Source organism: Calypte anna, chromosome 1, assembly GCF_003957555.1.
Source record: "Calypte anna isolate BGI_N300 chromosome 1, bCalAnn1_v1.p, whole genome shotgun sequence".
Taxonomy (NCBI): domain Eukaryota; kingdom Metazoa; phylum Chordata; class Aves; order Apodiformes; family Trochilidae; genus Calypte; species Calypte anna.
In genome coordinates this window covers 42813403-42933818 of record NC_044244.1, presented here as the reverse complement: position 1 = coordinate 42933818, position 120416 = coordinate 42813403, and the positions used below count along the sequence as shown (strand labels likewise).

At 40.2% G+C, this 120416-nt stretch overlaps 4 protein-coding genes across 12 annotated transcripts; 2 read left to right on the top strand and 2 right to left on the bottom strand.

Annotated features, from left to right (window-relative positions):
• The first annotated feature begins 827 nt into the window (after positions 1–827).
• On the top strand, positions 828–38166 carry LRMP (lymphoid restricted membrane protein). The gene is given in 39 exon segments (XM_030469569.1): positions 828–1422; positions 2336–2446; positions 3191–3371; positions 3592–3668; positions 3750–3828; positions 4680–4838; positions 6034–6151; positions 7498–7548; positions 8624–8701; positions 9230–9286; positions 10547–10606; positions 10719–10783; positions 10872–10971; positions 12538–12669; positions 12976–13077; positions 16386–16549; positions 18056–18170; positions 18599–18761; positions 20298–20359; positions 21265–21330; positions 22331–22442; positions 23569–23716; positions 24533–24614; positions 28006–28052; positions 28136–28200; positions 28324–28440; positions 30395–30477; positions 30615–30684; positions 31480–31534; positions 31621–31648; positions 32142–32282; positions 32706–32840; positions 33669–33816; positions 34673–34716; positions 35337–35414; positions 35517–35581; positions 36040–36141; positions 36305–36409; positions 37477–38166. Coding segments are annotated over 39 exon segments (4404 nt in total). The 3' UTR covers positions 37721–38166.
• A 19-nt stretch (positions 38167–38185) lies between these two features.
• On the bottom strand, positions 38186–61082 carry CASC1 (cancer susceptibility 1). The gene is made up of 14 exons (XM_030469558.1): positions 61011–61082; positions 54713–54795; positions 53185–53286; positions 50089–50226; positions 47977–48123; positions 46715–46818; positions 45021–45300; positions 43263–43362; positions 42198–42364; positions 41229–41373; positions 40181–40395; positions 39765–39932; positions 39408–39521; positions 38186–38455 (listed from the first exon to the last, which is right to left on the bottom strand). The coding sequence occupies exons 2-14, from the start codon at positions 54731–54733 to the stop codon at positions 38186–38188; spliced, it is 1971 nt and encodes a 656-aa protein (XP_030325418.1). The 5' UTR covers positions 54734–54795; positions 61011–61082.
• Positions 61073–62382, top strand: ETFRF1 (electron transfer flavoprotein regulatory factor 1). Of its 4 annotated transcripts, none has more exons than XM_008490219.2 (3): positions 61073–61106; positions 61881–61984; positions 62090–62382. In XM_008490219.2, exons 2-3 carry the CDS (start codon positions 61940–61942, stop codon positions 62303–62305), a joined length of 261 nt encoding a protein of 86 aa, XP_008488441.1. In that variant the 5' UTR covers positions 61073–61106; positions 61881–61939; the 3' UTR covers positions 62306–62382. The 4 variants fall into 4 exon arrangements, with proteins under 4 accessions (XP_008488441.1, XP_030325426.1, XP_030325427.1 ...); XM_030469566.1 differs by having other exon boundaries at positions 61077–61112; XM_030469567.1 differs by having other exon boundaries at positions 61078–61109; positions 61872–61984.
• A 2282-nt stretch (positions 62383–64664) lies between these two features.
• KRAS (KRAS proto-oncogene, GTPase) lies at positions 64665–91001 on the bottom strand. Of its 6 annotated transcripts, XM_030469565.1 has the most exons (7): positions 90762–90881; positions 89408–89649; positions 83453–83631; positions 80815–80974; positions 74787–74902; position 73527; positions 64665–68322 (listed from the first exon to the last, which is right to left on the bottom strand). In XM_030469565.1, the coding sequence occupies exons 2-7, from the start codon at positions 89516–89518 to the stop codon at positions 68206–68208; spliced, it is 684 nt and encodes a 227-aa protein (XP_030325425.1). In that variant the 5' UTR covers positions 89519–89649; positions 90762–90881; the 3' UTR covers positions 64665–68205. The 6 variants fall into 6 exon arrangements, with proteins under 6 accessions (XP_030325425.1, XP_030325419.1, XP_030325421.1 ...); XM_030469559.1 differs by lacking the exon at position 73527 and having other exon boundaries at positions 74779–74902; XM_030469561.1 differs by lacking the exon at position 73527 and having other exon boundaries at positions 74779–74902; positions 89408–89531.
• Positions 91002–120416: the final 29415 nt, after the last annotated feature.

Below are 120416 nucleotides of genomic sequence, written 5' to 3'. Positions count from 1 at the left end.
CCAGGAGAAAGTTGCAAATCACCAAGCTAGAGACAGATATCTCACCTGAAATGTGGTTTTATGCCTCCAAGATGCACCTTCCATGCATTGGTCATACACACATTCTTATTTTGAGAAATATTTTTTTTAAATATTGCTTGGGAAAATAAATAATAAAAGTACAAATCAGGCTGAAGTGCTTCTGAAGGGAAATGCAATTCCCTGCGTGCTGGTGTGACAGCTGTAGTTGTGCCTAATTAGTAAAAGAAGCAACTGTGTTTTGGTTTTTTGTTCTTGTAGGCTCACTGAAATGCTGAAACTGATTGCACTTGCTTTTCCCGCCTCCCCTGAGCTAGTTTCCACAAAAAGCAAACCCAGGAAGACAGCCTAATATTTTCCCCAAAGTAAACTTTATTTAAATCTTGGCTTCTTCATTTAAATCTGTGATGAGATGGAATCAAGAAAGCTGCAGGTTTGGAATATTGATTTGTGTAACTGTGGCTGCAGGGTTTGACTCAGACACTGAAAAAGATCAGAAGCTGATGATGCCTGTAGATGTAGGAGAGACTTGTCCTCCCCGTGTCCTCCTTTGCTTCCTTCCTATATTTTACAGATCCACATCACTTCTCGTTTCTTCTGATTTCCATCACTTCTGTTTCCATTGTGACTAAAGGTTTCTGTCACAGTTGGTATGTGAACCAAGGATTTTTCAAATCACTTGAAATCAAAGCTCCAAAGTGTCTACTGAAGGGGAAAATATCACAGAGGATAGGTGCATATTGATCATCCTGACTCTTATATTTTCTCCCTATTCTTTCCAGATACTTTGCAGAAGAGGTGAACTGATAATGTCTTCAAAACATGGAACTAAGAAGAGGCATCATAACCCCGTGGACAGTATATGCAGAAAGATCAAGTCTATCCAAATGATGGACCAAGTCTCTAACCCTGCTTTGCAGATACCAAAATTTCAGTCCCAGGACTTTGACAGCCCACAGTGCAACGTCAAAAAAAATCTAGAAGAAATACTGAAGAAAAGAACTCGTAGAATTCATAGTAGTACTGGCCCACATTTAATCAGTCCAAGTGCTGATGGTATTTTCTCTGCAGACTTGCAGTTGCTGTCACCTTGTATCAGGCATATCACTGAGTTCTGTTCTGCAAATGCAACATATTCAATCATTAGGAGTGAAGACAGATCCAGCAACTCGTGGGTACCAGTATGCACTGTGGAGGACTATTCTCCAGCCTACTTCAGGTCCAGAGAGGCCAACACCCAGAGCAAACAGAGTGCTTTATCAAGTATTAAATCTAAATATATGCCTTGTGAGCAGAAGTACCTTACATCAAGTCCAAACTTATATTTCTTCACATCTGAAAAAAAGCCAGAAAGTGCCATGATCCCATCTCCCTTGCCAAAGAGATAATCTTTCAATGAAAGAGGTAAAAGCCTTGGTAAAAAGACCCCTCCAAAATCCTAAACATTCAAATGTACAGCTTACACAGATGACGTTTATTTACTACTTAAGTTACTACTGTTATATTTTAGAATCACTCAAGTTCAATAAGACTACAAAAAGAGCTGAGTAATTTTTTAACTTTTCTTTAAAAAATAGTAACCTGAATGTAAAAAGTGAAGCAATAATAAGCGCCATCAAAAACTCCTTCAGATTTACTAATTCCTTTTTTTTTTTTTTTTTTTTTTTTTGGAAAAGAGATTTGACTTTTAATTTAGTCTGTCTTTGAGAGAAAAATTTATGCGAGTTTGAGTGTGTTTTTTGTTTGGATTCTATGGGCTGTTTTGGGTTTTTTACGTATTGTTTTCTTAATCTGACTATGGTCAGATATATCTGGAGAAATAGGGAAATATATCTGGAGAGAAAGGGAAAAAATTGCTTGCCTCTAAAAATGTTCTGGTTTATGTGTTTACTTGATGCAAAAGAGTAGCCAGAGTTGTCAAAAATGCAGGTGTGGAAGTAGATGCATAAACTGGTTCCAAAGTCAAGAAGCTCCAGCTTGGAGAAGTTGCTAGTGTTATTTGGCAGCAAAAGCTCGGTTTTGTTGTGGGGGGACCTGGTTTCTTGGTTTAGTATTTTGGCTTATTTCTTATTATTATTTTAAAAGAATTAAATTATTTAAAAATATTTAATTGTTTTAATTATTTTTTAAAAAGATAAAGTGTTATTTTAGCTTTGGTATTCTGTGTGCTTATGCTATGACAAACATAATGCAGTTGCAAACTGTGGTGCCTGAAAGTTCCTATGAATAAATAAAGATAACAATAACAGAATAACAAAATATTCTGAATAACAAAACAGAATAACAAAAATAACAGAATAACAAAACTTCTCTATAGGACAGAAGCAGTCACTGTGGTACAAAGCTGAGAACATGTATGATGTGAGCTTGATCTGTGAAGAAGACCTACTGACCACTATCTTCTATGCATGTGATTTAGATCATACAGGTTTGCTCATGACTTTCTTTTTTATTACTCCAGTTTATTCTCCTCTAAACAAATTTTCAAGGCCTAGTGTGTGTTACAACTCCTGAGCCATGCTAATCTGTGTCTGATGAGCTCCCTGAGGTGGCTGTATGGTGGCAGATGCAGAACAAACATCTGTGCTCCTTTTGTGTGGTGTCTTCCCTCCTCCTCCCCCCCCTCAGCTGATTTTGCTGTATTTTAGTGCAGAGGAATTAGAGGTGCAACATGCAATCGACTTTAAAAAGAAATTACTTTATTTCGTAAGCTTTTTCTTGTTAAAAAAGAGAACTTTGGGAAATTTTGGAGCAAGAGAATTCCTCTGAGTTCCATCTCAAACATGAATAAATAAAATGTGGTAGTGAAAGGAGTCATCCAGCAGAGCAAGGTAATGACAGCCACAAGGTTTGCCCAACTTGATGAGACCTAAAAGTAAAGCATAGTAAAAAAAAAAAGTAGTGAAAAAAAAAAAAGCATAGTAAATGTGCCAGGTTTGCTCTTATTAAACTGAAATCCACAAAACTAGTAAAGTGGACTTGCACACTCCTGTATTAGATAGCTGCTCCTCTCCAAGTCACATTGGAACTACAGGGATCAGTTGTTTTTCTACAGCTCTTGGGGGCAATTGAAAACACACTGGTGCAGATTAGTTGCATGTCCTTTCACAGCTTTCCAGAACAGCCTACTAGACTTCAGAGTCTGAAACGTGGATCCCTGTGTCTATTTCAGGAAAAGTAGCAGTTTCCAAGATAGTTGATTATTTGAGACATACAACAAGTCGGGAATCAGAAGACAGTGGTCTTGAAGATCTGTTCAACATGCTTGACCCAGATAAGAAAGATGTCTCTGTGGACCTGAAAACATATCATGCCATCATGAAGGAGTGGATTGAAGACTGTAAGAGAAAATGGTAACAGCTTTTTATCAATCTATGTCATAAAAGCCTCTGTGAAGACAGGAGAGTAGAACATTGTCCTGGGGCTTGTGCCTTCCATATGATGGAACAAAGATGGTATCAGGACATTGTGATCACTGGGTGGGTTTTGGCTGAAAGCTTTTAAGTCTTACAAAATTGGTAAGCAAGCCAGTATAATACTGATTTTATAGCCCTTGGTGCTCTGTTGCTTCAGGGAAGATGATGCCACTGAGGAACCAGCTGCAGGCATGGAAGATCTGGAGCTGCAAGCGCATAAGAACACCTCTGATGGTGCGGACCATCTTATTCTTTTATTCAGGAAAACAATGTTTTCTTGCTCTATAATGAAACACACCCCCCCCTTTTTTCCAGCAAAAAAGACACATGTCCGGATGAATGTTACATCAGGAAGCTTGGAGGCCTTTGGGGGTGATGTGTCTAGAGGAGACATGTAAGTCTATTCAAGTAATTCTTTCTCAGAATTTAGTACTCCTAGTTTTTGATTAGTTGAACAATTCCTAGAACCACAGTTTCAGAAAACTGGCTTGGTAGAGTTTCTATTGCTGACCTCATTTTGCAGTAGCTTTAGAGGATACCATGTTCTTCTTCACAGTTTCTGCTCAAGCCTAAAAACAAACCATGAATTTTTCCTACTGATACCTTGGTTCTTCTTGTGTCCGTTTGCCTTTCCAGTTCCATGTGTTTTTCTGTTTCTCTTCTCTTATTAACTCGTTCCTTCTCTCCCCAAATTCTCAGGTAAATTACAATAGAAATTATAATCTAAAAATCTGGACCTTAGTTTTGTTTGGCTTTTTATTTTTTGCACATGGCTCTGACTTGGATTCTGTTACTAGCAGAACACTTCATAAACACCAGAAGTTTAAAAGATGACTAGGCAGAAAATGCAGAAGTTAAAAATTTTTAGATCTGTTTTCTGATGTTTTCCATCTGGTGATGCACCACCAGTACTTTTATGCTAAGAGGTGATTAACAAAGGCTTGAGATACTGTCATGCAGATGTCCAGATGTAGCACATGTCTGGTGGTATACTCCAGTTGCAGGAAGCATTCTAAAAGGTGCTTTAAAACAAAGCAGTTCCTGGTGTCCATAGACTTAGAACTGATGGGCAGATCAGATATCTCTGTGCAGAACAAATCACTGTACAAATCACAGCATTACAAGTCCTCTGTGGGCTCTCCTCTCACCTCTCTATCAGTGCAGCCTGCCATTAGGATTTTTAAAAAGTCTAAATTAGATCAAATCACCTTTCTCAATCTTTCCTGACTTTTATTACTGGAACAGGGAGACTTCTGACTTGATAATCTGTGTGGCAGACCTGCAGTACAACAACCAGAAGCTTCAGGAAGAGAACAACAAGCTGAAGCTCACACTGGAAGCTGTGGATGAGACCAACAATAAGCTATTGGCAGATAATGAGGCTCTACGTCAACAAATAAAAAGGTGGGAGACCCTGATGGCACCAGGGTCCTATGTAATGGCTATGGGCAGACCTATCTTATTCCAAGTGGTCCAGCCTTGTTTTATGCTTTTTAGCATCATCGGTGCCTTGTGACAGCAACTTTCTTGACTTAATGTAGTATCTGTAAGGTTAAACCATCTTGCCTGATTGTGCTCTTCTGTGCCTCCTGATTGTTATCAAATCAGTCATTTATCTTATAGCCTGGCTCTTGCAGCATGAGGTGCTGGGCAAAAATCTTAGTGTGAGCCAAGATCAAAAAGACAAGCAAAATAAATTAAAATTAAATTAAATTAAAATAAAATAAAATTAAATTAAAAAAACAATAATGATAATTTTAAAATTATTATAGGCTTCTAATCCTAAACTAAACACTTGCTGACAAGCAGAGGGGGTATAAGAACATAAGGGCCATTTTGCTAGGTCCTTGAGGAACTGGAGTGATTTGTCTCACTGGCTTAGGTTGTTGCAGGCTGAGGATCCATCAGTGCCATGGCAAAGAGTGACTTACAGTGAGTTCACAATACTCATTTGACTCAATGAATTCAAATGGGATGTAGTTGCTGAGTGCCAAACCATTCTCAGTATCTTCTGGGCAGACTGAGGCAAGAGTCCTGCAGCAGAGCTGTCATGGGATGTATGCCCTCTGGTTGAACTCTGGGGTGCTCTGAGCCTAAAGCTAGAGAGGAAAGGGCTTTGCCCTGGTGGTTAAATATATTTTGTGTAAGGTATTGGATCAGGATAAGAAAACTATGCAAAACTGATCCTTGAAAACTGAACTGAGATGACTTTTTCATAACTGCTAACAATGAAGTATTGTAAAGATGAGTTTGAGCTCAGGTAACCTGATATATTTGACTGTAGTAAGCTAGACTGTTAGGTGGATGCACATAAAAGCATGTTATCTTGGATGCTATGTTTGCCTGGGGTTTCAACCCTTTCTGTGAGAGCAGAAGGGGTAAGTCCATGAGCCTTGCAGGAGGAAAAATCCATGAGCTTTTGCTTACTGGACAAAAATGAAGGGCTTAAACTTGCTCTTCTGTTAAATATCTGTGCCAAAGACTAAGTCCCTGGTGACTTCTGAAAATACTCTTTTTGGTATTTCAAGACCATCTCAATAACACACGTAACTCACTGAAGATTTTTCTGGATTTATTTCCCCCCCCCCCCCTCATACAGCATCCAGCATTCTGTGCTGAAAGCCAAGTCACTGGAAGAAGAACTAGAAGAAGCAAAAGCCAACCTGAACCTGTCAGAAGAGAAGAGACAAGAGATTCTCTGCCAGAATAAACAGCTAGTAGGTGCCCTCATTTCTGAGACTTTTTGTGAATGTTTGAAATGTGATCTATCTGTGTTATAAAAATACTGAATTTTTTGCATGGAAGTCTCTTTTAACTATTGTCAGTTACAATGAAGAAAGCAAAAGGGACAGTCTTGCATATAATTACTATTAAGGGAAGAGCTCTGAAGTGCTGAGTGCTGTCATCTTTGAAGTTGTTGGTGGTCTGGTGGAAACCCACACAACTTTTCTCCAATCAGCAGACACATGAGACCTGGTTCAGAGGTCCCCAAAAGAGAACCATTCTCCAAAATATCTCTAGGTTACTGTCAATGTCCATGTGGCCTGGCAGATATGATAAGGGCTTATCAGGAACCTGGTCACTCTAAAGTGACAGCTGGAAGCCAGATGTGTCTCAGAGGGCATGAGCTGCCTACATGAGAGGATATGAATTGCACCCCAGCTGTCTGAGTAGCAGAACCTGTGTGGTTGTAGGAGATGTAAAGCAGTCTGATAACCAAGCTGATGTGGCTGCAGCTTTAGCAGCTGTTTCCAGATCAGAAGCTTTCTGCAGAATATAGGTTTGTGTTACTACCACATGTGCTGTTCACACTACAGTGCTGTGTCTGCATCTTGCCGTGTGAGAGTAGCTCTAAATTGGTGTCCCATAACTCTGTGCACTGCTAATGATGAGTATTTAGAAATCAAAAAAGTCTTCCATGCTGAGCAAGAACACGAGATTTAAATTTTTTGTGTTATCCTACTGCAGTGTGTGTATATTTTTGTGTTGCTTTAATATGAGATGAAATGCATAATTATCCTCGCAAGAAGGAGGTGGGGTGGGAGAGAGAAATATTATTAGAAGCTTTGCAGTTGTGCTTTTAAGTCCCTAGGTTACTCTTCCCTATGCTGTGGAGGAAACAAGGGGAATACTACTACCTTTCCTTATGCCTGATAGAAAAAAAAAAAAAAGTGTAGTGTAGCACACAGGCTTTCCAGATTTGTCTTAGCTTAAATAAGAGCATAACAAGACTTGCTCACTCTAGCCTTGAGTACCCTCCTTTCTATTATCTAATGGTCTGAGTTCTCTGATTTGAAATTACTGTGTCAAACCCTTCAGCTGAGGGTTCCTGAGGCGGACCCAGCCACAGCACTCCGCTTTTTGCTATATTCTCTGAAGCAAAGGAATGCAACACCACAGCTTCATATTGGGTGATGGATGTGTTGCTTTTTGGTCTGTTGCTTTTTGGCTTAGCTTGATTTTGAATATTGAACCTGACATGCTAAAACCAACCTTTTTATCCTTTCTTTTTTTTTCCTTTGTTGTTGTTGTTGGTTCTGGTTTTTTTTATAAACCTGATCAGGAAAAAGAAACTCAGTCTCTCATCATGAAAATTACTTCTCTTCAGGAAGAGGTAAAATAAATAATGGTGTTACAAGTATGTGTTATCTAGTTTAAAAGCTTGCTTCATGAAGAAATGAAATGTTTGCCAGACTTTGAAGCCTGACATGCTGCTAATTAGGTTATCAGCATATCTTACATTTTACAAGCATGACTTACCATAAAGCTTTCTATCTTGAAGCTGCACTGTGCTTCAGACTTTCCATTTGCTGGATAAGTAAGGATATGAGACTCATAAAGTATGGGGGACAAACAGATTTTTTTTCCACTCTTTTTCAAAGCTTTAGAGCCAAATTCCAACTATTTCTGGTTAATACAACTATAAGTATACAAGCTCTCTATTGAAGCAATTTCCATCTAATATATTTTCATTTCATATTTACTGCTTTATGACCCAAAGGAGGAGCCCTGTACAGAGCTACACCTCAAATACAAGGTGGCTGAGGGCTCTGCTCACACATGGCTCCATTGACCCTGGGCAAGGGCCTACAGAAGACTGGTAGAGAATTTACTGCTAATGGAGCTGTATCTCTAGGCACCCTTTTTTCTTTCTTAAACAAGCCCATTTTTCAGGTGTAATATGTTTCAATACTTGCTTGCAGTCTGGATATTAGACTGTTTAGGGTGAAACAGAAGCAGGTTAAATCATATAGTAATGAAAAGAAGTACCTCATGGCTTCAGGAATATTTTATCTGCTATAGAAACTTGGTAGTCATTGCTCTTTGCATGTTTACCATGCTCAAGATTTACTCTTTTCAAAAAATTTGGAATTCTAAGCAGAATTATACTGCATCTTTCAAAAAACAATTCCATGGTGTGCCAGTCCAAAACTTATCTTTAGCATTCCAGGTCTGATAGTGCTTATAAATCATGTTTTGAGATTTTTCTTTTAAGTGTACTGGAGAAATGGGAGACAAAGTAGCAGGAACAGTTTTGGTGGGGCAAGAACATACATTGTATGTGTATAAGTGCTGGTGGTGCTTCAGAGTAGGCAGCAGCTTGGGGGTGGAGATGTCATTTCGCTTGGTTTCTTCAAGAAGAAGCTGTCAATCCATTCAGCTGTGCCTAAACATTGTTTCTTGTTCAGAATATTAGGAATAGCATGGATGCTGACGGACTTCAACAGAAGATTTTGGAGCTAACTAAAAATGCAGCAGAGCTTCAAGTAAGCCTTTCAGCTCTAGGAGGAAAAAAAGGACAGCCTATAGTTAACTTCGGTCTATTTTGGTGAATTTTTTTTACTTCTGGAAGGTAGACAGAACTTGTCTGTATTAAAGAACTGCAGCACAATCAGAGCCTGGACAGTGCCATAGCTTTGTCTAAGAAATCTGCTCTGTGGAGGCTAAGAACTGGGCACAGTTTCACTCTTTCTTCTGAGCCAAAATTTTCATAAACATTTCCCCCCTATATGAGAAAATATATTGAGAAGTCATGTTTTGGCTGATGTTGTTGATATTAGCCTAGGTAGACAAGAGGCAAGAAAAGTGACTGTGAAAGCTGAAAATGTTTTCACTTCTAGCTGCATGCAAGATTTTAACTTTGAGCACACCAGGCAAAGTATCAAAAGAATATCTTGATTTTTCTAAGCAAGGAATGTTCATACCCTTTTTCCCTTTTAAGCAGGAGATAGAAACAAGCTTGTATTACAGTGCATACTGATGACTGGATTATTTTTGATCTTTTCACTCTTTAGATCCAAGTACATGTCTATGAGGGCACTCTGGTGAATAAAGAAGCAAGTCTGATCCAGGTTGGTTGCTTTTACTTCATTCCCATCTTGACTGAAAAGACTGGCTGGGGTGATTTGTAATAAGGCAAGGCAATAGTTTTTGCTGTGGGACTTTCATTTCTACTGTTCTCACACTACAGAACCCAATCCTATAAATGGCTCCAAAGTAGGCGAGATCTGCTTGAGGACCTGATTATGAGTCAGCATAATGAAAGGTTTCAGGATTTTGCTCTTCTTAGAAAAAATGAAAAACACCACACAAAAAACTCTCTCAACCTCAAAAAAACCCAAACAAAAAAACTACTCCCCACCTTCCCCAACAAACACACACACATAAACAAAAAACCTATCTTAAAACTTCAGAATAATATACGGAAACTTCTAAAGACTTTCTTCAACAGCTGGTAAAATGTACATGCTGAAGATCTTTCCCTTCATATCTTTTACTTTAATTGCTTAATTTTTGTGCCAAACTAGAAATGGTGAATCAGAGCCCAAAGGAAAAGGAAATTTTTCTTTTCTTATTACTGAGGTGTAATATCCTAGGTTTTGTTGCAGAGTGAATATTTCTGATGTCTTCAGACTTGTATTTTATTTTAGAAAACAAAGAAACATGACTATGTAAGGCAGTTGGCATTCTCTAGATTAGTTACTTTTGTAAATAGCCTTTGATTATAATGGCACAACATGACTGAAGCCAATTACTAGTTTGTGATGCTAAGGAAGCTACTAAGGTTACTAACTCCTCAGACTTACCATAAGGAGTAATACGTTCTCTCTCAGACCTTCTATGAAGTGGTGTTTCATTTGCAAACCAGTACGCTCTGTTCTTTCACCATGAAAACTATTAAGAGTAAAGTCAGAACACTGCAACTTGTTTTAAGGGTCAGTTGGGCTTAATCCATGGAAGGCATAATGCAGTCCAAGTTTTCAGCTGGAACTAGAGTGTTTCTGTCTAGTTTAATCTGCTGCTGCTGCTACAGAACCAGGAAAGTAATAAATTAAAATGTAGTGACTGGCAAGAGTTTTTCTATGTCCTTATTAAGGTCTTTTGAGTGCTTGATGTTAATCAATGTGCAAGGTGACTGTATCTTTCAAATTTGCAGCTTTGTTATATAATTAGGTTGTTGCTTACATCTAAATCCTATAGCTTACTGCCACAAAGTAGGACTAAGTATAGTGTTACTTTTGTTACCAAGCATCCTATCTGTAAGTATTACAAATGCACCTGAGTGTGCTTGTTGTTGGGTTGTGTTCTTCAAGGGTTCTTTTTCTCTGCAGAAAGAACAGGACATCAAAGAGCTGAAGTTAACCATTGTGGAGTATTCCTCAATAATAGAGGTATGGGATGGAGTTTAGTTTTTTTTTAACTATATGAGGGGAAAGCATGCATATCCTATGCCTATTCTGCACCCCAAGCTAACACTCTAACCAGGTCTGATGTACATTTTAGACTTTGCGGGCAGATAAAAATAAGCTTCTGGAGAACATGCAACACATGCAGCAAGAGCTGATCTCGTGAGTATTGTGAACAAATCCTAGGAAATACAGTTCATTGGAATTGAAAAGGGCTGACATTTAATTTTATTGTTGTTATTTCTTTTAGAAATGGGTTGAGTTTCCCACTGTTGTATAAATTTAACAGTAATATTCCTGAAGGGACGAATTCACTGCTCTGTGAACTGGAGCTTGCTCAGTCTTCTGAGGTATGAATCAGTTCTTTACTTAATGTCATTCCAGTTGTCTTGCATCACTAAAGGAAGAACAAAGCTCATTCCCTGTAGATCACAAGATAACCCTGGAATTCAGAGCCCTTAGTTCTAGCACGAAAGCGTAGAATGTAATGGTTACAATATTGTCCCAAGTATGTTGGAGCAAGTCCAAACAAAAGCAAATAAAATACTCAGAGGGTCTAAAAACTGAGGCCTAAAAAGTAAATCTGGAAAACCTAGGGTCATGTATTTAGCTGACAGAAGAACAGACTGATAGAAGATAAGTTTTCAAATATAGAAAAGGCTACTATATTGAGGAAAGTCAGTGTTTCTTCTTGTGCTGCCTACACCAGACATGAACAATGGTTTTCAACTGCAGGAGAAAGTTCTGTTTTGTTGAACTCCATTGTAGTAAAAAAAAATTAATCATCAGAGTAAGCAGAATGACAAGGCTGTTGAGTTTTCATCCAATTTATTCTTTAGAAACTCTGTAGGTACTGTTTGCTTGCCCCTCAGCAGATACAATGAAGCCTGATCTTTAGAAGTTCTCTCCAGCTTTTTTCTTTTTTTACCCATGAGGTCTTTGGATAGTGACTCAGGAGGACAGGAGAGCCATCCTTCTGATGTCTGGCATAGGCTGACAAAACTTTAGTACTGCAGTTGAGCCTCTTGCTTTGGGGTCCTGGTGTCCCTTATGTCCTCTGCAGAACACAGGGCAGGTGGTTTGGTGACTTTGGGGATCTACACTTTTGATCAGACACTTCACGTGACACTGGAAGTTTGTTCTCTAATGTACTGTTCTTGGAGTTTTTCAGCATCCCATTTGAGATCCAGAAAAAAAATTACTTGCATGTACAGTTGATTTTTTTGGTTCAGTTTCTCAGAGCTATTCTCTGCCCATTTCCATAATGACATTCCATGGAGTCTCATCCTTCCTAGCAGGTCTGTCTTCCCTTCAGGTGCAAGCTGTACAGCAGAGCTGATAAAAAACTTGCTATTGCAGTGATTTTTCTTGTTAGGCCTTCACCTTTCTGCTACTTGCTTATGTATGTGGTGCATTTATAACAAAAAGAAAAATAATAAATCTGCTAATGGACTTAAAGCTAGAGGCCCAGAAACGAGATGCCTACCTGACTAGGCAGCCCTGTTTCAAAGGTAATGTATTGTCCCCTGCTGCAGCTCCCCACAGCCACAGTGACTCACTCTCTGTTTACCTCTCAGATGCAGCATTGAGACATGATTCATCAGATTGGTAAAACCTTTTCTGAACAAAGATAACTAATTACTGACTTCCTCTTGTCTACTCCTGGCATGAAAATTTACAGTGGATCACTCAGTAGCTTGGCTGGCTTTTCTTTTTTTTTTTTTTTTTTTTTTTTTAAACAATCCTCATGACGTGATGGTTTTGAAAAGCTTTTACAGACTTCAGGTTTCAGTAACTCTGACCTTCTGGTAAATACAATGCAGGGATACTTAAAAAAATTTTTTAAATGTCACTGATGCTGGTTTGTAATAAGGAGATGTCAAAATAAGCTAGCTGGCTCTTCCATCTCTTCAAAGATTAGCAAGACTGAATGGACATCCCTGGATGAAACACTGGACCATGAAGTGCTTCTTTTACTTCAGGGACCTGAGTATGCAGGAGAAAAATTTAAGACTATCATGCAAAGCCTGGTCAGTGGCAGAGCTTATGTAAAGAAGAATGGGGTCTCCTATCAGCCTTTCAGTTAAAGTTTCTCCAAGCATTTGATAAAGCAGATCATGTTACTCCTTTTGAAAAAATAATAGCTCCTTTGGAGATGGAGGGGAGGGGGAACCATACTTACTCTAACAATATCACTTGGCAAATGCTTGAACACTGTCACTTGTAACCTGGGTAATTCTGGGCAGTTTGGGGTCAGGCTAGTACTAGAAATGCCATGGTTTGGGGGTTCTGGATATCTGGGGGGGAGGTAGGGTTCTTCTTTGGTTTTAGGATGTTCTGCGTTTGTTTTTCAGCAAGAGGAAGCCTTTGAAGCAGAGAAGCTTGTCATGACTTGTTTACAATGGGTAAAAGATCCTGATGTGAACATGCAGCATGAGTGGGAGAGAAAACTTGTGGTGAGTTCTAGTTTCTCTAAAGATATTTTATGAAATAGTGGGGCTGTGCAAAAACTTATTGTGGGTATCTGACTTCAGTGTGCTACGTATATTAATTACCTGAGATCAAAGCAGTCTGTTTAGGGATCAGAGATGGCTGCATGGAGATACATAACTTCTGTAAGTTTGTTTTGTTTTGTTTTTCAGGAGGAAGGGCATGATTGCTTTTCACTCAAATGATTTTTCTGACTTGACTTGTGCAAGAGTTCATTTGTTAAAGCAATGCTTGAAGGAAAGGGTAGTAGGTGAAACAAGTTTATTTCAAGAAGAAAATGAAGTTGGATGGAAGTTCCATACTGCGTGGGCTATGAAGCTTTCCTCTACATGTTTCTGTATTCCTCAAGCACCTATTTTATTCTGTGCTCTGAATCTCACTACAATAGTAGAAGGTTTTGCCTTTGAGGGGAAAAGGGAGGTAGGTTTATGACCAGAGTTCCAAATTACAAACTTCATAGGTCTTGCTTTCTTTTGAAAGGCAAAGATTTCTGCTTTTGCTGGGTATAATCCCCAGGAAAAGTTTCTACAAAAACGTATTTTACAAAACAATCTTGCATATTGGATTTTTCCGATTTCTCATGCTTCTTGTGATCCTTGAAAGTGAAGACTTGTGTTCAAGGTAACTGGCAAGAATAACTTCCCCATGTGGTAGGAGTTCTCTGTGGACACAGTTCAATTCTCTTCCTCTTGTTCCCTCCTCCCCTATCACATCCCAGCACAGTTTCTGTGACTTTCATCTCTGGATCCTATCGACAGGATATAGGTTTTTCTGTGACCTGCTCCTTCTCAGTCCTCTGTTGCTAGGAACACTGCTACATAAAACACCACTGATTTGTATATTAATGCTGCTTTTTAGCTTCTTGAGAGATAACCCCCTCAGTTCATCCCAGCTGGGTAATAGCAGCTGTCACCACAGTATGCACTGCTTTAAGATCCTGACTTTTAAGCAGAAAGCCACCCTTTTCCTCTACTGCTGCAAAATGTTGTAGCTGGCCTTCCTCCTCTTTCCTGGGTGAGCAGGAGCAATCACTGGAGCCACTCAGGTAGCCAGCTTTTTAAGGTTTTTTGCATAAATCCTGAGAGCTTCCCCTTGGAGAATTTGCAAGCATCTTGGTCTCTTCCCCCTGATGTGACTTTGAGGAGACTCTAGGAAACTGCTGGCTCATGCATTCCTCTGACTTCTTCATCTTGACTAAAAGCTTCCTCCTTCAAAGCTGTCACATCTTGTTAACTTGCCATTCATGTTGGGACCATATGACAGTTAGATAGGTGAAGTTAGAAACTTTTGGTGGGGGAGTTGGAGTTGATGGTGGCAAATGAATCCTATCACGGTCCTAGAGAGCTATGCATTTGGAAACTAAACTATTAGAGACTAAAAGAAGAACAAGATTCTTTAAGAATAAGAGGTCCTGTCCTTCCTGGGACCTATGGGAAGTGACTTTACATCAAACATACTGGCTTCACCTTGCTAGAAAAAGCCAGATGTGGGAATTTCAGTATATGGAGCTGGACAGTAGATAAAAAAAAAAAAAGAAAAGAAAGTTTAAAAGTAGCTTCATCCAGCCTTAGAGGAAGCTGTTGTAGAAATATTAATTAAATCTTGGACTATGCACTATCACTTGAAGCCTAAACACTTCCTCTGAACATGTTTTGCTGTGTTTTAGTATTTTCAGTTGTGTTTTAAAGTACAAAATGGAAGTGTTCCTGTGTTTTTGTGTATATTTGGATATTTAAGCATATATAGACAGTGAAAATAAAAATGTTTCACTCTTCTCCTGCTGGAAGATAAGACTATGGCACACGTGCCCTGATAAGCCTATACCACTTGTGTACCAAACCCATGTTGCTTCTAAAAACACGTGCTGCCTGCCTGAACTGAGAAACTGATCTTCAGGATGTGGGCATTTGCACATGGTCACATCCCACATCACCCTAGTCAGCCTATCTAAAAAAATTGCTCAGACACTATTTTTGTGTCTTTTTATAGCATGATGTTTGGTGTTCATGAAGCTCATGAACAGTATTAGAGTCTAATTTGCTAGTAGGTAATGTGGCCCCTCCTTCTATGTTTCTGTTTTCCCCTATGAACTAATGTAAAATCCCAGAATACTGAACTTCGTTCTTCCTTTATATTTGGTTCTCACTAAGCATTCTTTAAAAGCTGAGGACTGTGTTTTGTGTGTTCAGTTGAACAAGGTCAGAGAAAGAGATCTGGATTCTTCTTTCTCAGTACTTCATACTGCAAGTCACTTTTCAGAGAAGTACAAAGGATGCAATGTGATTTTACACTTTCTTTTTTACCATCTTCCCCTTTTTCTTCCCACAAATCAGAGGTAAAACTGCAAGCCTTTGTCCTGGATCATTCTGTGGACAATTCTTGGACAGATTTCATCTGCTAGGCATGTATGACAAGCTGAATTATGGATATAGTGGGTTTTGTGGTTTGCTGGTTGGGTTTTGTTTTGTTTTTTGCTATAATGCAAACTCAATTAGGTGCTAATGGACTTTAGTTGTACTCTGAGAGAAGAGTCACAGAAGTCTAAAATATCAGTTTTAGGGCTTTCTGGAAGATGGTAACTTATTAAAGAACTATGTTGTTTTGTTGCTGTATCTGGGCATCTTGTGATGGAGGTTTTCTGGGGCAAGTTGTAAACACTCCTTTGTGTGCCGCGTAATCTTCTGCCATGCTTACAGCAAGTACTTGCTAACTATGTACTTGTTTTATACAAAATAAAGAGGAAGGGAACTATCTGCATGCCCTAGAGCTGCACAGAAAAGCTAAGGGAGGGTTTTGACTTAGAAGTAACCTTCTGAAAAATAGCTTATGTTTTCTTGTGCAAAATGAGAGGATCGCTCGATCTTGGAGCTCTTGAAGTATTAGCACTTGATGGGACTGTAGCTTGTCTGTCCCTGCATCCCATCAGATTCAGGAGTAAGAAGGCACAGGTCTGAAGTTTAGGTATGTTTTTCAACCTCCTGGACTGCACAAAATACTCTTTTGTGCAATGCAAACTCATTTCACCTTTATCTCTTCTTTATTGTGCTGTATTTCACTTTTTCTCAATCTCTCCCTTACTCAAAACAGATGCTCTATGAATAAATTACAAAATATTGTCAATCATCCACCCTCTTTACTGTTGGTATGGCTGGGTGAAGGTGATGATACAAAGAGGTGAAGCAGTGAAATCAATTCTCATTAAATTGGGGTTTCGGTTTACTCTGTCTCTGCTCCTCATCTAACCACATGGCAACTCCGTTTCAAAATTCAACAGGTTCTTATTCAAGAACTAGGAGAAAAGAGACATCTTTGGATCCAGAAACTTCATCTCTTGGAAAAATACAAAGAATCCCTAGATAAGGATTTTAGTAGAATGGCAGGCAACCTGAGGAGGACCAAGACAGAGCAACTTCACCTAAGAAAAGAGCTCTCTGCCAGGTACCCCTTCAAAGTGTTTGTGTATATCTGTTTTGGTTTTTATTGTTGCTTAGCTGTTTTCTGGGGCTTTTTTGTTTGTGTTTTGTTTGGGTTTTTTGTCTTGTGAAACAAAGTTTACTGAATTCTGGGGCCTTTTTTCAAAGAGGAAATTATCTTCTGTTTTGGAGAGGGGGTTTGGATTCAGCATAATGTTTGTCATGTGGGGGTTAAGGCTTGTGTATGAGGTCACATATGATCTTGGAGAAGTCTTTGAAAACACCAGGGAGACCACAGACTGAGCAGTTAGAGCAAGAGGGCACTGCCTGTCTAGCAGGTGCAACCATTAAATAAACTGCTGGTTTCTGTGAGGCACAAGACCCATCAAATACATGCCTGCAGGTATTACTGCTTTGGGAAACAATTGCTCACATCAGACAATATAAGGCATCTGTTTCTCAAAGACATAGTTTCAATAAGCTATGTCACTAAATATGAAAATATTAAATTTTAATATGCTGGCACATGAGTCCTGCTATGAGTATTGATGTTAAAAAAAATGGTAGCAGAAGACAGCAGGTGTAAACCTCTGCATGCTCACCCTTAGGCACTCAAAGAGTTAGCCAAGTTTGTGTGGTTTATTATTTGTTCTTTTGTCAGAACAGCTAATCTGAATCTCGTGAAGGAAGATAGCAGAAAGCTTACACTGAATGTAAATTTTTGCACAGGTGCCTTTTACCTGGGTTTGGGGTGTAAGCAGCTTCCTAAGGCTTTGAATCCCTCAGAGCTACTGCAGAGCTGTTGTACTGCACTTCTGCTTGACTTATCTGCCAGCTAACATTATTCATGTAGACCTCCCACATTATCTCCCTTCAGTCAGAAGAGAGCTGATAAAAATACTGATGTCTTGGTTTCTTAAAGCTACCTCTCTTCATTAAATTTTTTTGTGGTGGTAGCAACAAGAAAACAAAGCCAAAAACAAACACAAAAGTGAGTTAGAGTAGACATGAGAAAAGGGTTTCTGCAGTGGAAAAGGGGTTCCTTGAAAGCCATCATCTTTTTTACACTGGTTCTGATGCCATCTGCTTGCTGTCAAGTGAAACACAGGGAAATTAATCTGATAAAGTTTTGTGTCATATCCCATTACAATTGCTGCCAAACCATGAGACAATGCATTCTTTTGACTAAATTGCAATAGTTTGCCCCACTAAACTCTTGCTTTTTGAGAGTTCTCTGTCGTTCCACAAGCTTCCACTATAGTATTGAGCTGGCTGGGAAGAAATACCAAGGAAAACCTCAATCCCATTCCCAATTCTGGAGCTACTATAGCAAACTCCTCTGCTTCCTGGATTGAATTGTGCTTAGCAAGAACAAAATCATTTGTGCTGGATCCTGAGGAGCTGCAATATGTAACAGCTGAACTGTGGCTCTTGATGCAGTGTCTTGACAGCTCGTATGTGTCACCTCCAGGGCATCCCCTGCTCTAAAATGTCACAAACAGATTGTGGTTTGTGCTCTCTCACCCTACAGGCAACGTGAGGTAGAAGCTGTCAAACAGCTACAAGAAGAAGCTGCTGGGCAGGCAGAAGTCCTTGATTTAGAGCTGCAAAAAGCTAAAAAGCAGCTTGAGGATGCTAGCAGGAAGGTAAGGGACAGTCGAGTCTCTTCTAAGCAGAAACAAAAGTTTATGGAGAGCTCGTGGCTGCTCTTGGGAAAGGAAATCGCGTGTTCGGCGTGGAGTGCCTGATAGCAAAAGTGGAACCAGCAGAGGAAGTAAAATTTGAGGGGGTGGTGACAACAGTTTGCTGATGAAAGAAGCAGCATTGCATATTTGTGGTGGCTTTATAAAAAAAAAAAAAAAAAAACCCACCAAAAATAGCTTCCATACACAGTCCACCCCAATGCAAAAATGCAGAAGTTCAGAGGGAGCTTTATCACTTCCTGAGAAAGAACAGATGCAGTTTGGTTTCATTTACACGAACTGTAGAGCCTCCTTGTGTTATCCAGGCTGCTTTATTTTTGTTTCCTTCTCTTCCTTTTTTTTTTTTTTCATAAATATTGTTCTGTGCTTAGGCAGAGGATCAAGTTGAAGCCTTCCACTCAGCTCGTGAGGAAGCTGCATCCTTGAAATGCAAGTTAGAGGAAGCCATTTCTGAGCAGCAAAAACTTAAGGATGTGAATGCAGCTTTAACAAACATTTGCCAGTTGCTTCAAGAAAAGGTGGAAGACCAGAAAAGTGAGTAACTGCTGGCAGTGTGCCAGCATTCACTCTTGCACAGGTAAATCAACCTCTGATGGTTTAGTTATGGCAAGGAGGAATAATAAGAATATGGGAAGGGGTCATCTGATAAAATGCTCTGTAGTCTCGTGGTTTTGGTTTTTTTCTTTTTGTTCTATTTTTCCTTCTCCTTTAAGAGATCTGTAACCATGGCATCTGGGCTGAGAATCAGGTGGGATCCTGATGAGTGGGTGTTGGGCTGGACAAAAGTAGAAGAACCTCCTAACAAAATCTCCAGTCCTAGGAGGAAGGATTAGTAAGTCCATGTGTGGCACCTTTACAGAAGATGCTGTTCCCACACCTAAGTAGCCCCCCTTACTCCTAAACAAGTCGTCCCTCTTTTTTTAAGCTTCCTGTACCAAATAGATGGTTTTTTGTTTGGTTTTTTTTTTTTAATGTTCTGCAATATGCTTGCTGCTTCTATTTGCTTGGTGGTTTTGACTATCTGTGTGCTATTAGGCTGCTTTAGTAGAAAGCAACTGTCATTGCATCTCATACACATGCAGCTTTTGCTATGGAACCATGAAAACTTTATATTGCCTCTTGCTCACTTGCTGACATCAACACCTCAAAAGGCTGGGCAGTTAAAAATTCAGTGGTTTGAGTCCAGCACCTGTGGCTTTTCCTTTGCAAATTGTGGAGTGTGCATTACTTGCTTACAGGAAAAATTATTGACTGAATTAAGCCTGCTGAACTCCTGGCCTCAGGCCTGTATTTCCCAGGGCATTGTAACTGATGCTTGGCATAAATGTGCATTGCCAACAGCTTTATGTGACACTATAGTTTGTCTTGAAAGAAAAGTTGCATGTGACCCTACGTCTTTGGCTTCAAAGGTCTTGGGTAGTTTGCAGAAATATTCTTCTGTAGATAAACTAATAGATGTGGAGAGAAGTTGAAAGGTATTGGAAAAACACAGCTGAAAAACAAGGATGGGAGTGGGGGGAGCTGTGGGATAAAAGCTATGACAGGCATATCAAGGTAGAAATCAACAGCAGCAGGCCCTGGTATTGCCAAACTTGGACAAAGAATATTTCCAGGGATGGTGTAAATCCCACTGATTTCAAAACCTCTGTATGTGATGTCAAATTGGAAGGGCAATTGCTTCTATTCCAGTAAGTTGTAGTGGAGTTATCTATTTCCACAGGGAACTGTGGCACCTTAACGTGGGTGATGTGGGGCAGCATTTTGTACCTCCTCCACCTCTCCTTTATATGAAGGGGAAACAAACACAGGGAAGAAAAAGTGCATGGAGTTTTCTGGAACTCACAAACAAGAATGTACTTTTAACATTCTCTTTCTTGTGAAAAACCAGAAACAAGAATGCCCTTTTAACATCCTCTTTCTTGTGAAAAACCAGTGCTCTGGATTAGTTATCCACCCAAAGTGCAGTGGGGGTGTGATAGGCAGGAGTCAGGTTTAAAGGCAGTATAATACCTGAAAGCTCATTGTCAGACTAAAAGGAACCCTGTAAGACTTGGAAATTTCTCTTCATAGTCACTGTTAACACACTAAGATGGGAACTGCTTCAAAGGAGACTCTGTGAGTTGCTATGCCAGGTATGATATCTGTCTGGTGGGAGGAGAAAAGGTGAGCTTACACAGGAGGTGCTCTGGTGGAAGGGGCATTATCCAGCTGAGGTGAACTGCCAAATAATTTGGCAGCATCTGATTTCTTTCCTAACATGTACATAACTGGAGGCAGTAAACTGTATGTATTGATCTGCACATTGTTGTTATTCTCCTTCTTCAGCCTCCTGGAGAAAAATGGGCTAAAACTTCCAGGTGTGGTGTTGGTCTTCACTGTAATTGTTGATCGTCTCAAACAGGGCTGAGGGGAAGCTTTCTCTGATGTGTCTTGATGTGATTTGTCCCCCACTATCATCCTTCTCTCCTGCACACTGTCTTAAACAAATGTTCAGAATCTTGTCATAAAGCATTTCTTAGTTTCCAGGCACTGGAATAAGCAGTGATACTATTATTACCTTTGTGCCCCTCTGTGGAAATGCGTTAGAAATTATATAACTTTGGAGTACTTTGCTTTGAATAAAAATGCTTTAAGTTTGGAAGAGGGTGGCAGGGGGAGATGGTGTGGGAGGACTTTTTTTCCACCCATCTCTAGTAAGGAATGCTATACCTCAGGTCTGCATGGTCTTCATTTAACATAGAATAATAAGGTATCCTGAAATGTACCCTCTGCTCTAGTAGGGGAATCAGAGGAGCAGATTCAAAAATGTGCACTAGCTGCATGTGAATAAAACCTGTATTTGTGCCTGAAGGTCTGCAGAATAAAGGCTGAAAGTAGAAAGGTGAAACAACTGCATAATTTTCCTGACAGCTGAAAACAGATCAATTAAAAATATAAATTTATATTTTGCTCATAATAAGTAGTAGTGCTCTTCTTTTACCTTTTTTAATTCTTCCTCCTCCTATTCCTACCTTAAGCAATTTGTTTATTGTAACAGTGCTGTGCAGAGTTAGAACATGACTACAGTTTGCTGCCCACACCAGCTGAGCCAGTGAAAGGGCAGGTAAGTGTGTTTGTCACTATTATTGCTGAGCTTCTTACAGTGTGACATTAGACTTGTTTTGGCTTGATTTTTTTTCCTGAAGAAAATCATTATTCTTGTGAGAATTTGTCAAGTTAAGCATTCAAAAATAATTTGGTACATATTTATGTATTTATGCACACACATCTACACACATACAAAAGTATATTCAAGGCTGTGTTGTAAATCCAGCTTCCTATTGCTTCTGAACAGCCCCTGTGATAAAATAAAAGTGCTTGATAAATTCCATTTTTGAGAATGGGAATTCCATTTTGAGTGGCTAAAGATGGGACTATATATTTTGCTATTTCTTTTCCATTTTTCATAACTTAAGCAGCATGAGGTCAAATGCAGCTGCCTAAGTGCTGATTCAGAAGTTTTCTCTGGCCACCTTCAGGTGGCATCTCTTCCATAGTAGGAAGCAAGTGGTGTGTGCTCAGGGACAGGGGATGCTGTGGGCAGTGCTTCGTCTCCATGCATCCAAGCTGGAGCTGCCCTCCTGCTGAGGGAAACGTGAGCTGTGTAATGAGTGCTGGAAAATGGATGAATTTTTTGAGTCTGTCTGGTTGGTTTGGCTTAAAGTTGGAGGATGTTTGAAGGTTTGGGGGTTTTTTGGAGGGGGGCTGGGGGGTTATTGGTTTTTGATTTGTTTTTCATGGGGTTTTGTTGGTTCTTTGTTATTCTGGTAGGGGTTTTGGTTCTCCTGTCCTGCTCATCTTGCCTGATTTCTGTAGTATCTAGTTCCAAACATAACTCGAACCAACATCTGTATCAGATGTGAAGGTGAATTATTGTACCTCTTTTTGTATCTATTAAGGATGTGTGCTTTTCTAGACAAAAAAGCAACAGATGGTGTATTTGTGTAACTGTTGGTGTTACATTATGCAGATGCAACTGCATGTGTGGGGGTGGGGGGGGAGTTGGTGGCATTAATGTATTCAGTGTGATGGAACAACAGCAGCACTTTCTATTTTTCAATTAGCAGCTCCACTCCTCTAAAAGAAGACGGTGGAGTGAAGGACCCACCTTGTGCACTGAGCTTCCCAGGACACTGCCCTCAGATATTTCATACTGGAGTGGTTCACCTCTGCTAGGTAAGACCTGGTAGTGTTGGCTGCTTTTCTGTCTCTCTCCTGAAGAGAGGAGTTGATGGGTGGTATAGAACAGCAGCTCTGGTGCTTAACGTGCTGGTAGAGCATGGAAATCTGGTTCGGGCTTGAGCCTACTTTTGCATACAATCCAAGAGGCTGAACCATGTTTAAAATGTTTGTAATTAATGGCCTGAAAAGGTGGCTGCCTTTCAACCTCTAACAGGAGTCCCCAAAAGCCTAAGGAATGGTATAAATTATCCAGACATGAATACTCCTGGCAAGATACTTGCCAGTCTGAATCAAGAGGGCTTGAGTTATTTATATTTTTTAATATTCTTCCCATTCAACCTGTTGACTGGCACAGGCTGAGGTAGCAAACAGTGTCCTGCTACTTTGCTACTGAGCTCAAGTCAATCCTGGTTTAAAAATGTGAATGGTAACATAGCTGTTAATGTAACCTGTTGATTTCCCCTGCATTCTCGAGCCTTACACATACCAAATGCAGCCACAGAAAGATGCACACTGCAGGGCCACAGAGCTGCAGAGAGCATTTCAGATTTTACAGATGAAGTGTTTCTTCCAGAGTCAGCTGCTATAATGCAGTGTCTGCTCTCACACAAACTGTAAAATGCTCAAAGGAAGTTTTGCTCCATACTGGGGGAAAGTGAAGATCTTATTTGATTGCACATGCTGCTGACTGCTGCTATTAAAGGGCTGTTTCAGTGGGCCAGAGTTTTCTTGCAACCTACTGGAATATCACAATCCAGCCTCAAATAGGGCAGGTATTATTGGCCTGCACCAATCAGGCATTGATACAAAAAAAGATGATGCATTTCCCACTTTTCTTTGCCATACAAACCAATTCACTACAACAAAGCTGCCCTCTGTTGAAGTTTCTGTAACCTGACTGACTGAAAATCCCCATCCAGAGGTTCTGCAGGCCCCACATCTACAAAATATAAGGCCATGTGTCCTAACCCTTTCATACCAAGATGGAAGCTGCTTTATTACCAATCTTTATTTGGTCGATCTGCTTTTCAATTACTTTAGACTTAGTAAAAAACTGACATGACTAAATCCTACTCTGCCTGTGACCCCCTGCTCTTCAGACTTCTCTCTCTCTCAACAGATGCTTTGAACTTGGAAGGCTCATGCCCAAATAACTCTCATGTGCGTGGCTGGGATTGGCCTTGTAGGCAGAGCTCTGACAGCCCCACACCTGAAAGCTCTGATCTGAGACGTGTGTCCACTTCAGATGTGACAGCAGTGGGGTACAAGTAAGGTGGCAGAATAACCTCTCTGGGGTGAAGGTTGGAAGAGTCCATGGGATCCAGCAGGTTCCAAAGGAAAACTGTGTCCCTAGCACATGCTGACTTCAATGGTGGGGAATCTTTTATAGGAACTGCTGGACACTTGGTGGTCAGCTAATGGTGTTATGGGGTCAGACTTTGCTTCTATGCACAAAAGTCCTATTAAAACTTTTTGCTGACACTGTTGGTGTGACCACCAGCCAAATACAGTGATGGTGTTTCCATTTCATACTAGAGAACTTGAGGCATGGTGTAGGCAACCTGAGTCTATTTTTAGTGTTTAACTCTCACAACTGACACTCCCATTTAGGAGCCAAAATTCTATTGCCTTTGAGGAGTCTTTTTTTATTATTATTTTTTTCAGAGTTTAGAGCAGGAGTTCTGAGGGTTTTACTTATCAAGCTGCCTCCTGAGATCTTTAAAACTGAGACTGAACTACTTCAGATTATGAAAGCTAGCTAGCTATTGTCAGTGAATATTTTAAAAGATAAGGATGCTCCTGAAGATGCAGGCAGTCTGCAGCAAAAGAAGAAGCAGCTCTTGAAGCTTTTGCCACTGGTTTTCTATAGAACTGTGCAGTGTGGAGGAGGCTGGGAGAGGGACTGGTGGTGGTTCTTGCTGCCTGGGGGAGGAGGGATTGATGTTAGTGATGAATTTGTCTTTCTCTGAGAGACCAGCTGTCTGACTATACAGATAGATAGTGGTGACTTGTGTGCTTAAGGAAAATGGGCAATGTATTTCACTGTTGTTTGGGCAACATGCAAATAAACTGTGTATTGCCAGGTGGAAAATATGCTCTGCTGGTAACTCCATTGATGCAGACCTTCCTGTTTCCATTACAATGATGGACTCTCCACTTGCTGAGGTGAGTGCTGTCTCTGATGCTTGAGATTTGGATGGGAATAGGTTCAAACATGTAGCACCTTACCCAGCTCCAGGCTGAGCAGCTGTAAATTGGCACTGTTCCTGGTGAATGGAGCTGGCATCAGCCAGCAGGGTGCTGAGGCATCTTGTTCTGGGTGAGGCATTCTCTTCTATTTGGGCATATGTCTGGAGTGTTGTTTGTTATAGGCTCAAATGCCTTGATGTTCATGTGTCTGGGTCATGCTTTTAAAAGTATTTAAAATGTGGTCTCAAGGCTTGAGACAGTGCTGTTTCTGCAGTAAAACTTGCTTCTGTCAGGGAACTCTGAGTGATTTTGCTCTTTTTCTCCACCTGCAAGAAGTCACAGGATGTTCTAGTTGTGAAGTGCCTCTCTCTGCACTTTCTCCCACGGCTACCGTATAACAGCTGAAAAAAAAAAAAACCCATCTTTGCTATATGGAAACTTTTTCCTTCAGCTAGTGTGCTCAGACGTGCCTTTGCTGCTGTGTTGAATCCTGTATCCACAGCCTGAGCTGTCAGTTGGGTTTCTTGTGGCAACAGGAAGATGAAAAGCTGCAGCTCAGCACCCCTAACCCTGCCCTGTGCCACAGCACTCACTGCTGAATTCCTGACCTCAGCCCTGCCACGCAGAACTTCTAATTTATAAACTCCAGCACTGGTGTTGGTGGTGATGATGGAAGAATATGGGTCAGTGCTTTCTCTGATCCTGCAAGTAACTTTTGCAACCTCAGCCCAGCTGGTGTGTGGTACCTGCAGTTGCAGCAGTGCTCTGGCTGGAGCACCAAGTCAAGGCAGAAAGTGCAGTGAGGGTGAAAAGTAAAAGTGACTGGGGACTGCCTGTGGCTTCAGCACCTTGTTCTGGTGGGGTAAAGAAGGTGAGGAGCTCCTAGGTCATCCTGCTACTACTTAAGCTACCTTAAAGAGGATAATCTGAAGGGCTTTTGCTTTTATCCAGTCCTTATGGGAAGCCACAGCCTTGCAAAGTTGTTGGAAATGCCAGTGCTTCATTGCTCTGCAGCTTTCTGTAACTGGGCTCAGAAGTGTCATTTTCCATTTTTGCTTTTTTTTTCCTAATAGAAACTTGTCACGTGAATATTCTAGAAGGGGGGGGGGGGGGAGGAATGAAAATATTAATGCTTGCCCAGAGAAAAGGCAAATGGGCTGTGTTCAGTATCTGTTCTAAAACCTCTGACGTGAAGCAAAATTTGAATATCCAAACTTAGTAGGAAAAGTCTCCCTAGGTTTTTTTCATTGCACTGTGGTGACAAACGTGTTTGAGCAGATCGAGCCCTTCAGCATGTAAGTAACTTGAACTTCTCCAGAATGTTGTCACCAGAGGAGTACAGGGGATATTTATTGAAGGAGCCCTTGTGAGAGTCAGATGAAGCTTGGGCTTTTCATACTTGTTTTGATTTATAAATGGGAAAGTCATCACAGTCTGAACACCAGATGCATGGCCTTCTAAATGTTAATGCTGCTTTGGGGAGGAGTTATACAAGGCTGTGGCCAGAATTTGTTGTGGTAGAGGATCCTTGGATTATTGGGCTAATTAGAGGGATGGAAGGGGCAAAAGTGATTAGGATTGTACTGTTGGAACTTCTGTGACACAGTCCTGTTATGAAGAAATATTCTCTATGTGCCATATGGAGCATTATTGTTTCTCTTTAAGTGTGTACCCTGTGCAATCCACAGGACCCTCTAACAGCCAGTATGAGGTTTTAAAAACTGAAGATTTTCATCCATTGCAAACAGAAACCACTGAATATGTGGTTACTTGGGGAGGGAGAGGGCATGTAGACCAATATATGGCTTTAGTCAGTTCCAGGTGATGTAAGGGGTTTGGTTGTTGGTTTTGTTGTTGTTGTTTGCTTGTTTTTTCCTTTATTTTTCCTTCTTGTTTGGGTAGTGTGTGTGTTTGTTTAAAATCCCATTAGATTTCTTTTCAGTGTCATTCCAACATGCATTTCATTTTCACCTTCTGCTCCCCCAGTGCTCCCCCTATAGACCTAATGGCCTGAACAAGGCAAATGCAGTGCTGTACTTCCTTAAGCTTAATAGGGAATTCAAATAAGAATAAAAATAGCCTGAATTTGCATCAGAGGAAACATCCATCTGGCTGGGGCAAGGCTCTGTGAGTGCAGTTAAGCCTCCAAGGGGGGAGGAGTGGAGAAAAGAGAGAGAAGGCACTTACTGATGCTGAGAGCACTGGGTTCCTCTCGGAAGTGACTTGGGTGCCTTGGTCAACTTGTTTTCAACTTTGCTGGTTTTCTTGGGTCCTCTGAGGACACTTAAGAGAGGAAATTACCAGAACATAGATAATCATTTGCTGATACTATTTTTCTCTTGTTTCCCCACCACATACTTCAGTGTTGCTCTCGGACACTTGATATGTAGGGAAGTACCTCAAGCTGGCTAGCCTCACACCTTCTGTGCTTGGAGATAAGTTTGGGTTGGTTTTTTTTCCTATTCTGCCCCCCTTTTCAGGAGTAGGGTTGGAGTTCATCACAAGTCATTCCCCACCTACCCCTTCAAAGTTCTGTTTGACCCTGTATTTTTACCCAGAGAGACCAAGCTCTCAGTTGAATTAGCAAGCTGGAATCATCCAGGGTGAAGTGAGGAAGAGGGGTATTTCCCATTCCCTATCTCCCTTGCCATATTAGAAGACTTCAGAGGATGTTGGTTTTGTCTGCATTGTGATAAAACTCTGGTCCAGATCTGCACTGTTGGTGACAGAAGGAACATGAGCAAAACTAAAGCAGCCTTTAACTGCTGAATTCCTCTCTGCTTTATGCATACAAAGGAGGAGACCTGAAGCCTGTTGAACTGGCTAGGTAATTGTTAGGCATCATATTGAAGACATGAGATAAAACGTGCAACATAGCATGCAAACTTTTCTGTGTTCTGAATCATCTGCTTGACATCAAGCTGTTAAAATGAACATGTTGGGTTTTACCTGAAAGAGTGTATCTATAGCCAAGTGAAGCTCTGTGCACCTCACTTGTGGGATTTGAGGTCAATGCCTTGAAAATATGTATCTTGTTGCACAGCATTAAGATGGAACGGTGGTGCCATAACACATTCATGGGATGAAAATGTGTGTTTAGAAGCAAAACATGAAGTCAGAAAAAAAAATACATCTCTGAGTATAACATTCCTGAGAAGATTTCTGCAGAAACAGTTATCACTCCTAATGATGGTAACATGCTAAGCTGCATACTGTGTGTATGGGTGGCTTTAGACTAACCATCTACTTTTTCACTGCTGAAATAATTTAGGCACAGAGGTGGGGATTCTTAAGACTTTGATATACTAATTTTCTACTCACATGGCATTTGTTTCCCTGATACTAACTCTTCTCTCTTTCCATTAAGATTGACTGTGCAGAGCCAACACGACCAGCCAGTCTGATCCCACCCAGGTTAGGTTTTGTGCAAGCTTTTAAAAGCCTTTCTCAAGTTTGTATAATATGGATGAATATCTGAAAGAATTTTATTTTGACAGTGATCACTTAACTTCACCCCAAGAAGCTCTTGCATCCTCTTTGGAAAGCACTGCACCAGTAAGAGGTAAGTCCTTCATCTGGGGCACACTGAACACTTTGCACTGAAAGTCTTGGAAATAGAGATATGCTCCAGTCTGTGCATTTACCAGACAGTAAGAGCTCTGCCTTCTGTTGCCTGAATTTCTAGGCTCTCTTGTTATGGAGGGAAAATCACCCCAGTGCTCACGTGAAAAGGAAGATGATGTGCCAAGCTCTGTAGCCATGGAAAAGAACAACCATAAGGACCTGGCCAGACCTGTACCAGGTACTGTAGCTGCTGCAGTGCACTGGCACAGCCAGCTTGGTTCCTCCACATCTTTTTTTTTTTTTTTTTTTTTTTTTTTTTTTTTTTTTTTTTTTGTTAATGTTACTGAACCTGACTTTTACCTGCCAGTTCTTTCAGCCTTCTCTGAAACTCTGAGTAGGAATAAAGCTTTACTTGCTTGTAGGAGGCCGGTCGCCTACAGCACCATGAAATAGCTTAGTGAAATCTTGATGCTTGCTCAGCTGGCAAAACATTGTGTGAGTGCTAAACCCCAGGCAATCTGGAGAGGAAAGAAAATGTATGCATGGTTTTGAAAAGTTTAGTGACACAGCTAGACCAAATAACACTTTTTCTCTCTTTCAAAACTGATGCTCAGCACACATGCAGCTGGGATGGGTCAAGAGGGATGAGGATAAAGAGCTTTTATGTATGGTTGTCTTTCACAAAAACACACAGAATTATTCTTACCAGCTTCTGCACTTGAAAACTGAAAGTAAAACAAAACTGGAGCACATGAACATGGTGTATTTAAGTTTTTTTAAGAAAAGTTATCTGCAGCATAGAATGTGTGTGTGTGCTTGTCTGTAACCATTTGTTAACCTTTTTCTAAGTATAATTTTTTTTCATCATTTCTTGTTTGGTTTTTGCTTCTTTCTTTAGTACTGTCTTTCTGAAATCTAGTTCAGTGCCCTCACTTAAATGTATTTTCTTTCTATTCATTTGCCTCTCCTGTTTATTTTCATATGTGGTCCTGGTATCTTTAACAAGGAGGAAATGTATGTAAAACAGGTCAGAAAGAGTCCAACTAGCTTTAAAGTCAGAGAATCCAACTGCCTGATGAACATCTCTGAATAGAAAGTGTTTCTAGTACCAAAATGGAGGCAATGATGAATTTCCACTTCTTGTTTTTGCTAGTACCACACTATTTTCTTACCTAACCTGGTTCCCAAGAACCTTTATGTAGGGCTGCTGCAAAAACCAGTAGGGACAAGAGGGAATGCTAAGCAGAGGTGGTTGGTTGTATTGAAGGATGAAAAGAGAAAGCACTTCACACCTGAAGGTGTGATGTTTGGTTTTGAAGGTCATTTGCTTGGGTTTGACTCTCAGCCTTTCTTCAGTTTCTTAAAATACCTTCCTGTTAAAATCTTTTTTTAATAGCTGTTTTTCTGGAGGGTATTTTTTCCTGGTTTAAAGCTTTTCTAAACTGTGGCATTTAAAGTCTGTGTTGCATTTGAACTGGCATCATCTATTCCTGAACTTACAAGTTCACACCACTCCTCTGGGAGAGTTATTTTGTTGGCCCTACAAGCACCCTGCTCCTTCAGTTTTTAGGTACAAAGGACAGTCCAGGTGTCAGGCTCTGTTTGAAGCTTATGTATACCTGATATAACACAACCATATGCGTTTCATGACCTTATTGTTCTCAAGATCCTCTGAAATGGCAGATGAGGGTAAAATCTATTTCTTGACTTCATCTGATATTTCATAAAGTGAGAGAATTACAAACCCTGACCACTTCTGTTGGCTTGTGCATGGGTTTGTGAGGTTTTTACCTATTCCTGTTCTTATGGAATTCCAAATAGAATTTTATTTTTAACTGTCTCTTTAAACGGCAAACAAACAAAAAATCCCCTGCTGGTAGCAAAATAATGAAATTCATTTATCCAAGGGAATATTACAGTAACTTGCAACTTCAACTAGAGCAACTACAACCAGGAGTAACATCCTCAATGCAGACATGTAACACTTAAGAGGATTTTTTCCAAGCCATGTATCATTATCATCATACTTCCTTCTCTATAGCACTCTTTGCTGCTGCTTTTCCTTCTTAATGTGTCCTCTCCTGGCATTTGCTGACATTTATTTTAGCCCTCTTGGTCCACAGGTAGTACATTGAGTGTTGGAGGCTTTTGTTTTTGTCATTATATATGGTTTTGGGCATGTTTCTCTCCAGGAGTGGACCTGACCAAGAAGGAATTCTGCCCTGTGATGGAAGAACACAAAACCACACTTCAAACTGTTTTAAAGCAAGACCCGGTAAGAGTCCCAGTGACAGTGAAACATGGAACTGGTTTGGCTGAGCAGTGACATATGAAAACACTACAGGAGGGGCCAGTCCCCCTCCAGTGGTGTTGCGGCTGTTTCCTTGCTACAAGTACTCTCTGTGTTTTTAGGAGGTGGGCCAGGAAAAGAAAAATAAAGAGCAGAGTAAGGAAGCCCCAGCTGTGGTTCCCAGCAGGAAAGGTAAGTGGGTTTTGCTGAACACATGGGTGTAGCTCAGTGGAGTGCATGCCTTGCTCACTGGTGCCAAAAGGTGTGTGAAGAGGGGCAGAGAGCTGCCTGCCCCACACCAGCTGCTCTGAGAGGTTTAACTTTAAGGAACAGTAGCTGCAGTTAGACATGAAAATGGATTAGCACTGGAGCAAAGGAAAAGGTTATCATGCAAAACCAGCTCCTGTTTTCTCCGGATGCTGAGCTCACCAGCTCCATCTTCCTCTAGATGAGAGGGAAAATTTCTTAAAAGTTGCAAAGGAGTTGGGATGTTTGAAACAGTTCTGGCATGCCAAGTCTCCCCAAAGATTTGTGGAGCAGCATCCTCTATGCTAGCTGGAGCTTGGGGTAATGATGTGAAACAGATGAGCAGGTACTGAACTGTGTTGAGACATCTCTCTTCTACTCACCTCACCTTTTGCCTTGGGAGTTCATTAAAAGTTAGTGATGTAGGAAATCACGTAACATCCTGAACCTATGGGCTGGGAACTTAACCTAAAATGTATAATGAAGCATTCCTGTACTAATTAAATGTCAGTTCAAGCCAGTCAAACAATTAACTTTTGGGGCTTTGTAGGAGTGACAGTGCAGTTCTGTCTTACTGACACTAACCCTAATGTACTCCAAGGTACACAAATTGCCTTTAATGGCAGGAGCTTAACACTAAAAACCTTTAACAGTGGCTTCTGTTGGGGCTTAGATGACTTCCACAAGTTAGTTTTGCAAGGCTGTTTTTTTATTTCTGAGAGCTTTTTTCTCTCTTCTCAGGGAGTTCATCTATTGCAGGTGTCATTAAAGCAGATAAAACAAAGCAAAATGAGCCGTAAGTGTTTTAACTTTCAATGATCACCTGCAGATATGGATTTAAAGCTGCAGTCTGTTACATGATCACTTCTCTTTATCCTACAGTGACTCTCCCAGTGAGAAAGAAGTGGAGGTAAGTTTTGCCTGCTCCCATCTTTAAGTATCCAACACAACAGACAGATCTTGTTGAAACGCCCTGATTTAGTATCTTGTCTCACATAAAGGAATGATGCTGAGTAGCTTAAACTCGATGTGTTTCTGAAAGTTCTCTTCTGAAGTATCTCTCTCCAAGACCTATGGAAATTTTGGAAGGGATGGGAAAAGTGGTGATCTGTAAAACTGAACAAAAGATCTGACACTACTAAAATATTTGTTCAGAAGCTTGGAGGAGCAGAGCTGTGACCTCCTCCCAGGCAGAATGTACTGATTTTAAAAGAATGCAGATTATTTCCCCATCACTGTATACAGGAAGCTTTGCAGAAGTGGGGCCGTGTTTGCTTTCTCTTCTGGATCTCTCCTATAACTTTGTGGGGTATAATACCAAATTTCATGTCAGTGCCCAAATCTACTTTAAAAGCTTCTGTGTCACCTGGATTATTCTGAATTTTTTTCCTCTCCCACAACAGGCTGAATTTCTGAGGTTGTCTTTAGGTTTTAAATGTGATTTGTTTACCTTGGACAAGAGAGTGAGGCTTGAAGAAAGGTCCCGAGACCTTGCTGAGGAAAATTTGAAAAAGGAGATCACAAATGCTCTAAAGATGTTAGAGGTTAGTATGGGTCTAAGCTGGTAAGGTGGATGGGGTATGAAAAGCTGGGAAAGTCTCCCTCTTAGTATGTCTCTTTCTAGGCTGTGTGTCTAATACTTAATAAGCAAATCTGAACAAAATCCTGAAGTGATGCAGTTGAAATATTGAGAGGCTTAGTATTAGGGGGGTTCACTTCACCTGAATGTATCATGCACCCCAACAGTGGGGAATTTTTGTATTGTGCAAACATCTGGCAAGAGCCCCTGTCTTCAGCTGGTTTTATGCTAGGTAAAGAGAAGCCTCTGCCTGTTGGAGGTCTGTATAAAGCTACACTGATCAAAGATGTTGGGTGCTGATCTTCTGACTGTGTGGACATGAACACAATCTCGCTGTTCTTTCTCTACCAATAGCTCCTATTTTTTCCCTTCCTTATATGCCTCTTAGGCTCTAGTTCCATTGTGTGAAGAAGACAACCAAGCACGGGAGATAATTAAGAAGCTGCAGAAAAGCTTGCAGTACCTCAGCCAATATGCAGCTCGAGTTGCCAGTAGAGCAGAGATGTTGGGTGCTATTAACCAGGTAACTGTTTCCCTGTAAATGTGTTTTGTACAAAGTTAAAATCTTCTGAATGTAAAGGGATAGCAGTTTCTGTTTACTAGGCTTCTGATTCCAGAATTGGATTTGGAAATTCCACATATGCAATGCAGACTGACCATTACAGCTTAGTCCTGGCTTTCTCTTCTCAGATCACTGTTTGTGGTGTTAGGACGACTCTAATAGATTAGTGAGAGCAGCTACACTGCATAAGCATTATGCAAAAACACACAACAGAAATATGGTCCTGACTTAAAACGAACCATTGCCCTCCAACCTAACAAAAATCCTGAAAAAACATTGCATCAGAATAATGTATATGGTAGGGAACACAGTAATACAAAGTGGTAACTGCAGTCTTGATGCTCAATGATAATTCTGTGGCTTATGAAAAATGCATCTAAGAAGTTAAATCTATGGTATTTTACAACGACCTGCTCAAATGTTAATTGTGTATAATGGCACAGAACAGCATGAAAATACGACTTGGCAACGCTAGCGTGGTGGCAGCTGAGGCTGCACATTAGAGAAAGAGATGAGGAGGAGTTGTAGGGAATTAGAAAATGAAGACTAATTTGCTTTAGGATGAGTGTAATTGCTGGAGAAATGAGACCTGTGTAACCTGAGCATGTGTTGAGAGACAGGTTGTACTGAAACTCTGAAAGGGTGCACAAAAATGAGAGCATCTAGCAGCACGATGATACAAGATGAGAGTAGCTGCTTGAGGGGATAATAAAAGTCTTGTACCCCAAACATGATGCAATTCCTCACAGACATTTCTTTTTCTCACTGCTGCTGCACTCTCTCTGTCAGGAGAGCCGTGTCAGCAAGGCTGTGGAAGTGATGATTCAACACGTGGAAAACCTGAAGCGCATGTACGCAAAGGAACACACGGAGCTCGAGGAGCTGAAACAGGTTCTGCTGCAGAATGAGAGATCCTTCAGCTCTCTGGGAGACAGAGGTAAAGCTGCTTTGTCTTTCCTCTTTGTAGCACCTGCCAGATAGACACTTACATATTCGAAGGACATAGACTAGGTGGAGGGGTTCTGTAACTGTATCTCCCTTCCTAAAACTAGAGGAAAAAAATAACAATTTACTGGCAGCATTAGGAATAGCTCTTTGAAATTAGATGTGCATGCAAAGTGTCATGAATTGGGGCTGGGGGCAGCATTTTGAGTGTGCAGTGATGTTCTGGCCTTTCTAAAAGTGCACTGAGTGTAGTGGTGATAATCTTATTCCTTGGGAGCAGTAAATCTGGGTGCTCAGTCACACTGGAACATTCTCAATAGCTCTTCCTGGGTGGCTGGGTTTTGACTGCTCTCTACAGATGTCTCCAGCTCTTTTCTAAATATGAAATGCAAACTCCTTCAGTGCAGATGGTACAGTGGTCAGGTGGTGCTGTGCACTTGTGGCTTTGCCAGAGAAGGATTAAAATCTTCTGAAAAGTAGAGCATGTATTTTAAAAACAGTAAAGGCAGTCTGGCACACTGGTAAAATCCTCCCAGGAGCCTCTGAATCATGGGGTTATTCCTTCCTGACTCTGGTAGCAGGAGACTGCCTCCATATTAATATAATACATTTGATTTAGTGCATTTAATGATAGCAACAAACTGGTGCTTCTAGAGAATGCATATGTGTGAGTATTATGAACATATCTAATGAAATTGATGAAAATTCTTTGAAATCTCATTACTGCTTTTGGAGGGTTTTCTGATGTGCTCTTGGCTTAAACAAATAGTGCAAAATGTCAGACCTTTATTTGCAAATAAGGCTCACTGCATTCCTGTAAGGCTTTCTGATGTTTGATCTCTTCACAGATGAATCTTCAAATAAAAAGCTACCAAATTCTTTTAACTTTAAGGTAATGGCCATTACAGCTTAACAAGTGTGCTTTGAAGTATGTGTGTGTTTCTTTGCCTTGTCATGCACTGGTGCTCTGCTACATGCTTTCTGTCATCACACATGAGGATACAGTCTTTTCAGTCACCCCCACCAACCCAAGGGAACTGCATGTGGTCCCACTTAAAAGATGAAGTGTTCACAGAAGTGGAAATGGCTGTGCTTTCATGCAATGGTTAAGTAATATTATTCACGTGTGGTTCTCTCCTTGGGGCTACAGAAGGTGGGGTTTAGCACAGCAAGATGAAAAAAAAAATAGATGGGAGCAAGTCAAATTGACTGTGGGACTTCTGTGAGTACCATTAGGAGAATTTAGACACATTCAGCTTGGGTATTTTGCTGGAGGCTGTGTAGCCAGCTTCACTTGTAAAGCTTGAGGGAGCAGTTAGGATGGAAAGATGCTGCTTCAAGGAATATTTTTTGGGCCGTGCTTATGATTTGAGTCTTTGTGTGTCACTTCAAGCTAAGCATCGAAATCTGCTTTTTTTACACTGTTGGTAAAAAAACAGATGGTATTTTATGTGCTCAGTGAGTAAACCAGTCATTCCTTGGTAGAGTCAGTAATGCCTCTTATTTGTGTAGCCATCATCAGCCCTTCGACGAGTTAGCATTGCAGCCTTGCCTAGGAGTGCTGGAAATGCAGGTATTGGGGTGCCACTGGTAAGTAAGGGTTCCCAGACGGTGAGGCACTTGACCTTCTCAAAACTGGCTGGGCTGAAACATGAAAATACTGATGCAGCAAGTGTCAAACTTCTTCTCCAGGCCCAGCTCCACGAACCTGACGGAGATGAATGGAGTGAGAAGTTCCACAGGAGATCCAGTAGCTGGTAAAATTACTTGGGTGTCTTTGAATAGGGTTAAATATTTTTCAGCTCTAACTGTATTAAAGTAGCTTTTGGAGCATCTTGAGGTATAACAATGTTTAGGCTACACGTTTCACATTAGTTTTACATGCTTCAATATGCAAATGAGCCTTCATGACTAAATGTTACAGCTTTACATCTCTCTTTAATTTTTTTTCTTTCATTATGGGTTGAGTTTTAAGAAGTCACATCAACTTTTTTGCTTTAGAACTAAAATATGAAATCTGGGACACTCACATTTATGGATCCAGCCAGATGTTTTGCTTTATTTTTATTTTTTATTAGAATACCAGTTTCAGGGAACTGATTTGGAAACTGATTTGTCCAAGGCCTACCCAAATTAGTAGGTTGCTGCTAAATCTCTTATTTGCTGCTGTATATCTAGTGAGGAAACTAAGGCAATTTTCTTTACAATATGACAGGGGACGACTGGGAGCAAAGCCAAGTGAGAAGCGTCCTTCACTCCAGCGTTTCATTAGTACATATTCCTGGCCTGAATATGAAGACCAAAATCCTGAAACAAAGTAAGTTCAACAACAACCTCCTGCAAGGGGTGTGTGCAGGGTTGGTTGGTTTATTGTTAATGAATTCTCTGTCCTGATCAGAGCTATCAAGCCAAGCTGCTGTGAGCTCTGTCAGATTGAATGCTTAATGGAAAAGCTCTGGAACTGCTGATGCTTCTTGCAGATACAAGGAGTTGGAATCACCCCCTGAAGTGCAAGAAGAGCCATCACAGAAGGAAAGCATCTCTGAAAAAGGAAAATGCTCATCCAAATGGAGCCTAGAGTCAGCGTAAGTTTCCTTACATCATGATGAGGTGAAACAGTGTTTGGGTGCTGGGCATGGGAAGGTGGAGCACAGCAGTATCTTTGGTTGGGTTGTTAATGCTGACATCTTACACAAACCAACTGGGAATGAGTAATGTCAGGTGTCAAGCTCACCCCACCCAGGATTCTTTACTAATCCTAATGGTGAGATAAAGAAATGCCACCTCTTTTGGTTACCCTATGACAGTTATTAAAGCTAGGCCACTAAGGCATGCTAGCATCTCCTCCTGTAAAAACCATCAAGGATTAGAGGCCTGTGCAAAGTTTTACAGCAGCTGTGGTGCACACTGAGACCCAGGTAGGTACAGAAATTAACTCCAGACTGTTCCAGCTAATTTCTTAGAATATCTCAAATCAAATAAGAGTGTGCAGTCCTTAACAAGTATCCTGTGGAAGCCCCTGCCTGACTGGGAAGGAGGTCAGCTGTCTCTAGAGAGGAACTGCTTATTCCCTATGAATACCCTATACTATCCTCCACTCTTGATCATTAGTGATCAATGGGGAGACAATTCTGCTAGTGCATAAAACAGAAAGGATGGCAAGAAGAATCTTTTCTGTTGTTTGATAAAGGATGGACGTAACAATGTCATGAGAGGTTTAGGATCTGGATACCTAGTAAGGGCAAGACTTCTTAACCTCGGAGAAGGCACCAAGGCCCTAGAAACAAGTAAAATATAAGCCCAGTACCTTCAGTGCTTTCTAGAAGCAAGATTTCTTGATTATTTGCAAGTAGCTCTTGTAAATTCTCTTCAGAAACTGTGTGGCAGAGGGAGCATGCATGGACTTGAGTCATCTGAAAAGCTCCTCAAGAACTTGCTTACTGAAGTCTGCATTTGAAGCCCTGAACATAAGTTGCTGCTGTACACAGCTCCCAACACAGTAACAACCTGGTCACTTCTAATAGTTAAGGATCTGCCTGTTTGTGGGGTCTGGTTTGCCCTAGGACTTTTTGGGCTGGAAGAGTTGGTAGGAAGAGGGCTTCCAAGTTCTGAAGAAAAACTGACTTAGTGTTTGACTTCCTCTTCTCTGCAGGTGCAATTTAGTGTCATCTTGGGCATCCCACTTCAAGAGTTCCTTTTCAAATGCTAACAAAACTCTCTGGGTTTCTGTTTCCATCCTGGTACTGCTTGCTGCTCTCACGAGCTTCCTCACTGGGCTGTCTCTTCAAAGACCAGCAGAGGCAGCACCTGTGGGAACTGGGGACTCCTGGACTTCACTACAGCAACTGCTGTGGCCATATACAGGACTTCATCACAATGGGCCACCTCCAGTATAACAAAGATTCTGACTTTCATACTTGTACTTCCAATTTCTGGATGACAGTATGAGAAGCTGAGATATAGTATATTTAAGGTTATGTATTTGGGGTTTTGGGTTTGTTTGCTTGGGTTGTGGGTATTTTGGGGAGATTATTTTTTTGTTTAAAAAAGCATGACTTGAAATTTAAAAATACTTCCCCCCTCTGATTCTGACAAAAGTCATCTTGACAAGTACCTAAAAGGATCTCTGTTCTATTCAGGTTTACTATGAAACATAGCTTTAGAACATAGCTAACAATAATAATGACTAAGTGGTCTAGCCACAAAAGAATAAAGAACTTATTTTGCTGTAACAAAAATAGAATGTTCGCATTTTAGTCATTGAAGCTGTTCCAAGAATTTGAATAGAAAATGATTCAAGACTTCATGTAACTTTATTGAAAGTGTTTGATAATAAAGGCTTAAAGGAAAGCGTGCAGTATTTAAGAGTATGTTAAAACTCTTGTGGCAAGGAGCAGCTGATACACAGCATCAATGAACAGGAAGCTAGCTGTCTCCACTTTATCAATTGCTTCTTGGCTGGCAAAGTCTTTAAGCATATGGTAAAGTGTGGAGTGAAATTCAGAATCTTCTTCTAGGTCCTCTGAAAAATCTTCGCTGGACTCAGTGATCTTGAGCTTTTGTGCTTTCTGACCATCAAACAGGTAAAGAGCCCAGTCCTTTACAGCATCTGCATTAAGATGCTCACTTACCTATTGCAGAAAAAAGAAATGCACTGCCCGAGGAAGCCCACGACACTGACAGAATAAATTCTAGTATATTCCTGCATGTAACCCAAACAAAACCAGGATGCTGCTGTGATCACTAAAGCAATGAGCTCTCTGTCCATGAGACTGCATACCAGGTACTGTCAACAGCACCAAAATCTTGTCTATTTTGCCTCTGTAAAATACAAGGTTTGGCTGCTCCAGCCTTCCTTCTGCTCCTGACTTCTGAGAAAGTAGATAGGTGCAACAGCCATAGTTTGGTTTAGTTCTTGATCCTGGGATTAAGTATTAAGCTAAATACTTGTATGCCACATGCATTTCACTTAAGAGGGGGGCATCTTAAGATTTCAGCAGTTGTTACAGTATATTCTGTATCTAGACTCGCAAATAGAAGCATTTTTGTCTGCTTGGGAGAAGTTTTAATCACAGGTGTTGTTAGTTCACAGGTAGAAATAAATCAACACTTAAGTTTCTTATTCCCTCCCTTAGAGTAGGGAACAAATGAAAGCCCTGCAGAGAAGTAATTTCAAGATATTAATTTAAAAAACTTGCATATCAGCTTGCTATTCAGCTATAGTAGGCTGCTTCATGAAAATCTGCATCCACCTAAATCATCCCAGCTTTGGCTATAGCCTTAATAGCTGACCTATCAAATCATACATCCTAGCACATCAGCAAGTGTCTTTGTTACTGTGTGCCAGTAGAGATCTCAAACTCTTGTTCCTCTAAATGCATGAGCTGGGAGGCAGTGGAGAAACAAGCTCTTAAATTCTATTGAACTGTTGAAGTAGTCTTAAAACTGTTGCATCAAGACTGCATGTAGGGATTGAAGATTATCAGATGAGTGAAGCTTGTAAAAGTTAATTCTTTCACTCTCTATAACACCATATAGAATTCTGTGCTGCTTTTTCTAGAAGTTTAGTCTAAGTCCACAAACCTTGAACACTACTTGCTCTTCACTGGCTTCTAGATTCCACTTGCTCTGGGCAAAAGCAAAAGCAGATGCAAGCAGTGCCATCTCTTGATATGCCCTAATTTCTGCTGTAGGAGACTGTAATGCAAAAGTATGAGTTAGGAAATATTCATATATATTTATATATATCAGTCTAATTTCCTGTGTTATACAAAGGTAAGAAAAACTTGCTTTAAGCAGACTCCACTGGCTAAGTTTCTAGAACCCTTGTATAGTGGCCATCTAATTCTGCACAATAGGTCTTCAAATAAGAAAATGTGACCTACAAATAGGCTGAAAAAAGACAAAACCTACAGGAAAGCCAACTGCTGTTGCACTCACCTTCTTGTGCACAGGGACATACTTGTGAGAATACTCCTCTGGGAAAATATTCACACCAGCCTTTTTCAAAACTGCTCTTAGCTCAAGTGGACTTATCCATTTTCCTGTCAGGTGGGAAAGTACATGCTTCTCTTGTGCCACTACTGAAGACAACATACACTGATTACCCTGTTGTACAAACCAGTGAGAACATCTTACTGATCATGAAAGCTATTTTCTGCTTCAGGTATCAAATGCTAACAGCTGCTTTGCTTTCCTACATATGTCACACATTAACTACTGCATAACAACCAGGGCAGAGTAAAATTGAAACTGCTCTTGTTGGAAGCATCCCAAATCCTTAATAAGAAAGTGTTATAATTTAAAAAAAAAATTAAAAATCTGCAGTTGTTTTATAAAAAAAATACTTACAGTACCTTAATTTGTATCTGAACTTCTGCAAAGATTGTTTTAACTAGAAGTAGTGCTTCATCTGTACCAGTAGGTTGCAATTCCCATGTGGAATAAGGCATGCTGAGATGAGCATCCTGGAGCAGGGCTACAGTGTAAAAGGCATCCATCTCAAAGGTGACTTTCTTTTCCTGTGTTTCATACCTTATGTTGCTGATGCCATCAGTTCTCCACTGTTGGCCTTTACAAAAAGAATGCAAAAATAAAATATATAATGCTTATATATATAATAAATATATAATGCTATAAATTATATAATATATAATGATAAATGTTGGGGAAGAATTAGTTACTGACATCCTACAGTAACTATTGTAGTTATAATATATAGTTATACTTAAAATATGAGGCACAAAATAAAGGTAATTCATTTAAGGTAAAGACTTCCCTCATTTTAATAGTCTTCAAGTACAAGACTGGGCTTAAACAGAACTTTTTCCCAATCTCTAAAGAAATACAAATTGTAATGGAAATGCCATTATTTACTTGCTATATTCTATACCATAAACTCATAGTCAAGAGTAACTTCAAACATGAAACACTTTTAAGAGGTTCTACTTTCTTTTATGAATATTGTCAGAGGTATGTTGTACTTTTCTAATAAACAGAATATCCAATTTGGTTTTTATCATTTTATTTTTGCATTTCAATTGAATGCTGATGCATGTAGTTAGGAGATAATTTGGCTTGAAGTGGATTTGGCACGGCTTCCTGCTAATAAAACTTGATTTTTGGTATACAGTTATACTACTGCCCATTAAATGTTGCATATTTTTTTTCCATTCAGTTAAAAAAGCTACAGTAAATACTGAACTGCTTGCTTAAGCTTTTATCTATGATGGAGAAACAAAACAGTACAACAAAAAAAACAACCAAACAAAAAAAGCAAACACAAATTTATTTAACATTGAAGTCCCCGAATTATTTATCAGCTCTGAAATGATTGTTATCTTTGCAATTGGATTCTGGAAATAAACTCAGGATTAAATTTCATGTTATATCTGAAGTTGGTACCTGCAGGATCCCATCGGGCTATCAAAGGATTCTCAAAATACATCACATGGTCAGCAAGCATAAGGGTTATCTGTATTGGGGGGTGTGCAGCATCTTCAGCCTCTTCTGGGGGATATGGGTATGCTTCCAGTCCAGGATCAAGTAGCTTTAGGAAGATGGGAAAAGGACAGATAACATTTTTTTTATTAGAACATCCAGAAGTCTTTTTTTTTTCCCTTAAGTCCACCTTATCACCTGCAGAGTTCCTTAAGACACCATTTTAAATTTATTAGTAGCTATGGTTTGCTAATATTGTACATTTCCAACTACAAGACAGCAGGGAGGTGACTACTAACTAGCCTTTACACCCCTCACATGCTTGGTGGTTCCCTTAAGGCACTGACACACAGTACCCATAGCCATTTTTTTTTTTACTAAATCCACAATCTCAAAAAATAACAAGAGCACCTGAGAGGCAGAAGTAGATATAGCATCACTCTTCCCACACAGCATCAAAGGTGAATCAAAGAGGTCACCTGTGACTGGTAATGCAGGGCTGTGTGCTCAGCTGGGAACAAAGATCCCACACCTCTCCATCTGCCCACAGTCCACCCTTAGTTTCCACTAAAATAAAGGCTTTCAGCTTCCCTAGAAACTGTGATGTGTATTGAGGCAGCATCCTTCTTTAAGCATAAACTTCACATATGAAAAAAATAATAACTCTCTTTACTTTTACCTTTGCCAAGAGCATTTTTCCAGCTCTGTAGTAGCTATACTGAGGAGCACTAAGTGCTGGCTGATCTGTTCTCCATGACTGCTCAAAAAATGGGCCAAGTTTAATTGAAAAATTATTTGAAAAACTTGGTCCTTTAGTTTATTGCTCTATGAATCACTGTGTATGTACTGTGTATGTACACTGTGTATGTAGGGTGGTGGCACACCTTGGGACCAGCTCTTCAGGGATGTGTAACCTCTCACCTCCCCACTTACCTCCACCATGTTCCAGTCCTTGATTTCTTTGACCTGAGGTGGAAGGTGCAGAGCATCAATGTGGTACACACCACCCACAGGTATAAACTCTTGCAAATCAACAACGTTTTCATCAGGTATGGCCTCCTCTCTTTCACCTGTCTCCTCCTGCATTGCTAGATCCTGAACTAAAAAAAAAAACCCAAAAAACCAAAAAAAAAAAAAAACCCAGGAATTAAATGTGGTGCTTAAAGTAAGATACTGGAATTTCCCACTTCTTCTATTTTTTTTACCTTTACACAAAAAGCCCACGTGCTTGCTGTCCTTCATATGCTGCAGCATTTCAGCACCATCTACTGGTATTCCCCAAATCTTTTAATAGTTAATTGAAATGTGGAGAAAGAAGAACCAATGACAAGAACGTCTTGGTTTGGTACTGAGCTTTTTAAAAGATTAATCTCTGCTCTTAACTTTGTAGTCAATGCAAAATGAGGTTTGAATGACAAAAAAAGTCATAGAAGAATTTAAAAAATATAAAATACAGTCGAGTCTGGACAGGTTTAGTGAGATTGTATTGGTATGAAAAGAAAAGAAAAGAAGGAAGTTATATAAGGCATGTACAGGACAGGCTGATGGTGAAAGACATGGTATTTATGAAACAAAATTTTAAGATAACAAAGAACATTTTTTCTACATGTGTATACTACATACATGTATATATATGAAACGTCTATATTACATATATGTAGGAATTTAACTTTTAATTACTTGGAAGATGTTATTAAAAGGCATCTACATCATGGACAAAAATTACTAGAAATATTTTATTTAAGGAAGAAAACCCAAAAACTCAAGCTCAAACAAAATATTGCACTGGATGTTACTTTTGACTAGGACCAAAAATAGGTGCCCAATAATACAAAAACAGCTACTGTGTTATAAAATTTGCTTTTAGAGAGTGAAATAATCTCCAAAACTTCAACTTTGTTCCATTCATTTAGATCTATATCACAATGTTTTTATATATAAAAAAGTATCTAGAATAGACACTTTTGTAATGCTGCATATAAAGCTAAACAAACTAACCTTCTGATATGTCCAAGATTCCTGATTTCTTAATCTCTTCCTCTGTTGTCTCATTTATATTAGTTATGCTATTGCTGTTTTCTTTGAATGAGGTAGCACTCTATATAAAAAGCAAAAGACATTTTTTCATTAGTCAGAGACAAATGCAACAATAAATAGAGAGGAGAGTATCACCTCTTTCAAGAAGGTTCATGGAAAAAAAGAAAAACAGTCCCACTCCTACGCTAACATTTGCACCAATCTTGCTACAGGGATAGGCTTTTAGGAGAAATTATTTGTAAGAAGCCAGAACAAAGTAGTTTTGATGAAGGTAATCTCCAACTTTGGAACCAGAAACATAAAAATAAACATAACCTCATTACTTCACTTCCACATCAACTTTCATTTCAAATTCCTCGGGTACCATACAAGCACTTAACCTTTTTAGAAGTGTGTATGCTCAAAAATTACATTTATGCTGACTTGACAGATAGAAGAGTGACACAAGGAAAACCTAAACCAACACTGAATTGAAAGCCGTGACTAGAACTCTACCAGACCACTCATTTGCAGTCTTAGCCTGTGCCTTCCCCATGATATTTATTTCCTTTCTCACATTGTTTTCCATTCTTAAAATATTACCCTAGATTTCCAGCCAGATTTCCAACCCAGATATGAATACATCCCTGTGGTAGCTGATGATTCTGGAAGCACAGCAGTAGACAGAGAGCAGCCCAGTGTAGGAGCCATCCATCTGGAGGCACAAGAACCTCCTGAGCCCTCTGCTGTGCCTGACTGTGTGGAAGGAAGACACATCTCCTGAAGGAGGGCAGAAGGGAAGGAGAAAGAAGTGTTCACACACATAAATGTGAGGGAACTCATGGCAAAGGTGGACAGGAGGAGAGACCGCAGTAGCTGAGAGAAGCGGAGTCTTCATAGGGAACAGGCAAATTCATAAAACTGGACTGAAAGAAAGAGAGCAAGGCCTGGGAAAAAAAAAAAAAAAAAAAAGAGAGAATGAAACTAGAAGCTTGAAGGAAGTCTGAAAAATAACAGTGAAAACTGCCAAACCTCAAGATTTGTTGTGCAAAAAAAAGAAAAACAGCAAAGATTATTCCTCCAAACATACTGAGATGACATACAACCTGACAGTTTACAGTTATTTGTGCAAAAATTCTAGGTAGAAAACCCAAACCACTTATCTGCAGGTCACAGACGACACCAAAAGTCAAAAACCCAAACCTGGTAACAAGAATACAAAACCAAGCAACCTCCATAACACCCAAAGCTAACATATCCACTGAGGAGTGTTGATAAGGGGAATTCAGCAGCCAGAAACAGTACTGGGAAAGCCCTCCAGTGGCAAAGTTTCAGCATACAGACACGAAGCAACCATGTAACACAACAATGACCTGCTGAACTACTCTGCTTCCCTCACATTGGGTTCCTGCAGTGATTTTATGGGGCTGCCAGTTTCTCAGAAGCAGAAGGTACATTACAGATTTATGGAACTATCTTACAATGGCACCCAACATTCCTCTTGGCTTGATCCTACTCTTAAACTATCAAACAAGTGCCAACTCATGCTTGTCAAATGGACAGCACCTACCACACCCTGACCAAACCTCACTTTCTACCTTCTGCACAACAATCCTTGGTTATTCATTTTTCCACTCTCCTGAGAAGATCTGTGGCACAGTACTAACACAAGTTGCTCGTATTCAGCTAGGAGTAACAACAGCAATGTAGAATATCCTTTGGCAAGATTCTTTTACCTACCTTCCTTCTGTCAGAATACGTGTCTTGTTCAACGGGCACCTCAAGCTCTTCTCTGTCTGTCTGTTTCTCCTCTTCTGGTTCTTCTACACTGTCTTTTGAAGGTGGAGTTAACTCTTTGCTACCTAAGACTTCCAATTTTGGAACACTCTGACATTGCAGCCAGAGTGGGGATACATGATCATAATGAGTATGCAATATTCGAACAGCAACGCTGCTCATTGCCAGTGACTTTGGAAGATCAAATCCATGCGGGACATCACAAAACACATGATTTTTGAACCTGTAAATAACAGTTGCAAAAAGAACATTCTCCAGTAAGACTGGCAGTCCTCACTCTTGCATTTCTTCATAAGTATTCAAACTGATGGTCTACACTAGAAGTCACCTACATTCCCTTCTGTCTAAGAAGCAGGGTGGGATGTCAGGATACGCTTCCTGTCTTGTACTGACAGCTGTCTGTAAGCCCCTCCAGAAAAGCTGTAACTGCATTAAAGGGATTAGGAGCTGCAAAAATAACAGTCCTGATGGGGTAACAGTGAGGCAGAGTCAGATGGCAACTCTTCTACTCAGTATCTTTCTGGTAAAACTGGACTGATTTACCGGGCAAATTCTTACATAGGTGAAGTCACCACCTGCCTGTGTTACATCACTTTCAGCATCTTCCACACCAAACCCAAAGTGATTTTAAGAGTATCACATAGCCATGGACCCTTGTGACATTGTAGGAAACAGGCTAACAGCAACCCAGGAGAGGACTTGCATCAAGTCAAATATATCTAGCTTGTGAATGTGGGATCTTTCATCAGATACAATGTTTCTTGCTCATTGCCCAACCAAAGCCAGAACAACTTAAAAACCGCTTATTTTCAGGTAAGATCAGCTGGTCATGAGTTATACAAAATCTTCTGGTAAAGCTTCATTTATTTTTTAATTCTTGGGTGAAAATTTTACGTGCACCTCTCAGCTGACCACAAGGTTTGTCCAAAACACTAACCCAAATGGGCTCTTCCTGCAGGTCAGTCTGATGCTGCCCAGCACGGAGCCTTGCAGCTATCTTAGCAAAGCTTAGAGCAACAGGTCCTTACTCAAGGCAAAGTCCTTTTTCCCCTTTACTCCTCATATCTGCAGAGTGGAAGTCCACTCAAGAATCTTGCTTTGAGAAATACATCAGTTAAATAGTATTCCAAAATAAAAAATAAAAAATTCAGAATGAAAAATGGAGGATATTTGCATTCCAGACTCTAAATCTCTTACCTAACAAAGAAGTGAGCAAAAAGGTTCACTAACCACTTTGTAAGAAACTGTAACAGATTAGAGACTTTTAATGCATCAGGAAGAAATATTAAATCCAGAGGAATTTCAATTATCTGCATGAGTTTTATTGTTTTCCTTTAAAAATTGTACTGGCAGTAAAAGGTCTCTAATGTAGCATTTTAAGAAAGAAAAATTTATATATGTATGTATAGTGAATATGTATATCCACGTCTATAAACCACTCCTGTTTCTTTAATGAAACTGATGTAACTAGTACCTCCCTTAGCAACAGGATGGTATGGAAACCATAATTTGGAAGGCTGTAGAACAAATACTATTTAATATGAAGAGTGTTATGAGAAACTGGTTCTTGGTGTTTACTTGACTTAGGTAAACAAGGCCAGACCTCATTTCAAATTCAGATTTTCCATATGCTGTACCTTATTTTCTTCTTCAGATTGCCCCAAATGCAGAAAGTAACATTTTTGTCTTTTATGACTGCCTGCATATTTCCAGTGTAAGAATCTTCATACGTATTAGCTGTCTAAAAAGAAAAAAAGCAGATAAAATAATGAATTCTTCTTAGTTATAAACCTTTGATTTACTTACATTTATGCTTGAATAAAAGAAGACACATGGCTATTAAAATGCACCAGACTAAGAACAGGTATGTTCTATTTATGTACTAAAACATGAGAGTTAAAAACTTGAATCTTTTTCCTCTATCAGGTGTTCTGTCAGTAGAAAAACCACCAAATATGGGCTCCTACATTATCCCCTTCAATGGTAATGCCTATCTCCTTTAATCATATGCCCTCAAAAATACTTCTTAGGAAAAGTTTAAAAAAATAAAAATAAAAAAATAAAGTGTAATTGGGTAATAACTTGGGTAATAAAGCACAGCCCAGTTTATCCTACAGCCACTGAACAGATTATTTTACTTTTTTGCTACCATAGAACTTGTGATGTTTTAATTACATTAAGAGTTTAATCCTACATTCAGTAAAAATTATCAACAATTTAACATTTATTAATCTGCAGAGGGTTTTGACTGTGAACAAACATACAATTGATTCATTAGTTCATTTAATTATTTCATGAGTAATATTTTTTTGCTGAATATAACTACATATATGATTGGCATACTTAAAATATCAAGCATACTCACTACTTGTACATGCAACCCAGAAAAATGATTCCCAAGACCATTTTTCATTTATTTGTTAAAATAATCTTTATTCTTTGCAAGATCTCTTTTCAAAAAATGTTGTAATCATATGAACTTGTATTAAAATATGTGTACAAGCTAGCCTTATGATCTGCTTTTCACATTTGCAGTTTTTTTGTACAGTCAACTAACTTTAATTTAAATAATCAGGACAAAATAGGAAACAAATTTCATACCACAACCCTTGTTTTCAAAATCTCCAAATTTCATAAAATGTCACAATCATTTAGCATCAGATGTCTTAATGATGAGAATTTCCACACCAAAGTTAAGATTTTCAGGGGTTTTGAAGAAATACAACTCTGAGATCTGCTGTGCACATTATTTGGAAATTCTAAGACTAAGACTTTGGAAACTTAAGTAATAATCTCTGTGACAATTTAAGAGCAAAAAAACCAACCTTCACAACACACTTGTAGCTAACCTTATGTGCACTGGGCATATTAAAGCTTTGAAGTAGTAAACCTTACTTACTTTAAGCAGTTGTTCTGTTGCTTCATTGTACTTTTGATGAAGCAGATTCTCCAATTCCAGAATAGATTCCTGGTACTGGGCTGTTTCTTTTTCTGTTATCTCACTGGGTGGTGTGTCCAATAAAATAAACTGCAACTTCTCAATTAACTAGAAAACATTATATACAGGAAAAGTATCTTTGTTTTGACACCACCCTTAATATACTGTGTGTTCTGTCATTAAAAAATGCAGCAAACTTGCTTCATTTATACACAAACATATTTTGGTTGCAGAAATAATCTTTTTCTATTACATCTCTAAAAACCGTGCTGAGTCAGCCAACCATGCAAAGTGCTGGAAAATCCAGGGTCAGCTCTGCCTTTGTTCATTTCTCCAGGCCAATTCCTTCTCTCCTTAACCTGTGGGCTGTGAAATCTTTGCTTATGAAATAGATCATTTATTGAACAGGATTGGTCACATAAAAAAAACCAAAACCTTTCGGTAACATATCAGTTTAAATGAAAAGCTTACAGCTTTATTTTGGAACCATATTTGCTATAGTATTAATCTTAACTATGAAATCTTAAAAAAAAATAGTAAAAATAGTAATAATAATAATAGTAAATATAGTAAAAAAAGGAAGGCATACAGCAAATGCATTCTCAGAACAATCCTTATTGTTAATTTTGGAACACAGTCATAACACTGTTGTCTTCCACTCAATGCTAATATTTTAACATATAAATGCTTGTAAAGAACTAAACAATTCCTAGCTGGCAGTGACCCTGCAGCACTGAGATGAAGGGAGGATCAGATTATACCTTATGCCTTCCTTCAGATTTGCCAGACTCTTCCTTCCTTTTAGCCTGATGAATGCTCCTTAAACACGTGGCAAAGCAGCAGAATTGCAACTACTGCTGTCTTTTTTGTATCACACCTTTAACAGGGTCTACCTCAAAGAGGTCCCTGTCAACTCTGAACTGCTGATCTCCATGATCTCACAGCTCAGAATTTAGGAGTTCACTCCAAAAACATGTGCAAGAGGAAGGGAAAGCTCAAGTGGTTTTGGCCCAGAGAAGTCGGGTGGTATTTTTGACATCACCTTGCACTTCCAGTAGGGACAAACCAAAATCACCCATCTTCTAACATCACATCATGCTCTGCTGAGCACAAAGGGCAAGGCAGCGCAGGTTTACAGGAGCTGAAGTGGATGTAATTGCTTCTGCGTCAGATGGGAAACACACAGCAGAGGAAGGAAGCGTGTTTGTGGGAAAGGCATGAGAGCAGGGAGAAAAGTGGCAAGAAGGAACAGAAGTGAGCAATTGCCTGGGTTTTTGCTTGGGTGGCAGTGTACAAGGCAAAGGGGAGAGTAATCTCTCTAAATTCTTGGAGAGGAACAAGCTCAGAAAAAGGCAGTGTGTGAAAGGTGAAACACACAGCACCCAGCAAGCATTAGGAAACCCAGGACTTGGGACCAAACCAGAACAATGAAGCTTTTACTACGTATGTGACTTTCACACCTAGTTTCTGGAAGATCTCCTTTAACTTTATAAAAAGCACTAAAATGTTAGCACAAATGAAAACAAATCCTAAATTTACAGAGCAGCCACAAATTATTTTTACAAGCCACCAACAGTTGGTGTCTTGCATTTTGGGAACTCTTGCTTTTACATGACACTACTGGCTGTAAATGTTACACAATAAGGCTGCAGTCCACCTGAGCACCCATATGTGACATAAGCTTGTATGTTCTAGCTCAAGTGTTCAAAATGTACATAGGAGTGAAGATGGATATTGGAATACTAGAGCTCAATGTAGACAGAGTACACACAAACCCCTTAGATACACTGTATGTTTAAAGTCAATAGATATAATCTTTGGAGTTGACAAGAACCCTGTAACTAAAAAAAAAAAAATCCTGACAAAAAAACTTCAGGGATTTAAATGTCAGCATATTTCAGCCAACTGGCTATTACAAAAGAAAAAAAAAAAAAGTAAAGGAAAAAGAAAGAAAGAAAAGAAAGAAAAAAGGAAAAAAATGAAGAAAAAAGAAGGAAAAAAGAGAAAGTAAAGGGCTTTGTCAAGGGTAAGTTCTGCTAAGCTTATACTGAAAAATGCCATTTTGACACTTACATTTAGCACCTGTTCCCCTTTCTTCATCACAAGCTGAATGTCCTCATTTTGATCATCACGCCATAAGCTCATGAAAGTATTTATTTCTGGCAGCACAGTTGGGTCAGGACTTCCATCACAACTGAGGTAATGCTCCCACTACAGAAAATGTTCAAAGAAAAATAGGTACAGGCATGTGGTCCAAATAACTGTCATTATTTAAAACAAAAATTAAAATAAAAATAATTCTGAAAGACAAATATATTACAGTGATACATCCACACCTGCATCTGAACAGAACTGTAATACCACCTGGCTCATCACTATGCCAGAAAAAAAAATGGTTTGCTTTGATATTAATGTGGTAAGATCCTTCTGCCCACCTAATATTTGCTGTTGTACTTACTCATTTATCAGTGATTTCTTTTCTGCTAGGTAGAGTCTGCATGGCTTAAAAAAAGCAATTAATTCAGTACCTGCCACAAATGAGGGATGGAAAGAATAAATGACTAAGAACATATATGAAGAACCAGTGCAGGTGGAAGAGGCAGATGGTTCTCAAACTAGATACTGCCAACAAAACTGAAAATTCCTACACTGGCAATAAAGCTGCTTAAGAGCCTTCTACAACACATTTACTCCTCCTCCCTCTGCCCCTGAAGGAGATGTCCTCCTCCTTACCAGCAGCAATTCAGCTGTTATAGAAACCTCTGATAGGAATGTGAAATCCTAATTAATTTTTTATTTTCCTTGAATAATTTTATTTTCAAATCAATTATTCGTCATTCTTGTAGAAAGGGAAGGAAAAACAAAAACAGCAGCAGGCTAAACCCACTTAATTTTACAAGAGCTTAACATTGTCTCATGGGATCAATTTATCATCTATAATGTAATTTTTTTCATCCATATCATAAGATGCCTCCCTGTTTACTGTAAAGATTAATAATGCAATGTTACTGAAGACTGCACTACAATGTAAAATTGATTTTTTAAAGCAAATGAGCTTTCCCAACCACTTCCATCACTATTTCCACTGACTTAAAAAAATCAGTAATAGGTGAGTGCTCAGTGGACTGGAAACTCCCATATAAGAGATTGATCAGTCTTCAGTAACTAAGAAACCTGATTTCTTTTTTAATCTTTGCACTTAAAAGATTCAGTTTCATCATCAGGAAAACACATCCTTAAAAATAACAGCACTTGTCATTTGAGAAAGATCATACCTTTTATGATAATTTGTGAATTTATCACTAATGTGAACTGAAATTGTTCAGAAATGGACATGGAAACTCAGCATTTGGTGTCCCCTGCTTACTGCAGGGGGTTCAGACTAGATGACCTCTAGAGGTCCCTTCCAACCTCATGTATTCTATGATTATATATTTCTTTTTCCCTAAACATTCTTAACAACAGGCTAATAAAAAACTCTGATACTTCCGATTATCTAGCTGTATTTAATTTGGAAATTTGCTTTTAAAATAATGGTTCTATTTTGCCATTACTTTTTCAAAGCAAACTAAAAATTTCAAAACAAACAAAAAAAAATCTAATGTGTCTCCTTCCAAGAAGTACTCTTCAGAAACATCCATAAGTAACAACTCTCCCCTTTCAAGACTACTGACAGATTCTTTAATTCACAAGGATAATGAAGTCAGAGCTTTTCATCAACTGAAAAAGGTAATAAAAACCATCCAAAGGTGTTGGGAGGTGACTGTGAAGTTACCATGCTGCACTCTTGTGGCAACAAAGGCTAAGGGCACAGGGGGCTACACCAGAAAGTCATCAGCTGACTTACAACTGTTCCCTCTGTGGAACAGTGGAATAAGGTGATCTCTGCAGTGCTGCATTCAGTTCTGAGTTCCTCAGTACAAGAGTGGTGAGTTGGAGAGTCCAGCAGAAGGACATCAGGGTGGTTAGGGGATTGGAGGAGACAACACACGCTTTGCTAGTCAGGAGAGGACTAGAAAAGCTAAGGGAGGAGTTGATGGCAACCTACCAGCACCTAGAGAGGAGTTATAGAGAGGAGTTATAGAGAAGACAGAGGCAAACGTTTCTCAGATGTTCATAGGGACAAAGAAGCTGAGAAGGAACACCAGCTATAGCAAGGAAAATCTCAATTGGATTTGAGAAAAATGAGTACAATGAAAGTGGCAAAGCAGTCAGCTAGTTGTCCAGAGATCCTGTGGTATCCCATTCTTTTTCAAAACTGAATTTAACCTTTCTTTAACTTCAGAGTTTGCCCTTTCTGCAGAAGTAGTGGATGGGTTTCAGAAGTCCCTTCTAATGTGATTTGTCCTATGATTCTATATTTGTTCCACAGAGGCTTAATAAAGGATTAAGTGATATACAAGACAAAGAAAATCCTTGTGTCTTTAAGTCTGTTCAGCCTTACTTGGAACCAAACTGACATTATCAGACAGTTACTGGATGATGTTGGATAGATTTACACAAGGGAAATGTTCTACTCATGTATTTCCATACCTTACTATTTAAAATTTAACTTTACAGGCATCTAGTATTATTGGATGGTAACTCAGTCTCAATGTAGTCACCTAAAATTGCAGACATTAACTCTGAGCTGCATTTTCACATATTTTCATTAACTCTCAGCTGCATTTTCACATGATTTCTGATCCACATTTGCACTGTGTCCTACAAAGTTTTGGCCACTTTCTCTCCAGGAATCACTGGAACAAATGTTGTCAATTGTCTCAGATTCAACAAAACTATTTTTAAGTCCTGGTAGAGCTTTTTTTAATGGGATGCTTAAAAGCAGAATGAGTTAAGCAAATATAAACAGAAGGATAAATAGAAAACCACCTGAAACTACAATTCCATTTGACTACTGGGATAAACTGTGCAGCCCTAATATCCTGACCAGACAGAGAGGTTTCTTTTTTGCTAATGTTCCTTTTCTGTGGACTACAATGGGTAGAAAATGGAAAACAGTGAGGATGGCCAGTTACTGCCTTGAGATGGAACTTGAAATGCAGTCATACTACACATCTAAGTTCAAGAAATTGAAGCATTCCTGTTACCTGTAATGGAGACACAGCCTAAAGTCTCTTTGCTGCTAAACCTCTAAGACACTGGGTAGATTTTGGAAATAAAGCTTACCTTTGCCTGTGCTCTACAATCTGTTTTCCACTGCTGTGCAGACAAAAACTTCTGCTGCAGTGAATGAAGTTTTGCTAGTTCAGACTCCCTTCGTTCTTCATCCTGTTGAATTACATATATATCAGAGAAGTTAAATATCTTGTATCTGGTTTGCTACTTACAGCTAATTATATTAAAGAAAAAAATAAGGTATTTAACTGATTTATTATTTAAACAAACCCAAACACTAATAACTTTCTTTTTAATGAAATACTCAAGAAGACTGCAGCAGTTTGCAATATGCTATTGTTATCAAATTAGTTGCTGAGCCATACATCTCATATGACTGTTAACCTCTCAAGTGAACAGTTTCTGTAGCACCATCCTGGAGCTACCCCTAATGAGAGCTGATGAAAACATGTAAGCATATGTTGAAAAAATGTGTGCAAGATTATTTTTTTCTGTTATAATTTCTATTATTTTAAATTTATCCTATCTCTCAGGGGAAAAAAAAGGAGAAGAGGCATAGGCAAGAGTGACTTTACTGGGGGGTGGTAGTGGTGTAAACTATGGTAAATCTTTTTTTTTTTTTTTTCTCAACACAAAAGCATTTAGATATTATCAATCAGTTTTGTTCTGAATTCCAATGTTGTTAGAAAGACAAACATACCTATTCAAATACACACACACCTATGCACAAAAACAGTGTATCTATCCTAATATGTAACCACTTCTAGAGTTTATGCCAAAATTTTCTTGCCACAACTCCATCAAATGTATTTATGGGAAACAAAAATATATCAAACTGAAATAATAGTCACAATGGAAAAAAGAAGTATTTATTCAATCTGAAGTATCACATAGAATCATAGAATCATAGAATTGGCTGGGTTGGAAGGGACCTCAGAGATCATCAAGTCCAACCCTTGATCCACTACCGCTGCAGTTACCAGACCATGGCACTGAGTGCCACATCCAGTCTCTTTTTAAATATCTCCAGGGACAGAGAATCCACTACTTCCCTGGGCAGCCCATTCCAATGCTTGATCACCCTCTCCATAAAGAAATTCTTTCTAATATCTAACCTAAACTTCCCTTGGCACAACTTAAGACCAACATATCCCAAAAGTTAATTTTAACCATAGCATCTTTATGTATCAAGAGCAGGCAAGACTATATTGTCTCAGGGAATTTTTCTGAATCAAAACAACACTAAATTAAATATTGGCTTAGTGAAAGAATACTATACAAAAAAACTCAATCTCTTTTGACTTTATAGGTATCATGTTTTATTTAACTACTAATTCAGCTCACTACCTTGTCAACTTGTGGGACTTTATACAAGAGTTCCTTCCAGTGATTTGGATAGATTTTTCATTATTAATTTTAATCTAATTATGCTAGATAATTTTGTCCACATTGTTCCCAACAATAAGGCTATATGGAAATCCTTTTCCATTCTCACACTAAGAAATAATTCTTTGAAGGCTTTGTCACAAGTTTGGAAATAGGATTAGAATTTTTCAGTAACTATTGAATATAAACTAACTTTTGCCTTGAGCATTTCCATCCTAATCCTCTCCTTTTCAAGCCTTGCTTCTTCTTCTTTTTCAGCTTGCAATTGGGCTTCCTCTGAAAATTGGGAAATAAATCAAGAGCATAATTAACCTTTGGTTAATAAAACAAGAGAAATTATTTTATTAGCTCTAGTGACAAAACAACCACAAAAATGAGCAACACAAAGGTGTATTTTATATTGCACAGGAATCTTTCAAATAAGCCAAATCCCATTTCTAAAACACATTATCTGTGGTGCTACCCCTGTCATCCTGTGACAATACAAGTGGAGACCAGGATCAGCAAGCCCTCTTTTTCCCCCCAGAAACAGCATCAGGAGTGTCCTCTCCCTCTACCTACAGCTCAAACAGCCCCAGGTCTATGATGAAACTGCCAGAATGACTCAACCTCAAGTAACTCTTCCCCTCTCCTACAGCCTCTGGTGGGTAATTCAGTCTCACAGTTGGTTCTTCATTGAAACCCTCTTCAGGATCAGGAACTCCCTGATCTCAGTTCTAGCTTTGCTGCCACAGGGACTAGAAAATCAGAGAGGATATGAAAACCAAAGTTTATTACACTTCCTAAGGATTCAGCTTAAGCCAGCACAGCCTATACATCAATCCAGATGTTTCAAAACAGTGACTGCCACTGCCCACCTGCAAATCGCTTCAAACACACCTGTGTTGCACAGAGGCAAGAGCAGTGGCAGCTCCCAAATCATCCTGCACTCCCCTGAGCCACTACCCCCCCAGAGGCTACTAATGATTAGTAGCAGCCACAGCATTCCTAGCCTCCCATCTGGATGGACTAATGGGAGAAAGGAAAGTAGAAGAGAGAGATCTGATGTTCAGAGGTACCAGGTTGTGATGCTAAGCTGCAGAAGCTGACACATTTAGAAGGAGAGAGTAAGTCAAGTCATGCAACTGAGATTCCATTTTATGAGCTCTGGTGATATCCAGCAGAGATCTTGAAGAAGTGGGTGGAGGAATCTGTCACTCAATAGATAAAGAAGAAGTCAGACCAACCAAGGTTTAATCTATCCTAGTTTGGAGTCACCTTGTATGCTACCCCTTCAGTACACCAGCTGGCCCCCTGCCAACATGTGTATTCTCTTGGCCTTCTTTAGAAAAAGTCCTTTTCAGATAATAACTAGGTTTGAAAGGAGAAAAAACCCAGAAGTTCAAACACTGTATTTCTAAATTCCCATGATTAGAAATTTGGAAAGAAAGATGGCTAGGAGAAAAAAAAACAAACTAATTTTCCAGTCATCCTCCTTTCCAAGTTCCTAATCATGGTAGAAATAACTACAGAAAAAGGGTAAGGCTCTATTAGGAAAGCATGATGTGGGAGGTGGTAACAAGTAACAGAATTTAGCCCACACAAGAAAAGAGGAATGAATCACCTGTATTTGTGAAATACAGATATTGCTGCACATACAGTTTAGGATAGAACTTTCTGTCCCTTTTAAATAATTTGTGCCATCATACTCCCTGCAAATGAAATGCACAGTACCTTCCTCTTTCAGCCTCCTTTCCTCCTCTTCTTTCTGTAATCTCAGTTGTTCAGCTTTGCTAACTTTCTCTGTGTCTTCAGTCTTAATGTTTGCAATAAATTAAAAGAAAACAAATGTCAATATTACTTCAATACATTTTGAGAACTATTCACCCTCGTAACTTTGCCCTTCTAATCTGGTTCCTGAAGACTTTAGGTTCCCTACACAGACAATGAAACCTCCAGAACAGCAAAATACATCCTGCACTCAGTTTTTTTTCTCATTTTCATGATGCAATACATGCTTCTACAATTAACATTTGTATTAATCTGTGTGAGACATTCCTGAACACGTCCACCCTAGAGGAACAATAAAATCTTTTGGTTTAATGTGGAAATCAAATAACAAGTAGATTTCTAAGAAAGCAGATGTTATGACTTCAAATGTTTTGGGAAATATTCAAAAATGTCTTTTGGGGATATATGCCTTGCATTTAAAAGCAGGGCAACTACACAAACAGTTCTCTTTACTGTCATGAAAACCTAAAGACAGACAGTTAACTGCTCAACCCTTTAGGTTAATCTTAGAATAACTACATTTTAAATTTGGGTTTCTCAGAAATTATCTTTCTGATCAGTTCTTTGCAGTCTGGGTGCACATTTTTTAAAAATAAAAGGATAAGTAACATACAAAATCAGCTGTCATGTAACAGATTAATCTAAATAGAACACTGGTTTTTGTCCGGTAATTCATGGCATTCATAGATTCCTCAATGAAGATACACATTAAAAAATCATGATTGGATCTGTGCACATGAGGCCATGTTGTCTTTAAGAGACTTGAACAGCTAGGACATGGAAATAATAATCCATAATTATACGTGCATTTAAAGACTTGGATTTGGCTCCTCAATTTATTCCCTCACAGGCAAAAAAGAAGATTCTTTGATGGGTTATTTTTTTATCACAATTTTGTTTGGGTTTTGTCTTTGGTTTTTGTGTTGACAGAGCCTTGGGATGTTTAATCAAACATTTAGGATCACTACATGTCACTAGAAAAAAGCCCTTAAAACTAAGGGGCTGGAAAGGAGGAAAACAGTGATTTTCTGTTGATGCAGTAACAAAAACAAGTTCATGGAGCTTGTAAAAACAAGGAGGCTGATTTTGTAATGAGCTGCAAAATGAATCCACAGACAATGTTACTGGTTATGAGTGGGACAGACTCTTTTGCTTGTTTGCTCTACACATGGGAAAATAAACCATGGTATTCTGCACTGGCTCCAGCATATGGAGAAAACAAAACCTGTCAGAAGTCTAAACTGAGGTTGAAAGCAAATGTATGCATGACAAGAGACAAGATGCCAAGGAGAACAACTTGCACTTGGTGATGTATCTATGTACTGGCTGAACAGTAGTACTCTGTCAGCACTGTGACTGACACACACAGTGAAAGAAAGTGAAATTAAACGTTTGGGTTTTTAGAACACAGAAAATATGGAATGTAGACAGGTTCAAAGGGCAAGACAATATGAAAAGAGGAGACAAGTCTTTCACTCAGCCATCTAACCTGGACATTGCACATAAGAGAGCCAAATCACAAGTCCCTACCCCTCACTGGTAGAGAAAGGACTTCCAAGGATTCAGTCAGGACAGGAAAAATGACTAAAACAGTATGACTTGCATCCTCAGTGTCAGCAAGAGAATATATGGTAAGTAGGAAGGGTGAAAGGCATCTGTTAGGAATCCAATCCTCTTCTGCAGAGGAATGGGTACAGAATGGCACCAAACCAGCACAGCAGCACAGTGCCCATCTGGCAGAGGTGTAAAGTCTCTTTCAGTAAATAAAGAGATCCAACAAAGCTGTCAGGGAGAGACAACAAAAGAGGACTTAAGTCCAAACATTTGCAGTGGAACAGGCTCCCCAAGGAAGTAGTTATGCCACCAAGCCTGCCTGAGTTCAAGCAGAATTTGGATGACACACTCAGGCACATGGTGGGATATTTGGGGTGCCCTACATATGGACAAGAGTTGGACTTGATGATTCTGATGGGTCTCTTCCAACTCAGCAGATTCTATGAAATATAACACAATGGTGTCATGAAGTCTTCCCACCCATTCCATCTGAGCATTCCTAATAATTGAGGAAGTAGTGCTACAGATACTCTGTTTTGATGGGGAATTTACAGATAATCTAAGAAAACCTATGTTATTCATCACACAGTGTGTTACAAATACTATTATGTCACACTTCAATTATGACTAGTATATGTTTGGATATAAACAACTACTTTGAAAGCTATTCACTTTCCACTGCTTACCATGGCAATAAATATATGCATAAATGTAACTCTAAATACAAAAGTTATCACAGTGGTGAAAACTTAGTGCCAACAGCTAACGTACACCCACCAGCGTCAGCATGAATCTGGTCACATTTGTTACCAAAGCATTTATTTGAAAAATTCTTCTAGAACAGAGTCAGTAAAAAAACCCACAATTCTACACATTAAAATTCCAGGGAAGAACCAGTTCATTCCCTTAAAATAAAATAAAAAAAAAAATTAAATCTTTGATTACTTTTCTTACAGTGAGAATGAAAAATCCGCTTGTTTCAATTACTTATAATCACTTTTTAGTCAACTTCTTTTCCCATGCTTACGACTTTGTACTGTACTCACACAACTGAGATGCACAGTTCTCCAGAGAACACATGGGGGGGATGTGTTCTTTTTTCAGGGGAGGGTGTGGACCACTTCGTTACCAGTGAACTAAGAGAAATCCTCGGGAACGAATGCATTCAGTTCAGTTTCCCGTGGACTTCTGCCTCTTATCCCCCCCCTACCCATCTTGTTTCGTGTCCAGCCTGCAACAAAAAGCCAGGACACTGTCTCCCTGCCTGGGCACCTGCTGCCAAGCAGAGCAGACCCCTCACAGTTCTGCATGAACACTGCCTGGCCCTCCTGCCAAAGGCGCGAACGCTTCGTGTCCTGGAGACGCCTGGATTCAGCCTGACCAACTGTTTCGGGAGACATACAAGTTAAAAAACAAAAAACCCCACCTTTTTCCAGTTTTAAAAGCACATTTGATTAAAACTATGGTGTCACAGCACCCTTATTATGACAGAACCTCTTTAAAATAATGTTTCCTAGGCAGTAAGTTCAGAAGAAAGATGATTACTTTAATTTCAGCGTGAAGTGCTTTGTCGTTTTACTCATTTAATTTCCAAAATAGCAGCATTGTGCTGGCACACTATCTAAACGAATACTGCAAGACTCAAAATTCTGAATGTGAACTAAAGGATATTTCTACCTTCCTACCTTTTTCTTTTTTTTCTTTTTTGGACCCTAGAAGTGAGTGGGAGGAAAAAAAGGACAGTGAGTATCAAAGAAGAGGGTACTGAGTATTGAGGAGTAATTAAAAAATACAACTATTCTGTAAAACTAGATGAGATTAACTACTGAAAGACTGTAATTACAATAATTTCAATAGTGCAGAAAATCAGTGGTGAATTTGACTCCAGACTATCATAATTCATCAGACTAGATTATACTTATGGGTTTTGAAGTATACCTACTTATTCCCACAGTTAAAAAAATAATACACCACAAGTATGGAATCCAAGATACAATTTTGTAAAAAAAAAAGCTTTCTGATCAACTGATACCATGTACTACTCCAAATAACAGGAAATTACATCATGCTGTGACCACTAGAGTTTTGAATAAGAATTCCTGGGGAAACTTCACATGAAATGAAAAACACATAACTAGGAGGCTTCTCCAAATGACTTCTGCAAAAACTTGAAGACTTAGGTAAGATATTAGGAAGAAATCCTTCACTCTGAGGGTGCTGAGACACTGGCACAGGTTGCCCAGGGAAACTGTGGCTGCTCCCTCCCTGGAAGTGTTCAAGGCCAGGCTGGATACAGCCTGGAGCAACCTGGTCTAGTGGGAGGTGCCCCTGCCCATGCAGGGGGGTTGGAACTGGATGATCTTCTAGACCCTTCCAACCCAATCCATTCTATGATTCTATGACTTTATAATTCTATGACTCTAGAATTCTATGCCTACAGTAGAAAGCCAGACATTTAACAGTGGTTTACCAAACAATTACCTTTCCTCTGCAATGTCTAACTATTGCCACATGAATTTAAGTAACTTTGACCAAAGTAACTGTGATTAATCACCCAGAGGAGCAAATCCCCCGTGGGGTGGAGTAAGAGAAGAAGGGGAGGACAGGCTGCACAAGGGAATGCAGAGATCCTTGTCAGGAGGGCTAAAACTGAAAGCTGCTTTAGTTACCTGCATGCTGGGTTTCTCAGGCTGCCATAGCAAGGAAGAAACGCCATAGCAGCGCAAGAAACGAGGTCGGGGGACTGCAGAAAAGCGACTTCAAAGCCTTCAATGTTTTTTTCCAGACACTTCAGCAGCCCATGACAAATACCTCAGCCCAACCCTTACCCCCCTCACCACCTCACCAGCGTCTCAAAGCCCCGTTACCGCAGCTCCGTCCTTCCCTCTTTACCCGCAGAAGCTCTAAGCCCTGCGGCTACACCAGGACCACCGAACCCCCCGGTCCAACACACAGACCGCTGCCGCCCACCCGCTGCAGCTTCGCAGCCATCCCCAACACCCCGCACCCTCACAGCCGGCTCCGGCAGCTCGGTCACCGGGACCGGACAGCACCAGCCCGGAAAAAACCCGCTATGAAGGGGAAAGGCCCAGAACCCCCGGGCCGCACCGAGCCCCCTCTCACCATGGCGCCGCCGCGTTGCTAGGCAACCAGCCTCTCCTACCCACCTGATGCCTGCCCCGCCCGCCCGGCTGAAGGGCGGTGCCGCCTTTTACGGCTTTGCCGCAAAGCGGTGGCGGCGCGGTTTCCGGCAGAGCGGGGCGGTGAGAGTCTGACCTTCCCCTTCTGCCCCTGTCCCGCAGGGCCCGGGGGGTTCGGAAGGTTCGGGGGGTCCGAGGGGTGCGGGTCCTGTGTGAGCCAGGGCCGGAGGCACAGCTCGGGGCAGGGCAGAGCAGGGGGAAAGGGCCCGGAGAGCTGGGGGGGAGGTAGCAGTCCGAGGGGACGGCCCCCAGTCCTACCGGACCTCCGGTGCAGCAAAGATAGATTCGGTTCCGGTTGCTTTTATTTACACAAATAACAAGTCCTTTTGCTTCGTTACTGAGGCATTCATCGGGTTTGGGTTGGTTGTTTTTTTTGTTTTGCATTACGTTTTGCCGAGACGCACCGCCCTCAGCCCTTAATGCACTGAAAGGGTTTTAAAATAGCGAGACCAGGGATTGCTAAAGATGCGGGAAATGCTCTTTTTATTCCTGTATTTTATATTTACAGCTCTGTGCACACGCAGATAATGTGTATCGAGCTTAATGTCCCCGCAGTGGAGCAGGGAAGCGTGGGAGCAGGTCAGGGAGCTGCTGGTGAAGAGCCTGGAGATCCATGAGGGATCCATGAGAGCAGCTGGAAGGTTCTGGGAGGTGTTTAAGCTGAGGAGAGATGGTAAGGAGGGAGGAAGAAGGAAAACTGAACAATGGAAAATTATAAGCAGAGAAAGAGAGTAGAACAGGCAGGGCTTGGTGAGAAAGCACAGAGTTCCTGAGGAGGATGAGGGTGGGACTGAGTGAGTCCCCTGGAAGGCTAATGTCAAACTGGTTGTTCTTCAGGTGTATTTAAAAAAAAAAAAAAAATGAGACAAGAATAAAGCGTTCACTGAAATGTGAGAATGGCCAATTCTTTAAGAGGTGAAGTGATGAATCTGTACAAAAATGTAAGTGTTCAATGCCACGGGCACTTCCCTTAATCAGACAAAATCCTCTTACTGTGCATTTGATCTTTAAAAAACATACACTTTTTTTTTTTTTTTCCCTTCAAGCTGCTGTACCTTGGAAGGGAGTATCCCAAAGGAGCAGACTACTTTAGAAGCCGTTTGAAAGCAGCTTTTCTAAAAAACAAAGATGTGAAAGATCCTGAAAAAATTAAGGAACTAATTGCCCGAGGAGAATTTGTTATAAAAGAGTTGGAGGCTTTGTACTTCCTCAGGAAATACAGAGCTATGAAACAGCGCTACTACAGTGACGACGATCGTTAGCTGCCTTTAATGACTTGGCATGTAATGGTACAAATCCCTAAAAATAAACAATAAAAGAGCTATAACCTCGGAAGAAATGAAATGTAAATCCTTCCAGCCAATTTAAAGTACAAATTAGAACTTTGCTTCCCCGTAAGTAGTTGCTTGAAGGATCTGGGGTTTGTATTGCTTGGGTAACAGGTTTTTCTCAACTGCTTTTTGACATCCTTGAAGTAAAGCTTCACCAGTGACACAGTTTTTTAGGAAATGGTGACAATATGATTGTGTTCTGTTTCACTTGGGTATATGTGTGGAGCAGATTGCTCTCCTCACCTGACTGCTGTGTCTGAATGCCAATTCAGGGTGCTAGGCTGCTCTGGTAACCTAGAAGATTAATCTGATTTTGAAACTCTTCCACATTCAGTGATTAATTTCCACCCTCAATAAGCACCTTCTCAAAAGCAAATTGTTAGATTTTAACTACATCTGTTCCACAGGCAGGAGTCCTGTTGGCAGGCTGGTGGAGGCACCATCTTACTCTTAAAAAGAAGACAACAGGGCCAGGAATGGGGTGAATTTTTTAAAAAATAGTGGTTTAAACACTTAGACCCTGAGGACAGGGCCTGCTACTACTGATTCCTGATCTTGGGCAAGTGCTGTAGCAGGAATAAAGGGAAGTTTGACTGTGGATGTCTGCTCCATGGCCAGCTCTGTAGACCTTGGCTCAAGAGAGCTGTGCCAGGACTGATGCTCTCTGCCTGCGAGGGTGGGTTGGTGTTTCTGCCACCCCACCCTCCCAAGAGCTCAGCATCACTGGAGGTAGAACAGAAATCATCTTTGAAATGCAGGCAAGTAATCACTCCAGCAGAACTGTTGGCAGTAGGAAGGCTTCACATACATGAATTCCAGAATAATATATATGTATTAAAAAAAAAAAAAAAAAAAGATGGCAAATTCCACAGCATTCTACCTTATAATGTTTGTGCTTCTAGCACCAGGCTGATGAGAAAAACATCCCTTCCTTACTAACTGAACTCCCCCTCTTGCATTTAAAACCTGTTCTGTATGAATACCTCTATATATCAAATTTAACCTACCTTTCTCAATGGGAAAAAGATGATCCAAACACAGTAACAAAGGGACAAAAGCCTTTGTTTATAGAACAGTAGCAGTTTCATGTCTCCCCTCACCCCACAGGACACAATCCCTACTGAAGAATGTCTCCCCTAGTTTCTGCGAGGCACTTGATACAAGGAAACAAAAGTGCACCCAGGAATGAGCACAGAATTCAGAGTGTTCTAAACTTGTAGCCTAGCTTGCATCTGTCTCTGACAGACAGAGAGAGACCTGGGAGTTTGGATTGACAGGAAGCTGAACATGAGCCAGCAGTGTGCCCAGGTGACCAAGAAGGCCAATGGCATCCTGGCCTGTATCAGGAACAGCATCGCCAGCAGGTCCAGGGAAGGGATTCTGCCCCTGTACTCAGCGCTGGTGAGGCCACACCTCGAGTACTGTGTCCAGTTCTGGGCTCCTCAGTTTAGGAAGGAGATTGAGGTCCTGGAGCGGGTCCAAAGGAGGGCAACCAGGCTGGTGAAGGGACTCCAGCACAAGTCCTATGAGGAGAGGCTGAGGGAGCTGGGGCTGTTCAGCCTGGAGAAGAGGAGGCTCAGAGGAGACCTCATCACTCTCTACAACTCCCTGAAAGGAGGGTGTAGCCAGGGGGGGGTTGGTCTCTTCTCCCAGACAACTCTCAGCAAGACAAGAGGGCACGGTCTTAAGTTGTGCCAGGGGAGGTTTAGGTTGGATATTAGAATTTCTTTACTGAGAGGGTGATCAGGCATTGGAATGGGCTGCCCAGGGAAGTAGTGGATTCTCCATCCCTGGAGATATTTAAAAAGAGACTGGATGTGGCACTCAGTGCCATGGTCTGGAAACTGCAGCAGTAGTGGATCAAGGGTTGGACTTGATGATCTCATAGGTCCCTTCCAACCCGGCCAATTCTATGATTCTATGATTCTAAGTCTGCCTTGGGACTAACGAAAAAAGGGTCTCCAGGGTGTGACTGAAGATGGGCCAGGCTCAGCAGCACCCACCCGTGAAGGAGGAAGGAGCAGAACCTCACCTCTCAGCTGCCTGCAGAGTGGAGAATGTGAGAGCAGCACAGCCCAGGGGAGCTGGATGGGTGCAGTGAGTCCAGGCACAGCGGCACCGCCTTTACGGAGGAAGGGAACACCCATGGGAGGAGACAACAGCTTCGTGTCAGGCAATGGAAAGGAGAAGAAATAAAACTGAGAACAACTCGATGCAGTCCATGGGATGCTCTCTTACAAAGTGGAGGGCCTGAAGTTCTTGGAGAGAAAAAGCAAACTGGGACAGAAACTCACAATAACTATTTTTTTTATTACATTACAATAAATAGGAGCAGTACAGTTTGACAGAAAAAATGACAAATTCCAGATCACCTCACAGCACATACTCCTAAAAACATTAAAAATTTTAAAACAAACAGTGGTCTTTTTTTTTTTTTTTCCTTTTTTTTTTTTTTTTTAACTTAGTATTCGGTATGACCAACATTCCTAGGTCATACAACCAAATGATGGAAAAACTGGATCACACTGCATATGTTCCACATCAAATAAAGCACAATGTACAAAATGTGCATGTTTCAGTTTACACTATACAAAAATAGTTAAAATACATTCCAGGTAAACATATTACATTAAGAAGTCATTCTAGTAAGAAGTTGGCACTCAAGAGGAAAAAGCAGAAGTCTTCTCAACATGAAAACACAAGACAGTGGAATAAAGAAATGTTAGGAAAGATTTACCATCTATGTAGCTTTATGTAAACTTTAGACAAAATGATTTCTTTACAGTCTGATGGTCTTTGAAAGTAGTAACTGTATTGCTTCATAGTACAGAGGAGCAGAAGATTGTGTCAGCATCTACCCATTGCAGAGATTCTGTTACTGTAACAAAATCTAAACAGTCCAACTTTTTTCTGAGTTAGCAAAAAATTTAGGGCAATGAGATTGCTCAAAAGAATTAAATTTTTGTTTTCAGAAAACCAACAACAAAGTTGTTTACCAGAGTTACATAAAGCTACTGTAAGAAGGTGTTACTCCCTTGCAATTTAATGTACTAATATGGCATGTGATTCACATGTTCATTTAGTAGTTGCTATCAGAACAGATAGCGTCCAGGTATGTTCTTTGAAAGCTTTCACATAGGGAAAAGACAGAATAATTATGAGATCATTTTGTGCAAGCTGCAATCCAACATGCTTCACCAAATCTGAACAAATATTAAGACAAAACTGCACAACAGTGGCAAGGATGTGTATTTTTCTTTTAAAAGAAAGTAAATAAGGGCTAATCTAAGTAGATTTTGTATTAATCTAATTAGATTGGTAGCTAGAGCTGACACAAAAAAAGAAAAACCAAATCACCCTATTTTTGATGTAGCTCTGTATTAGAGCTATGTAAATCCACATTTGATGGTTAAGACATTTCAGTTAAAATACCTCCTAAATTTTTATATAACTTCACATTAAAATTTTAAACGTGCCCTAATTTTACATGCAGTGTGACTCAGTTACCAAAACTCTTAAAGGAATCTTAAGATTATTTCCATTTTCTCAAGGCACACTATCCACTTGCGCTACATTCCTCCTATATCGCCAAGAGTGCCTACAATATACAAATAACTGTCTCTAAATTGTTTTAACCTTGGAAGTTTAAAAACGTTTTACAACATTAAGAATCTCTTTGTACTCCTTATCAGTCATTATCAGATTAAGCTCTCCTATTACTGTTTCTCAGGATGTTTCATAATCTAAGGTATATTTCACATCAGTGCTGAAATGAAAGGGAGGGGAGGACGGGTGTCACTGGAGGGTGGGGAATGAGGGACACTGGCAGGCAAAGCCATTATTTCTCTCAGCCACACTGAAACTAAACAACATACAGCAATCTGACAGTATACATCCCCCTGCCAGCTTTGCAGTTCTCAACCTGTGGGAGTCACTGAGGGGTTTTTTTTTGGTAGAAGCAAAAGATTTTTCTCACGCAGTTGCACCTTGACATCACGTAAATGTTCCAAGTTATGCAGGTATTGTACTGTGTAAAGTTTCCACGTCATTTTTTTAGGTATACCTTAGGTCAGGGCAACGCTGCTATTCCCTGTTCAAAACTTTTCAGTGTCCTGAAGTATCCAACTTCAATGTTTTGCATTTTATTTTTTTCGGTACACGAGAGTCACATTTTCAAATTTTAATCTGCAGGTGAGTGAAGGACTATGAAGAAGTTCACCTTCAGGAACCCAGCCTTCAATGAAACACTCAAAGAATGCAACATTTACAGTAAGACAACAGGAACTGACAACACTGGGATTACTGGCTCTTACTTTAGTGCAGAATTACTAGACTACTGCAGTACCAAAAAATGAAAGCTTCTGCAAAAATTCTGCATTCATTCCAATCAGAAAAAAAAAAGAAAAAAAAAAGGTGGGTGGGAGGGAGGGGAATATCACAAGAGAACCTCATCACAGAGAAAGACAACACTAAAATCTGGGTCTAGCTTCATGACAGTCTAGACACTGGAATGCCATCACCAACCATTTAATCTGTGCAACAAAACTAGTACTTCACAAAGATCACACGAACACCGACTCTGAAAACCATGTTCTATGCTGACAGTTTGTGCAAATTCCACACCATTTTTATGGCATAGTGGATTTCCAAAATATTTGCATGAAGCAGCCAAATTCAACTCATTCATTCACTCATTTGATGTAACTAGAATTTAAAATTCTTCCCCCGTTTTGCACAAAATGGGCATCTGGAAATATTTAACGCCACTCTTGGAGGATAATAAAAGAATGGTTTTGTTTCACTGTGTAATTTGGGATTAATTCTGATTTAATTCTTATGGTAAATTCTGGATCTATGTATGAATTAACCTAAGAATTTGAATCAACTTATCAGTTAAGGCTTTCTAGTATTTCCCGGAGAAACTAAGGGTGAAATCCTGTACCTACGGAACAAAGCTACTTAAAGATTTGCTACTGGGGGTCGGGTGAGCTAGGATTTCACCTTGGCCTTCAGACACAAAAGGTTAGCAGAAGTCTTAAAACAATGCATTAACAATAGCAAATCAACCTAATTAGAACTTTTACTTTTTCCATTGCCAGATGTGCATCGTTGTCTTTTTTTCATTTTTCTTTTTTTTTTTTTTTATAGAAAAAATAGAGTATTTAAGGAGTGACTGTGACAAATTGCAGTGAAAAATTTTTTTTGTGAAAGTTTTATCTTTTTTACATTCATTAAAGTTGATCTGAAATGCTACAAGACTAGATGCCTGGAAGCGAAACCTACAGGAAGACTATAAAGGCTTCTGGTCTCTCTATATTGCAGTCAGTCTAAAATAAAAGAAAGGCTGAAACTAAAATCTCATTCACTAACTAGTCCTTTTTCCCAACCAGATCTGAAAACCAAAAAATTAAAGGGGTTGTTAGAATGTGCAGAGCCTCATTTCATTGTTCGGTTTGCACACAGAAGTTCACTATCAGTAAGAAAAATAGGAAGTTAGCAACTGTGCATGCACCAAAGAGTCCTAAGACAGTTCTCAGGTTTTTGTATGTGGTGTTTTTTTGTTTGTTTGTTGTTTTTTGTGGATTTTTTTTTAGTTTTGTAATTTTTTTGTTTTTGTTTTTCACAGGCATTGCTAGTTCAAGAACCAACAGTCGAAGAATACTGGCACTTTAAAAGGAATGAAGTTTCCACTGTCATTTAAAACAAACATTCAGGTAAAGCTAACAGGATCAAGAAGCAGAAAGTAAAGTAATGCTAAAACAAATGCTAATAATTTAGTGTAATGTACAAAAATTATTTAAGTACTTCTTAAGAATAACGATAAACTGTATTTACATAATTATACACTTTGTCTTTGTCTTCTTTTTCTTCTTTTTACCATCTTTGCTCATCTTCTCTTTATGTTTTCTGATTTCTCGCACTAATGTGTAGAAGGCATCATCAACACCCTGGAAAGACACACACGTGCACACATTAACATCACATCAGCAGACTTAACATTAATACAGCCTCTCTTCATCTGACCTGACCAGGTGCCACATGTTCAACCAGCACTCTGTTCTGTTTTGCTGCCTCCCAGGAGAACTTACACTGTCCTCTCCTTGCTGAGGCTTTTATCATGTCCCCTCGAGTAGGCTGGGGGTTGGAGGCACTGCCAGGGCAACAGTCCTCCCAAGGATTCCTGCTTTTCGGGAAGGGGTGTGCTGGGAAGCAGAGTTCAGATGCTCCTGTTGTGCAAGAGGAAGGCACCTGCCTGCATTACTGTGCTTGGGCAGAGGGGCCCACAAGGGAGCAGCTCTGGAGAGTGAGGATCATAGAATCATAGAATTGGCTGGGTTGGAAGGGACCTCAGAGATCATCAAGTCCAATCCTTGATCCACTACCACTGCAGTTACCAGACCATGGCACTGAGTGCCACATCCAGTCTCTTTTTAAATATCTCCAGGGACAGAGAATCCACTACTTCCCTGGGCAGTCCATTCAAATGCTTGATCACCCTCTCTGTAAAGAAATTCTAATATCCAACTTAAACCTCCCCCGGCAGAGCTTAAGACCATGCCCCCTTGTCTTGCTGAGAGTTGCCTGGGAAAAGAGACCAACCCCCCCCTGGCTACACCCTCCTTTCAGGGAGTTGTAGAGAGCGATGAGGTCTCCTCTGAGCCTCCTCTTCTCCAGGCTGAACAGCCCCAGCTCCCTCAGCCTCTCCTCATAGGACTTGTGCTCGAGTTCCTTCACCATGCGGTTGTTGCAACATTTAATCCTGGCTACAGGCTGTACTTCTCCTGAGTAGCACTGAAGCAACAACCCCAGTGCAGTTTTCAGGCCAGCAATACTACTCTAGCACCTGCCTGTCCCCTTTCTCAGCTGTTCCCCAAACTGGGCATACAGCAGCCTGCAAGTGACACACACGTTTAGATTATTATATTCTGCTGTTACTATGGAATAAAGTTCTGAAGCATTAGTTAGTTTTGCTTAGGCCTTAATCTATATGCAGATCATTAAAAAGACACAGATATTTTTATTTACAAGAATTCAATACCGAGCAATGATTATGTTTAACCTAAATATTCAGATCATTTCTCAGGCACACTGATACAGTAATCACACAGCAAGTTTTATAAATTTTTACCTATGCAAATCAAATCAATCCCATGTTCCAACGATAAATTATTTAGTAATCGTTCCATTCAAACTATACAAAGACATCTGGGACACAATATCTATGGTGCTGTATCATGTACAGTCACTTAAAAACTCTACAGTTCCAATAGTTAAGTTACAGACAAAATTCTAATATTTCTTCACATCAAGAAGTTTTTCTTTTGGGGGGAGTAATTACAGCCAACAAAAACTACCTCTGGTCAAAGGAGACCAGCATATCTAAAAGCCTGATATAAACCATTATTAAGTACAATGTTATACAGTTATTTTGTAACAACCTATTTACATGAAAGAGTTTATTCTATTGCCTCGCTTTCAGGTTGCTCCAAATTCCTAACAAACATGTGTCAACTCCTCAGCCTTTATATTTAATAATTTGAGTACTGACAGTTACAGAACCATAATGATAAAATGGCCTTGACCACTGACAGATGAGAAATAGTTGTATAATGTTACTGTATCACAGCAACCGACTGCACCACAGCAGAACTGGGTCTTGAAATTCTGCTTTACACCTTGTCAGCTACGGTTTGCCTTTAAGCTCGCAGTAAAACTTAGCAGTTTCTGTTTCCCTGTCTATGGACAAGGAAACTTCCGTAAGAGAACAGAAAAAAGCTCAATGAAAAGCTAAAAATCACCTAATTTACTACTGTTTCAGTTAATCATCAAATAGTGAAGAAATTTCATATGGAAAGTCCAAATATAACAGTGGGGTGCTAAATAGCTTCTCTCGTAAATCAGTGCTCCCAATATAACAAATTTATTTTAGACCTTCACAGACTTCATAAAATATTGATCAAAGATCAGTTATTTGTAAGATTCCTTTGCAGCCTCTCTCCAAACACCAGTAGCACTCTTTTACAAGGTCTTGTAATATACAGAATACACTTGCAAATAAATCATGCTACGTTTTAAAATATCATTGATCAATATAAAATTGAGGTAGCCTTATTTCCCTGATTTTGAGAATTAGAAATGCTTAATGTTGTTTTACAGACAGCTAGTGTATTTTGCTTATAACTTCAGCATTAATATACAAAGTGAGAATTTAGCAGTGTTCCTGTAAGGAAATCATCTTGAAGTAGTGACAGTTCAAAGTCCGTTTGCTGCAGTTCTCATGTCAGACAGAGATAGAAGGGCAATATTAAGCATCAAGCACAACAGACAGAAGTTTCATTCTTAGAAAAAAAAATGGTGTGAGAAAAACCTCTGCACAACACACTTCTACAAGAGTGTTCACATTTCCTTAGAAAACTCCCTTTCAGTATTTCACGCTCATCATTAATGTGTTAGAAAAATACTCATTATGAGGACAGTTGTTGGCTTTCAGAGATGTCTCCAAATGGGACACACTCAAAAATTACAATTTCAGTCTTCAAATGAGCCACCTTCCTTCATTAAAGTGTTTTTAAAACAAATACAGAGAAAACAATTTGTACAAAGTAGTACCCAGAGGCTGTTCTGGGCCTCGAAACACACGACTTCATAATTAAGGCCAAAATCTTTACTGTGCCTAAGAAGGTGAAATGATCTTTTAATACAGTGCATGTTGCACAATACAAGGGAACTGACTTAGCTGTCATGCTTGCATTTATATCTACTTTGTAGAGCAAGCCTTAAAATTATAGATAGTCCATTTCGTAGTTTGGCACTAAAGTCCTCTTAAATTCAGGTAATGAATATAACATTCCATATAAAGTTACATTCAGAATACTTGTGAATTGGAACTGGAGAACTCAAGATAAACCCAGATCTTTCACTTTTCAGTTCGTGGATTAAATTTTAAATGTTAGTAGTGGATACTCTGTTTACATGAGGTTCCTAGAGGCATCAATACCCTATGATCAAAGGCAATCAAACTTGCCAGTGACTCCTTTCAGTAATGAAGGACTGCATGGAGCTGACCAACCTCCCTCTAACCATGGGGTTACTGTCTGCAAGGTTCCTGGTAAGCATCAGATGTACTAAATGAGGGCTTTAAATCCAGGCTCAGGATTAGAAACTCAGAATTCTCTGTCTTGTGCTCAGAACTAAACCATGCTGCCTCAAAAAAGGTGACCTGACAGAGCTTGGTCCTGGCACTTGTTTCTCCAAGGGGCAACTACGAAAAGGAGAGGAAACAGAAAAATCAGGAATGCTCCCAGAGAGCCAGCCCTCTCCTGGCTGCAGCTTCTCTTTGGGACACCACATGGTGCCACAATGATACAGAAGTGTGGATATGTGGTTGCATGGTTACAAGCATGAATTAAGACTTGGCAGCTAACCTGGCTATCAATAAGAAACCCTACATTCATAAGGAATTGGGAATTCTTTAATACCTCGGCCCCCAAAATAGACCCTTTAACAGGTTTTAAATTGGAGAAAATAGTATGTTTTTTAATATATAGATGCACATATATACATGCATCAGTCATGAAGAAGAGAAAGTATTTGTACACTTCTGTAGTACCATGGAAAAATTAAGTTACGGTTTTAATCAAGAACCTAGAAAATTTAAAAATCTGAATCTAGAGCTTCTGCAATTCAAATTTTTCATATTAACCCAACGCAATCTGAATTATTTTATCTATACATCTAATCTATGCATTACAAACTTTTTTTTATAGTATGCTTTTTAAATGAAAACTTCAATGATTTCAAGAAGAGCTCTTTTGATTTACATTGAGTTTTAGAAATTTCTTCCTGCCAGTTGGAAATCACAAACAGAGCAAAGGTGTTCTCTGCTTTATGTGTAACCACAGAAAGAACGAATCTCTGGGGAAGCACAAGCAGTTAATGGGAATCCTGACAGTCAAAGTTTTCAGTTACCCTGTACAAGATTAATGTAATCAAGAAGGCAACACATGAGCAGCAAGAGGATAAACTGAATATTCCAAGAAGTAGCCATACACTCTGAATAACCAAATTTGATTACCCACTGACAAAAAAAAAGTTACTTCTCTCTGTCACACCAATCTGCATTATAATGAAGTCTAAAATCCTAAGTGAAAGGCTCACATCATTAGGTGCTGCTCCCCTTAGCTATCTGCTATGCACTGGACTGAAATAATACCCATCCCATTACTAAATGGAAAGTAATACAAACCAGACTGATTTAAATGTCAGATTTCTTATTTCATTAGAATCAATACTGAACTACAGCTGTACCACAATAATTCTGGAACATGCTGTCTTCTTTGTTCCTAAATACAAAGTTGCAAAATGACTATCCATACTATATAGAATTCACTTCAGTATAAAGACAAATTTTTCCTCCCATGAGGAGACAATCCTGAAGTTCTAGAGTCTTATATCCAAGACTATTTTTAAACAGGGTATAGGGGGGGGAGGGAAATACAATACCCAACAACATCCATTGCTGGCAGAGATTTCCTCCATCTGGGAAGCAAACAACAAACAAAAAAACAACTCCCCAAAAAACCCAAACCCCACACAAACCCTTAGGTTTAGGCAGAAAGAAAGAACAAAATTGTTAGGAGGAAAAAGCCTATGTTCACTGAGCTATATAAAAAAAAAGAAAAAATAAAAAAAAGTCTTAAACTTTGAAAAATCCTTCCACTGAAAAAGTAAAGAAAAAAGCAATTCTCACCATCCTGCTCTTCTCTCAAGAAGTCCACAGAACAGAATTCAGGATCTTTAAAGTACAAAAAGAAGTTCCACTTTTGCATTATTGCTACATAAATATGACAGCAAGAACCAGCAAAGGTGTTTTTCAGAAGGCTTCAGGAGTAGCCTTAAGCAACTTAACTCCTCTTCAAAAAGTCACCTTGCCAAGCTCGTTTTGTGATAACTAGGAAAGAATAAAATGAGGTATTTTGATGGCATCAATTTTACTGATGTTTGGATGCAACTGGTAACAAGTTTCCAGTTTCCTGCAAAGGAAACCTTTCATACAAACCATATCCCTAAGTGTGTCTTTCTGAAGGAAACATAATAAAAAGAATTATCTTTGAGCACTAAGTCCTCTTTTAAAAGCTGAAAATAAAATAACCCTGAGCAGATCTAGTAAGAACTGGTATGAAACAAAATTTCTCCTCCCTCCCCTGGAATGAGGAATGAAACTCCCTTATTGAAGGGAATATTCCCATAGTTATGAAAGCCTCTTTAGGGCACAAGCCAAATGCCACTACCTCTTAGCAAGGTGTTTCTGAAGTACAAAAAAAACACGCTGAAAAGTTTGTCTTTTATACAATGGGAAATTCCAGGTCATCCTCCTGTTGGTCAGGTATATAAGGAGTAACAACCCCAGTCTCGGGCTGTTTCTCTGGTACATAGCAACAGTTAAGTGATGCAGTAAGAATTTAGAATTAATAGGACAGTCATACATGCAATGAACTATTCTGATAGTTTGTTCAAAAAGCACTGAAAGTGATTTAGACCACCAGTTATTCCCTATCAATTTTTCCTTCCTTCTTCTCCTCCCTTGTTTCCTTACAGTGAAGTATATGCATAAAAAAAGGATTTTGTTGGAGAATTTGGCTATTTTGGGGGGTGGTAGTGTTTGTGTTTGTTGATTTTGGCTCCCCCTCATCCTACCTTTCATCCTTCCTACTTCACTACTGCTTCCCCCTCACCTCCTTGTAAAGGTTCCCCAAATGTGAAACCTTACCATCTGGATCACTCATTCATAGCATAATTGTTGACCAAAAAAAAAAAAAAAAAAAAAAAAAAGAAAACTAATGTGTTGCTGGAAATGGCAAGGGTAAATCTTTTAAAGCTGAGGGAGAACAAGGGAAAATGGCATGGCAGAAGGAAGGGCCTGAGAACTAAGCAATCCTATACACCAGCAAGCTGACCATATACTGTTTTGCTGGGCTAGGGACCTCCTGATTCTGCATTTGAGAAAGACTCCAGATACTGTGATCCTCTCTCCTCAGTTCTTTAACATGAAGATTCAATCAATGCTCACTTCAACTGCATCTGCAACGCATCTGTAATAAAACTTTTTCCTCTTAATCTCTTCACAGTCAAGACTAGGACTCCATTTCACCCATGGAGAATTTGATAGGCAGTAAATACTTCTTGTTAATCTATCATTAAAAAACACCAAAAAACCCCAATCTATAGCACTTGGGCGGTTGTGAGGAACATTATGCAGGACTACTAAACCTAAACTTGATTTGTTTTGTATCTTAAATTATGTCATAAATTAACCATAAAATGTCTGATTTGCAGTACACTGTCAATCATCTTTATTTGGCAAGTGATTTGTAAAACTTACCCTATTACATTACAAAACTTACCCTGTTACATTACAAGGCATTTTTTAATTTTCATGCACCCTGGAGTCTTTTCTTCTTTGCTGATTTTTTTCACTCTGTACTGTCGAATCTCTCGCACCAATGTATAAAAAGCATCCTCCACTCTCTGCATTGTAAAACACAACTCCTTAAAAACTTCTTCATTAACAATCGTGACATATTGGGAAACCCATGGCAGGGGGAAAAAAAAAAATACAGCAAAACCACTGAAAATATGAGCTTTGCTTGAAGAATATATAGAAGATATTGATCTCCATTTATAGGTTTCAGAGTTCCTTTCAGTTCGATAAATAATTACATATTGTAATTAGAGAAGTTATTCTTCCATGCAGGAAAAGCAACAAGTTAATTACTATATTTATAAGAGCTTGGTTCACAACCAGGTACAAGGTAAATGTAATCTGTTCTCTCTGGGACAGATTTGGGCAACCACAAGGGTCCCATAATAAGAACTGAGTGCAAACAGCCTGAGAGGTTCTTCTGCTCAGATTCTTCTCTTGTTGAGGAGAGCTCTTTAAGTATTCCATGGGATGACATAGAGCTGTGTTTTACCTCTCTGGTCTCACACCCTACCTTTCAGCACCTTTGTGTTTAGGCTACTTGGAGATGATGATAGAATAAGCATTTAAAAATACGCAAAATGAAGATCTCTTTCAGCACATATAGATTAGAGTGGGGCAGCAACAGCTTGAACTTATACTATCTTTATTTTAAATTGATTATATCTGTGCATAAACCTAAAAAATAGATAAATCTGAGGTTGTTGTAACAAGATGCAAGATGTTTAGCTGCAGCTTTTAAAGAAAAGAGCAAACCTCTCTTCTGCCTTACTGTCAATCTCATTACTCGTCTCCTTAATCTGATCAACAGGGTTGTTAATTTAATACAAACTCGTTATTTGGAAATTATTTGGAAAACAGAACAGACTGATTGTCATGGGAGACAGTACAGCTACTTAAGCCCCAGAATTTTATTACCACCCAAATGCACAATTTGGGCTTGTGTTTGGCAGATTTTCCATAAATTATCTCCCCAACTCATCTTCATATTATGCACCTAATAGCAAAAGCAGCTACTGGGTCATTTTGCACGAGTTCAAGACTCACTAACACACTGCTGCTTATCTGAAGGTCCTTCTGAACTACAGACAAATTTAAAGATTTAATAAATTAGATTTATTTCTTGGATTGTACTGTTATGATGTAGTGGAGGACTGACAAGGTGACAAGTTGTTACATTCCAAGTCTGACAGTTTGCAAAACGTAAAGGGAGCCATTAAAAAAAAACAGAGCAAAACCCAAGCAAAGCTCATACTTCAGTGCCTTCCTGGAAGGAATGGAAGTTTATTCCTGAAGAGGAAAGGGTAAACATTGATCAGCTGTTATGTGCCAAAGCACAGGCTGTAAAAGAATCAACATATTTGCAGATCTACTGTTCTGCAGTAGAAATATTTAATTTGATTTTGTAGCCTTGACATGAATAATTAGATAACAATTCTTCAGGCAGTGTTTATTGCCAACTTTCCCATCACCAATATGAGCTGTAATTTGGTTTAGCAATGCAGAGAGAGGGAGAGACACAGAGTGAGAAAAGAAATTGCTACTACTGCCACCACCAAATACAGTTTTATGAATCCTCTTGAAAGAAATAATTCTGCAAGAAAATCTGTACAGACACACTTGCTAATTTCATTAGCATAAGGTAACATTTTAAAGAGCCAGGTGCCAGTCTTCCAAACTTGAGAAATCATTTTAATACAATTTTCTTTTAAGATTCTTCAGTGTCTTTTCCTTAAATAACCATGGACTATATATCTAAAATATGATTAACAAGTTCTTTCAGCTGTCAGAACTGCAAGGAAAAATATCCTTTGTCAGATACTAGAAACTTCAAAATCTAAACAACCCAAAGCACCCATGACCTTGAGGCAACATTTTCAAGATGCTTTTGACTCCTAGGAGACAGCTAAACATCCAATTCAAAATATGACTATGTGCAAAGAAAGACTACTCCAAATATAGATCAAAAGGATTTTCCCATGTTCCACTTCTGTAAATAGCACTTAAAGGAAACTAATGAAAGTTGGCCTTGACAGCTCTAAAAGTGTTCTGTGTCCACCCTTAAATGCTTCAGAGTTGGTTTCCTAAACCCAATTGTTAAGACAAACGACATCAAAATTATTCATGAGAGCATGAGCAAAAAGAATGCTGCTCTTTTGCATAAAAACACTCTCAACGTGAAACTTTGTAGTGGTAAATCAGCTTAGCAAATATCAGAGAATATACAAACCTGCAAAAATCTACTAGCTCATGTAATATCACTTACAGGTTAAAGCCAGGGCTTACTGTTCTCTAAACCAGGCAAAATGCTTCAAAGACAATTACTACAACTCAGCCACAAACATAACCTCCACTAGTTTGGGGAGGGAGAGGGTGTTAAGCTGATCGTATTGCTATCTTATGGTGGTAAACACCAGACATACCTCAGTAAATTCTTATTAAATACTGCAAAAAAACCCAATTATAAGTTACAGAGTTAATCACTCCAAAGTTAAGTACCTGAATTACAGCTGTCCTATCTGAATTTCACCTATTGTGCACACATATTTTGATGTACCTATTTATGTTAGGTAAATAACAAACCTGTTCTCAGCAACCTGGAGTTGCAGTCATTCAGCACACAATTTGGATGCCAGAATTTGTTTGTACGTTTTTATATTAAAAGTCTCTTTTTTGTTGTTGTTGTTGCTTTGGGGAATGACTATGCTTTTTGGGAAAGCTTTACCTTACAACAAACAAGTGACATGAAATAACTCAGCCCACATTGTAAAGCCTGACAAAGTTATAATTCACTGAAAACTAAGTTTTAAGATGGAACCCGTACACTTGAATGACATTAAAAATGGCTTGGAGTGAAACACATACAGTACCATTAAACAGATATAACAAACCCCTCAAAAAATAGCAAGCTGGTTCAAGCAAACTGTTTAAGTCATCAGTTACGCATAATTCTTAATTGAGATGTAGGAATGAAGTTTTGTAAGTACTGCACCAATTATTTCATCAGACCAGGTACAGGTTCTCAACTTAAAAAAGCACTGCAGTTATTTCAGCTTTCTGATGTGTATAATAGGTTAGGTCCCAAACTTGTGATGAAACTTAACAGCATCATTGTAATTTAGGTCAACTTCTTTATTAAACACTTCAGAAGTGTGTTTAAGTATATATTCTCAACAATGAGACCTAACACTTTGGGAATCCCTTTACTGTGCTTACAGTAATGCCCATGGATCTGCTTTTCCTTTGAATTCAATACTAGACAAACAGTTGAAATTTTCCAAGGAAAACAAAATCCTACAGTCAAACCACATTTGGGGAACAGCCTTACAACTTCTCCTTAAGTAACACACAGGCAAATGGAAGCCCAATAAAAGAATGCAGGATCCAGCCTTGGTGGGAATAAATCAAGTTTTCCTCTCATCTCTCACTGATAACATTCATAGAATTGGGAGCTATATGCTCATGTGGACAGGGATTATTTGTAAATTAAATCTTATGTCAAACACAGAAAAGCAAAAATAGCTATTGAAATAAACCTAAGCAACTCAGTCTTCTGCATAAGGATTATGAAAGGATGAGTACAAATGATGCAACAAGCCTTACAAAACCACAAGTACTGACATGTGTTTACATTTAGATGTAAGACTATCACAGCTTTTCATAAAGTACATTATATTCATTTTAGGCAGTGGCCTAATTAAAGAAAATAATAACCTATAGGGTTAAACCCAAGTTAGGGTCCACTAAGCTAATATTCCACTGATGAACTCAATGATTTGTATGAAAATGTAGTGATCTGCCTTAAAGCACAACCTTTTTGCAGTAATTTCATTGCCAGTCAGTATCAAAAAAAAAAAAAAATTAAATACCCTGACTTCTACAGCAACTTATTTCTACACTTATTATTTCAATGTTTTCTTTTTCCTATTTTTGACCCTGTCCATGAAAATCTTACTTATTTGTAACAAATACCATTCTGCATGAACATACAATGTGTCTTGGCTATCAAAACAACGATATGGACAACTGCTTTCCATTTCCATCTCCCCTGTTCTCTTCAGCAGAAACCTTTCCAGTTCTCTCTGAGTGGGGCACAAGGAAGGGTTGAAACAAGAAGATAGTGGGGGTCTGTTCATCAGAGCTTTAGTGCTCATGTTTCAGTGTGGTGGGAGGTGTGTAGAAAAAAAGGAAAAGGTTCCTACTTCTAAATATTCATGTCAGACTTTCTACAGACTCCAAAGGTACCAGACCACCAGCTAGATCTGTTCATACTTAAAAGTTCTGTGTGTATAACCAGAGAACCAGATTTTTTTTAATGCATTGATTTTTAACCAAGGACAGAACCCTGCCCAGTAAAAATATAGTCCGTGCAGCTAGCAAAATTATTTGAATCCCCCATTTTAAAAAGTTATTGAAAAATCATAGTATGTAAATTCATGTGCATACACACTTATATACACAGACACATACATAAATATTTAGATGATCTTGCTGTCATCAAAGATCAGGTTCCTCCTTCAATTCCTTTATATTTCTCAAAAATATTTTATTTACACAGCATCTTATCAAGCATTTTCACATCAAGTTACAAACAGCACTGCGAAAGAATCAGGAATTATACCTAGTGGTTCCAATTTCTGGAAGCCAATACTCTCAAGAGTCTACTGGGCATCTTCGTTTTAAAAACCTTCCCTTTTTATCCTAACATCTCCATGACAGCCACTAATATAGGACCTTCCAAGATAAGAACACTGCAATTATTTAGTCCACTTATATGCCACATTGTGCAGCACGCTCTTGTGGCCCAATTTATTCTCAGCCAGTAAACCTGCAAAGCTGCTTTTTAATCCTACCTAACAGAAACATTCTCTATTGCTAGAAGTTAGCATTCCTTTGATTCCTCAGTAAAGTTTTACTAATTAGTCCAGGTTTCAACTTGTCAGAAACCTGGATGAGTGGAACAAATTTGCACTAATAAAAATATTAATTTCTAATCTCCAAAAATAATTTAGGTACTTTCTATGAGGAAATTCTGCTACATGATGCAGATGGATCTCTTTGGCAGTTACACCAAGCAGCTGCTCAAATTGCAATATTCTGCTCTTAAGTGCCTCCTTCTGCAAAACCTAATTCCTGATTCATAGCTTACATGTTAACACTTGGATTATTCAGAGCATGGGTTATTGGGGCACTCAGGTCTGATCTCATTTGTATCAATAGAAAGCCTTTACTTTTAAAACCACAAATCAGTATTTTTCAAAAAAAAAAAAAAAAAAGCGCTTTCTCCCAGAAGTACAGAACCAGCTGCATCTGTATCTGTACAGAATCTCTTCTCCTGAGTGCCCAGATCTCTATGGAGACCTTTGTTCCAGCAAACCTCGAGAGAAGCACTGAGAGGACCCTAATGGTGCCTCTTTCACCTATACCAGGGGGGTACAATGAACCAAAAGTAAGCTCTGAAGTCTTCAGAGTATCAGTAATTTTAAGAGACTTATGGTCAACTGCTTAGTTATAAAAAGGTGTACGAAGCATGTCCCACTAAAACTGAATCAATGCCTAGAAAAATTCCTTTTGTTATTAATGAAAAGACTTAGAACAAACTAATTAGCTGTTTGCTTAATCCTCTTGTTGAGGACAAACAAAACATTCCACTTAGACATAAGAATTGGTTTTTATTCTATCAAAACCTTTCACAATGTTAATAATGCTGCAGCCATCTGACAGTGGAAAGTAAAAGCAGCCCAGGTCTCATTCTCTGAGTTTGCACAACTGAAGCAAATCACTGTTATAAACAATTGCTGGTTGTCAGTGACTTGACAGAAAGAAGAGACAGCATAGAAATTTCTGCTCTGGGATAACATATCTATTGAGGTGAACAAGCAATTGTCAATGTCTAGAATAATTAAAATTATGATGATTCAGATGAGAGCTTTATGTCTGGTCATTTTGGAGCTTTTACCTGTCTTGTCTTTGCTGATGTTTCAATGAAAGGAATTCCATAACTTCTTGCTAAATCCTGAGCTTGTTTTGTATCTACTGTTCTGGAAGGCAAATCACATTTGTTTCCTACTAGCACCATTGGGACATCTTCAGAGTCTTTAACTCTCTTTATTTGTTCCCTAAAAAAAAGAAAAAGAGAAAAAAAGAAAAAGAAAAAAAGGTAGATTTTATTTAACAGGCATTAATAATTAACTATTTATATGGTTGATTTTAAACAATGAAATACAATTAACATACTCTAACAACTTTCCTTACATTAAGATACTGCACATACACTGTTAGAAGCCATCAAAAAATACACTGACCAATCCTGCCACCATCTGATTTATCATCTTTTTGGTTTTAAGTATTTAATATTGAGGTTGGTATTTTACAAAATACTTTAGATTCTGATATCATTAAACTAATTATTTCTATTTATTTGTTTATGTTTCTAAAAGCTAATGCTAGAAAAAGCTTAAGAACCTCTGGTATAAACCTTCCTACTTATCTCTCATACTCGGTATTCATAATACTCGGTTCATTTACTAGGATAAAACCCTGTCAAAAGCACTATGCCTGTTGTTTTGATTTTTTTCTGCCTGGGGTTTTATTTTGGATTTTTGCTTGTTTTTTTAATTAAAGACAGCATAACAAACTATTCATTTAGACAGAGGTTTTAGAACTTTGAAGACAAATGGTCTGGTTCTCTAAAAAGAGCAATTTGGTACAGGAGGCATTTCAAACACTAGTTAGAAAGCATCTTGAAATATTAGTTAGATGTACTTGTCAAGAATGTCAAATAGCAATCATTAATTTCAATACTTTTGCCTTCCCAAATAACCTAGCACTATGTTCCTCAATTAATATAGCCACCATTTTATCATAGGATTTTGCTTCTGTTTGCAAGGCCATCCACAGGTGTATGGAATACAAAGCAGAAACTCCAGCATTCGACTACAAGTTTGTTCTTTGAAACAAACTGAGATGGCATTATGCAAGTCTACAACTGTCTTTAAAAAAAGAAAAATGCCACATAGAAGCCTCTATGCTCCTTTTTCCCTTTATGTCAGCAACTATCTTACCTTTGTCCCATCTTCCTCTACAATCTTAAGTTTTTCTGAGAGCACCAGACACAGGTTTTTGAATTTACATCCCCACTGTACTAAGCTGCTAATTCTTAACTGCCTTTTTTGATTTTTCTTAAGAAGGGACCAGTAACAATATACTGAATTACAAAATTTTATATAGGACAAAGTGTATACAAAGACTGGCTAGCTCAATTTTAATATAAATTTTAATATAAAAAACAGTCCTGAAAGAGCCCACACTCTCAACATTCTCTTCAGTACCTCTCCCTGGGTTAGCACGCAGAGATTTTGCCTCTTCTCATCTCTGGAAATATTCAAGGTGAGGCTTAATGATGCTCTGAACATCCTGATCTAGCTGAGAGTGTCCCTGCTTCATGCAGGGTGGTTTGACTAGATGACCTTTAGGGTTCTCCTGAACCCAAATTATTCTATGATTTGCAGCAGTACTGCAAGGAAGATAATCTAATAGAGAATTATTTCTGTATGTAAGCATCTACCTGTTTAGCTACTCACATCAGCACACTACACAATCAAATGAACTAATTTGCTGGCATATGGGAGAAAATTAAACTATGTGATCAGGCCAGTAGCAATTCCTGACTACAGTTACCTTGAACTGTCAAGGTATCCCACCTTAAACGAAAGAACTGTAACTTCTACTTGTAGTAAAAGTGTGCAACTTCAGCTTGTGAGTAGATGTTGAGTTTGTGGGTAATACTGATACCAAAACTCTCCTCCACTATACAGAGACATAGATCTGACAGCACTATAAATGCCTAACTACAAATAGCTTAACATTACCTCTTTGTGACTAATCTTGAACTGATGCTGCTAAACCCAGTGATCTTTGGTAGGATTTCCATTGCCTTCTAACAGAATACCCAAGGAGAATTCACTGTAATAGTAAGCTACTAATTTGTAATTTATTTGGCATAGTAGCCACCAGTAACTGCTTCTATTTCTTTATTAGAGTAGCTGACAAAGTAAGCATTAGTTGAAATTTGAATCTAATTATTAAAATAATAATAAGAAGAAACTATTAACAGGTTGATCCAGTCATCCTGGGGCTCAGATTTTGTGTGTGTCTGCCTTTCTTAGGCATCAGAGCTCACACATATTATTCCTCTAGTAACATTCCATAGGTATTGCCCCTCCAACCCCAGAATAAAAGCTAACAGTTTACATTATTGTCTGTATAATTTCAATTGTGTAAGTTTTTTCCAGCTCAACAGAGTTTTATTTATGGAATGGGCAGAGTTCACCTTTAGATAAGTCTTCACTATGAACAGGCAGAAATACTAAGTCACATCAGCTTTTAACAGAAGAGCTTTAAGATACTTAGTCTGCCTAATTTGCAAACAAGGCAGATTTTACCTAAAATTACAGACGTACAAATGCACAATAAGTTGCAATATTGCTCATTTGCAAATCTCCCCCTATTTCATAAAAGATCATTATCTAGTGTAAAAGCAAGCAACCTATTTGCCTAAAAAAGGAGTTAAGTCAACCATCTTTCATTATACACACCTATAATGGTGAATATCTTCAAAAGACTTTGTATTGTTTATAGCAAATACACACAGGAAACCTTCCCCTGTTCTCATATATTGGTCCCTCATTGCACTGTATTCTTCTTGACCTGCTGTATCAAGAATATCCAAGAGACAGGTTTCTCCATCTATTACTACTTGCTTTCTGTAGGAATCCTAAGAAAAGAAAAAGAAGCCTTGGTTAAACACAAACACCATTTTGAACACGTATAACTCAGAAGATATTGAAGCTGTTTATTAGTCATGACTGCAAACATCTAGGAACTGAAATTCAACTTCACAGATGGGCAAATGACAGTAGGAAAATAATGTCCCACATTTACATGTATACAGTAATCCAGAACTCAAAAGAGCACTGCAAGGACACGTTTTTATCTTTATTCTAAATCTCCTGTGAGTAAGAGTATATGTGTGCACACATACACCAAAGGACAGTGTTCTGATTTTGCACAGAAGGACAAAAAGCACAAATCAAAAGCATCTCCCCTTTGCCTCTGTTAACAGAAGAAATGAAGAAACTTGCAATCCTGACTTTAATAGATTTGAGTTTGTTTAATCTTACTTAATTTACTTTTATTAAAATAAAAAAGTAGTAAAATTTTACTTTCATTCTATGGATGTTCACAGAAGCACTGTGTGACAGCAAGGTACAAAATAATAAACCCCAAAGAGTTCACTAATAAGACAACTTCAAAAACATATGCCAATGAAAAGCAGATGAAGCATTTAAAAAAAAAAAAGACTTCAGTGTTGGGGACAGGAAATCTGTTTTTTATGCCTTTATGCCTAAGCAGGTGCACAGAATAGTTTTTGTTACCACATTATCAAAGCTGAGATGATGTATTTGAAGTTCAAGTTTTCTAGCTATGACAAACAAATACAGAATCATATAAAAGCCCTGATGGCTTCATTGAGATGTTGGAACAAATTATTTCAATGCTATCAATTCAAAGTTTTCAGGTCACTGATTCAAGTGGCTAAAATCTGTACAAAGACCCAAGCAACCAGACATTAATGCCTATATTCAGCTCTTAATGGTGCCAGGATTCTATGAATACATAATTTTAACAGTGAGAATATAAGAATTACTTTCCCAATAACTATTTTCTATAAACATCTATATATTAAAAAATAAAACAAGTTTTAAAAATAGGTCATTGAACAGCACTATGAACTATTCTCAGTAAACACTGCATATAACAAATAAATGGTATAAACACAAAATCTTGGTATTACCTTTCAGATCCTTTAGCTAGATAATAACACAATATTGCTATTGTTCTTTTTTAACACTATAAAGAAGTGAACTTAAGCTCCTGGGAAAGGAATTAAGGAATTAAAGTTGCAATTCTAGCCACCTTCAAGATGAATTTCGAATTACCTTCTGTCATACCCATTTTAAGGCAGAATACCTACTCCTATGCATGTTCTATCTGTCTGCATTTTTAAAAAAGGGTCTCTTCTTTCCTGCTGCTCATGCTAAAAAATGAGCAGGAGATAACTGTATAGAATCAGTATCTTAAACTAAGCAAATCATGTAATCTCAAATGTCTTCCAGGCACAAGATAAATGTGACAGTATCAGTTAAGACAATATTGACTGTTTACCCTTAAGATAAAGGTGATTTTGGACATATTTATTTCACAGAAGTGCAAATTCAGTGTTTGAGAAAGAAGTAGGTAACTTTCTTAAGAAATATAAGCCATATTTAAATATTGATACAGCTGAGACAAATACACAGGCTACAATGTGTTTTAAAATCATGTTAATAATATAGTTCATTGCTTAAAAGTAGAAACCCCACCACTCTGGTAAAAAACCCTCATAGGAGGCATCACTACTTCAATTTACTTAAATTAATAGCAGATCCACCATGTCCTGTGATACCTTTATCACAGTTCACAAAAGTACCAGTAGAAGATGTAGGATTATACTAGGCATATTTACAAAGCTTTCATTTTCTCCTCTTGTAACTTGACTGCTAGTTTAAAAACCTGAAAAATAGTTATTGAAAAGCCTGTATTCCTCCTTTACACCTTAGCACTTCAAAGAACAAAGTCCCCTCAACTGAGCTCTGAACAAAAGCTTTAAGTAATCTTCAAAGAAAATAATTTTGAAGAGAAAAGAAAATTGCTTCTAAGAAATGCTGTCTTTAACAGGCCTACCACGGTAGCAGTAGTAGCAGCATAAAACAGCACAAGTACAAGAAGGAACATTTGGAGACTGGTTTTGTTTTACCCACTTCTGGAGAGAAAATTTGGTCAACAACTGGAATGAGGATTTGAGGCAGAAGGAAAAGAAAGATGTGGAAGATAAAATCCAAGCTTATGGTTTCCTTCCAAGCTACTGAAACAATAACCACTTTGCTTTTATACCTTCCCCACTACCACCACCACCACTTACTAGCATACAGTGTAAGGCTACTAACTAAAAACAAAATGCAAACTAGAATTTCATTTCAAAGTAGTACCAGCTCCAAATACAAATTCCCAATTTTTCCCCACTATCCAGACCCAGCATATCTGTATGGAAAAGTTTTAATTTCATAAATCACTTAAGCTGCTTTTATTGGCCTTTCATAAGCCATAAAAATCAGCATGAATTATGCTAAAAGGAGTAATAATTCCATCTGTTCACAAGCACTGATAAAAAAACGTGATGGGAAATCTCAGCTACAAGCTACATATGGAATTTATCAAAAAACTCACTGCTTAATAAAACCCATCTAAGAAAGTAACACTCACTTTGTAAAAATCCACTATAGCAGCAAATTAATATTTTAATATCACAGCTACTGCAACTAAGCTATGACTAAATATTGGTGGAAGTTTCACAAGTGCATGGGTCGTTTAAGAACACATACTTAAAGATCAGTATTCCTAAATCAGTCGAGGGATTTTGCTAATCCAATTGAAAAACCCCTGGCAGGCAACTAGGAAGGCAGCTTTTTCTCTAGAGCACCTACAAGATGACAAAGATTTAGCACTAAAACATGCTGAAGCTTTTAAAAAAGTGAAAAGACAATAATTTTTTTAAAATCGTTATCAATGTATTAAATACTTAACAAACCTCGACCAGTAGAGGGCACCAGTCTAACTGTTCTGTGTATCAGGCCAGCCTTAAAGGGTTAGTGCACATACAGTTTAAAGAAAAACCAACACACTTAGAATTGTTTGGCTACAAATCCCTGCTTGGACATCGACTTCAAGTAAGAAATGAAATTGTGAAACCCATATAAAGTATGTATATTTGAATAACAGTAGCCACCCAAACATGCACTCACTTTTAATTCCTCCCTTGGCTGCTCTCATCTGTTACTCTCAGATACAAGTAAATAAAATACTCAAGCAGCCCATGAAACTTGACATATTCTAAACAAGTTTTTTGTTGAATCATTAAGTTTTTCCACTGAAAACAGCAACAACTTTAACACTGTAAATACATCTGTGATTAAGTAACTAGTTCAGTTTTCTTTTTCCTCTCCAACTGCATCATGTCTTCCTAACAGCAGAATTTTAGAATTGCTGAGTTTTATCTTCTTAATCACAGGAAAGATTTTAAATTATTCAATAGCTGTGTAGTTACGGAATCCACTATTGACAGGAACACCAAGCTCTTCTTTGTCTATTCCAAAATAGCTAGCTTGATTATTTAACTGCAAGGGAAAATCAGTATTTTGGCAAAGCTGAATGGCAATGAAAGAAACAGTAGTAAGTGAGAAACAACAGTAGTGACAATACTGAACTATCTAAATAGTAACTTAACTGTTACTATTTACCAGCCACAGCAACTTTAGCCTTATTTCCTCATACTGTATAAAAACATTTTACAGCTATTGTTCTTTGATCAGCTCCTACCACTGCAACTGCATCTACACAGGAAGCACAACCAAGCAACTCTTCTCAACCAAGTGGGAGTCTACCCAAGCAAGGACTGAAGTCTCTAAACCAGATGATGAGCCCATTCTCTGGAACCTCTTTGCCACTCCAAAGCACAGACTACTCTCATTATAACTGAATTATTCCTTCCCTACATTATTATCCTATAGTACTATGGGCACGCAAGTTGATTTACCACACAAAATAGGAATATACAGTCTCCATCCTCAAGGTCTCAATTTGTTTGCAAGAAAAAAAAAATAGGGTAACCCCTGCTTAGACAAGAACTTGTAGGAGTTGCAGAACATTAATACTGCTGCATGCGACAAGTTGTTGATGCTGATAAAATCCCATTAGGTTAAATGTTTCTTTGTTTCAGAAGAAAGCATGGATGCTGGGCCATACTGCAGTGTTACAGTCACTACCCACTGCCCACTACCAAATAAAAGCCACATTTCCAGGATTCTAGGTTCTTTCTATAAGGAACTGTGTTTTCTTTCTGTTACTTTCCATTAAACAGATTTGGTTTCCCTCAAAATACTCAGCTTGCTAATTAGCAAACCATCTCCAGTGATTTAGGATTACTGGCCTTTAAACCTTTGTGCTTCTAAATTGTTTGTGCAGTTCTGGCTTTGTATGACAGCTTCCAACACAGAACCTCCACAGTGCTTTCTGTAATGCATTACACACACCTCTTAGCTAAGAGAAACGCAGATGATCATGAACAAGTATTACAAACACCAACATCCCCCACCAAAAGGTCTTTTTGCAGGAAAAAAAGTAAAAACCCATTTTTCTTGTTCCTTTCAAAGAGCTTTGTGCTTTCTGGTTTTTAAGTGTGTTTTGGGCTGCTGGTAAGATTACACATCTTAGTGCTGCTCTCTTAGCCCAAGCTCTCCACAGGTCTGTTCACAAAACCTTGTACAAGCACAGGTGAGGGTAGGTGGTCATGCAGCAGGCAAAGAAGACACACAGGCACATTAAGGCAAATTCAAGCTCAAGCCAACACCTCTCTCTCTCTCTCTGGGGCACATTAACACAGCCCTGCACTTTGCTAAAGACAACTTCCTACCATCTCAGGGTACTGGATCCTTCTGCTTATATCTACCTGAAAATGACTGTATAGCCATTTTCCAAGTCACCATTTTCTGCCTAAATTCAGGCTCTCATGATTCCTTCAAGTGAGCTTAGAAGTGCCTCATTATGTAAACATATAAATGAAGTCATAAGCTACAAAGCTTCAGTGTTGGGAACATAAAAATGTTGGGTAAATTATAGTGTCATTTCTCCTCCAGGCAGAGGTTATTAAATTCAATGATCCACAGGAGATTTCAGACAACAGTAGTATTTTTCTTGTATTTAAAAGGCAGAGCTTGCTTTCTTATTAAAATCTTAAAAATACTGCAACTTATAAAGCTTAAATACATTTTCAGATTTTGAGGAACTGTACTATGTATTTCAAAGGATCCACTAGAGCAGCTATCTTGTAACATTTTTTTCTAGATACAGAAACATACACTGTTCTATTTAAAAAAGAAAAAAATAATTACATTTTTGCCTCATTCACCATAACATTCCAGAACACATTTCTCACTGTGTGAAAGAGATCTTAATGATAGGAGATAACCAAGCTTGACACATACAAATCAGAACTACAAATTTTCCATCTAGCTATCAAAAAGGAAAGTCACATTTAAGGGGTTGCATGCAAAGTCATCGAGTTTTACCAACCATTTTCAAGTGAGTTTGGCAAATAATTGTTAACAAGACCATAAAAAATATGCATCCATACTGTCCAACAAAACATGGTAATTGAGAACGTGCATTAATTAATCAAAATTGTATACTTTTTTACTGGGACTGTTGTTCCACAGGCAGGTCAAAAAGAACAGCAAGTTCCACTCCAATGCTGGTTTGATCCTAACCATTACCTTCAAGCTCTTTTTTAATATAAAGCCTTGTTCTACGTTTTTGTGGTAAATGTCCAAAAACAAACAACTACCATTATTACTGACAATCTCTCTTCACAAGAAGTATAAGATTAAACTCTTTACCTCTATTGTAGGGTCATATTCATCCACAAAGTGATTCTGAATTAGCTGTATCGTCAAGGCACTCTTGCCTACACCACCAGCTCCAACGACAACAAGTTTATATTCTGTCATTTTTTAAGCAAACCTGATGACAAAGAAACCAACATTAAGCAGAAAGTCAGGCTCCAGCTAATGGGGATGCGGTCGGTGCGTTTTCATCCAGTATCACGTTCCTTTACTATTACCGGAAAGCAACTCCCTCCCTGAAAGACAAGACAAAAAGCTATGAGGGAATAGCTATTTCTCAAACAAAATTCCACATGGGAAACGTCGCGTGGACACAAAACTGAAAGGCACAGATTTCAAAGAGATCAAAAAGTAAGGACACGCGAAATTCTGAAAAAAAGAGTATTTCTCGCGGAGCAAAAAAATGTTGTTCTCCGCTTTCCCCCTAAGCCCCGGTGACTCTGGGAGACCTCCCGGATTTTTTCGGAGAGCCGGGCCAAACCCAGTGGCCCTCAGGTTGAACCACAGACCCGGGATCCCGCCTCCTGCACACGGCGGTGACGGGACAGGCGCGGCTGCGCTCACTGCTTCACCTGACGGCTTCGCCTACCCTGCTTTTTGCTTGTTTTGGTTTTTTTCCCAGGAGAGGCCAACGCGACCGCGCCCCGAGCTCGGCCGTGGGGCCAGCGGCGAGACCCCCTTCGCCCCGAACCTCCCCCGGGACTCGGGGTGCCGCCGCCCGCCCCGCCCCAGCTCCCCTCAGGCAGGAGCCAGCGACGCGCCCGGGCCGCCCAAACTTTCCGGCGCGGCCCGGCGAACAGGGGGAGGGGGGAGGGGGATGGTGATTTGGAAGGGGTGGGGGCAATGTATGAGAAAAACGGGAGGGAAGAACAAGGTATGGGGAAAGGAGGAGGAGGAGGGGGGAGAGAGAGAGAGAAGGGGGCTTACTCGGTAAAAGCCGCAGGGTGCCGGTCTCCCGGAGGGCGTTGGCCACCTGTCCCGTCGCCCCCTCCCGCATCCGCCGAGCCACCGCCCGCGCCGCGGGGAAGGATGGTGGAGGGGGTAAGGCGGAGGTGGCTCCAAAGGATGCCGGCGGAGGAGGAGGAGGAAGCGAGGTAGGGCGCAGCCCCGCGGGCGGCAGCGGGACAGGGTCCGGGAGGCGGCCCCCGACCGGTTGCCGGCTTTTCTGCCGCTCCGCGAGGAGGAAGGGAGACGGCGGTGCCCGGCAGCGGGAAGCCGCACCACTTCCCCTTGCCCCACCTCGAAGGGAAAGGGGGGGTGGGAGGGGAGAGAAGGGAAAGGGGAGGTAAGGGGAGAAAGCGAGCGCGGCGGCTCGTCCCGGTTCATGGGGGTAAGGCTGGGCGGGTACCTGGCTGGTGGTGCAAGCGGGCCGCGGGAGCACGCCGGCGCCTCCCTTGCCCGCCCCGCCGCGGCGGTGGCTCCGCGTCCCTTTCCGTCCCGGTCTGAAATGGCGGGGGACGGGGAGGGCTGGGGCTGCCGAGGGAGTCGAGCGCCGAGAGGGTGGATGGATGGATGGACGGACGGACTGGCGGGCGTGATCGATGCGCTCCGAGCTCCCCCGCCCCTTGCGGCAGCCCCGGCCCCTCCCTTCCTCCCTCCTCCTCCTCCTCCTCCTCCTCCTTCGGCGGCCGCGGTTGAGGCGACGGGGCGGGAGGAGGTGGAGTTTGGAGCCGCCCTTCGCTGGCACCGGGAGGGGTTGAGGTGGGTTTCTTGGTTGGTTTTTGTTTTTTTTTTTCTTTTTCTTTTTTTCTGTCCCAAAACGAGGGGCAGCCAGGGAAGTGTGCGCTCGGGAGTAGTGAGAGGAAAAAAAAAAAACAGCCCTACAATTTCCAGCTTTTCCTCGCCATTTCCCCCTCCCTCCTCGCCGCCGCGGCGCGCCCCGCCGCAGCTCCCTCGGAGCGGGGAGAGACGGAGAGGAGGAGGCGCAGCGGCTGCCCCCGGGCGTTCCACCGGTTCGGCCTTCTGGAGGGGGACGCCTTGGCTGCCCAGCCGAGGGAACGCGTGAGACGGTGTCTGGCTAAACCATAAAAAGCATTTTTATCCGTAGCCGGTCACGGAAATGTCAGCAGAGGCCTTGAGGAATTGCTGCGAAACTTAGGCGCCTGTTAAAGTATGTCGGCTCGCACTCGGTGCTAAATAAAACGAGGCTTTCTTATTAGCTACGGGGATGCTCTGTGTAAAGGTTAACTTACACAAGGTTTGGGGTTTTTTTTTGGAAGCAAGTTAATGGCATAGTGAAGCTTGTTTTCTTATTAGAAGGTCAAAACCATAATTCCCTGTAATTGAAAAGCTCTAATGCATTGGTTAATATTCTGTGGTATCATTTATGTGCCTGTGTTACATCCTAAGCAGTGATATTATTTTTTAAAAGACATTGCCGGGTCTCAGACAAAGGTAGTGAACCTTGTTCCTAAGGAAGCTTATTCCGAGGGTAACTCCAGGGATGTTGGCTGGCTCACACAAGGGATTAATTTGGCCATTTTTTTGCTTTCCCTTTTTAAGCTGGAATGTCAAAAAATAAATACGTTGTGTCTACACATCTGGTACTACAAGATTTTTTATTCCAGAGGCTGGAGCTTTGTTCACTACAATGATGTATGACAACTTCAATCAATGTCTTTCATTCTCATTGTGCATCTGAGGGGCTCTGCTTTTGGGCTATACCCAGCTGAGCATTAAGGCATTAACCCTCTGGGACTACGTTTAGAAAGAGTGTTCCTGTGATTAAGTTATGTAAATAACCCAAAACCCCTGTAGTGGTGTTCGCACTCCTCCCTGATGCTAAGGTGTTGAGACTTGGGTGGAAAACAAACACATCTTCGAGCTATTATGTGAAACGTTGTATCTCTTCAGGCAGAGACTGCAAAAGATCAGATGAGGCTTTCTTCTATCCTTGAAACAAGTCTTTTCTGTCACTGCAATCAGTGACAAAAGTCACTGTAAGGATGCTCATATACAGTGAGAGGGTATATATTTCATGAACTACAGAGAAAATGAAAATGGGTAACTCTTTATGATCCCCATTTCTCCTCTCCAGTGATTTAGGTGCCAGTAACCTGGTCACATTTGTGTTAAATGATCTTACTAGATCCAACATCCTCAATAAAAAAAGACTTGCCAAGATATATGTGATGGCTCAGCATATGAAATCATCTTGCAAATTAGAGTTAAAATTAAGTGATTCAGTTTGCTTCTTAAGCAGACTACCTCACATGAGCAGATGCAAAAACCAAAAGCAAGACCTGCTTTCAAAGAACAAGTAGCCTGGTGGTAAAACCACAAACTTGGGATGTGGGAAACCCACATTCCCATCTGTGGTGTGAAAGAGGCAAAGAAAGGATTTGAATGCAGATGTTCAGTAACTGAGGTACACGCCCTGATCAGCAATTTTAGGATAGCCAGATCTCACTTTTGTATTTTGCCCCCCTAGGAAAACTATTGTGGTTCTTCCTAATGCAGTAGGAAAATGCCTGTGTAACAGGAGAACTTACCCAGCTCCGCAGATAATGCTGGTGTTCCACAAACAGCTTGGGTAGTTTGTCTCATATGCAGGGCTTTATATAGGGAGAAGTTGTTCATCTTTGAACCCACACAGTCTCAGCTGGGATCAGAAGAGTATCCAGAGAGCAGCTGCCTTTGGCAGAACCTTCTCTGTGAAAAACTGAGGTCCCAGTGGCAGCTTGAATTGCCGTATCTTCGTCTGATCTCAGTGAAATGGGCAAATAATCATTTTGCATAGAGCTGTGAGGAAAAATTAATTGTTGGGATTCTGGAAAAAGCAGAATGCATAGTTTGATTTTTTTGTTGTTGTGTACAAATTTGTTTATAAATGCCTCGTTATGAAATTCCTGTTTGCTTTAATCAAATTTCAATTAGAAAGATGTGCTCAGGCTCATGTGTGAAGTGTCTTGAAAACAAGATGAAATAAATGAGCTGATCAAAAATATGAAGAGCCAACTTATACACTGCATCAATATGAAAGCTGGAGAGAAGTCAGTACAAGCAATGCCACACGTTGTAGAATCTGTGGAGGCATTGTTCTATGAGTTACAAACTTCATTTCAGTAATTGTACAGAATTCTAAGCAAAGAAGATGCATGTCCTCAGATCCCAGAACACTTCAGCATGCTACAGCAAAATATTCTTGTTACATTAAAGCACATTCATCAGTTCAAAGACTTCTTCACGTTTGCATTGAAGTATTCCCGTCCAAGTCTTCTGGATCGTTCATGGATATGGACCTTTGAGGGCAAATCTCCAGGCACAGCTCCTTACTCTGACAAGATGCTTCCCTTATGGTACCAAGCACTAGGCCAAGCATAATCCCACCCGCCACATTTTCGCTCTGTTCAGATTTGCCCAATCCTAAACATTACACGAGGACATCAGTGACATTTTAAGTTGGAGAATATATGAGCTTTTACCACCCGCCAGCAGCTGTGAGGTGGGGGAAGGAAATGTAAAATACAGCTCCAGCCTCAAGATAAATACTAAGCTTTCCCTTTTAACAGAGAATGTCAGACAAGCTGAGACGAGTTAATTTTCCTGTGGCTTTTCCTGGCATTGAACTCTATGCAAAGCAGATGCAAAGCCAATGTAGAGTTACTACAGGAAGATAAGTGGGTTTGTGCAACTTTAAGTTTGCCTACCATGAATCAGAAATATTAGTAGGGAATTTTTCTGTCATAGATAGAATCATAGAATTGGCTGGGTTGGAAGGGACCTCAGAGATCATCAAGTCCACCCTTGATCCACTACCGCTGCAGTTACCAGACCATGGCACTGAGTGCCACATCCAGTCTCTTTTTAAATATCTCCAGGGACGGAGAACCCACTACTTCCCTGGGCAGCCCATTCCAATGTCTGATCACCCTCTCCGTAAAGAAGTTCTTTCTAATCTCCAACCTAAACCTCCCCCAGCACAACCTGAGACCGTGCCCTCTTGTCTTGCTGAGAGTTGCCGGGGAAAAGGGCCCAACCCCCACCTGGCTACACCCTCCTTTCAGGGAGTTGTAGAGAGTGATGAGGTCTCCTCGGAGCCTCCTCTTTTCCAGGCTGAACACCCCCAGCTCCCTCAGCCTCACCTCACAGGATCTGTGCTTAAGTCCCTTCACCAACCTAGTTGCCCTCCTTTGGACCTGCTCCAGGACCTCGATATCCTTCCTAAACTGAGGGGCCCAGAACTGGACACAGATAGATAGGCCATGGGTCCCTGGGCTGTATGGCCAGGAGGGATGATGATCACCAGCAAAGATTCAGTCCTGGCCACACATAAGCACATGGCTGTACTGCATTTGGTTTAGCCAGAGGCCACAATACTGGTGTTAATGGTTGTTTCATGTTTTGAGGCCACCATTATGGCACTTGGTGAAATGACAAACACTACCTGATCAGCCTGCACACGTGAAATGTTTCATGACACAGTTCTGAAGACATCTTACCTGGCTGTATGATCTTAAATGGGCTGTGTGTTTTATTTTATGCTGGCACGTTATTTTGCTCCAGCGTAAGATTCCATGTGTCATTTGGGATGTTCCTCTCATTTGAGTTATACCAGACTTCAGGTCTTACCTTTTTATTTTCCCCTCCCAGGAAAATTAAGACTTTTAATGAAGTGCTGCCAACTTCATTATGCTGCCTTATCATTGTTAAGACCACCTACAGAAGATTATTCTTTTTTAAGTCCTATCTACAGCCGTTAAAAGGCCCTTATAAATTTTGTCTGTTGACAGCAGCAGGATACAATTACATTCCCTAAGACTTTTATCACAACTCCTACTGTTCAAGACAGTATCTACAAGACAGATAGAGGACAGCAAACAGTGAACCTCAATATGTATACATTTACAGCCATAGATAATATAGATGCAATTTTAAGTATGTGAATTTATATTAAACTAAAGGCTCTGCTTTTCACAGGGTGTTAATTTCTGTGCCTTGTCAAATTTCCTGTAGTGGTATGGTTCCATGTATAAATGGAAGTTGAATACAGATGAGCTCACACACTATATGAACACAGCATACATGGACTCTCACTGAATGTGGATGTGTTTTGCCGTGTCACTGCAAATGCTTTTTGAATTATCTGATGGACCCCAGGACATTTGGAAACCCTAACCCAAAATTACCTTTCAAATGCTCAGACATATAGAGCACAAGTCCACGTTCTGCTCTTTTGGATTCAGTGGCAGGTAGGTTGCCCACAGCTACTTCAAACACAAGAACAGCACAAAGTCTTGCAAACCTTCTTTCCTTTTTATATGTAGCCACTAGAGAAACGTGGTTAATATGTTTTCTACAATAGCCTTAGATTTGGCTTGGAAGTAATGTGGTAAAATGCACCACACTACTGGTATTTGTAAGAGGCTTGACTTTGGGGTTAATTCAGCTGTCTCTGACTTTTTGAATATAGTTCTCTGCTAAAAATGGGGTGGGGCAAGAGGAACAGTTCAACTGTGAAGTATTCTTTAGAAAACTGGATGATTTTGCCATCCCACTGATGTCATCTGGCATTAATTAGCATAGCATCTCTCTAATTATATTGTCAGCATACAGCCACAAAATTAAAATAAAAAGACAATTGTTAAAATTTCCCAATTTAACTTCAGTATTCCTTTTAAAGCATAATTCTTCAAGTTTTGTGTATATAGGAAATCATCCAGAGCCCACTGAAGTTAATGGGCTTCATTCCAATTAGGCCCAGCAATGTTTGGAAAAATCAGTGGGGTGTCCAAATTGCCTCTCTAAACCAAACTATTAGATGCCTCATTTCTGTTATTGGCACCCATAGCTCAGCTCCTGAAACTGACTGCAACGCTGCAGATCTAACAGGTCTCTGAAGAGGCTGAAGACCACCTCCTGGAGAGAAAAAGATCTGTAGACACAGTGGAAGTTCACCATCCTTCTGCACCCTTGCTTTTGAGGTGCCAAAAAAGAAACACTGAAAACAATGATTCAAGTAAGTAGATTTCTCCTACCCGAGTCATTGTGGAAGAGTGGTGGGAGGGGCTCCATGCCACCCGTCATCTGCACTGTGACTGGGTCAGATGAACTTAAACATAGTCCTGAGACCTTTGCTCCTCAGATGGAACCTGCAGGAGGTGATACCAGCCTCAGCATGACACACTCCTCACAAGAAGCTCCTCTCTCTCTTTGCTGGGGATGTTCATTTACCCACCCCCATGAGTGCCAGGCACAGCACAGTGACCAGCTCTGCAAATTGTTCCTCAGCTCTCACTGGTGGGAGAAAGGAGTGGGAGCTGAGGAACCATGGCAGTGCTGCATGGCAGCATACATTGCTACATCCCTTGCTTTTTGTGTCCTTCTAGAGCCAGCTGCTCCCTGGGGCTCTCAGAATGAACCTGGTCTCTCTTTCTGCAACTGTGGAGAATAACTTGTGTTCTCAGTGCCGAGCTGGGAGGCCTTGAGCATAACCTCTGATTCCAGTTAAGTCCATCCTGCTTAAAAGCACACAGTCCACCCTTAAAAGCAAAAGGAATCTCTGTGTGTAAGGCTAAGCCAGGCTGGGAGCAATGATGAAGTAAAACACGGGGTTGACTTTGCCTATTGGCATGACATAGAGTTCAGTTCTGCTCTCAGTGAATGGTAGTTCTGCCACTTGCTGATGCCTGGGTTTACATGTTAGCATTGCCTGCCTTTCAGCATCACTGGCCTCCACTCATATCCCTTGGTATTATTAAAGTCTTTGAGGTCTAACTGATTTCCAGTACACCAAGACTTTTATTTCTCTAGAGTTTGGTAAAACACATGGAAGAATATTAAAATTGTGCATAAAGAGAAAAAGAATAAAATATTTTCTTTCCAAGACAGCTACTCTTTTGCTGCATACTTTTTACTTTAGGAAAAAAAAATCAGCATGTTGTCAGTACTTTGGAAACCATGTCCTTTTGCCACTCCAACAGTCTTTTGCCTGTTTTACTTAGACCTGTAAGCCCAGCACATTACAACAACTCAGGACAACACATGAAGACCTTACATTTTGCAAAGAAGTAAAAAAAACATTCCAGCAGTTCACATTTTTCTTGGACAGGATGTATTTCCCCAGCTCCCCTGGGAAACTGGAAGGAGAACCCCGGGACAGCCCTCCTCACAAACCGCTGTGCTTGGGAGTAAACTATTTCAGGGATGTGAACCAGCCTGGGAGACTCAGTGACTGGAGACACCAAACACCCTGCAGATTTAGAGAAGGCTGGAAGCCCCTGATCTCAGTGGTCCATAGACCTGTCAGACAGTGGAAGAGCTCAGAGCCTGAAAAGCCCAGGCATCCAGGTTTGCAGTCTGGTAGGTTTGGAACCTGAGGTCTTGACAGGGCAAAGGACAAGCAAACAAGATGTTTAAATTGAAATCACCAGTTTCACACAGAAAATCCTGGTTGGAAAATTCCTGTTTCTTGACTGAGGACATGATCTGGATGCAGCTGTTGGCTGACCTGTTTATGATTTTCATTCGGTGCTGTTCCAAAGGCTAAAATATAGCCTGTTGAATGGTATTTTTGGCCATCCCCAATGATGCCAGATGAGACTTCATATGCCCCGTAACTTCTGCTTTCATGCACACCAGTGCCAAAATCTGTGTGGCTGGGTGGGTGCATTTACAAGGCCACTAAATCAAGGTGCTAGGGTCTTACACAGGGAGAGGGGCAAGCATGCACCCACTTTCCCTGCCATGGAGCACTTAAAACATATCTGGTCTCTGAGCAGATTATTCTGTGAACTGAAACCTAAGCTTGAATACACCAAATTTGGTGCTCACACCTCTTGGCTACATAATCCATTAAGCTAGATGGTAAACTGTCAGGGACCCCTGTGCCCAGACCCTCCACCAGCATAAAGGAACATGGTGTGTATGGAGTGATACCAGTAGATCCCATTGCAACCAGTTCTGGGCTTCCTAAAGCTATAGGTAAAACTGAATTTTGCAACTCAAATGATACAGTGACCAGAGGCAGAGAGAGCCTTGCCACTTCTATGGCAATTGGATGTGTAATTGGGTCAAAACCTCTGGTGAGCAGAACTGCCCATTCCCATTACTGCCAAGACATGGGGAGGCACAGGGCAATGCTATCACCAGCCCCAAGCCATATGAGGCCTCTTTATCCTATATAACTAAGCTCTTCCTCTGCACAGCAGCTTCCACATACTGTCACAGGAGTGGATAAAAGTCATGGGGGGCCACACCGTTCCTGCCTTTTCCCTTACTAACCTGGTCTGCTGTCCTTGCTGTACATCTAGAGGCAATTCAAATAAATTATACATGTTAATATATGTATTTTATAGCAACCTACAAAACAATTCTTTGATCTCAGTTTAGGCCTTTGGTTGTTACTATGATACAAGCACTAATAAATAAATAAACACAGGAAGAAAGAGGAGGTATCTGCAGCAGCAGCAGTTTGGTTACCTGCTTCCTCACACATACACATGGTCCAGTGCTGGAATTTAATTTTAAGAAATGATCACTGTACTCAAGATCACAGGTCCTATTTGCTGCACTGTAATTTGGTTTTCATACCATTTTAATTCGGGAGATTCCACTCTACATTTATCAGCTTACAGACTCAGACTTGTTCAGAAATGGCTGCATTTACTCCAGACTTGGATTAGCACAAGATACAGCAAAATTTGTCTTGCCTAATGGTGTTTAGTAAATCAGACAATAGCAGTGTACAGCCCTAGGAAATGCATCTTAGAAGCAAAAATGAGAATACAGTGGGAAGTATTGCTGAGATGTAGCATGTATACTTAGAGATGATTCTAAAAATAAAAGAAACCTCTGTTTCATTACAACGATAGGATTTTTAGGAGCACTTGCTCTTGCAGAGGCAGCTAAATAGGTCTTGACATAGAGAACCAGAGAAGGAAATGTATGTGTTTATTTTGGAGTGTTTGGATCATTGCATAGAAAGCTTATAGGAAAATGGAAAACACACTGGAATAATTTATTTCTAGAGGGAAGGGGGAGAAAAGTCAAGGAAATTCCCTCACAGTCTGCTTGGAGCCAGGTTTTCAGCTGGTGTAAATCTACAGGCTATGTCAAAATTACTGGAACCAGCTCATGTCCTGTATCAATAGAAAGCAATACAGCAATGTTCATTTATGTGAACTGGTGATTTAAGGCCATAAGGAGAGTGAGCATCACCTGCATGGGGGTAGGACCAGGGCTTTGTCCTAGGATCACACCCAGCTCTCATCTGCAGCAGGGCTGTGCAGCCTGTCAGTGGCCCCTGTCCTTTGTTAGGTGTCAATAAACATCACCCTTTTCCTCTTTTTCTACCACTGTTATGTCCCTCCCTGACCACAGTAAAATAAAATCTGAGCTTTGCATCAATGATTCCTTTTTGCTTTTCCTTATATCCCAACACTCAACAACTCTGCAGACCAAAAGTGTATTCTTTGTGACCTTCTCAATATGTTTGCATTACCAACTGTTACATTTTTTATTACACATCATTGAATTTGATGCACTGAGACTTCTATGCAGCTTGCCCCTGTTCTCAAGGAATTTCACAAATACATCACTGACATGCACTGCAAGCTGTCAGAGAGTCACTGACACAGTCTACAGTAGAAAGGCACTGGACAACCTTTTGCACTAGAATGCTATTTTTAAGTGCTTTAATAAAGACCACTATTGTTTTGGAAAATACATGGCTATGGTGAAAGGAGTAAATGGTTTGCACATGATGTATCTCACCCATGGTAAAATTGTTCACAGAAAAGTTAAAAATCCCAAGCAGTAACCACGCACACAAAATTGTTAAGGATACTCTGTGGGTTGAAGCTCTCGTCTTTGTCTAAGCATTTAGACTTTTCTGAGCCTCCTTTGTGTAAGAGAGCTCAGATATAAAAGCCAGGCCTAGTGATCCTGCCACTTTGCCACACCATGGGGTCAGAGCCTTGGGCAAAGGTTTCCCCTATTCAAAGGCAGGGAGAAAGGAAAGAAAGTGGTGCTGGATGTGTCTAAACAGCTGCGCCTTGGTTTTGTGAGCACCCTGAAAAGGACACCAAAACATCTATTTCTTGGGACAAGGCCACGGTGTTTCTGCAAAGGGGAATTGACTTGTGGTAATCAGCAAGTGTCTGTGTCTTCTTTAAATAGACACATTACCCTAAGGAAATACCCTAGTCAGCACCTCTGTATCCTGCTTTTAGAGAGGAAACCTGACCAATAAGACATCAAAATTTGCTGCTGCTTGGTGAAGGGGCAGAAATATATTAGCTAAGGTCTGACTGCTGCTGGCTTCTCTTGGACAGGCAGCTCCATCACGCCTGGTTCAGCTCTCATGTGCATCAGTTTTATTCTGGGCTGACCCCAGTTAGTTAGAGGAGTTGCTCTGGAATTACACAAATGGCAATGAGAAAAGAACCAAGCCTTAAGGAACTGCTTCCCAAGTAAAGCAAGAAGGATAGGATAAAATGATTGATTAGTTTATAGATCAGTCATTTATTCTCATTAATTGCTGTTAAAAAATGAAATACATACTTACAACTAGTTGTCCCAGGAAATTACTGCTCTTTTATCTTATACTCAAATATTACTGTATGAATCATTTAAATTTAGACAAGACAAACCACCAGCAAGTGTGTTAGGCAAAATGAGGACAGAGTTGCAGTTGATCAGAAGAACCAACAAGATAGTCTTCCTACTTTCTCAGTGCCTACAGAAGAAAGTTCTGTACCACAGTTTTTTTAACTGATACAGTGCTTGGGACAGTAATTCTAAAAAGAGATTCACTGAAATTCTTACCTATCTAAAGAGACCTTCATAACCAGGTGGGCCTCTGGAAAAAAAGGTGACTTCCAAAATATATAAGTGCACATTTAGAACTGAGAAGAAAATAAAAGTCACTGGAAATGCATTGTGAACTATAGGTGTACACATATTCATTAAACTGCATTTTGCTGTCTCAGTGCAGTCAGGAACTTCGCAATTATGAACAAAAACATGACAGAGATGAGCTTGCTAGACTTCTTACACAGCAGCTGACATCAGAGTCTGGTTATATAAGCTAGAGTGAGGAAATCGAACTCAGAGTGAAGTTACTTGGGAACAACCCAGCCATAAAGTGAGATCAGAACTAGATGTAATAATATATTGTTAAAACTTAATTAATACCAGAATGGGTGGGGGAAATGACATTTTTCTAATACTTCCCCTTTATTACTTGTCAGATTTTGATCAGCTTTTCCTGAAAAACCTGTCATTTATAGAATATGTATTTTGGAGGAAATGCAATAAATAAGCCAATTTAGTTTTGCAGGAGATATACTGAGGACACAAATACACTAGAAGTTTCTGTAAGAGTCTAGGGGAATCAGTATTCCCCTAAACACACACTTCAGCCTGTCAAATATTAACAATTCCTTACATTGTCCTCCTGCCATAAGGCTCACCTCTATCCCAAATTTGCCCTTTGAATTGCTGATTCACATTATCACCTTTCAAAGACACCTAAGTAATCCCTTGTGAACAGCTGACATCTCACTTAATTTGTGTCAGAGAGAACTTCTGTATCTAGACCAGCTTCTTGTCAGTGGGCCTTCCCTGAGCAGGTAGAAGGATGAAAAGTACTGCGGTTAAAGAAGAAACATGAATCACTGAGTTTGTCATCCTGTCAACTCTTAAACTGCTGTGTTCATACTCACATTCATCTTCAGATTGAGCATGAATGAGCTGTGGCCAGATCATACTTCTGGCCATGTCTGAAGTCTGTCCAGATGGCAGGCATCCCTGCTCCTCACAGAAGCAAGATCTTAACTTCAGCGACACGCCAGGGCTTCTGACTCACACAGCTCCTGCTGAGCACAGCACTCATTGAGACACCAGCGTGTACCAGGGACAAGAGCAGTGGCATCCAGGGGACAATACCTGATGAAGTAAGCTACCTGAGTCTGTACCATGCCTCTGTTGGAAGGGTGAACTAAGACCTTACTGGGAGTGTGGAGCAGTGGGGCACTTCCCTGCAGGAACACTGCAGGACACTGCTGGTCCTGCAGGAACTTAGCGCCAAGAGTTGTTCTGATGGGTGACTCGTATCCTGACTTTGACCACAGAGAAGGACACAGGCCTGCTCTGTCTCAGATATGGCAAGATAAGATTGGCTCACGGGTGTGCCTAGGGAATTCCACTTACAGTCTGGACCTTTTGCTCATTTGGATGCAGACAGTGTTAAAACAATCTGGAGACCTAAGAGCCAGGCTAAGCTGTGTAGACATAGCACATGTGCTTCTGCTGTGCAACTTCACTTGTGTGAGCTTCTTTTTCACTTGGCCTGATTGGAAGATACAATCTCTGGTTACTAATGTTAACTGGTGTAGAGTTTTACAGGGGGCACAGCCGACAAGTTAATGAAGGCCTCAAATATTTTCTTTTTCTGACTAGAACTACCTCACTCGTGACTGGGATGAGCTCTGTATCGTAGGCACTGTGTGTTTAGAAGCCACATTCACAAGAGCTGAGAGGGCACATAGAGATGAGTGCTCCTGAGCATGCTGCCAGCATGGAACTCTGAGGCTCTATGCAGTCACCTTTTAGTTTCTACATCTATTCAACAGGGCAAGGCCAGCTCTCTGCGCATGGGGAGCTTTTGTGGACAAGGAGCAGCCGGGCACATTCACAGATCAGCCTGAAAGGGACAATCACGATTCCATTTACACTCACTGTTCCCTGTAGGTCCTGCGTGTGGGTTAGCTGCCCTCTGTAATCAGGAATCCTGTGAGCTGTTGATAGGCATGAGGAATATGACCGCCGTGGTTTGAACTCTCTGGGCTCGCAGAGGGCGGGCAGCCCCGACCCTTGGCGCGACGCAGAACAAAGCTCACCCAGGCGTTTCTGCAGCGAGCTCCGAGCTTCTCTGCGAGGTTTTACACACCCATAAAGAGTCACCTCCCAGTGCTAGTAAATCTTCCTTCATGCCTTGGACTGATTTAAGCTTTGCGGTATAAAGGGATAAAGCTGCTGAGGCAAATAAATCACTGTAGGAGGCATATTTCTTCCGTGCTCCCCCCAGCAGGCCTGCCAGGGGAGCCTCACCTGCCCCCACCGCTGCCACTGTGAGCAGCAACTTGGAGAGGAGAGCAGGAGAGCAATCTGCTTCTCAGGGAGCACAGATGGGTGAGGGGAAGACTGAAAGCCTGTTGATGTGAAAGGGCAGGGTAGCAATAGATCAGCGAAAGCATATGAGCTGACAGGGATATTTTCTATCAAGAAGACAAAGAAACACAGAAGCACAGCCCTGCCTTTTTTTTGTGAAAAACAATTCTTCATATACGCGGAATGTCACTTAGTGACTGCTGAAGGATTTCTGTAAAATTCCTATTGAACATCACTGCTGCTAAAGCTTATAAATCTGAGACCCAGGAAAGAAAGATGATATATGACTGCAAGATGTCATTGTACAGATGGTTTAGTTCACCAAAAATAAGACCCTGAAGTCTTACCCCTGCCCTCACCCTACAATTATGGGGAGGGAGTGACTATGGAACACAGCATTTAAGACACCATGGAATATATTTGGCCTCCAGGCTGTTCTCAGAGCACCTTGACATACATAATTAGTGAGGATGCTGATGTTTATTTAGAGCCTGTGGTTGTGTAAAATAGAACAAAGAGATTTGGAGGGGGTGGGGGGGCAGGGGTGGGCAATAATCAAAGCAGTAAAAAAAAATTCTCTCATCTCTCTGCTTTTTCTCTCAGTTTTTCTACCATAAAACAACTTAACCCACCCCTGCCTAGTCAGTTCACTTAACTCAGGCTTTCTTGACATCTAACACATGCTATGCAAAATTGCTTTCCTATATTCCCTTTTGCCTTCTACCATTCCATTTCATTCTTGCTGTATCATCTCAAAGCTAGAAGATCTTACAGTTTCAAAGTTTTAGAGAGCCTATAGTCAGACTGACAGAAGGCAGCAGGGAATGAGCTTAGTTTGCTATTTTTCTCAATAGATCTCTGAGATGAAAATTCTTCCCTGCCACATTTAGTCCTAAATGAAAGAGCAATTTCTGACTTGTTTTTACAAGCCTTTTGATTTTCTTCTCCTTTGCCTGCACATGTTTCACAGATATTTCTCCTGCTCCTACTCTTTATGGACCAGTATCATCTGACATCACTCTGACATTTTTATCAAAGCTTTCCTTTTAACAGAGAGATGGTTCTTAAAAAACAAAACTCACATCTAAGTTTCCCTGAGCTTACTAAGAGGAATCTGTCTGGAATTTAATTTTCCTCTGCTGCTCACATCAATGTCTTTCTGGGACATTTTTTTATCATTTGGAAGAAAACTTGGTTGGGTTAAAATTAGCATTACCTTTTTTAAAAACTATAAACTCATATTAGCACCTGGACTTCCATGTGACCATTTATTCCTTCAAAATGTTCACTGGTAAAATACTCACTAATGGCATAGGAAGAATTCCAGATTCAGTCAGAAATAAAGGTTGTGCGTATAAAACAGAACAATTAGAGTGCATTTCAGAAATCTAATTCAGATGACGTTAAGTCTGTTCTGCTCTGTAGTTCCTTTGTTTCAGGGAGAAACAAGATAAAGGCTGGCTAGGTGAATAATAAACTTATATTACATACATTAATTCATAGTAATCAGATAGTCAAATCTTATTCAAAATGCCTGTTGTGCAAGACACTGTACAAAGAAAGACATGGTTCCTGCCTGGCAACTCAGTAAAGGCAAAAGGGAGAATGAGTATATTATAAGAGAAGTAGATCTTAAAGTGAAGAATAGTAAAGTCTGTGCCAGTCTTTCCAATGACTTCACTTGATTCCAGACCACATGCCTGATCATCTGCCCACATGTGCACACCTAACCACAGAAACCTTTTCCATCTGTCTTCACAGATACACACATTTTATTTAAATGCAAGTCTTGCAGTGACACTATGTATGCACAGCAGCATATGTGCTCATCCCCAAAAAAGTATCCAGGTTTCACCTGGCACTGAAATTGATATCTAGTTTGTTTAATTGCTGTTGCTCTCCTGAAATGCAATCTTGTCTTAACAGTTGGACTATGAGGAGCAGGGAGGGAAGAACTGTCTTGAGCAGAAGCAGTGGATTAGATTGTAGAAATATTTTTGTTGAGAATAACAAGCATAGATTTTCACTCAGACAAGCTGTTCTGTGAAAAGGGAATTTTACTACTTGAATCTTCTGTTTTTTAGTGTAAGCTGAGGTACTCAACTTCTACACTGAACACACCAACTATGAAGATTAAACCTAGCAAAGCAGAGTTTCAGCAATGAGGGGGCAGGGTAAGAATGTAACTTTTCTGTAGCAGCATTGAAGAACTAGTTCTCACAAATTTTTAAAATATTTTGTGTGCCATTTAATGAAGTCACATCAAAATTCCCTCCTCAGCCCCTAAAGCAATACTATTGCATTTTTCAACATGTCTTTTTGAAGCATACTCCCTGACTGGTAAACTTATTGTGATAGAAACAAGCATGAAAGAGAAAACTTTGAATAAATTAAGCGTTACATTTTCATGGCAAACAAGTAGCTCACAGCTTGGGGAAAGAAGCCATTGTTACAAATTCTAATGCACGGAGAACAATTTCCAAATTTACAGTCAAAGTTTTGTGTCCTAACCCATACACAAAGATTGACCCAAAACAGTGTGAAATGCCTGTGTCAATGTAAACTTCTAGACATGGAATTTTATGCTTGTATTTAGCTTTTCTTTGTGAACACTTACTTCTTATTTGCCCTTTAGCTTGTTATGTAGAAGGTTGGCTCCTACATAAAACTGTACTAAGCTTTTACCTCAATTCTACTTCCTAGCCTATTCCTAGCTTTTCCTAGCCTAGCAGGAGTAATGTCAGTATCAAAATACTGTCCAAGGTTCAGCAAATAAATGCACTCTACCTATCTATCTTTCCTGCTTATAGTTAGAAAAAACTATGCTGCAGGTTCAATATTGCTTGTTCTATAAAGGTTTTACAATATAAATCTATGGAATCTTTGTCAAAATATATTCTACTTCAGACACAGCCACAAAAGGGGGTGGAAAAGAGTTTAGTGCATAGTGTACATCAATGGCTCTGAAATCTCTTTGTGTGTAGGAATTTCTATAAATGAGGTACAAATCTATTTTTGTTCATTTAAAGGCATTTCTTTTTGTGGTTTATTGTCTCAGGCTAATGTATGTGGTTCTGCCATTGTTGTTGTGCGTTTACAAATGGGGGTATGAATAAATAACAATTAAACTGTATATACTTTCATGTTCAGATTTTATATTCTACTGGCAGTGAGAATATATAACTTGAAGGTTGAATCTACAACTGAGGAATCACTATAAAGGAAGGATGCACATGGCTAAGTATTGGTTTTATAACATCTTGCCTGCAGATAGTTCTTTTTGCAAACTCTAACGGGAGATGAGGGAAGATCTGTGTTTCAGTTTATCTGAACCACCAAAGTTTACAGAGAAGGAAAAGAGTGGGTGGGAGAAGAGGAAAAGGGAGGGGAAGATGGGGAAAAAAAAACCAAACCAACAACACAAACATTTCAGCTGTTGTCAATCTATATTCTAAATACAGGGCCTCTGATCTACTGATATGTAATTCATCCCAGCAGTTTGATATCTTGAATATATTTTGCATGGACTGATGATGTTATGCTTATTTTTCCTTTACCTCCTTTAATAAACAGTGCCATCGAATGATTTTCCTCTCTCTAGAGCCTGAGTCATTTCCTCTTCCACCACTTCAAGCTCTTTTAGCCTACAACTGACACCAACCACCTCTCCATCATGGGAGCCCTCCAAGTCTCTGTCCTCAGCTGCACTTAGCTTGCAAGAATTGGCCATTACTGTTTGGGGAAGCTACTGTGACACTTGCCAGGGTATGAAATTGGTTATTGTGGTTTAAGTACCCACGTGGACACTCTAACTCTGTACCATAAATGCATTTTTGGGATTTAATTTAATCCATTTCCAAAGTAGCCTATGTTAAAGCCACATGGACACATCTACATAGCAAAAGAGCTGGGAATATCTTGTATTCCTCACTGCCCCCCTATCAACCTGATTACACTCTGGAATTGCCTACTTAAATCTTAGGTAGTTTTACATAAAAAATTGTATTTTGTCTCTATTATCTCTTTCATGCTACCAACTGCCAGCAACTTTATCCAGCTGCATAAGATGCAGTATTTCTTGATTTCACATTTTCACTAGCATTTTGAAATGCCTTCAATGAGTGATATTTTATAGACTTTACAGTAATACCACAGATAATACACAGCCTCTTAGCAAAATTCATGCTGATGAGATGTTGCTATAGAAATACTTAAAATATAACAGCTTTAATCTGCAGCCATTGTAATGGGGAAAAAAAATGCCAAATACTTACAGGTTTTACAACTCCAAAAAGCTGCTCCAAACCAACAAACAAGGCTCTTGAAGAGAGCTACTGCAGATCCAGTTTTTCCTTTGATGTGTCCTTTTCTTCTCCCATCTGGACACACTCGTAGGAATTGCAAGCTGAGCCAAGTATTCTGCAGTTCCCAGGAGATGAGGTTTTGGCATTTATGGCTGAGCCTGGCAGGCAGCAATATGGTAACAGGAAGGTAACAGGCAAGGAAAGGCAACCTGTGAGGCAACAGCATTTCAGCAGGCAGAACTGAGGGAGCCAAGACAGAGGCAGTGCACTGGTATGGAGAAGCTTCTGGGGCAGCTTCTTCAGAGGAAGAGGTTTAAGCTTAGGAAGGAGCGAAGGATACTGGTGGGAAAAGGGCTTTGAAGGAAGGACAATCCCAGCAGGACGGAGGGGGAAGAGGAAGGGCTGAAGGGCTCTGCAATGGCAGAGGAGAAGCAGAGCTCTTTATGGCAGGTGGCATTAGGCAGCTGAAACAGAAGCACTGGTGATGGGAGCTCTGGCTGGGAAGTCCAAGAGAGCTCTGAGACAAGATGGCTCAGGAGAGCTGGGATGCCCAGGACTCACATAGAGTTGTATTTGCCTGGGACATATGCTTTGCCAGGCATTCCCAGTTACACCTGTGGTCTAATTGGGGCTGACTAGAGTTACTGAATGCTACTGATGACCTTTAACTTCCTTATCCTCATTTTTACTGTTAGGAATATGATAGCTCAGTCCAAAACCCTGTGCTTACTCCAGGTGGGGTGTCTTTGAATTTTGGGCACCCCAGCAACAGGCTTGAAAATACTTGCTGCAGCAGGCTCTGGGAAGCAGCTGCAGGGGTGTTGAACCTCCCCAAGATCTGTGAAAGCCATGAATCCATGCACAAACCTACTTGCTAATGACTTCATTTGGTTTTGAAATCAGAGCTGAATATGAGCTAGACTGGGACAGGGTGTACATGAGATGTGTAAAGATAGATTTATGTGCTGAAAAAAACCCATAAGAAACTTAAGGGGTTTCAGACTGGTACACAGCCAGGAGCCACCTCCCCGACATACCCAAGGGTAATCTTTGAACACAGGGATGAAATTTTCACAGAGTCATAAAATGGGTTGGATTGGAAGGGACCTTTAAAGGTCATCTAGTTCAACCCCCCTGCAGTGAACAAGGACACCATCTTCTACACCAGGCTGCTCAGAATCTGATCCAACCTGACCTTGAATGTTTCTTGGGATGGAGCATCTACCACGCCTCTGGGCAACCCATTCCACTGTTTCACTGCTATCATTGTAAGAAATTTCCTCCTTATACCTAGCTGAAATCTGTTAGTCTTTTAGCTCTTTTAGTCTAAAACCATTACTCCTTGTCCTACTGCAACAGACCCTGCTAAAAAGTCTGTCACCATCTTTCTTACAGCCCCCCTTTAAATACTGAAGGGCTTCTGCTTCCCAGAGCCTTCTCTTCTCCAGGCTGAACAACCCCAACTGTCTCAGCCCTTCTTCATAGGAGAGCTGCTCCAGCCCTATGATCATTTCTGTGGCCCTGCTCCGGACCCAGAGGACCATCTGCTGTATTTACAGAAATGCAATAAAATAGACTTCTGAGGAACAAGTTAAATGCTGCTACAACTGTGATTGCTCAGGGGTCATCTTACTGACCATTGTATTTGGCAACATCATAAGTTCGTTTTCATTGTTTTGGAATACCTTTGGAGAAAGTACTGAGTGATAAGTTGTTCCAAGTTAGTTTTATGTTATACAGTTTTTTAATGTTCAAAGTTAGAGGTTTTATGTTATCTTTTAACAGCTTGAGCTATGACATTTTTAAAAAGCATTTGTCTCTGTACCTGGTTTTATAGATAACCTTTACAAGAGCTGTGGGGGAAAAGAGAGAAGAGCAAACACTTCATACTTCAGCACAAAGGAATCATGTGGGTCTTGGCTTAAGGATGTTCAAGTTAATTTCTACTTAGGTGAGAAATCTGTTTTTCATGGATTTGTTACTTGGCTATAAAAGCATACTTGAAGACTTGAGTCTTGGCAGTAAAAGCTTTCAGGTCAGAAGAATATATTTAGAAGTATTTTATTTAAAAAATTACATAGGAGGTTGTTTTTAAGTTTATAAAGTGCTAGAAAGCTTTAAAAAGCCTGGGTTGGGTCAGATTTTGACATCCATGTTTGTTTTCTCCCTTAAAGAAGAGCAACAGAATCCCCATCCAACCTGCTTCCAGCTTGACAGATAATAAAAGGTAGTTCAGATTTATCCTTTTAAAATTGCCCACATGCCTGTGTCATATTCAAAAGCAAATAATTCATATCTGTTAATAATCTTCAAAAGCTGAAATCAAAATATGATTGTGAATTTTAAGAGTTGTGTTTAATGAGCAGATCAGATCTTCAGCTCATAAGTCATATTAACTCCAGGAATGGCAACATATCTCCATCAACTAGCACTCACTGAAGATGTGGATAGTAAACATATACTACACTACCCCCCTCAAAGCACTTGGCTAATTCAGTAATACTGAGGCAGTAATTAAAATAATTAACACATTTAAAGAAATGAAGAACCACTGAGAGGACACCAATCAGCTCAGCATGCCACGTACAGAAAGCATTAGGACAATTTTGGCCAACCATGCTGGGGCAAACACTTTGCCACAAAATCCTTGGTTTTACAGTTTTGTTCAACCTCAAAATTACAGAGGGGTTGAGTCAATGCTGCCAGGACTTGAACTGGTGGTTCCAGGGAGGAGAGGAGCTAAGCCACTGGTGGAGCTGAGCAGGGAGGCAGAAAAGGTGTGGAACAGGCAGAGCAAACAGGAAGGTCCATTTCTGGTCTTTAACTTACACCCCCTTGCTTGCTTCTGCTGCACAGTATCCCCTCTGTGAGTTAGACTCCCTTTAATGTCTTGGGCCAAATTCAGCTCTGCCTCCTGGTGCTGACCCCTTTTCATCTTAGCAGCAAGGCACAGGGCTGTCCTAAAAGGGCTGGTGTTTTCTTGATACTGAGAGAAATCTAGCTTTGGTGTAAAGATGGTTCATGCCACTTGCTCCCAGACCAGACCAGAAAACTCTCTAAGACTCTGACTGGGATAGACATAAGTCACCCTCTGCAGCAGAACTCCACATGAGACTGTTATAGAAAGCCTATGGGATTAAACACTGCAGTCAAATTGATCCCAGTGCTGCCAAGTTTTAAGGGAACAGAAAGATTATTTTGACAGATTTAAATCTCACCACAGGTTCTGCATTCAGTTCAGTTAATTTAGCCCTGAAGATCAAGGTCTTCTAGGGTGATCAAATCAGCATTTGAGAGCAATTCTCACCCCGTTGGGGACACCAAAGAAGGCCTTTGAGTTTATCTTGAGATGTTCTATGTGTAGCAGTGACTTTGTAGGGCAAATTACTGTCTTAGTCTCTGTCCCTCCACCCCTGCTCCTTCCACCCTCATGCTCCCTCACTCTCCCCTCCCTGGCTCCTTCCTCCCATGGCTGGGTTCCCTCTCTGTGCTGTACACACCCTAGTAATGATTTCTGCACATCAGCCCTTCCAAGCACACATCCCTTCTACAGTGTGTCACATAACACACCTCCCATTCAGAACAACAGGCCTTTTCTTCAAGCTTCTGCCCAATCAAACAGCTCAGTCTGTACACCTAGCCACAGCCCAAAATAGAATGGAATAAGGAGGGGGATGACTGGGCAAAGTCTGGGCTACCTTTTGATGGGCTGGGTTGCACATATGACAAAGCTGTGGGACAGCAGTTCGGATACTTGCAGGATGTTTGCCATTAGCAAGGTAGGTCTGCTCAAGGAGGCTGATATGTGCACTCACTTAAAGAGCAAGGCAGAGTTCTGCTAACATAATTTAGATGGAGAATCTCACCACTCAGCTATTCCAGTGAGCCTTTGAGCTGCTGCTGGAGTTCTTTCAGCGTGAGTCTAGGTATTATATAGTCCCCCTCGCTGGAGTATTGGAGCACCTCCCAAGAATTTAAAAATAGAAGTCACAGTAACTATCTCCCTCTCTTACTTGGCAGCTAGGAGGAGAAATACTTGGCGTAACTTACATTTGTTTGCATATTCGTGGGTGGGATCAAGTTGTTTGCTGATGTGTATATGGGAAGAATTAAATTTCTCTCAGCAAGTTGAAAAGATTTTAGCACAAATAATAATGACTTCAGTGGCAGTTATCCACATAGGAATACTGCAGTTCAATGAGCTGCCTTGTGTGCCTTTGGACTCCCCAGGTTTTGCCCAGAGGGTGAAGGTGTGGTCAAGGCCACAATCTGGAGTGCATTGTTCTTGTTAATCAGCTGCTGGGGTCTCCACAACCTGAAGAACTTTCTGCCCTCTCATTTCTGCTCCTGGGCAAAGCACAGCCTTCTGAAACACTTCTGTGCTCTGGTAAGCCTTTTAAAACACCCTAGCAGCCCACCCATGTTTATTTTTTCATTAAACACTGATTGCTATTTGTAGAGGTCTCTCTCTAATAGAATGTTCTTCAGCCCACACCCTTTGTCAACCAGAGTGGGTGAATCTCATGGGTTGTAGTTTCTATCGAGAGCTTGGTGCATGGATACCAGATGTGAGTGCGCATGAAGCACAGTCATCAGCTCACACATCTATACATTTAGGGAGGACACACCTCAGGTTGAGGTCAGCACATTGCTGAGAAAGGCAGAGAGCAGTTCAAATCTTCATGGGTTATAAGGGATAAAGCTCAGAAAGTGACTGAGCCTGGATAATCAATGGGAGATCATGGAATTGCTTTCTGATCAATATTTGGAGGGGGAGGAGGAGAAAGGAAGAATTCCATCCAGTTGCATTCCTTAAAATACATTGGTGGTAAATACGTGGTACATAAACATGGGAGAAAAATGAAAGCTAGAATATCTTCCCTGAGATTTTCCCATCTGAACAAAATCTAAAGATACAGGATGTACCCCAGGGCTGTATGTCTGAATGTATTTATTAGAAAGTTTCTACAGCTTGTGACCTCAATACAGAAAAGGCAGAAAGAGCAAGACGTTTTTGCTCTCTGGATGTGTTCTTGAAGAGAGTAGATAAACTTAGATTTCTTTCTTTTCTGTCCCCTGTTTAGACCAAATTCATTGTTTTGTACTGCTCTTTTATATGATATGATATTTAAAATATACTTCCCTAATACTTCTTTAAGGTCCCTTCCAACCCAAACCATTCTGATTATATAATACTTGCATTCTTTTGCTTTTTGAAGCTTCAGATTTTCTAGTGAAGTGTCCCTAGAACAATGTAAAACTTTGGCATAAGGAGCTTCTGTAAGTAATACTCATTGTGGACTTACAGGCCTGAAAATGGCTGAACTTGCTGCTTTTCACTGTGAGAGTTAATGGAGGTAGCATAGACCCATCACCCAGGCTTTTGAAAGATGCAAGATATCACACACAGTGACATGAGTCTTCCTTGTAACACAGTCCCCTACAGACAGATGACACAACAGCTGAGCTGCTCCTGAGATGCTGGATGCTAATTTGCCTCTGTTGCAATATGTCCTACTCAGCCTGTCTGGCTTCTTATCCCTGTTCCCACAGCTCCACTCACCTCCCCAGACCTCCCTTCTCAGCCTTCCTGGTGGGTGTCTGCTTTGCCAACACCTGACTTAAAATAGCTTAAGCCTCCCATAGTGCCTGCTTTGATTTTGGTTCCTTTTTGCCACGCAGCCAGAGAGATAAGCTGAAGATGCTTTTGTCTATCCCAAATCATGGCTTACTGACCGGGGATAAACCTGACCCAACAGCCTCTGTATGCTCACATGCAATTAGCAACACTATCAAGTTCATCAGGGCTTTTCCTCATGCCAACGATGCCTCTCTGTCTGAAGAGTTTTCTAAATTTTTCAGACTCTAATTCACTGATTCCACACATATGCCAATACAGTACATCATGAATTGTCCAGCTGATCTTGCAGAAAGCTAATCATGTCTCCAGGCACCCCTGGAGTCCAGTGCTCTGCTCAAAGCAGGTTGCTCAGGACCTTGCCCTCAAATATCTACAAGGACAGAGATTCCACAAGCTCTCTGCACAGCACGTTCCAGTGTTCGATCACCCATAGAGTAAAAAAGCTTTTTCTTACATGTAAGGTTCCCATGACCTTTTGTTCTGTCGATGGCTGCTAGTGGGAAAAGCCTGGCTCCATTTTCTTTGGATCCTCTTGTGAGTCATCAATACACATTGATAAAATCCACAAAGCCTCCTCAGCCCAACACTCTCAGCTTCTACCTGTATGAGCTACTCCAATCCCTTAATCATCTTAGTGGCCCTTTGCAGTACATGCTCTAGTGTTTCCATGTCTCACTTATGCTGGGGATCCCACAACTAGACCCAGGACTCCAGTTGTGTTTCACAAGTGCTAAGCAGAATTGAGTGCTCCCTCAGCCTCCTGGTAACATTCTTCCTAATGGATTCTAGGAGGCTTATGCCTTCTTTGTCCCTAGGACATATTGCTCGTCCACTGACCCCAAGTCCTTTTTTGCAAAGCTACTTTACAGCTCCTTGGTCCCCAATCTGTCCTGGTGCCTGGGGTTACCCCTACTCAGTTACAGAACTCTTTGTGACATATGGGAGGTGCAAGATTTTATCTTTTGTTTCCTGAGAAACCACAATAAGCACCTCTCACAATAAGCAGGAGCATGCACACCTTTCTCTCTCAACAGCCTTCTCTGTGACTATACCCCACCTCCCTGGGAGAATGCTGCTTCTTTAAACTGAATGTTCTATTACCAAAGGTGTACATCCAAAATTAATAAGAAAAATAGAACTACTATAATTTTCCCTTTCTGTTACTGACACTGGACTTATCAAGCAGACTGTGACTGACATTAACTGGCAAAAAAACACAGGACCTATGCAATTCCACCATAATAATAAAATGCCTTCCATAGCTCTGGGCTTCTGGCATATTATCAGGATTAACACTAGTCAGCAGAAAACATTTGTATATGGACAGCTGAATTATGAGACATAAATAGGCCCATGTGGATTATTTGAGATATACTGGAGAGCTTTCAGATATCCTGCAGAAAGGTTTTGAGCTGTCTGGCACAATGAGAGCATTCTGCTATCCTGATTTTAAGATTGTCACTCATGAAGGTGGCGTGTATCTTAATGGTAGACCCTTACCTTGCAATTGCTTTTAACATAAGCCATAGTAAGGTAAAAGCAAATAAGAATATTTACGTTAAAAATCCAAAATCCATAACACGTTATAAATATTTGTAAAGGCAGAGGTGACAAAGATGACAAAGAAAACCATTCATCACGTGATCAGATCTTTAAATCATCCTCCTCTCCTCCTTCCCCCATAAGCTGATAAACTGTAGATCCACTCTTAACCTGCATGGTCAGGACTCATCCTTGTGCACACTCCTGCCCTCAGGCAGCATTTGCAGGTGGTAGAACCACACTAGCTCTCTAGTTTTTCCTAGTTTTTGTGGGGGGGTTGCCTGGGGAGCTGCTAAGACTCATATCTCACATCTCTTCCACTATGGTCCTGCTTGCAGTCATTAGACATTGTTCCTTCTTAAAGAACTGCTTTCAAACTTCCCTTCCTGAAACTGTACCTTTTTCAGAAATACTAAGCCCTTTGCCAGGCTGATGTGTCACAGCTGTCCCTGAGGAGGTTTAAAATGCCTCTTCTTACTTGGTGGGACCAAGTGCAATAACCAGTAAGGAGAATTTCCCTACACTTGAGCTTATTTTTCAAATCAACATGCACAACAGCAACCACGCTTCAGAGATACCTATACCTATTTTGTACATCCTGACCAGGGTTTCACGCAACAGTAATTAAATAGTTAAGGCAATAGTATACATGTTAAAGTTGAGCAACCAGTTCTGGGTTTGTGGGGTTATTTGCTGGTATACATTGTAAATTGGCCAGAGTAAATTGAAAACAACATTGTGTACCTAAATTTACAGAATTATAGAATTGCTGAGGCTGAAAAAGACCTCTGAGATCATCAAGACCAGTTTTTTACCACATCAGCTGGACCGTGACACCAAGTGCCTTTCAACAAACACCTTCAGGGATGATGATTCCACCACTTCCCTGGGCAGTCCATTCCAATGCCTGATCACCCTCTACACGAGGAAGTGCTTCCTGAGATCCAACATAAACCTCCCCTGGCACAGCTCCAGGCCATGCCCTCTCATCCTGTCACCAGTTGCCTGGGAGAAGAGCCTGACCCCCACCTGACTACAACCTCCCTTCAGGTAGCTGTAGAGAGTGATAAGGTTCCCTGTGAGTCTCCTCCAGGCTAAACAACCCCAGTTCTTTCGGACCCTCCTTTTAAGACCTTTCCCCTAGTCCCTTCACAGCCACATTTCCCTACACTGGACCTGCTCCAGCACCTCAGTGTCCCTCTTGAAGTGAAGGGCCCAGACCTGTACACAGTACTCGAAATGAGGCCCCATTAGCACTGAGTAAAAGGGAGAATTACATCTCTAGTCCTGCTGGCCACACTGTTCCCAATGTAAGCCAGGATGCCACTGGCCTTCTGGGCTACCTGGGCACATTGATGGCTCATGTTCAATGGGTTGTCAACCAGTACACGTGGTACCTCCTTGTTTACAACCATAAAGCAGTGCCTTGATTTTCCTCCTCTTCACGTGTCTGCAGTCGTGTGACCGGGCGAGATGCACAACAGTTTTCTCTCTTGAGTAAATTTTCCCCTTGATGATAACATTCAACACTTGAACAGCACTTTTCATCCACAAGGTGCCTCACTAGTGTTAATACAATTAGCTAATTTAATTCTCCTCCTCTCTTTCTCTTTAATTTCTCTTTAATTCTCCTTCTCCGTTCTCCCCAAATGTGCAGGGAACCGGCACAAAGATGCCAAAGGAAGTGCTGGAGTCAGTGGCTTCACTGACAACAGTCAGTAATCACACCACTCCCTCTATGAAGCAAGTGATGCAAAATGCCCCCTACAAAGCCCCACTATTACAGCTGCAATTTCATAGGAACCTTTTTATAGCAGCTTTTGTTCTTTATCATCCAGCGCATTGAGCAAACGGCTTCTGGGAAGGAACACAATCATGTTTACCTTTGCTCTGTGTGCCACCACCAGCGCTATCTGAACCCCAGACAGACACCAAACAGGTGCCCGAGTTGCATATTTGAGTCACAATCAGTAAAGGCTGAGTCATTATTACAGTGAGCATACAGTCTGTTTGCAGATCATTGGGTAGAGATGTAAAAACGGAATGTCACAATAAAAAGAGGCTGTCATCCCTCTAGGTCTCTAAGGAAACAAGGTTTGACAGTAAAAATAGGTAATGATATTATTTCTGGAACAGTTTTTTTGAGTTTATGGCTCCTAGACTTTACACAAATCAATTCAACATCTCTATATCTGAAAAAATACAGATCTATGGAAGAAGTCTTTCCGTTGCCCCCAGGAAAAAAATTTCCATTTCAGAGAATGAAGTTAAATAGGGCCAAAGACCACCCATTTTAGCTTAGACTGAAGTCAGAGCTGATCCAAGGATATTTCAGGTGTGAGTCTTCAATATGGGAAAGTAAGATCGTATTCAGGCAATTCTTTTGCAATCTGTGTTCTGTTTACACTCATTAAAGGATGGCCTATATCTTTTCCACAGTACCTTCAAGTTTAGAAAGGGCTCATCCTTCCCTAGTGTGCAAGGAGGAAAATGAAGTAAAATAGGCTTCTCAGGAGACAAACAAGCATAGAGACCTTTAATTTCTGCAAGAAGGAGCCTTTCCTACCTTTGGACTAGCAGCACTTCTCTGCACCTCCTTCCCTTATTTGCAGCTGGGACTGGAAGCTGGAGTCCAGCTGCAAAGGTCATCACTGTGTTAACCCCTGCTGGACTGGTTTCCTGCTCTTCAGACCAAGAGGAACCTGTCTGACTGTACCTCAGGACCTCAGTACTGTATGACTTGGCCAATCCAAAATACAGTGAAGAGTATACATCCTATCACAAGCAAGCTATACAGGTTAATGTGCATGTCCAGTACTTGAAACTGCTAAAGCATATCACCCAAGGATTACAGATCACTATTTTTAAATAAAGGAAATAATATTATCCCCATTGTATAGAAATACAAGGCACAGGAAGTTGTATATAAACTTCCTACATGGATATAAAAATCAGTATCTGAGCTGCAAACAGAACCCAGGTCATCTGCTCTAACCTCTCACTGCCTCTCACACTCCTGGTTTCTCTCTGCTGGGTGTATTGCTGATGATATTTCAGAGGCAAACAATTTCAGAGGTTAGATTTTCTAAAAGTTGCAGAACACCATGATTACTCAAAAGATGAGCAAAAATACAGACTCACATTTAACCTTCACTTCTTCGTTCCTCATCGAAAATGTACTTGAGAGTGTAGTATCTGCTCAACACCAGGTTACACACCAGTTGACTTCCATTAGTGTAACCCTTGACCACTGCTCAGAGGGTCTCACCAATGAGCAGATCTGCAGCAGAACAATCCTGTTTCAGTGTAGCAAGAGCCACTTCCATTGACTATGGTGATTGCGACAAATCAGTTCCCTGGGAGACAGTCTAATCAAGTGATCAGTTTGATCAGAGAGGTTTCCATTAAACTTTTATTGTTCCTGTCCAGCAAGAACAGTATATTGCCAGCCAAGTTCTGACATGTTTGAAAGACTGAGAAATACTAGATTCCAGGAGTAGCAATTCAGATGATTTTTTGCCAGCTAAGGCCCAGATCCTGCAATCAAAAGTAAGTGAGCAACCTCCTACATTTACAAGCCATTAGCATCTTAACTGAAATCTTGTACTGACTACAGTTCCTGCCCATGTGTTTCCAGTTATTACACCAGAGCCAAAGACTGAACCTCCTAGCCAGGGGCAGATTCAAAAAGAAACAGAAAGGCTACAGGGGCAGCATTCACACCATGTGCATGTTTTCCGCTGTCATGCAGCCCCACCTAAACTGTGTTTGCTCTTGGCAGAACAGAAGGCAGCTTTTTAATTTTTTTTTTATCTCCAAGTGAAGTCTTCCTCAAGAATGGCTCTTTCGTTTGCCTCTGCTTTCCAAAGTTTTGTACATTCATTTAACTGTCTCACAGAAACATCTTATTGCTAGCTTTCATACATACCCTTCCTGCAACTACTTCTATTTCTGCAGTACTGCTAAATATTTGGAGACTATCTGAAGACCACATTAGCCTCCTGCCCTATGGCATCACTCTCACCCTCAGTAATACCATTTTTTATAATAAACAACAGTATTTCTCCCATCACAGAATATCACACAGACAAATAATTGAGTATTTAATCTCCTATGTTTAAACATATTACCCCATTTTGTTCTCTACTCTTCCACCTTTTGTGGTGATAGGTTCAGCAAGGCACCAAAAAAAAACCAAACCAAAAAACAGGCAAGTTGAAATCTCAAAGTGCAGCTGAGATCAACTCTAAGGCAACAATAACAACAGCAGCAAAACCTAAAAAATAAGACTTAACACATCTCCAACACTGCCAACATCCAAAGAATTGATGGCAGTTTGCATCAAAGTCAAGGTTACTGAGTTTGTCATCAGTATGATGGTATAACTTATGCAGTTTTAGCAACTCCTTCCCAGGACAGGAGAATCAACACAGACTAGATCATCCCTGAATTTTATAGCCATCCACTCCAGCAGCATCAGGCTACCTGGGAAGTGTTAGCACCTTTGGTGCTAACCTCTGAGTGCTCAGACACATCCTACTGAGGTCCCAGTGCAAGGCTTAGACTCCCATTCCGAAGGAAAAGGGGGAAGAAAATTTGCCTTATGGAATGGGGTTTAAGAAGAGCATGCTCATTTACTTTCTCATCTTGTACATGCAATTACACAGGCAATTACAGATGTAAATTAGGCATAAAATAGAACTCTGCATGAGTAGAAGTTAGACTTTACATCATGTCTGTTTACAGCTGCTAATTATGAAAGTGCTAAGTCTTTGTCCTAGCCTGCAATTCAAAATGAAGCCAGTATATCTAGAGGAAGAGTTTCTGTGTGGATATCTGGGAACAAACCACTTCTTCCAGCACGGATTTAGTTGGAAAAAACATCCTGCAACATCACCAAAGGACTGTCCATCAGCTCCTGTGTCTTACTGCTTCCGAGTTATACAATATAAACTGTCAAAAATATGTGTGTGACTACAAACTGATACTGTGTTAACTGGGAAATTCAGCTATAGTGCATCTATCCAGACAATTGTCTATGGGTAGGCAATGTCTCTTTATATCCTGTGTGGCACTGAACACACATGCATTTAGCACTCAGTTCTAATGGTCCTACTGTGATTGGAATGGAGTAATGCAGTATGATTCAAGGTCAATGCTCCCTGAATCAGTTTTCCATGGTCTATAATCTTTGCTGTAAACAGCCTACTCTGCAACTAAGAAAGCAGAAAGGATCTTAATGCCATTAGTTTCACCCTTAATACCGTCACATTAAACTCCAAGAGCTGAAAGAATTTCATATGATTTGTTCCAGGCTTGTATCAGACACCTCCCTTTTTCTAGACCACCACGGTGGCCTCTAATGTTCAGCTCTTTCCAGGACCAGCCCAATGTTTGGCATAAA

What these genes read in the sequence shown, in the direction of transcription:
- KRAS (XM_030469565.1), bottom strand. Translation starts at nt 89,518, where the DNA reads ATGACAGAATATAAACTTGTTGTCGTTGGAGCTGGTGGTGTAGGCAAG. An exon ending in GAAGATATTCACCATTATAG is followed by an intron (nt 80,975 to 83,452) that starts GTGTGTATAATG and finishes TCTTTTTTTTAG; the next exon opens with GGAACAAATAAAGAGAGTTA. An exon ending in CATCAGCAAAGACAAGACAG is followed by an intron (nt 74,903 to 80,814) that starts GTAAAAGCTCCA and finishes TTTACAATGCAG; the next exon opens with AGAGTGGAGGATGCTTTTTA.
- CASC1 (XM_030469558.1), bottom strand. Translation starts at nt 54,733, where the DNA reads ATGGAAATGCTCAAGGCAAAA. An exon ending in AATCTTGGACATATCAGAAG is followed by an intron (nt 42,365 to 43,262) that starts GTTAGTTTGTTT and finishes TTTTTTTTTTAG; the next exon opens with TTCAGGATCTAGCAATGCAG. An exon ending in AAGAGCAAGTAGTGTTCAAG is followed by an intron (nt 38,456 to 39,407) that starts GTTTGTGGACTT and finishes TTTCTGCAATAG; the next exon opens with GTAAGTGAGCATCTTAATGC.
- ETFRF1 (XM_008490219.2), top strand. Translation starts at nt 61,940, where the DNA reads ATGGCCAATTCTTTAAGAGGTGAAGTGATGAATCTGTACAAAAAT. An exon ending in TGATGAATCTGTACAAAAAT is followed by an intron (nt 61,985 to 62,089) that starts GTAAGTGTTCAA and finishes TTTCCCTTCAAG; the next exon opens with CTGCTGTACCTTGGAAGGGA.